At 35.6% G+C, this 134,212-nt stretch overlaps 2 protein-coding genes, 2 long non-coding RNA genes and 1 other non-coding gene across 8 annotated transcripts; 1 reads left to right on the top strand and 4 right to left on the bottom strand.

The window, feature by feature from the left end:
- Positions 1-1,343: 1,343 nt before the first annotated feature.
- Positions 1,344-8,657, bottom strand: LOC126966423 (uncharacterized). The gene is made up of 10 exons (XR_007729731.1): positions 8,425-8,657; positions 6,661-6,759; positions 4,342-4,787; positions 4,142-4,191; positions 3,394-3,792; positions 3,095-3,244; positions 2,696-2,994; positions 2,297-2,595; positions 1,948-2,047; positions 1,344-1,898 (listed from the first exon to the last, which is right to left on the bottom strand). It is a non-coding gene; the product is annotated as an uncharacterized LOC126966423 (long non-coding RNA).
- A 6,069-nt stretch (positions 8,658-14,726) lies between these two features.
- Positions 14,727-14,798, bottom strand: Trnad-guc (transfer RNA aspartic acid (anticodon GUC)). Its single transcript has one exon. It is a non-coding gene; the product is annotated as a tRNA-Asp (tRNA).
- A 4,339-nt stretch (positions 14,799-19,137) lies between these two features.
- LOC126966422 (uncharacterized) lies at positions 19,138-46,481 on the top strand. Its single transcript, XR_007729730.1, has 4 exons — positions 19,138-19,357; positions 20,011-20,109; positions 21,280-21,967; positions 46,438-46,481. It is a non-coding gene; the product is annotated as an uncharacterized LOC126966422 (long non-coding RNA).
- LOC126966406 (calcium-transporting ATPase type 2C member 1) lies at positions 21,987-91,380 on the bottom strand. 4 transcript variants are annotated; one of them, XM_050810418.1, is made up of 20 exons: positions 91,216-91,380; positions 85,837-85,947; positions 72,897-73,062; positions 52,598-52,754; positions 51,979-52,237; positions 50,352-50,589; positions 49,636-49,767; positions 47,852-48,018; positions 45,614-45,759; positions 43,997-44,087; positions 43,679-43,787; positions 40,210-40,389; positions 38,347-38,444; positions 37,739-37,826; positions 36,462-36,591; positions 34,461-34,630; positions 32,295-32,458; positions 31,561-31,694; positions 30,700-30,803; positions 21,987-29,088 (listed from the first exon to the last, which is right to left on the bottom strand). In XM_050810418.1, exons 1-20 carry the CDS (start codon positions 91,312-91,314, stop codon positions 28,952-28,954), a joined length of 2,880 nt encoding a protein of 959 aa, XP_050666375.1. In that variant the 5' UTR covers positions 91,315-91,380; the 3' UTR covers positions 21,987-28,951. The 4 variants fall into 4 exon arrangements, with proteins under 4 accessions (XP_050666375.1, XP_050666374.1, XP_050666376.1 ...); XM_050810417.1 differs by lacking the exon at positions 43,679-43,787 and having other exon boundaries at positions 43,888-44,087; XM_050810419.1 differs by lacking the exons at positions 43,997-44,087; positions 45,614-45,759; positions 47,852-48,018; ... (5 more) ...; positions 85,837-85,947; positions 91,216-91,380 and having other exon boundaries at positions 43,679-43,881.
- An 8,517-nt stretch (positions 91,381-99,897) lies between these two features.
- LOC126966420 (NADH dehydrogenase [ubiquinone] flavoprotein 2, mitochondrial) lies at positions 99,898-110,128 on the bottom strand. Its single transcript, XM_050810451.1, has 7 exons — positions 109,960-110,128; positions 109,761-109,886; positions 108,859-109,049; positions 107,874-108,021; positions 102,104-102,163; positions 101,063-101,139; positions 99,898-100,050 (listed from the first exon to the last, which is right to left on the bottom strand). The coding sequence occupies exons 1-7, from the start codon at positions 109,993-109,995 to the stop codon at positions 99,951-99,953; spliced, it is 738 nt and encodes a 245-aa protein (XP_050666408.1). The 5' UTR covers positions 109,996-110,128; the 3' UTR covers positions 99,898-99,950.
- Positions 110,129-134,212: the final 24,084 nt, after the last annotated feature.

The raw sequence follows: 134,212 nt of genomic DNA, 5'->3' as shown, positions 1-134,212 counted from the left end.
TATATTCATATGAATACAAAAAAAATATATTTAAATATTACAAACAGACACTCCAATTTTATTTATATGTTTAGATAGGTAGGTGGTTATAATTAAAATCAGAACTAAAATGAAACAAAAGAGAAAAAAAATCGCAACTGACTCTCAAGTATTTTAGGTACCTACTAGCTGACCACTGTCATTATTTATCTGTGTTGTCTATGGTACCGAAGACTATACTTCTTACTCAGTTCGAATTGCAAATAAGAAAAATTATAATATTATTTAAATAATATTATATAATATTAACATTAAAAATAAATTAAAATAATAAATTGGGTTATAATACAAAATTGCCTTTTTAAACTGAAGTATTGAAACATTTTTTTTGTCAGATAAAATGTACTTTTTTGATAAAAGTATTAATAAAGTACTTAGTTAATAATTGACCTATCATACCTACGTCTCGCGATCGTATTGGAACGATTTTAGGGGTGCAGACGTATATTTTATCGTACGTAGGTAATCACCGGTTGAAACTTTCTGAATGTCACACGTAGGCATTTTTAAATGTGTGGAATATTTTGACGCAAATTAAATGATTTGACAGTAATCTTATTTTGAATAAAGATATTATATTTTTATGAATTTGAATCTCATAGGTAAGTATCTACATTTCAAACGTATTTATGATGATATATTAAATGTTATATATAAATAGATGATTGCCATGCTTTAAGCTTAATATTGACTTGTGTTCTACTTACATTTTCTAAAAAAAAAAATAAGTCAAGGCAAAAATGGTACTTTACTATTCTGTATCGGATGAGTAATGAGAAAATGAAATACAAATCAGAATCTTCTGCTCATAGTCATCATGGCCTTTAGGCGGGCTTTCCAATATTGGAAAGTAGGCCTTGTTCTTTAACTTCTATTGCTGGCAACCTTATTCTATCTCATCCAACCTCCATGTCGTTGGATGTCGTCCACCAAGCACTGTGGTGTTCTGTCGCGCCCTCTAGTATCCCGTATTTGCAAGTGGCTCTTGTCCATTCTCGCAAGGTTCCATCCCCACCCGCATACACTTTTTCTTCATCATGATAGCTATGACGCCTTTTCAGACCAACTGCAAATCCATTAATGCTTTAATGTCATACAGGGTCATTCCGATCACTGCTCTTTCCGTACCCCTCTGTGGTAGTCAGAACCTATTTGCATATTTCTGAGTCATAGTTTCTTGTTCTGTTCTATCGGTGAGCACGGGCATGACACATGGTTCGAAGACTATTTGCGACATTTTTATAAAAGCAGTTACTCCCATGATATTATTTAATGATTGGGTTTATTACAGTGAAACAAAAATATATTACGAATCATTATTTATAGTCAAAGTTTTCTTACAACATGGCATATTCTAAAACACATTTTTTTATCATTTAAAAGTATTGTTTTTTGCATATCATATCATAACCTCGTGAGTGTCGTTTGGTATCATAAATAAATTTACAAGTAGGTATGGTTTGGCCTGATAAATAAATTTAAAAGTGAATGTCGCCTGTACATAATAACCTCGGCATCATTAATAAATTTACAAGTAGGTGTCGCCTGTTTATAATAACCTCGGTCTCATTAATAAATTTACAAGTAGGTGTCGCCTGTATATAATAACCTCAGCATCATTAATAAATTTACAAATAGGTGTCGTTTGTATATGATAACATCGGCCTCATTTATAAATTTACAAGTAGGTGTCGCCTGTATATAATAACCTCGGCATCATTAATAAATTTACAAGTAGGTGTCGCTTGTATATAATAACCTCGGTCTCATTAATAAATTTACAAATAGGTGTCGTTTGTATATAATAACATCGGCCTCATTTATAAATTTACAAGTAGGTGTCGCCTGTATATAATAACCTCGGCATCATTTTAAATTTACGAGTAGGTGTCGCCTGTATATAATAACCTCGGTTTCATTAATAAATTTACAAGTAGGTGTCGCCTGTATATAATAACCTCGGCATCATTAATAAATTTACAAGTAGGTGTCGCCTGTATATAATAACCTCGGCATTATTAATAAAGTTACAAGTAGGTGTCGCCTGTATATAATAACCTCGGCATCATTAATAAATTTACAAGTAGGTGTCGCCGTATATTATAACCTCGGCATCATTAATAAATTTACAAGTAGGTGTCGCCTGTATATAATAACCTCGGAATCATTAATAAATTTACGAGTAGGTGTCGCCTGTATATAATAACCTCGGTCTCATTAATAAATTTACAAGTAGGTGTCGCCTGTATATAATAACCTCGGCATCATTAATAAATTTACAAGTAGGTGTCGCCTGTATATAATAACCTCGGTCTCATTTATAAATTTACAAGTAGGTGTCGCCTGTATATAATAACCTCGGCATCATTAATAAATTTACAAGTAGGTGTCGCCGTATATAATAACCTCGGTCTCATTTATAAATTTACAAGTAGGTGTCGCCTGTATATAATAACCTCGGCATCATTAATAAATTTACAAGTAGGTGTCGCCTGTATATAATAACCTCGGCATCATTAATAAATTTACAAGTAGGTGTCGCCTGTATATAATAACCTCGGCATCATTAATAAATTTACGAGTAGGTGTCGCCTGTATATAATAACCTCGGTCTCATTTACAAATTTACAAGTAGGTGTCGCCTGTATATAATAACCTCGGCATCATTAATAAATTTACAAGTAGGTGTCGCCTGTATATAATAACCTCGGCATCATTAATAAATTTACAAGTAGGTGTCGCCGTATATAATAACCTCGGTCTCATTTATAAATTTACAAGTAGGTGTCGCCTGTATATAATAACCTCGGCATCATTAATAAATTTACAAGTAGGTGTCGCCTGTATATAATAACCTCGGCATCATTAATAAATTTACAAGTAGGTGTCGCCTGTATATAAAAACCTCGGCATCATTAATAAATTTACAAGTAGGTGTCGCCTATATATAATAACCTCGGTCTCATTAATAAATTTACAAGTAGGTGTCGCCTGTATATAATAACCTCAGCATCATTAATAAATTTACAAGTAGGTGTCTCCGTTATATAATAACCTCGGTCTCATTAATAAATTTACAAATAGGTGTCGTTTGTATATGATAACATCGGCCTCATTTATAAATTTACAAGTAGGTGTCGCCTGTATATAATAACCTCGGCATCATTAATAAATTTACAAGTAGGTGTCGCCTGTATATAATAACCTCGGCATCATTAATAAATTTACAAGTAGGTGTCGCCGTATATTATAACCTCGGCATCATTAATAAATTTACAAGTAGGTGTCGCCTGTATATAATAACCTCGGAATCATTAATAAATTTACGAGTAGGTGTCGCCTGTATATAATAACCTCGGTCTCATTAATAAATTTACAAGTAGGTGTCGCCTGTATATAATAACCTCGGCATCATTAATAAATTTACAAGTAGGTGTCGCCTGTATATAATAACCTCGGTCTCATTTATAAATTTACAAGTAGGTGTCGCCTGTATATAATAACCTCGGCATCATTAATAAATTTACAAGTAGGTGTCGCCGTATATAATAACCTCGGTCTCATTTATAAATTTACAAGTAGGTGTCGCCTGTATATAATAACCTCGGCATCATTAATAAATTTACAAGTAGGTGTCGCCTGTATATAATAACCTCGGCATCATTAATAAATTTACAAGTAGGTGTCGCCTGTATATAATAACCTCGGCATCATTAATAAATTTACGAGTAGGTGTCGCCTGTATATAATAACCTCGGTCTCATTTACAAATTTACAAGTAGGTGTCGCCTGTATATAATAACCTCGGCATCATTAATAAATTTACAAGTAGGTGTCGCCTGTATATAATAACCTCGGCATCATTAATAAATTTACAAGTTGGTGTCGCCGTATATAATAACCTCGGTCTCATTTATAAATTTACAAGTAGGTGTCGCCTGTATATAATAACCTCGGCATCATTAATAAATTTACAAGTAGGTGTCGCCTGTATATAATAACCTCGGCATCATTAATAAATTTACAAGTAGGTGTCGCCTGTATATAAAAACCTCGGCATCATTAATAAATTTACAAGTAGGTGTCGCCTATATATAATAACCTCGGTCTCATTAATAAATTTACAAGTAGGTGTCGCCTGTATATAATAACCTCAGCATCATTAATAAATTTACAAGTAGGTGTCTCCGGTATATAATAACCTCGGTCTCATTAATAAATTTACAAATAGGTGTCGTTTGTATATGATAACATCGGCCTCATTTATAAATTTACAAGTAGGTGTCGCCTGTATATAATAACCTCGGCATCATTAATAAATTTACAAGTAGGTGTCGCCTGTATATAATAACCTCGGTCTCATTTATAAATTTACAAGTGAATGTCGTTTGTATATAATGCCTGATTAATAAATTTACAATGAGTGTCCTCGACCCCATCTACAAACGAGTGTGATATAACGTGGCATCGTCCTTATTTACTGAACGATCACCAAGACCGTTTAATGTTGATAGCTCACAATAATTTAAGCTTCTTTTGGCGAGCATCACAGTAGTTGTGTTCCGGAATATGACTTTGACTCTCAACGGGTCCGACATGGGACCAATTTCTGAGCCTCTCACGGCAGCAACGCGGACTTCATATAGTGTCTCTTCTTTGATATCCTTAATCTTTATGGCTTTAAGATAACCATTAGTTACATCGAATACTGTCGGTTCGTTCTTCGGAGTGTAGTGGTTTTCAAACTGCTGTAAATTAGTGCTATTATAAATTAAAAATTCGTTATAAGCTAAATCTTACTTAACGCCTCGTCCCATAAACGCTTGACTGCCTAAAGATCTGTCTGTAAAGAGTTTATGCAGTTGGTAAAAGCCAGCGAAGTAAGTCCGATCGTGGAAAATGAAAATCCAATCTTTTCCTGTATAACTAATATTTTAGGACATTCTAGACACAACCCTTACAAGCACTCTCGTTCTTGGTATTCTAGAGCTAGCCCTTTGTAGTTCATCTGGAGCGAGGCCTAATTGGACCTTTCCCACCCACTATCCTTACAAATATACCCACATGTAGTCAATTTAAAACCAGAGGGCCTACCATCAACTTTTAATAAGCGATGCGATTCCGATGCAGTTCAGTTTAGGTACCTAAACTGAATCACTAAAATTACTACCATGAAGTGCCTTTTACTGAATGGCGCTTGGATCGCTTTTGAAGAATGAACGAAATAAATTTGTCTGTGGTCCGCGGTGTGAAAAAGAGATGACGCTCTACAGTCGTTGCAGTTTGTCTCTCTTACTCAACATATGCGTTGCGTTTCGAAACCTAAATTGATATGATTTTAGCGGTTTTTTTGCGTATAAAATACTAAAAATACATTTTAAAATTGCGCTTTATAGCGTCAAATTATAAACCATTATACTTTTTTGTACTAATAATAGTAATATAAATAAATATAGTTTTTTGAATCACAAATTAAATGTTTGCTGAAATGTTTTCGTAAAAATAGCGAGTTATGAACGCACCTCCATTGATGTTTGATTTGACAGGACCACCGAGTACATTTTTTTTAATTCGTTTTTGCGAACAGGCTAAAGTTATAACGGGCTCTTACTGCCTCGTCTTTAGTATTTTCTTTTCAGTATTTTTTTTTTTCAAATAAGTCCGATAAAGTATTCTCATCTCATCATTCATCAATAAATTTTTTCTTTTCTGTATGTTGTCACTATTTTTTAAAAGTTATGAACAAAACGATTACTTTAATCTAAGGAAGTAGGAACTTTGTTCGACTCGCCCACTTTGTCTCATAAGCTCTCCAGTTTAGGTTGAAATATTACCTCATAGTACGAATGAATGAACGAACTAAATCAGTTTGCGATTAAATTGATATTATTTTTGACATTCAATTGACATCATTGCGATTTATTCAGTTGATTTGACGTCAACCTAAATTAGATAGGTCTAATCACGTCGTGGTACGAAATGATAAAGCAGTTCATTTTAGGATGTCAATTGAATCGCAATAATAGTTCATGGTAGGCCCGCAGGTTAGCATTTCTTCAAACCCCTTTAAAACTTGTAAAGACCTAAAGTCATCGAAATAGTCATGAAATTTTTTTGTTAAATAATATTGTTAGAAATACACAGTTACTATGCAGACTGTACACCACTGTACACTGTACAGATATTGTCAATAACTGACTCAAGTATATTCAAGTTTTGATCTATTATTCAATTTGTTGTTTCTTCGGCCGTGTTATTGCTAATTTGATGTAATTAAATTTAATATTGTTTTTGCTAAGGCTTTATTTGTGTGTATTTCTACGTATAAATACACATTCCTCAGTTATATTTTAATGTGTACGCTACACCTCTAATACAGCGGTCAATAATAATTATAGAGAATACTTACTTCAATGTTCTCTGTTGATATGAAATGAAATAAAAAAAGTAAAGCACGATATTTTCAATTTCAGCATAAAAAGAAAAACACATTCGTATGTTGGTGATAACTTATCACTCAAACCTAACTCATAGCTCGTTAACGATTTATCCTGTTATTCCTTCCAGTAAGTAAATAATGCCTCGTGTTTTCCCATGTTTATCCAAAAGAAACATTCCTACCTCTTGTGATACATCTTTCTTTTCTAATCCTGGGACTTGTTCACCAAATAACAGTTTAAAGTTTCGGGAGATTTCTTCATTAATCTTCCATAGTTTAACCTAAAAATACTTACACGTGAGTAAAAACAAAACAAGCACATTAATATCAGAACAGACGGGATAGATTTGTAACTGATCACATTTTATGATAATTTTTTTTTTTATTTATTTAACCAATAAAGCCCCTATTCTTACAGAGTGACCTATTGCGATCGAGGCTTGACTAAAATTTAAGTATTTAAATAAATATAAACATAATCTTAGAGCTACTACTAACAATCTATACTTACTATACTAGATTATTACTATACTAATTACTATTACTAGAACATACAACAACTACTCTAATTTTAAACTCGTTCAGTATTATTTATATATATTATATAATATTTATATATTATTAACATAACATATATTAATACGTACTTTTATAACTATATTCCATCTAATTTAAAATAAAATCCCGATAAGTAAGAGAGATGGACAAAATCCGGACGTCGAGTTCAAAAGTCCGGTCATGCCCGGAATAATCTAGACGGATGGTAGCCCTACCACCAAGTCAACCCCATGCTCATTCATATTGTGAACTTTGTATTTTAAATAAATAACTACTCATTAGGACAGACAAAGTGACGAGCGAGCCCATATTGTGGCATCATGGGTTTGCTCGTTTACCCATCCGTCCGGATTATTCCGGGCTTGTTCGGACTTTTAAACTCTAGTCCGGTTTATGTGCGGCTCTCTTTCTTCTCCGTATTATACTTTAAATTAGATGGAATATAGTAATAAAACTACGTATTAACTAATATCAAATAAAACTTTATTCTTAACTTGAAACGAAATTTCAACGAGACAAACTTAAAAGTTCGGAATTTTATCGAAATGTCAGGCTTTTGTCAGGACTTTTCGACAGGTCAGTAAAGTCTGGTTTAGGACAGGAGAGAGACAAGCTGCGTGTGCAAGACCACGGGATAGAAATAAAAAAATCAGCAAGTCAGGCAAACTAAAATTTAAATGATCATAGAATTGGTGTCTAAGAACTAAAAAAAAGAATATTGTTATAGACAAAGGCATAATAGGTAGTGATTTGTACTGTTATCGTTTGTAGGCGTATAACAACCATCCTGGGCTTAATAATAAAACGTATTAGAAAATCAGTAAATAAAAAATTGCAGGTGTGTAGTAAGAACGTGTGATTGCGAAAACGATAAAATTTCAAATGATGTTAAACGTTTTTTGTACTGACACACACACCCAGACAGTACACACATACACGTAAATTTTAAAGAAACAACACATTTTTAAATATAACATTAAATAAATAGGTAAAAGAAGTGCATACAGCAATTATTTATATAAAATGCCTTATAAATACATTTAATTTATTGAAATAAATATTACACACTCCACCGCTTGAATGACACACAACGAAGTTACACACACATACATTATAGAGGGATTTCACAAATAAACCCTTATAAAGTTCAAACTGAATAATTTAAATATAAATTTTGGTCAAATTCCGAGCTTTGTGCGACCACTAGTATTAATATAACCAGAAATATTTAAGTCAGACTGACTAAGTAGACGGATACAGAGGTGAGAAAGTTGTCCCTACTATTACTAATATTTTTAGTCACATTTTCTCAATATCCGCTAGGTATGTATAAAAATAGTCCACTCTTATCCAATTTAATAAAAGGTTTAATTATATTCTTAGCCTACCTTATATCCAGAGATGCGATCCTCAATAGTTCTAGGAACCAGTTCCCATTCCACATAAAACCCTAGCGGCTCCAGGAACGAAACTTTCATACCCTTGGGAGCTTCCAGGCTGTTCAAATTAGTTAATTGGTTTGCTAGTACAATAATAAATAAAAAAAGCATTTTATTGCAGAAATATTACTATGTTATCATTTAAAATTATATTATACGAAGAACGAAGTATAGTGCTTACGGAGACTAGTATTACAACGATAACCTTTGATATTGTGATATAAATTATAAGAAATGAACCGAAATACATATAAATAAATTATATAATCTCCTAGCTACATAATGGGCTCATACTACTGTTTGTTTTTCATTCTTATATAGAAAATAATGGTCTAAACCTACAACACAATTGAAAGATATTATTTGAAAGATACTTTTTGCAACTTGCTGATTAACGATGCTTTTTATTTATTAAAGAATGTAAATGAGATGATTCGTGGTAACAAAGTTCTCAACACTTGGTAGATGCATAGCACAATTCGCAAATAAATCCGCATATAATATTTGATTGTCAGTATTAGAATTATGATATTTAAAGCACGGATTAATAAAAAAGTTAGGACTCCGTGTCACTTTCCATTACAGTGAGGCACCAAAACCAGCCGGTAAACGTGTAAATACATATCCCCACGCATACACTTACACTAATACAAGCCGATCGGCCGCCATTATAAGGTTTGTCATCGTCTGTGACAGATCAGTTTGCCTCTCAATAAAATATTTTAAAAATGCCGTCGTGCGTTGTGAAAAGTGTAAAAACAATAATATAAAAGTATTTGTGGATATATGATTATTTAAGGGAGAAAAATTGTGTAACTGGTATAGCCCGTAACCGCACACACACTAGCATAAAGGTGCTTCACTTGCTAATATCACGGCGCGGAGTCCTTCTTTTTTTACTAGTCCGTGATTTAAACGTCATTAATCACATTACAAAGCTATAATTAAATAATATAATAAAAAAAAACATTAGTTTGTAGTTACCACTCTCAAATAATTACTTTGAAATATTAATATTTTGGCAAAAGAATTCTTTTAAACTATAGAAGCATTTATCTTTTAGCCATAATTTTAATTTTTATGCATTATTGTTTTAGGCATCTCTCTAATATTTTTTGAAGGTGGTTAAAGACCTTAATACACACAACATTTGCCTTATTTATTCTACAGTATGGCATCAAAAGGCGAGTTGGATCTGTTAATCCTAAATTGACAATTATTATTTTATAGACTTACAATGGACTTGCGTATGGACAAACAATGCGTGTGAAAGAGACGAACATACCGCACCGAACCAGATCGACTACAGTCTGGTTGGGTCACACTGACGAACCTCCATCCTTTATGTCTATACACTATCTGATACCGATTGTTGGTCGGACAAGAGCCATTGATAGTAAAACATAGGCTTAAATTGGCACTACAAGAAAATCAATAAGCAGAGGACAATTGAAGTCATGAGATTCCGCAAAATTTACTAAGGCTATGGCAAAACTGCGTTGAATAGGTAGACGCAGTTCTGGTGTTGTCACAATAATCAGTTTAACCAGGCAAATTATCTTATTCAAAATGCAATCACAGAATCCAGACCACCAACTGAAATGCATAAACGGCAACACTAGATAAAGAATGATATTCTTGTTTTGTATAAAGATCGACGACAGAAATAATCGCAAGGACATTAGAGAGCTCATTAAGTTGTCGTTTCATCCTGGTGTACATATTTGATACTTTTATCTCCATAGTACCAACTATACTTTACGCAATTACTTGTTGAAAAGTTTGTACAAAATGGCTTGGACGTGAAGTAATAAATAATATGTTGTGATTTGGCACTTATTTTGATTACCATAAATTCATTTTATTTTAATTTATTTATACTTGAATAAAACGGCGTGAACCAATTGCAATATTAAAGTAAGTAATTAATTAGAAACAAAAAACATTAATATGTACATAATAAAAAGTAAATAAATAAATAAAATAAAAAAATAAACAAAATTCACTGTTAATATAAATACATACACCGTTAATACATAAACATCCAAATACCGTTCATCCATGCCTATCACAAAGACGCAAGCACTCTGTTAAAACAATCCATCCGCAAATATATAACAGGTAGGTTTGGCTTGGAGAAGAGCGTTGAGAGCAGAGAGAGACCTCGGTACAGATGAGTTGGTGCGAGCCACAGTACGACGCGGTAGACTCGCGAACAATCTATGCCTGCGTCTCGAACAATAATTGTCCGGTGCAAAGATTCAACATAGCTCATGTACCCAATGTACCCAGAAGAAATTTTGTGGGGTACATATAGGAAAAAAAAATTCTAAAACTCTCTAGAATTCCTTTGCCAGAGCTGTAATATTGTCGTAAAGGGTTAACTTTCGATCGAATGTGACACCCATGTCAGGTTATAGTTTCTGATTGAGATATCGAATCTCCACCAATTTTATAATCGAACACTGCTTACACCACCACCACCACTTTCATCACCACTTTTGATTGAAATTCATGGCATAGTATTCGGACGTATTAAATGCCATACAGTTCCTCAAACTCCACTGGAACACAGCTTGTACATCGTTTTTGAAGGCTATGCAATCTGAAACAGATTTAATTTATTTGGAGAGGTTTAGGTCATCAGTATAAAGCAGACACACCATGAATTCTCAAGGACCTCTCGAAAATCGTTAGTCATTAGAAGAAACAAAAGAGGCCCCTATATCGATCCCTGACTAATCCCAGACCGCGTGTGGTAAAGGTTGGATTCAAACTAACCAAGCCACAGATATTGTTGTCGGTCACGCAAGCAGTCCGCGATAAGTCGGAGAAGTATTGGTATAAAACCAATAACCAGTAAGTTTCTGTAACAATATGTCATTATCGACCCTGTCCAACGCTTTCCGGAAGTCGAAGTAGAGCACGTCAACTTGAGAGCCACGATCTAGTCCATTAGAGATAACTTAGACAACTAGTGATAGTAAGTTGTTGCCAACAGATCTGTTCGGTCTTAAATCATTATTTCACCACAAAGATATTTGTCCACATGTCCACGCATAATTACTTGAGAATAATGCTTTCGAATACCATTGCACGGTAATCTTAATATTTCGATTTATCATAGCTTTTTGGAATTGGAGCAACTCTCGGCAGCTTCAATTGGGACGAATATTCTCTCGATTTCAAGGCAAGATAAAAAATGTAACAAAGAGGCTTACAGAATTTCTTTTTTGTCAGCATTAGAAGTACGGGAAGAATACAATTGGGAAACCGGAACTGCTCTGTTTCAACTTATTGATGCTAATATTATTGACGACCTAAGACGTTACTAATTGAAAGTAGACATTCATCATGCAAATCATCTGCCAGGCCAATCAGGCTATTTTCGGAGTTTTATAATATTAAACTTTTCACTTTGACAGAGTACCTACTATGAACACGGCTTGGTGTCTATCAATCTTACCAGAGGTCAAGTTGAATGTGTAGGCTTATTTAAATTTTTCATAGCTTGCGACTCTTCTCAGTGTTGGACGCCACCCACCCGAATGGCCCTAAAGTAAATTCACCCCTGGAAAATAAATAATATTAGAGCCTGAAATAGTTCCATAGCAAAAGCTATCGTAATAAAGAGGTTACAACCTCATATGAACGATTGCCTATAACTTTTTTGCGTTCATCATTATCATCATCATCAAGTTCAGACATACAATCGTGGGAATATAATATTATATACGTACAAAATGATGATGATCGGATGATCCTAGTGCCTGCGCCGTTACAGTGGCCAAGATGAGATACTACAGGGCATGGATATTTTTATACCAAGTTCTGTAGTACCGATCGGTGGCAGATGACAGCCCTGGTTCTGCATTTGACTGCAAAAAACAGGCATATCGAATTTGGGTTGCGGCGCTGGGCACAAAGGATCCGAACTGCAAAGTTCTTAAGAGGAAATATAACCGTGCCTCCAGATTTTTTAAGCAGCAAATCGCCCGTGCGAAGTCAAAGCACGTCGTCAAAATCGGCGAGCAGCTTTCCAGTTACCCGACCGGAACACGCAAGCTCTGGTCGTTGTCGAAAGCTGCTCTTGGTAACTTCAACCAGTCGCCCATGCCGCCGTTGCACATGAGGAATGACACCCTGGCCCATACGGCAAGAGAGAAAGCCCATCTTCTGTGCGCTCTTTTCGCCTCCAACTCGACTCTTGACGACAACGGAAAAACACCGCCGACCAGCCCGTGGTGTCAGAGCTCTATGCCTGAAGTACAGTTCAGTAAACTGTTAGGCGAGCTCTGTTTTGTTTGGACATCAGGAAGTCGAGCGGGCCGGATGGCATTTCTCCAATCGTGCTTAGAACGTGTGCCCCTGAGTTGACGTCGGTGCTAACGCGTTTATTCCGGCACTCTTATTCCAAAGGCGTAATCCCTGACTTATGGATGTCAGTCCTTGTCCATCCGATCCAAAAAAAGGAGACAGTTAGGATCCGGCAAACTACAGGTCTATTGCTGTTACTTCCCTGCTCTCCAAAATCATGGAGATCATAATTAGCCGCCAGCTCTTGGTATACCTAGAGGGTCACCAGTTGATCAACGACAGACAATACGGCTTTCGCCATAGTCGGTCGGCAGGTGATTTTCTGGTATAGGTACCTAACGCCCATCTATGGACGGAGGTTATTGAAAGCAAGGGGGAAGGCCTGGCAGTTAGCCTGGATATAGCGAAGGCCTTTGATCGTGTATGGCACAAAGCACTCCTCTCAAAACTTCCATCATTTGGGCTTCCTGAGTGCTTGTGCAAGTGGACCTCCAGCTTCCTCACTAGGCGTAGCTTACAGGTCGTTGTCGGCAGATATTGCTCGAACCCGAAGCCCGTGCATGCTGAAGTGCCCCATGGCCGTGTGGTATCTCCCACGCTGTTTCTTCTGCATATCAATAATATGTTGGACATCTCCAACATTCATTGCTATGCAGACGACAGCACTGGTGATGCCGTATACACGGGCCATGCAGGTCTCTCTCGGGAGGTCGCGGAATTAAATCTTGTCCAATTTTACCCCCAGAAAACTCAAGTTTCCGCGTTTACCACTAAAAAAACCCCATTTGTCGTATCACCGCTCTTCGAGAACACTTCCCTTAAAGCCTCGCCTAGTATCAGAATACTGGGTCTAAAATCTCGAGCGATTCCCAACTTCGTAGCCATCTGGAGGGCAAAGCCAAATTGGCTTCTCATCTCTGGTCTGGCGCACCCCAGTATCAGCTCGATCCTGTTGACCGCGTGCAACGTAGAGCAGCCTGAATTGTCGGGGACTCAGTGCTCTGTGAATGGCTGGATCACTTGGCGTTGCGTAGAGATGTCACTTCGTTGTGTGTCTTCTACCGCATTTATCACGGGGAATGTTCCGGAGAGCTGTTTAAGATGATTCCTGCCGCCGAATTCCACCTTCGCAAGACACGCCACAAGTTAGGATATCATCCCCACCATTTGGATGTGTGGCGGTCCTCTACAGTGCGGTTTTCAAGGAGCTTTCTTCCATGTACAACAAAGCTGTGGAATGAACTTCCTTGTGCGGTGTTTCCGGGACGGTACGACATGGGTACCTTCAAAAAAAGCGCGTACACCTTCCTTAAAGGCCGGCAACGCTCCTGTGATTCCTCTGGTGTTGCAAGAGATTGTGGGCGGCGGTGACCCGCACGCCCGTTTGTCCGCCTATTCCATAAAAAAAAGAAAAAAAAATGTATCACGAACTTATAATTACGGTTCTTATTATTTGAACTCAACTCATTTGAAATAAAATACAATACAATATTGGATTGGATTGGAAAATGATGCGCAAAACTCTTGAAGCAAAACATGGCCTATCAAAGATTTACAACAAAAAAACTATGGTTAAGTATGATGTCATAAAGAGATAATAGCAGTAGTCTATAAGTTTATTACGTATACAGAACATATATACATAAAATGACAATCGAGTGTCTCTCAGCCAGATCTCTTTTTTTTTTATAATTTTAAGTTTTTGTTTCTATTCCTTATCTATGGGTTAGCAATGAGTTGGGTTTAGAAAATGCGCCTCGTTATAGGCAAATTAGCAAACCATACCATTTTACACTGTTTTTGAATAATAAAAGTTGTTTGTATTATTATATTCTTTCATATGTAAATTAAAAAAATAACTTTGATGGCCTTCAAATTTTATAATATATTAAGAACATTATTTCATGTCTTAGCTGGATTGAAAAAAAAAACATCTCTCCGGCGGGGAATCGAACCCCGGTCTCCCGCGTGACAGGCGGGGATACTTACCACTATACTACCGAAGACTTGCAGATGAATCTGAAATTAATATACAAATACTAATAAATATCCATTCTTGTATTTGTTATCATTATAAATTGTTAAGTAAATTTAATTTTTTATTTACAGTACAGCAACATCTTCAGTAGTATAGTGGTAAGTATCGCCGCCCGATTCCCCGCCGGAGATAATTCTTTTTTACTTATTATAAATATTTATATTTTTGTAATATAAAATATTAAGGATTTTATTTTTCAAAAAATTGCTATCCTCAACCATAATACAAAAATAAATGAATTAAAATTTAAAAAAAAACATTGTCTTCGAAATTTTGAAGTTGGTGGCAAATATATTATTCAATACTAAGTTTCTGGTACCACAGCACAGACCACAGTTATAATGTAGGAATGCTACTTTATCATATACGAGTATGTACCATTATTATTATTTAAATAAAATACTTTTATACGATCATAATTAATACTAATTGTAGCTGCACATTTATATTAGGTTATTGCGTCAACCTCAGCGCCCTTCAAAAGAAACTCTGTAAAGGTCACGAAACGTCGGGTAATATATATTATATACTAGTGGACCCAACAGACGTGGTCCTGTACACACGTCTTAAATTTGAAAAATCGGTTCAGCCGTTGGGAGGAGTTTACTAACATACACATGAGCAGGTGAATTATATTATATAGACGGAATTGAGAATCTAAACCAATCTCAAATTCACTGGAACACACAAAAAATCATCAAGTCCAGTCGTTTAGGAGGTAGTTCAGTGACATACACACGCACACAAGATATATATATATATATATATAAAGATATTTGGAATAATAATAAAGGTGTAACTTTGTATTCAAAATGCATGTGAAATTATAAATTGCCAATATAATGAATTCGAATTCGACCTCAACCCATCGCAAGAACCCTGGGAACGTTAATCCGTAATATTAATTTTACTCGGCAATCTTAAAAATGATGTCAATTTCGTTATGATCTACTACCATGAGAAACTTGAAAACGATAACCATATTCCTGAAATCGTAGTTTTGCGTTATGGCCATCTTAGATTTAAAAAATGGTCACAGAATTGTTCTCTGCACCACTTTCAAGGTTCCCTTGAAACTTCTATCTCCCGACCTGACGTCACATTGTCGCTTTGTTACGGTGTGAAAAACAAACAGATATTATTACTAATAAATAAATTACGATTTATCCATAAGTTTTAATAACACTTATTTATTATTAATAACCTCATATTTTATGATTTTCCAGTCGTTAAGATCTAAATGATCTTCTTTTAACGTTAAATTTTTTTTTACTTAATTTTTTTAAGAGTTCAATACAAAAATTAGATCTATTCTGCCTTTATTTATTAATATTCATAGAATTATATTCATAATTATAATTTAAAAATTACTAGTCGCTGCTACTCCTAGATTCAATAATGTTGGGGCTACTGAAAAACAGTACTACATTGGCACCAAGCCATTGCAGCTTTTTACTGAGTTAGCTCCATTTGGTGACATTCACTGCCGCACAGTACCTTTTTCGTTTTAAGCTATAAATTGTATTATTTAATTTGTTTTATTTGTTAGTTCTAAGAATTTATTACTTATTCTAGTTTGTATCATTTTAATAATTGTGAGGTGGTGGTGTGTTATCAATAAATTTTTATTCTATTCTTCTGTATTATTGTTTGAGGTAAATGTGTTTTGTAGTTGATTATTGTTATTAAAAAGGTGAAACATCAATGAAAGAATCTGTGTTAAATACAAAAAGTTTTCTGACAGAACTGAGACAGAACAAATACAGAACTATTAACAACAAAAGTAATAAGGTAACAATGAAAACTTCAAAACAAAGCAGTGATGACACGGCATGTAATCAAACGGTAATTAAACTGAGAACCGTGCTTACGCGATAGAACGAGCACGAGGAAACGGAAGGGGGCTTTAAGTACCAGTAAGGTCCAGAGATAATGTGGCCGTGTAGAATATCCATATTTTTTGAATGATAATTTTACGTGTCAGCCATCTTGGATTCAAAAAATGATCCACATTTCGTTCTAGAGAACGAAGGTATCTTTTCCAAGGTTGGCAGGGTTGTCTACAACCTGAAATTTTAATTTTGTGTGACAGCTATCTTGGATTAAAAAAATGATCCATATTTCGTTCTCTACACCCTGACAGCCTTGGAAAAGGTATCATCATCATCATCATCATTAGCCGAAAGACGTCCACTGCTGGTCAAAGGCCTTCGCCAAAGATCTCCACGACGATCAGTCCTGCACCGCCCTCATCCAGTGTATTCCGGCGATCTTGATCGTGTATTCGGTCCATCTTGTGTGCAAACACTTTGTCTTACGGTACGTGGTCGCCATTCGAGGACTTTACTGTCCCACCGGCCCTCTGTGGGTCCCCTGTGCGTGCCCTGCCCACTGCTACTTCACCTTCACAATCATTTGGGCTATGTCAGTGACTTTGGTTTTCCTACGGATCTCATTTCTGATTAGATATCGCATGGAAACCCGAGTATAGCCCTCTCCATTGCCCTCTGAGCGACCATGAGCTTTCTCATGATTCCCATAGTTAGCGACCACCTCGGCGTACCGTAAGTCATCACTGGCTACACACACTGGTTGTCACACCTTCGTCCTCAGACACTGTGGTATTTGGGAGGAGAAGATTTAACCGAACTTCCCGAACGGTGTCCATCCAAGTTGGATTCAACGAGTCACCTCTTTCGCGAAGTTGAACCTGCCTAACTGGATTGTGTGTTCAAGGTAGACGTAGTCGTCAACAATTTCGAGAGTAGGTACAAATTCAAATTCAAATTCAAATATTTTTTTTTCAAAATAGGATTTATAATCACTTATTGAACGTCAAAATCTACCACCCATTCAAAAGAGACTGCCTCAGACCTGAGAAGAATGGGCGCAAGAAACTCAGCGGGCTTTTTTTTTATATAAAATATGGATTACAATGTGATATCGTACAATAAACATTTATAATTAAAGAGCCTGAGGGTGTTCGCTTTAATCCCAGTTCGTGGTGTCATTAAGAAAATCGTTTATGCTATAATAACCTTTCCCACACAAACGTTTTTTAACAATTCTTTTAAATTTCGTAACACATTTGTTTTGTACATTTCCTGGGATCATATTGTAGAAGCATATACATCGCCCAACAAAAGACTTACTAACTCGACCCAACCGAGTAGTAGGCATAACAAGTTTATGTTTGTTCCTCGTGTTAACATTATGAATGTCACAGTTTCTAGAAAATTCCTCAATGTGCTTATGAACATATAAAACATTATTGAAAATGTATTGAGAAGCAACAGTCAAAATGTTTATTTCTTTAAATTTTTCTCTTAATGATTCTTTAGGACCTATGTTATAAATCGCGCGAATAGCCCTCTTCTGCAGCACAAAGATAGTATTAATATCGGCCGCACTGCCCCATAACAATATACCATAGGACATAATACTATGAAAATAACTAAAGTATACTAATCTCGCCGTATCTATGTCAGTTAACCGTCTAATTTTCTTAACCGCATATGCTGTAGAACTAAGCCTATTCGCTAATCCTTCAATGTCACTTCAATGTCCCCACTGCAATTTGGAATCAAGAGTAATGCCAAGAAATATAGCAGATTCCACTGGTTTTACCACCTCTCCATTTAATAAAATATTCGCATCTACATTTTTGACATTTGGCGCGGTGAATTTAATATATTTGGTTTTATGATTATTTAACAATAAGTTATTGGCGCTAAACCAGTACACGATGTCAGATAGAGCATTGTTTACTTCGTCATACAAAACTTGGCTTCGTTTCACTTTGAATATAAGTGAAGTGTCATCCGCAAACAATACCACCTTGTGTTTTTTTTCTACAAGGTTAGGTAGATCATTTATATAAATTAGGAAGAGGAAGGGTCCAAGAATAGACTAGAGAATATAATCAAAACTTTTTTTTTTATGGAATAGGAGGACAAACGAGCGTACGGGTCACCTATTGTTAAGTGATCACCGCCGCCCATACTCTCTTGCAACACCAGAGGAATCACAGGAGCGTTGCCGTTCTTTAAGGAAGGTGTACGCGCTTTTTTTAAACTTGTAGGAATTCAAATTTTTTTCGGAAGTCTCTATTGTGGGGGCCCATCTTTTGTGTAGGCCCCGGCTCTGCCCCCTGGTGTTACAAGAGAGCGTATAAACGGCGGTAGTTACTTATCAGAAGACCCTTAACCCATTAAACACAAATACACTTACTTGCAAATAAACTTCACGAAATAGATGTTTAATGTGTATGCTGCTTAATGCTTAAGGATAAATGAAACGAATTTTGATAACACTGTTATTCGAACAAGTTGCTCGAATCCGAACGTCTGACTCAACATGAAGTTATTTGTAGCTGCATTTATATTGTGTTATTCAATAATAGTGTTAGCACTTACAGAATTAGAAGCTCCAAAAATTATAGATGTAACCGCCCTGGAACCTGCTGGGATTCACATCAAATGGCATGTTATACCCTACTTTGCGACAGACCCAATAACTGGCTATTTGGTATGTATCTATTGTTTAATGTGTTACAGTTTGATTTCATATTTTGTATGTGTATCTGAAAATGTTTTTCTGGGATGCACGGGGTCGTTGTCTTGACCGGTGGTTATGTCATTCGGTACAGAAATTCATCATCATCAGCCGGAAGACGTCCACTGCTGGACAAAGGCCTCCCCCAAAGATTTCCACGACGATCGGTCCTGCGCTGCCCTCATCCAACGTATTCTGGCGATCTTCACTAGATAATCGGTCCATCTTGCTTGTGGGGGGCCTACCAACACTGGGTCTTCCGGTACATGGTCGCCATTCGAGGACTTTACTGCCCCAACGGACTGTCCGTCGAACTATGTGCCCTGCCCATTGCCACTTCAGTTTCGCAATCATTTGGTTCTCCTACGGATCTCCTCATTTATGATTCGATCTCACTGGGAAACTGAACATAGCTCTCTCCATTGTCCTCTGAGCGACCATGAGCCCATAGTTCACAGAAATTCAGTCGCGTCAAAATCATAAATTATCGTCAACACCTCATAAATAAAGAAATCTCCAGGAACATGCTGTTAGTAATATATTATTATGTAATATGATAATTATCATAATATCCAATATTAAAATTTACTATAACTCCGTAGGGATCATAAATTATTACATTTTAGGTGAGAATCTGGAGAGTAGAAGAATCTACACAGGGGCATTTTACTTTGATCAACGGTGATGAAACTCCAGGTCTGATGTCAATTGTACGGGTGTTGGAGGTAAGAATTATTAATGTGAATAAAAATACAAAAAAGTGGGGAAAATATTAGATACAATATAACCGGCACCGTAATGTATTCGGGCAGACGTGAAATTGATCACTGGCCATGACGATGTCAATCGTATGGAAATCGAGCTCTATTCCCTTTCTAATCGCATGCTGACCAGCCTAGCGAAACTCTCTAAGCAAAAAGCGATTCACTCGATTGTATCAAACGTGCAGTGATTAAAAGATTGACAGATGACGGCTATAATCTTGTAAAAAACGGAGAGAGCCGAATCCACTTTGTTTTAAGCAACTGTTCGCTTTCAAAGTCAGTCGGATTCCACTTCGTCGCCATATTGTAATTACTATTTCAAACTAATGTCAAATAACTGTTCATTAAATTAGTAAATGATTCATACTAATCTAAATTTCATTTTTACTTAGGCAGTTCCGTCTCTTATCTAAATACTAAGTGTATTTAAATCTTCTTTGGTGCTGAATTATGACTATTGTGATGGCCCCGAAAACTTTTAACTGTAGACAACTAGTGGCCTCTTATGTCAAACAATATTCTCGGTCGTAAAAACGTCGGTGGCCCAATAGGTTGAACCGTTGTCTCTCACCACGGAGCCCCTTGTTCGATCCTCGCCCGCCACGTACAAACGTGTTTTAATTTTTACTTATATATTTAATTCATATGTACGTTGTAACGCTCTTGTGATCCTCCTCTGGTGTTACAAGAGAATATGGGCTGATATCACATACCATCAATTGACCCGTACAATCACCTTCTATAATATTACATAGAACATCACTGTATCCGTATGTTAATTGCCACATAAGGTGATATTCTTTTAAATTTTATTTTATAAGCTTTGTGAACATAGCAGCATCATTGGTAATCTATAAATAATATAATTGGAAAATTAATGTAACTGTGTATAACTATGCAATCTACTCATTTATTAATTTAAAAAAAACGTAACTTATTCTATATAATACATAAAATTAATTATTTCTGTGCATGCTGTGTTTATTTGTAAGTTATCACTACATTTAGTTCCTAGATTTTAGTTCTACTTTTTATATTTGTGTGTATTATTGTAAGTGATTGTAAATAAACCTAATAAATGAATAAATAAACATAGGATGAAAGGAAAATGACAACAATTATTAATTTTAGCCTTACGACCTTGAAAAACCTCCAAAAAGTAAGCCAAGGACAGTGGTTGTGACAGACGTTAACACAAGAGAATCAAAAATTAATGGTGTTAAATACAACGAACTCTATGAGGTTCGTGTAAGTGCCTGCAAAAAAAGCGAAGAAGGACCAATGTCGAAACCGGAAAGAATCAAAATCATTCGAGGAACAGGTTACTATACAGTTGTACAGAAGAACTCGCAAGACGCTTGCAAAGTATCTGTCGCTTATAACACTACATTGGATGAAGAAAATTATTCTACAATTGAAACTATACATTTCTAAAATTGCTATGTTGTCTTGTGGTCTAGGTACCTAGCTAAATTGAAAAGTTATTTGTAACTCAGCTATATTATTAATATAATCAAAAAATTACGTAAAATATTAACTCATAAACTAATTACTAGTAGTAATTACTATATTATTTCACCCTTTTAATTTTGTAACTTTATTTTTACAATTGTATTGGTACAATAAAAAATTTTGGGGATATACATTCTTGTTTTACGGCCGTTCCCAATATTAAGTCTAATCTGTCGATGGGATGACGTATAGCTTACCAGGGATAGAAGTTTCAATTCACGCATCCCAATATAAGGCGATAAGAATGACTTATCGGGTATATTGGGACAGCTTCAGATTATTGACAGCTAATTACTGACAGTAGAAGGTAGTAATTTATCTCTATCTTTTTATTTCAATGCTGAATAACACGAAGCGTATGCTACATAATATGAAAAGTGCCATTGAGTGTCAAGACGCCACGCACACAAGCATCAAATAGTTGCCGTAATAAAAAAAGCTATTGTTCTTTGACCAATCCTTAATCTAAGACATAAACATATATAGCTTTACATAATATGATTTTTGATATAGTTAGTAATATAATATTTTATTTAGATCTGACCTTCATAATTAAATAATATCTAAAAGTATACTAATTTGGGATAGAGGTTGATTTATCTTTTCTTAAAAAAAAACAAACAATTTATCTCTAAATTTTAGATCTAACTCTACACATAGGAAAGATAATATGAAAGGATTTCGTTTTTATAATTTGTGCCGAAACATTTGGGATTAGTGAATAATTTTCTATCTATAGTATAATAAATATGTATAACAATTATGCTATTAAAATAATATAAAAAACCATTAACTTAAAATGGCCATAAGTGTATTACCGTTATAGTTTACAGTCCACTAAAGAAAACTGCAGACGCGATCCGTTAATTATTTTATCTACACCCCTATGCTTTAAAGTTTAAATCCTCTAGTACAGCTTCTGAAACAGTTAGCTTATTGCCAACATAAAAAACACCCAATGTCCTAATAACCATTACATCATACAAACGAGTGTTGAAAAATATTACAACACTTGTTTGTATGTACAACAGTATTGAATTGTTTCTTACACTCTTTGTTTTTATTTCGATACCTTCATGCGGTACGACTTTCAATAGACAGCGACATTCTTATTGCTTAATGCGTGGTATCTGTATGAATTTCAAAAACAGAATAGTTTACGCGCGTTCTACAATACCAGAACGACGCGCGCCGTAAAAAAGTAGGTTTAATACCTGCTATTTTTCTTTGATTTTTTTATTGTTTTCTTTACAAAAAATGAGCGATTCAAGTTTTGACAGCACACCGACAGATATTTTAAACGCTGCAAAGAACATAATATTCAAGTGAATTTTAATAATTGCACTATACAAAATAAATTATTACTAAAATAAATGATTCTTTCATTAATACTTAGCTTATTTGTATATAAATGCTAGCAGTAAGCTAACTGTTTCAGAATCTTTTAGAGGATTCATATTCTGGGTGTAGATAAAGTCTTATATGCAACTGTTGATAATTAGGTACTAAAAACACTAATGTAAAACTATTATTATACATTCGTGTTTTAATACCCTTTATTACACAACAGCTGTTGCATAAATAACTATTTTGTGATGTATGCAAAGTATGGCCATTTAGCAGTTAAAATTATTATATAGCTTCCTTTATAAAGAAATAGGGTTGGAGTAACTAAAAAAAATTTTACTGCAATAATGTCACAAACATAAACGTTTGTTTTGTTTTATTAAAAACCATTATAATGGTATAGGTATTTGTTTCTTGGAGGACTAATTCCGGTCCCGATTCTAAGTGAGCACCTCAACCAATGTTTTAACTGTATCTTTATCAGAGTAATCGCAAGAGCGGCCTTTAAGGTGTTTTCAAATAATCCCCTCGCGTTGTTATTGGAACAGGCCGACAGTTAATCCTTTAAACAGCGTTTTATTTAAATATTATTATCTGCTTTTTTCATTTTTATTTTTTCATGCAATCAGTCGAGAGACTATGAACAGATGTGTTCTGAGATTGTTGGCAGATTATTTCCTAATTAGGAATTTCTCTATATTTCATCATGGCTAGACAGGCATGATAGTATATGCCGTCTTTTCAGCCTGCGCATTGCCTCAGGAAGAAAGCTTAATTGCACAGCAAATTGGTTTGGGTGGGCCTTCAGTTGGTTTTTGTATTAAATATTGATATTCCTTATTTCCTCTTTTACTGTGTTGATATTTAGGTTGCTATGGATCGATGCTTATCTGTTTCTAATACTTAAATTGTTAAAAATTAAATTGCATATAACTTGTACCACAACCCAAGAACCTGTCTTGATTGTTACTTTGTATCAACTATTTTGCTAATAATCTTGTTACTCATTTACTGTATTTGTTAGAAGTCATTTGCTATTGTGATATATCACTGTGTCCTCACACTAGATTATTGAACTATATGTTATTATTAACCACTTATTCTTTATACTAACCACATATTCATACCGGATAAGTAATTAATACTAGCCTTATTTATTATTTAAGTTATTTCTCATGTAAGTGACTTTTTTGTCTTAATGGGAATAAAGAATTCCATAAACTGAAATATAGCTCAACACATAGCTGGCACAGATAATAGTTGCGCAGTAGAAGGTCCCAACAATTATGTAGAACAGAACAGTTTTATTTGCCGGTCCAGATTAATATTGAGGCTATTACGCAATCACTCGGCACGAATTATTACGTTGGTACTTCGAAAAAAGAAATCATATTATATATCTGAAAAACTGTAAGCTTTATTACAAAGTGCGAGACCAAAAGTTAGTCTCTGTGAGTAAGAGACTCTCTAATTATAAACAATGATAAAATCTTATCTTTATTCTACTATTATATAATAGGTAAGAAATGTATACAAACGCTACATTATACAAAAGTTCATAAATCGATATGGATTTAAATCACAAACAAGATATACACGTAGTATTTTCAACCTTAATATGAAAGAACAGGGCTTAAAATAAAACTGACTTTTGTCGAAGAAAATTACTATAGTGCAACTATGATGGTGCAGTAGAATGAATTTGAAGACATTGACCTCACTAGTGTACCTAAGCATACATATAAGTAAGCGCATATTATAATTGCCAGTTCAAAAGTATTTAATATAAAACAATTTACATTAATTATCATAAAGGTCTTATTGTTAAATTTTACAACCACATGCCCCAGTCACAATAATAACATTTAAATGGTTAGCATATTTGATACATTTTTAGAGAAACCTAAGAGTTTTGATACTTATTACTATTAAAGAAGTGATAATATTCGTAGTATTTATTAGGCTGCCATATAGCGGTCTAGGACCAAAATATTTAATATAGGTACTATATATTATGTATTAGCTAACATTTGAAGTATATATATATGTATAGTAAACAACTAGTATGATGTAAAGCATTATATGCTATATTAAGCTAAAGTTTCGCGAACATAAGCAAGAAGACGAAGAGCAAAAAGGCAAACTGGAAAGTATCATACAACATCCACATAAATTTAAAGTACAGTTTGAATAACTATTCAAATTCAAATATTTTTATTCAAAATAAGATATAATCACTCATTGAAAGTCAAAAACTACCGCCCATTCGAAAAGGTATGCCTCAGACCTTTGAAGAACGGGCGCAAGAAACTCAGCGGACTTCTTTTTTTATATAAAAATTTGGTTACAATGTAAAATCGTAGAATAAAATTTATCAATTAATAGCCTGATGGTCATATCATTACGAAACTCATATATGTTATAGTAACCTTTACCATACACACGTTTTTTAATAAGTCTATAGAATTTCGTAATACATTTGTTTTGAACATTTTCTAGGATTTTCTAAACAACTGTTCAGGTTTTATCTATAAATAAATTTTAATGTTTTATTAAAAAATGGCTCTATCGTAAATCCTACTACTCCACAGCTGAATATCTAAGTGATCGGTTTTATAAATTTTTGTATCCGCCAAAGACAATATAAACAAACGTCAATGTCAACTGGATTATAAAACAAAAGAAACGAAAATACATTTTCATTCAAAAACATCAAAATAAAATAAAAATCATTGTCATTGTATAATAGAATGATTACCCTTGATTTAATCAGATAAACTATACTTTTCCATAAATCTAGGAAATATACGTTTATTCTTGACATAACTTACAAATACCTGGACCAGAATTAAATAAAAAAAAAAAACACTCCTTTACCTTATCATCTACAATTAAGTGTCGTAATAAATACTTTACAATCATTCTAAATAGTAAGTAATTATATACCTATTTAACTCCTCGTAGATACACTTAGCCATACATTTAGCCTTAGCCGTGTTTTTGACTGCTGTGTCAAACAATGACAAACTGTGGCAAACTGCAGCCTGTAATTGATTCCACAGAGAAGTGGTTGTGCGAGGCAAGAAGTTGCAGAGCAACTTACACCTTCTACGCAATGCCAAAGAATCAAGCCGATCGGAGATGACGCTCTTCATAGTATACGGTCAAATGGAAGAAGATGGTACGGAAGGGCGAGAGGTGAGAACAATACTAATGTGAGGCCAAAATTGGGCATTTTGGAGCTGCAGGCGATGGCTTGACATACTGCCTCACTAACACCAAGCTTTTTAGAGGACAATAAGGCTTTCTCTTCCCAGTGAAAACTGAACTGAACATCGCTCTATATATGAACGAAAGTGCTGACAACTCTTACCTGTGGCTATGTTCGGAGCGGCCCTCAAGTTATAGAACAAGAGCCCGTGAACCCCAGACCTACGTTATTTTATAAAAGCTGAAAGTTTGTCAGCGCATGCTCCCAACACAGGTAAGAACTCTGGACTATTATGTAAAAACGGTACTAAAGGTGTGTAAAATACCGATCTTAAAACATCAAAAAAAGTGCGATTTTTCGGTATTACCTTCAGAATATTATTAAAAATCACGTTATTCGTTGCCAGGCACTTAACATCGTGTCAACCCCTTGTCAGACATCCTTAATGTCCATGAAATTATAATTTTACTTACGTCGTGTGGGGTTCACGGTCTCTTAGACTATTAGGTTAGAAGTGCACCAAACTAAAATCGAACTTTAAATGTTGCGTGTTATTAGTACGACGGCAGTAGGCTTCGCGCAAAGGTTTTTTTGGTGATCTTTTTATCGAGAAAGTTTATTGTAATCGTGTTTCGTCTCTCGATATATTTTGAATTATATAATCAATAATAATGTAAAAAGAATACCCTAATAATTAGAAATATAGAAAAATAAACGGATTTCTTTTAAGTTGATTGCCTATCATTTACCATGCGTTTCTAAACTTCGGCAAATCCACCACTAAATATCTATAATATGGTCTGCCTCGTCTTGGACTCCACCCGCTTGGTGCCTTAAATAATATTTTCCGAGGTATCACATCCACTTTTGATTTGATTTTTATTAATTTCTATTAAGGCTGTTAAATGGCCACATTCTCCTTAGGTAATAAGCACACAACACCAGCGATGTCCTTTACAGTGTCATACTTAGGCAAGAACATTTTTTACTTTTTTTCTTGCCTGTAAATGTGCCCGTGTGTCGTTAAGTCATATAAATTTTATCCCTTCGCCGCAGATAGCGGTAATTAGAGTGCTAGAAAAGTTTAATTAAATTTTCCATAAACTTTTTTTAGTATTTAGTTTTTATACGTCTAGATAAACTGTGACAGACACACTAGCACAAAATGACATACAAATCGCGAGTGTAATACGTAGCTTGTCACGCACACTAAAATAATAAAACTGGCCTGTTTTCATCGGTTATCTAGCAGCAAGAGGCTCTATCTAGACGTATAAATTATCTAAGTTAGAAGACTTATAATTTTTTGAAATATTTTGGAAAAAGCTTAGAATACTTACAGCACAGATAAAATCTATGTGTATTTCATTTTATTAATACGTGCCGATGTTCTTATATTAGATGTGCCAGGTAACATTCAATAAGTCATTCTATTTACTATTTAATTTTAGTTATTTTCTACTACATGTAAATGGTAGCCGAAGCGCTGAGTTGATTAACGAGCAAATATCGCACGAGAAGAGAAATGACAAAAATAAATACCAATATTTGCAGATACAAAGAACGTTAATGAATGACAATCAGATAACGGTCCTTTCTTTCAATACCACTCGTCTCAAAAGTCACAATACATGATCTTTCTTTTTCGTTCCATTGTTTTCTATCGCCGTCATTCGTAACGTGTGGAGCCGGCTTAAGTTGAACCTCAAGGAAGATGCGAGAAAATACTAGTTAATTAAATAGTTTTGCGATCTATGAAGAACTTCTACCTAAGCAGGTTTTGTAATATATATTAGACTTACAGCCAATTCGATTTTAATTGGCGATTTAAGATATTGCAATCCATTCCCGAACACAAAAGTTCAATTCTGGACGCGATGTTACTCCCAATCAGGATCTATGGAATATTTTCGTGATCCCTTTTTGCAATCCATTTATGGGATTTTGTATTTTTAGTTTGGTACTTGTATATATCTTATTCAGTACTATTATAGGGATATGGAATTTAACATTCCACATATTGAAATGCAGAACTTTAATACATTTTTTTCTAGTTGTGGACAAACAATATGTACTAAAGGAATTAAGGGAACGTTAACGTAAAAAAAAGTTGTGGAGGCCTTCGTCCCAAAGAGGTTCAACGTATAGAAAGAGTTCCTGGTGTAAAAGAATATAAAGAGAATAATCATAGTACAAACAGTCATCAGGTTTACACTCAAATTATAAAAAAAAGTTCGAAGATTAGTTGTACAACATGTTAATGTATTTGGCAAAAACACGGCGAATATTTGTTCGTACCAACTAAATATAAAGCGAAACACTTAAAATGCGGAGCTGTACTTCTAAATCTTAAACATTACTTAAACACTGTTTCACAAACAAATATAATAAAAAATTAATATCAAAATAAGCGTATAAGAAACTAAATCCATCTAATTACACTTAAATCACAAAACACACAACAAATAAAATAATTTACAAATACTGGGAGTCCCTAGCCACACAATGGGGCGTTGCTGTTCGTTTACATCATTCAGTCTTGTCACACTGACAGCTGTCATCGTGACAGTTGTCCTTTACATAATTCTGACCCGAAACACTTATCGTCAAACGCCCACGGTCACAGTCCACACCACCGTTTGACCTAACCGGTATGACAGATGTCAGATTGACGTAAGTCGCACTGACACATGTCAGACTGACATCCTACTCCACCTTAGTCTCCGGCTCCTGTCATACGAAGTCCATCGCGTCATGTGCCTTAGTGGAGAACGTTGCGAGTGAACGCTTCTTGAGAGCGCGCTCGATAACCTTCTTAACTTCGCTCACTATGAATACGCTTGACGTTAAGCAGACTAGGAATATGAGATCTGGAACACATTAGACAATATTGAGTTATTAAATTATTAAAACTTACGTGAGTCATTATTTAATTACTTATTAATACGGCTTTACTCACGTTTTTGTCGGTGTCAGTACCGACTAGTTTTTAACTACTAGCCGACTAGTAAGAGGTGGGACGTTATCGCGAACCCACCACACTCACCCTGATGAAGGACCTCCGAATAGTCCGAAACCAGTCGGTACCGACACCGATAAAAACGTGAGTAAAGCCGTATTAATAAATAATTTTGAGTTATTATAATCTCACACTTGTATCATATATACGTGTAGATAGACTATGACAGCTGTGAAAACGTCAAAAAAAATTGAGTTTAGAACTAACCTCTATTTTGAGCATTTCACGCACACTCTCTCAAATTGTCATACAAATTGCGAATGTAAGACGTAGCTTGTCACGCGCACTAAACTAATATTGCTAGCCTATTTTTATCGGTTGTCTAACAGCAAGAGACTCTATCTAGACGTATAAATTATCTAAGCTCTTACAATACGGGTACATTTAATATATTATATGGATGGGCAGGGGACGATTTTAAATGAGAACTGGTGACGTCACTAAAGTGCTAGGTTATCCTAATATTATAGTGCGTGAGTGAGTATCTTTGTTACGCTTAACATCCACATAAATTTAATTTACAGTATGAATAACAATGCAAATTCAAATTAGTATTACAATAGCCAATAGTCACACAAAGAGTGCGAGAGTGAAGAACTTCTCTAACGGAGATACACGAAGATAGAAAAGGAACCGAATCTATTGTGACTGTAGCCTACATTGATTGACAAGTCGTAAAAAGTCAGCCACGTTTGTAACTTAGTATATGGAATATTAAACCACTACCTAATGAGCACATTACACAAATTAAATTTGAAAACAAAATTTAAGAACGATGCGGGACTCGAAACCGCGACCTCTCGCGTTCCGTGCGAGCGCTCTTTCCATTGAGCCAACCGAGTTCGAGTGACGTATCGTTGATAAATATTGTATAATAAAAATTACAAATTGTTTAGAATGCGCACATTGACAAATATATATTAGGTATAAGCTATAGGTATAATCTATGCGAAACTTGCCGAGAGACTTTAAGAAAATAGAAGCATGGTATATCTCTAGCTCCCTGGTGCTATGTTTCCCTAAATACCCACATCACATCACGGGTGCATGTTTGTTTAGAAAAAAACTTAAAGCAATAAACAAGAGCTACAGCCCTACTCTCGGAACAATGGGTTTTTTATAATAATAAGGACCGAGACGAGCAGGGCGTTCAGCTGATGGTAAATGATACGCCCTGCCCATTAAAATGCAGAGCCACTCAGGATTCTTGAAAACCCCAAAATTCTGAGCGACACTACAATTGCGCTCATCACCTTGAGACATAAGATGTTAAGTCTCATTTGCCCACTGATATCACTAGCTACGGCGGCCATCAGATTGAAACACAGTAATGCTTACACATTACTGCGTCACGGCAGAAATCTGCAATTTATTCATAAAAACTACCTACAACCTAGCTCTCTCTATTAGGGCCGTATTGATTGGTCAGTTCAAAATTATTAATCAGTCTGTATGTGCATACCATTGGCTGTGAGCGCCTCCGTCTGGAACACCCTCTGCAGCGGCGGGAAGTATATCACGAGCATCTGTCCCACCAGGCTCAGCGATACGGCGATCAGGAACATTCTGGAATGTCACGATTCAACCATATACCTTTAATAATGACTACTATCGAAGGTTAAACTACTCTTAGAATAGGTAATTCCAGTTCCAGAAATCCTGGAAAAAGCACACATACACAAGCGTGTATCGCTTAGAGACGTCGGATTTATAATAACTCCCGGAAGATGTTACAAGCGTTTTAAATTTTAAAGCTTTCAAATATAAACCAGTCAGTTTTGTTCCGCCTGACTTTGATACGTGTAAGATTAGATCATTTATAAGTCAAGAGAGACTGTGACAGCTGTGAAAATGTCGAAAAAGATCGACTGTTAACCTCTATTTTGAGCAATGCACGCACACTAACACAAAGTGGGAGGCTCCTGTGCACAGGATGCCGGCTAGATTATGGCTACCACATTATTGTGTTTCGGTCTGACGGGCGCCGTAGCTAGTGAAATGACTGGGAGAGACTTAACATCTTATGTCTCAAGGTGACGAGCGACATTATAGTGTTGCTCAGAATTTTGGGCTTTTCAAGAATTCTGAGCGGCACTGCATTGTAATGGGCAGGGCGTATCAATTACCATCAACTGAACGTCCTGCTCGTCTCGTCCCGTATTATCAATAAAGTGACATACGAATCGCGAGTAAAATCACACTAACATGTAGCTTGTCATGCACACTACAGTAACAAACCTGGGATGTTTTCATCGGTTGTCTAGCAGCAAGAGGCTCTGTCTAGATGTATAAATGATCTAAGCATGTAAGTTGTGTTACTCACTTGTTCGAGAACAGCCCCACTTGGAATATGGACTTGGTCTGCGAGCGACACGACAGCGCGTTGAACATGTCGAACAGCACGAAGCAAGTGAACGTCATGGTGGTGTCGCGGGGCGTGATCTTGTTGTCTGACATCTGTCACAGAACATAACTTCTTATATATATAAATTACGTGACACGTTGTTTGTCCGCGATGTATTCCTAAACTAATGAACGGATTTTAATGGGTGCAGTTTCATGGAGTGCAGATTAGTCCAAATTAAGAGATAGGATTTTTTTTATGGAATAGGAGGACAAACGAGCGTACGGGTCACCTGGTGTTAAGTGATCACCGCCGCCTATTAATTTCGATTTGGGACCCATAATTATTTTTTTATTTCCAATAGTATTTTTTTGATCGGACATATTTTCTATGAAAGAATTTACTGACGCACGGTTTGATATAGATAATAGGGATAAAGATGTTATAATGAATACTGGGGTTGAGCAGGTTATCAACTGTAAAGTAGATCCTGTAGATGAAGCCACAACCTGAGAGTTGAACAAGACGTACAAGATTTATCAACGATACGTCACTCGAAGGGTTGGCTCAGTGGAAAGAGCGCTCGCCCGGATCGCGAGAGGTCGCGGGATAGAGACCCGCATCGTTCGTAAATTTTATTTTCAAATTTAATTTGTGTGATAAATGTCTAGTTTCATATTTAAAAGTATATAAAGTGAGTGTCGGTTCATCACCTCTCTGTTGAAGACCCACAGAGTGCCGGCGATGATGATGGCTGCAGAGAGCAGCACGGACAGCAGCAGCGAGCGAGAGATGATGCGGCGGGACGTGTCGCGAGGTCTGCGCCGCACCACCTCGTGGTCTACCGGCTCCACCCCGAGGGACTGCGCGGGGGGACCTGCACCGTATAATATACACACAATTATATTGGAAACAACATTTGTGGTCCAGTAGATTACGCTTCTGTGGTGATAATCTTATCCCACAACCTCTAATCGCTCCACACAATACCGGCCGGACAAGTTAATGAGGTCAGCAGCTAGCCCCCATTCGCTTCACACGCACCTACCGCTTGTTTTCTTGACTACCTACTCCTATCATATCCTTTTTGTATTATATCAAAATCTGTGACTCTCATTCTTGTATCTAATGCTATTTCATATTAAATTAGTTTCTTCTTGTTAAATAAATAATTCATTTGTATAATAATAGTATCAAATTTTACTTTTGATTGTAGTACACTGTAAAATAATGTCGTAGGTGTTATTATTATTATTATACACAAAACTGTAAGCCTAATGCATAAATAGATTAATTATTAAGAGTAACTTATTTAATAGATAACAATTGTAAACTTGAAAGTGACTCTAGAAGTCTTCTAAATCTAATTAGTTTGACAGTGTTTATTATATACATAATTGACAGTTAGTTGATGCTTGACATGTACCACAGAGCGAGCAACGTTACACCGAGAAAGTTGCAAATCAAAAAGTCTTCACAATAATATTTAAAAAATGTATATTAGTCTATAGCGTATAGGTGTTGGGACTGCTAAGAGGTCTCAGAGTGGCTCAAGCGGAAAATCGGTGCTGGACATACTTAATATGTGTGTCAGCATATGCCGAGCTTGTGCCTATTTGCAGCTGATGTTAGTGTAGTTTAAGTTTATTATGTTTTATATTTAACTTTATCTAAGTATTATTGTATTTTTATAAGTCTTTAGCTGCTAATAAAATATTTTATTATTATTATTAATTAAAGGTTTGTATGTCTGTGTGGTATACTCCAACACTCTTAATACAAAGAGTGTTGCCGCTAAACCAATAGTCCAATCAGTCATATCTCTTCCTCCTCCTATGATTCCTACGATTTAACATGAAGGTATGGATGTCAGTGATCACTTACGTGACGAGGAGAATTGTTTGAATTAGCCTTAACGTATAGACACAAAAAATATCAATGTCTAAATAATTAATTATTATTATTTAAATATATTTCTATATGATTATTTATTCTTTGGTCGAATATGAAAATTTTAATTAATACATTATTTTCAAAATTAACGTCACCTTGTTTGAACTTGAAAACATTTTGTTGTAGTCGAAATTTGGTTTTGAGACATTTTGTTTGCGTTCCGGTCGTAAACGGGCACCGCTTGTGGTACATACTTGATTCTGTTTGATTCTGATGATGCCTCAGCGTATATAATAGTGACATTAAATGAACATACGTTGGTAATAAACCATAATCGTAAATGCATAATTCTAAAATTTAAAGTGAATAATTTAAATTTTCAAATTTTCAAACAAACGAAATTTTAATTACCCTTACGTGGTCGCATAAGACGGCACGAAGAAGTGTTGGTGCCTACGCTAGCGCGCGGCTACTTAATTTCTTACAGGTTGCTCCAAAATGATTTTATGGAAAATTGATTTATTTATGGAATTATTATTATGTAGTCTATTTTTAAATATTTTTTATGATTACCACATTGCCATATTGCCACACTGTATAATTTTTAATAGTGGGAGGCTCCTTAGCACATGATGCCCGCTAGATTATGGGTACCACAGCGGCGGCTATTTCTGCCGTGAAGGAATAATGTGTAAACATTACTGAGTTTAGGTCTGAAGGGCGCCGTAGCTAGTGAATTTACTGGGCAAATGAGACTTATCATCTCATGAGTCAAGGTGACGAGCGCAATTGTAGTGCCGCTCAGAATTTTTGGGTTTTTCAAGAATCCTAAGGGGCACTGCATTGTAATGTGCAAGGCGTTTCAATGACCATCAGCTGAACGTCCTGCTCGTCTCGTCCCTTAATTTTATAAAAAAAAACTTCATATTCAATCAAATGGCTAAAGATTGAGTATGAATTTGAATATGATCATCATGTGGCCCGACCGTCCATGATGATGTTGATCCACAGGATCTGCATGGCGTTGAGCGGGTTGGGAATGCCCATGAGTGTGGCCAGTGTGATCAGCGACAGCGCGGCGATGGACGTCGACAGTTGGAAGCGAACGAAGTTGCGGATGTTGTAGAAGATGCACTTGCCCTCCTCTATGGCACAGCTGGAACACAAGATGTAGCAATAGGTCAGTTTCATCTATCTAAATCTATATATATATAAAAATTAATTGCTGTTCGTTAGTCTCGCTAAAACTCGAAAACGGCTGGACCGATTTGGCTAATTTTGGCCTTGATTTAGTTGTGGAAGTACAGAGAAGGTTTAAAAGGTCAATACATAAGAAAATGCTCGGAATGAAATAAAAACAATAAATTTGTTTTTCCGGTCGCAACGGTTTGACAGTTATGCTGTGTTTGTCCTCCTATTCCATAAAAAAAAACAATTTTATTACAACAACAGGGTGCATTTTTACGAAGCAATTCTTGATTTTATGAAATTATATTAGTGACAAATTCATAAAAAAACATTATATTATTTATTATATACAGAACAACGTCTGTCGGATCAGCTAGTTAATAATAAATTATTTAAGTTTGTAATTTATAACTGTCATAACCGTAATGTTAACACCAGGATGATACTACGGTTTGACAACAAGATCACAGATAATATTCAAAACAAATGTAATATGAAATTCAAAGGAATTGTTAAAAAACGCTTGTGAGGTAAATGTTACTATAACATAAATTACTCTCTTGCTGATTGGGCGACTGCCCACTTAATATTGTGCGATTTACATTATAACCATATTTTTATATACAAAATGAATCCCGCTGAGTTTGTTGCGCCTGTTCTTCTCAGGTCTGAGGCATACCTTTTGGAATGGGTTTTAGTTATTGACTTTCAATAAGTGATTTTATATCCTAGTTTGAATAAAAATATTTGCATTTGAATATAGAGTTTTTACCATAAGAAATATGAATTCAATATTAATTTGTTATAAACACATGAGAATTATTTATATTTTCAAAATTAAAATCATAGTTTGATTCTCTGTATGTCACGTGACTGAAAACGCCGGCCACCATTTTGTGACGTCACTATAGCAGAAACAATATGTTTCTAGCAACACCATCGATAATTTAGAATATTAATACTAATCGATACGAACTATGAAAGGTCAATTTTATTTTTATAAAAAATCAATAAGCAAATAATAATCACCAGTGCAACACTGGACATTTGACGTTTCTTTGTTTTTATGACGTCACGATCATGGCGGCTCCCTTTTTGGAGCGAATATTTATCATTTTAATTTAAAACAAATATTTCTTAGCATAAAGTGGAATTATTTTGGGGATTTAGAAATACCAGATGGCTATCGAATCGGTACGATCATTTCTGAGTATTTTTTTTAAACGTCGAAGAAACCAATTAAAGAAATAGGGACTCTCTTAAGTTTCTCAATTCTTAAAATATCGGTGGGATCGGTGCAGTAGGTGACAAACAAAACTCGCGCGTGCCACGGACGAGTAAAAAAATAAGGACTCCGTGTCATCTTACATAACAGTGAGGCACCAAAACAAGTAGCCCCACGCACACACTTACACTACTAAAGGCCGATAGGCGGCCATTATGAGAATTGTAGTCGTCTGTCACAGATCAGTTTATGACTCAATAACATGTTTTAAAAATGCCGTTGTGCGTTGTGAAAAAGTGTAAAAACAATTATATAAAAGTATTTGTGGATATATGATTATCTAAAGGAGAAAAAATTGTTTAACTGGTATACCCCGTATCCGCACACACACTAGCATAAAGGTGCTTCACTTGCTAATATCACGGCTCGGAGTCCTTCTTTTTTTACTAGTCCGTGGTGCGTGTGTCACTGCTTGCTCGTGAGTCCTTACTGAATAGCCACGCTGGCGTGGTGCTTATGACTTCGATACCTACACGGGGCGTGAGTTAGGCCTGCTAACAGTTACAATACGTACATGATGGTAGCAAAGTCGTCGTCCACAAGAATCATGTCGGCTGCCTCTTTGCATACGTCTGTCCCGTTCCTTCCCATTGCGATGCCAATGTCTGCTCGCTTCAAAGCAACGGCGTCGTTCACCCCGTCACCTAATGGAAACAATATTTAAAGCTTTAGTTCTTTTCTAGGGTTCCGTACCTAAAAAGGAAATAAACGAAGCCCTTCTAGGATCACTTTGTTGTCCGTCCCTCCGTCCGTTCATCTGTCTGTCTATCTGTCTGGAACCTTTTATCTCGGGAACGCGTATAGGTATCGAGTTGAAATTAAAACGATAAACTCAGTCTTTTAAGATGGCAAAAATCAAACTCCTAAGGCTACGCAAAATAACGATTTAATTGACACTGCCTATATATATTAAATTAAACTGAGCTGTCACTCTCAGTTATGTAACGCTCATTCGGGTTGAGTCTAGGACGAGGAAGCGCAGAATCTGTCAGTGTAAAAAAAATTACCAGAGTACTTTATACACAATTATTTTATAAAATTACAGTAAAGTATAATACTACAGTTACTATTAAAAAACGGGAAGGTATTTTTTACAAGTTTTCAAAAACATATTATGTAACGTCGATGGAATGTACAGTTTTTGATTATTTTCTGCCTCATTTTAAACGGTGTTTTGTCTTATAGGTCAAACCATAGACTTGGAATATACCAGCGTATTTAAAATGACGTGGGAACCCGATAATGTTAATATGTGCGTTGGCTAGTTTAATATTCAATATACTAAGGAACTAATTCTAAGCGTGGCTGACTGTTTACGACTTATCAGTGAAAATCGATCGGGGTGATCGAATACCATCAGATGACCCGTATGAGTACTCGCTTTTCAACCTCTTCCGTAAAGAACGGGTGGGAGGCTCCTTTGCACAGGATGCCGGCTAGGATATGGGTACCACAACGGCGCCTGTTTCTGCCGTGAAGCAGAAATGTTGTAAGCATTACTGTGTTTCGGTCTGAAGGGCGTCGTAGCTAGTGAAGTTACTGAGCAAATGAGACTAAACATCTTATGTCTCAAAGTGACGAGCACAATAGTAGTGCCGCAAATTCTTTTGGGTTTTTCAAGAATCCTGAGCGACACTGCATTGTAATGGACAGGGCGTATCAATTACCATCAGCCGAACGTCCTGCTCGTCTCGTACCTTATTTTCATTAAAAAAAAACGATTTAATCCAATAAAGGTTCCATTTGCTCTTTTAAAGTTGCAAAAGCTATAACACACATAACGGAGTATACCTGTCATCCCAACAATATTTCCGAGTCTCTGCAGCGACTTAACAATGGACAGTTTGTGTTTCGGTGTCACTCTGTAGAACACGCTAACCTGCAATAAAAAAAAATATGAACAATGCGGGACTCGAACCCACGACATCTCGCGTTCCGTGCGAGCGTTCTTCCACTGAGCCAACCGTTCGAGTGACGTATCGTTGATAATTGTATGTCTTGTTCAACTCTTGAGGTTGTGGCTACGTTGTGGATTTAATTTGTTTAATTAATCCCAGAAGTGAGGGGGTGCTAACTTTAAAAAAAGATACAAATTATTTAGATTTGAAAGAGCGACATCTCAAATCAATTTCCCTGATATGCTATATATTAGGGTTGAGCAGGTTTTCTTATCAACTGTAAAGTAGATCCTGTAGATGGAGTCACAACAATTAATCCATCAAGTGAGGGTTATCACTTTAAAAATTATTTCCATGTTTAAGTTTTTTATTTGAAAAATTCAAAATTTCAATTATATACTTTAATTTTACTATTATTTTTTATGATAAAGGTTAAGTAGTCTAGACTAGTCTAATATGGCTCATAACTAACTAGTTTCTTATGTTCAACAATATACTCACGGTATCAATGACACCGTCCAACTGCTCGTCTGTCATCGTGTCCAACTGTTCTCCGGACAGGGCTTGGGAGTGCAGCACGTCAAGCCCCACCATTTGTGCTGAAAACGGTTCGTAGTTAGTATATTAAGGAAATGAATATTATAGCTGTCATTGTCAGTACATTTTTTTCACTACAGCCGAAAGACGTTCACTGCTGGACAAAAGCCTCTCCACCACAATCGATCCTGTGCTGCCCTTATCCAACCTATGTTGGCGATCTTGACCGGATCATCGGTCCATGTTGTGGAGGGCCTATCAACTCACACAAAATCGTTTCCCAACGTGGAGCCCACGCCCCACAGGGGGGGCAATTAGATAGTTAAGGGGGGGCAATTTAAGAATTGACTCGACACGATTTTAACCCTTTCGCTTTAGGTTACAAATGCAATGCTAGATATCGGTGACAAATTTAACAAAAAACGCAAGTTCCAAGAATGTGCAAGGCTTCTACTACAGTTTCCATCTTCATATCATCATAGCTATAAAAGATTTACTGATAAAAAATATAAATCGCGGAGACTTGAGATTAAAGCTATTTAAATTGGAACCTAATATAAAATCTCTGTGCATCAAGCGCGAAGATCGCACTAAATGAATATAGAAAAATCAATATTAAAATTATTTTGAATTTCAGTTTTTTATTATTTGTTGTTTACTTACTTGTTTTAATAATTTAGTTATTTTTTTCTAAAACTTATAATTATAATTATATTAATGTTAGCAATTCTTTTGTGGGGCGATGTATATGCTTTTACAACAGGATCCCAGAATGTTCAAAGCAAAAGTATTACGTTATTCAAAATAATCGTTAAAAAACGTTTGTGTGGTAAAGGTTACTATAACATAAATGACTTTCTTAATGATACCACAGATTGAGAATGGAGCGACCGCCCTCAGGCTATTTAATAATAAGTTTAATTGTACAATGTTACTTTGTTACTTTAATTGTAAAACATATTTTTGATAAAAAAAAGGCCGCTGAGTTTGTTGCGCCCATTCTTCTCAGGCCTGAGGCATTCATTTTGGAATGGGTGGTAGTTTTTTGACTTTCAATAAGTGATTTCACATCCTATTTTGAATAAAAATATTTGAATTTGAATTGCATTTCTTAAGGGAGCAAAACTATTCTTAAAGGTTAAAAATGATGTATGGATGGGGGCATAAAAATTTTAGAAATGTTAAGGTAGGTTATGGCCTTAAAAAGGTTGGGAAACACTGCTCTAAATAGTGATTTTTATAACACTTACAATAGTTATTTGTTCAACAAGTGAGCAAAGTTATTTTTTGCTTCGAGTGCTGACTTTAAATCACGAATTGGCGAAGTAGTCTAGCATTAAACCACGAGCGTAGCGAGTAATTCTAATATAGACTACTGAGGTAGTGAGTGATTTAAAGGCACGAGACAAAAAAATTTGCTCTCGCATGAAACATATAACTTTTCTCCACGACTAGCGAGAAAAGTGTTATAGGTAGATAATAAATTTTTGTCACAATGAGATAATACGCTAGGCTAAAATGAGTTTCGAAACGCACCGGATAGCACTGTTTATTTTTTTTAACGTGGAGTAATTCCCGGATGTATAGTCACGTGGGGTTCGAAATTTAAATCACTTTGTCTCACGCTTTTTGCTGCGAGTTTTCACGTAGCAATAGCGCCCTTTTCGTGATGGAGAGGTGGAAATAATACTGTGTATTATTCTAATAGGCTCCATTAGACACAAAGTAGCTTTAAGGATACATTTCACACCGAAGATTAAAGATTTCTTCTATATCCCGACTGCATTGAATTACATAAAAAAAATGAAAGTATTGTGTTTCACTTACCGACAGCAAGCGCAGTAGGCCCAGAATCACCCGTGACCATTTTAACTTGGACCTGAGCCCTCCGCAACGCCGCGATGGCCGTCCGAGCGGACTCCCTCGGCGGGTCGCAGATGCCGCACACTCCGGTATATGTTAGAGATTCTATTTTGTTCCCGCGGCACAATGCGATTATCCTTAGTCCTGGAAACAAATGAGTTCTTACTTAAGATTTGTCTTTAATCCATGCGTCAGTGCTTCGCCTCTAAAGTCAAAAATACTAATAATATTAAAGAAAGAAAAGAAAGATAATTTTTATTGGTACCAAATATATTATATTAGTTACGTAGTTGTTACAAAATATCTGTTACAAAGTAACTTTAATTTTACAAGTATTCTGGCCTCCCACTAAGATTCCCTGTGTCGTGAGGTCCAGTCTCTTCCCCTACATTCATAAAACATAAAAAGTGTGTGTGTGTGTGCGTGTGCGCTAAGTAGGGAAACTCAAAGTCAAAGTTCTTTATTTGCCATAACATTCACAAGTAAAGTTGTTACAAATTTAAGAGCAGGCACATGCTTCGTCTTGACAGACATGCAAATATTTTTGTGGTTTCACTTCACAATATTATAAACCTAACACAGTCAATAATAACTGCTACATTTAATTTAATCAACGTAAACCCTACTAAAAGACCCCTCAATACACAATTACAATAATAAATGAAATGCTAAGAGATAATGTACTAAAAATAATCACAACAGAATATAATATTATTGGTAAAAATAGAATTGGTGCCAGTTACCACTTCGTTTGATAATATTCGTTTATTGAATAAAAACAATATTTGTTTAATAGTGTTATAATAATTTAAATTTAAATCTATTTAACACTGTCTCCTTTTTTATTTCTTTTGGTAATATATTAAACATTTTTACACACATAGCATGACAGTTCTTTAGTACAAAGTGGTTCTAATGTGGCGTACTCGAAGTCTGGTAGGATCACGCGATGGAAACAAAGAACAGTCGCCCAGCCGATTGAATAAATTTGAATTTTTCTTAACAAATAAGCTAGCCTCTAGTACAAAAATTTCGGTAACAGTTAATATGTTTAAATTTAAAAATAGAGGTCTGCAGCTATCGAAAGAAAATAAGGAAATAAATATTGACGTAAAAATAAACAAATTTGCTCAACGCTAATCACTAAGAGTTCAATTTAAATTCATGCGAATTTCACAAAAAAAAAAAAAAAACAATCTAGTAAAATAATACAAGGTTGAGCCATAAAATTTATAAAAAGGCATGATCTACACGAGGCCTCCTCAGGAGACGTTGACTCGCCAAATTCTGGCACGAGACTATTAGATGTCTCATGATTTAATCTGATTTATGTCATATGATTTTATGAAGCGGAATCGTGCTAACCCCACTATACACTGACTTAGGTTTGTGAACGGTGATTGGTTGCCCCCTATTTGACAATATTATTAAAACTCAAGCAATTTAACCATCGTTTCCTAACTTGATGATAGATTTTTATTCAATTTTGTATTCCAAATTTAGATTTGCTTTCGAAAACATAAGCGTGAGAAGAACGGGCAAAAGATACTAAATAAATAAAATAAAAAAGCATTTAATTTCACACCTAAAAAAATTAAAAAATGATATTTACTTATTCAGTTATTTTAGTGTAGTTATAGTATACAGAAAATAATCAGACTACTTAAATGTGGAAATCGAAAACCATCATGCATTGTATTATATTATTATAAAAAAATATTAAATTACTTTAAATTAAGAAAGATACTTAACGTAGGCTTAGGCTTTTTAAAGATAAAAGTGATTGGCATAAAATACTCACTGTGTTTTATTAAAAAATGGCTCTGTCGTAAGTCCTACTACTCCACAGCTGACAGCCTGGGACTAGATTATGATTATTTTATAGCAATAGCAATGAAATGAAATGAAAATGAATTTATTTTGGAAGAAAAACTGACACATTCACACAAAAATGTTTATGAGAATAAAATATATGCTTAATCTAATACTTAACTTACTTAATACAAAAGAAATAAAAGCAAAACTTGATGTGGTCTTCCAAAACTGGAGTCCACTCAGTCATAGTTGTGTCCATACATTATGAGCACAACACTGATTTTCAGTGACTCCATTGTGTGAAGTTTGGAGCTGAACTGACATATTTTAAAAGCAAAATATAATTAATTGTGGCACTAAAATAATTATTATAAAAAAAATTGATTAACAAAATATTTTACTAAAAATAAATAATGGCAATAACAAAAATAATAAAAAACGTATGTGTGTAAATATATAAGGAAGAAAAAATAATAATAAATACGACTAGCTATTATAATATATAATACAATAAAATTTATACAGTTCTCACCAAGGCAGGAGATGTAGGTAGGTATTGGTCATTAATATGTATTTTTTTCTAAAATTCGAGACTGTATATAAACCCCGTAGCGGCGGTGGTAAATTACTCCAGCACTTGTTGGCATTGTACTTGAAACTTCCCCTGAAAGCCGCAGTGTGATGCTTGGGAGGACAAAGCTTAGCCTTTACAATGTTCCTTGTTATAAAATTCAACACCCTGCCCTCATTTGCCCATAATAGTTTCGAATAGAGATATGCTGGCGTTTTTGTCTTTATAATTCCAAAAATCATACAAGCGAAGTGTAGCCGTCTGCAGTTTTCCATGTTCAGAATATTGGCTTCTCTAAGATACGGACTCACATGAGATCTGTGTGGAATAATCCAACAAAACCGGGCGCAGGCATTTTGCACTCGCTGTATAGTACTTTTGGTGCGGGCTCGTAGTCTAGGACCATACGTACTGTCATTATAATTAAATTTAGAGAGTACCAAAGCATCACACAACCCGACACGAAGATTTGTATTTAAATAGTTCCTAATGCGATAGAGTACTTTTGAACGATAAAAACAGTTCGCAACAGTAGAGTTTATATGTTTCTCAAATCTAATATTCTCTTCAAATATTAATCCTAGATTACGAACCTCATGAACTCGCTCAATAACTTCATGATAGCAATGATAGTACAATATTGTATATTGTATTAAAAAGAGCGCAAAAAAATAATGCTGGGAGAGTTGTTTGCCCCTCTTCTTCTCTCTCAGAGCGCCATTTGTTTCCGAAGCGGTAGCAGTATCTAGTATATTAGAAATGACATCAATTTTGAGAAAATAAATGCCTTTTATTTGCCGAGAGCCGAAGCTGCATTTTTGATGCTGACTGTACTCACCCATTCTGGCGATATTATAGGCCTCGTTGAGGAACTCTCCTTGTTTCTCCTTGGTCATGGGCGCGTAGTTCCCCGCACTGTCCACGTACTGCGTGCACAGCGGCAGTACCTTCTCCACCGCACCCTTCACAAACACTTGCTCCGACCCGCTCTCGCCGTACTTCGGTGCGCACTTCACAACCATCATTTTTGATGCTGACTGTACTCACCCATTCTGGCGATATTATAGGCCTCGTTGAGGAACTCTCCTTGTTTCTCCTTCGTCATGGGCGCGTAGTTCCCCGCACTGTCCACGTACTGCGTGCACAGCGGCAGTACCTTCTCCACCGCACCCTTCACAAACACTTGCTCCGACCCGCTCTCGCCGTACTTCGGTGCGCACTTCACAACCATCATTTTTGATGCTGACTGTACTCACCCATTCTGGCGATATTATAGGCCTCGTTGAGGAACTCTCCTTGTTTCTCCTTGGTCATGGGCGCGTAGTTCCCCGCACTGTCCACGTACTGCGTGCACAGCGGCAGTACCTTCTCCACCGCACCCTTCACAAACACTTGCTCCGACCCGCTCTCGCCGTACTTCGGTGCGCACTTCACAACCATCATTTTCGTTTCGGAACTGACCAACAAAATAATTTTATTATTATTTGTTAAACGGACGCGACTTGCGACGACACTCTGGCTCCTTCTCATCCTTTGACGACCTGTATAGCCGTGTGGTTAGCGATCCTACCTACTAAGCTAGAGGTCCCGGGTTCGAATCCCGATAGGTGCAAGCATTTATATGATGAATATGGATGTTTGTTTCCGAGTCATGGATGTTTATATGTATTTATGAAGGTTTAAGTTAGTATATTGTATTAAATATATCGTTGTCTTGCAAACCATAACACAGGCTGTATGCCTAAATTGCGGCAAGATAATTTGTGTAAAAGTGTGTCAATATTATTATTATTCTCATGTCCAAGTTACGTCAGTTGGTGCTGGGTCTGCTGCTTCGACTGCCGAAGACAGCAAACGTCTCATCAAATATATCGGTCTTAGTGAGTCTTACATCTTTGTGCCGTTTGATGTTGAGAAATATTGCCTCTGGGACCCAGAGGCGCGGAGATTATACAAATTACTATATTAGCGCCTTAATTATTAGGGCTTCTGGAAACTCAAGCGCTGGCAGCTATTTCGGTCAACGGATCAGCCTAGCTATCCGACACGGAAATGGTGCCAGTATTCTTGGTACTCTTCCCCGTAATGATAGTTTTAATTTTATGTAATCATATTATTACTGTAAATATAATTATTATATACGTTTGAATAAAAATTAAGTAAGTTAAAATAGGCTCAGGCCAATCTGTATAAGTACACTCCATAAACAATTACAAAAAATAATGAAAAAAAATGAAAAGATTTAAAAACCTTGAATTATAGAACATACATAATATGTTCGTCGGTGTTTTATTTGTAACTCAACGTTTTGCTCAAATAAAATCCAATATTTTTTAGGATAATCTGATTCTCATCTAATAAAATCGAATTCGCACGCACACATTTACACGTATAAAATATTACCTCAGCACACGTAAAAGTATGTACCACTATTTACCATTCTAACGTATACACTTCAAACCGCCGAATTCTACTTTCGCACGACACGCCACTATTAGGACATTATCCCGACCATCTGGATGTGTCCTCACAGTGCGGTTTTCAAGGAGCTTTCTTTCACGTACAACAAAACTGTGGAATGAGCTTCCTTGTGAGGTGTTTCAAGAACGATACGACATAGGTACATTATGAGTGCCTTAAAGGCCGGCAACGCTCCTGTGATTCCTCTGGTATTGCAAGAAAATGTGGGCGGCGGTGATCACTTAATACCAGGTGGCCCGTACGCTCGTTTGTCGTCCTTTTTCCATAAAAAAAATACAAAATATTATAATATATAGATAGATCTCTACAATATTCAACAAAAATAAAACGAAAGTTTTAAAATACACCAGTATTACCTAGGTTAGCAGCTTGGTAAAGACTAGTCATCCAATTGGTAGTTTAGTTAAGTTAATGACTTAGTTTAGTAACTGAGTCAATACTGAGAAGGCAACCTTGTAAGATTTGGAGACTATAATATAATTGTGGACTGCGTGTACGTACTTGTAGGGTATCTCGTTCAGTCTGGTGTATCTGTCACGTAAATCCTCCATATTGTTTTTGTACGCGCACGCAAGAAGCGCGCCCTCTGTCGGCTGCCCGTACAACATATCGTCTCGTATGTTCGCGTTGTTGCATATCACGCCCACCTAAACACATTAATTAACAAAATAAATGGCAATTATTTTCAAATAACATTTCATTTATGTCCATGACCAAAATATGAAAATATACTTTACGTAATTGCGCAAATATTAGTAATAAAAATACAAAAGTGAGTACTTCGCTTAACTTTAATTGTTGAACCTGTCTGTTGTATTAGGGGCAGTAAAATATAATTCTCAAAAACTTGGGCCAACGATGAACGAGAAGGAAGTACAGCTAGATGGCGCTTTCTGATATGGTGATAGAAGGCCCTTAAGTATTATACAGCGTGTATAGCTATTAGCTAGTGTATAGCTATCTAACCTCAATAATAAAAAAATAATTCTAAAATTTAAAATAACAAAATTTTCAAACAAACAAATTATATATACAAGAAAAAAAATTATAATCATCCTTAAGTTGTCGCATAATGGCCGTTCCCAATATTCAGTCTATCTCCGGCTGAGATAAAAAATCGTAACTATCGTTAACTTTTCTGTTCCAATAAACTTATCGACGGTAACTCACCTTATCCGTACACGCTGTCTGTCAATGGGATGACGTATAGCTTACCAGCGATAAAAGTTTGTATGGAAATTGAATTTCAGGCGATAAGAATTATGACTTATCGGGTATATTGGGACAACTTCAGATTATTGACAGCTTATTACTGACAGTAGAAGGTAGTAATTTATCTCTATCTGTAGATAGTATATTGGGAACGGCCATAAGACGGCACGAGTAGTAGGTGTAAGTATCTACTACTACTTTTGGTCAATTATTATGTATTTTATTTTTGAAGGTCTGAGAAAGGAAATCTGAAATGGTCTGGACATGTGGAGCGAATGAGTGAAGAAAGAATGACTTATCAAATATATAAGCCAAGTGTGTGTGGGCAAGTCGGTCGCGGGAGACCTCGTAGAACATTCGACGACAAATTGGGGGTGTTTTGAGAAAAGGAAGGGTCCGAAGCTCCCGCAACCGGCGAGCATGTATGAAAAGAGTAATGAATGTAGAGGAAGCGCGTGAGGTTTGTAAGGATAGAAGCAAGTGGCATTCTATTGTCTCTGCCTACCCCGACGGGAACACGGCGTATGTGTGTGTGTGTTTATTTTTGAATATTTTTTTATGATTACGGTTAATTATACCTGTGTGTTTTTTCAAAGGCCCCATTGTAGCGTCACGTTGCATATTTCTTGCTAGAGCGTGTATAGTATTTAGGTATTCAATACCTATATAATTATTCTTGTGTGATTATTATATATTATATTATTAGTGAATTTGTATAAAAGTGTGTCAATATTATCATTATTCTTATCATTTACGGCAAGCTACCATATACACTCCAAATAATGGTCAATAAATAAAAAAAAACCTTTAAAAACAATGGTTAATCCAGAGCTGCAACATAGTATTTTACTAAACTTGTATCATTTTGTTTAAACCTGTTAGAAATCATAAACTATATAATAGTGTGAGGAATGTATTAAGCTAATAGGCCTGGTAATAATAAAATCAGCGATAATAGTTATTTGTTCAACAAGTGAGCAAAGTCATTTTTTGTTGTGAGTGCTGGCTTTATATCACGAATTGGAGCATAGCGAATGATTGTAATATAGTGTAATGAGGTAGTGAGTGATTTAGAGGCACGAGACAAAAAAATTGCTCTCATGTGAAACATACAACTTTTCACCTCGACTAGCGAGAAAAGTGTTATAGGTTATAGAAAGAGAAACAATTAAGATAATATTTAATAACGTTTATTACTAGTATTTATTTTAAATATTAAGCTTTTAAAAAGGCAATAGAAACATTTATAAATCTAAATTTCGATAAGTAACATATAAATTTTTGTGACAATGAGATGATACGCTAGGCTAAAATGAGTTTCGGAACGCACCGGATAGAATTGTTTATTTTTTTAACGCGGAGTATTTCCCGGATGTATGGTCACGTGGGGTTCGAAATTTAAATCACTTTGCCTCACGCTCACAGCAAAAAGCGTTTTTGCTGTGAGTTTTCACGTAGCAATAGGAATGCTGAAATGGAAATGCTGGAGAGGTGAAAAGAATATTTCCAAGTTACAAGTGAACTAACCTCCAGCATGTTGGTGACGGCCGCGCGCGCCACGTCCAAGTGGCGACCCTTGTAGGCCCGCAACTGTACCTCCCCCCGCGAGCTGTAGCCCGACCCGCTCACCTCCGCGATATGTCCGCCCGATGTTGATAGCGTTGTCACTGTCATCTCGTTCTTTGTCAGAGTTCCTGGACAATATGATCATAAACTTTGAGTATCGTTGATTACGATATGTGTGTAAATGTCCACCACAGTGCGGTTTTCAAGGAACTTTCTTCCACGTCCTACAAAGCTGTGGAATGAGCTTCCTTGTGCGGTGTTTCCGGGACGATACGACAAAAAAAAAGCGCGTACACCTTCCTTCAAGGCCGGCAACGCTCCTGTGATTCCTCTGATGTTGCAAGAGAATGTGGGCGGCGGTCTACACTTAACACCACGCTCGTTTGTCCTCCTTTTCCATAAAAAAAAATGTGTTAAAATATCGTTATTATTAAGTTAAAGTTATATCACTTTTTTTTTGAGAATGTGTAACGAGACGGGCATGACGTTCTTCACCTTATGGTAAGTAATACGGCCTGCCCATTCGGATTGCTCAGGATTTTTGATTGAACCTAAAATGCCCTAAAAAAGTAATGTGCAAGGATTATTGTGTTTTACTTTGTTGTTGTGTTTCAAGAGTGCCGCAGTTAGCGAAATTACTTGGCTAATGAGATTAACATCTTATACAGTGTCAAATTGCGATGCCGTTCAAATTTGGTTATTGTTGACGGATTTGTAAGCTACGCCCTCTGTTTGTTCTATCTGTCTGTGTTATGCACTATTGAAGTACTCTGAAGAAAAAATTAAAACAAAAAGACATGATACTGATCTTATTTAAAAAAAAATCTGATGCAGGGTAAATGACCAGAACATAAGGAGAAAAAAAGTCGAAAACTTTTGTATGAAAATATGGCGGATACTTCCTCTTTCCATCTAAATATTTAGATCTGAAAAAATTGAGTTTAGAACTTACCTCAATTTTGAGCAATTCACGCACACTAACACAAAGTAACATACAAAACGCAAATGTAAGACGTAGCTTGTCACTCACACTATACTAATATTCCTGGCCTGTTTTCATCGGTTGTCGAACAGCAAGAGACTATCTAGACGTATAAATTATCTGTGGTTTCCTCTTAAACACACTGAGGATATAACCCAATACTTACCTCATTCAAAAAAGAATTGATTTTGCTTCGTTATAACTCAAAGACTCTACATGATATTTTAGTTTATCTACCACATGTAGAGAGACTTAAAATATACTATGGTTATAAATTGTAAAGTGGCTTTGGTACAGTTCAGTGCAGCCCTGTTTCACTGAGACCAATGTGATCTATTGTGATAGCCACTGTTAACTAAAGCTCACTACTAAGAGTGATTCTTTTCACGAATCTTATTATATCTTTTGCAGTTAGCTGACGTATCTCAAGTGGTTGAATAATTGAACTTCCCAGAGAGATGCTACTTTGTCTAAAGGACCACATTCAGAGAGAATGTGTAACGGGAGAGGTGTTTGTTTAATCTGCAGTGCCCCGTTAGATTAAACGGAATAGAAAATACTAGCGTAAAGACGAACTGACAGCGCGATAATGCGTGACCAACTTTGATTTGTCAATGTGTACGATAGCTTGTGGTTTAATATTCTAAGTAAGTGGCTGACTGTTTACGACTTGCCAATCAAAATCGGTTACAGTACGAATAGATTCACTTTTCTATCTTGCTTTACCTCGTATTTTGTTTATACGCTAGTATACCGTATTTACCTGTCTTATCGCTGCATATAACGTTGACACAACCCAGAGTCTCCACTGTGGGCAGCTTCTTGACGATCGCGTTACGTTTCGCCATTCGCATGACCCCCAGTGCCAATGTCACAGTAACCACTATCGGTAGACCTGTGAAAGAAAAAAGATTAATATTACATTTTGTTAGAGTTTGATACAAATATTCATCTATACTAATATAGATAAATAAGAGGTAAAGTTTAGTTTAGGATAACTCGCCAATCCAAAATATTATTCATTACCACGGACTAGTAAAAAAATATGGACTCCTTGTCACCTTACATATTAGTGTAGCACCAAAACAAGCCGATTAACGTGTAAATACATAGCCCCACGCACACACTTACACTACTACAGGCCGATAGGCGGCCATTATGACAATTGTCATCGTCTGTCGCAGATCAGTTCTCAGCGTCTCAATAAAATATTTTAAAAATGTCGTCGTGCGTTGTGAAAAGGTGTAAAAACGATACTATATAAGTATTTGTGGCTATATATGATTATTTAAGGGAGAAAAAATTATGTAACTAGTATCCCCCGTAATCGCACACACACTAGCATAACGGTGCTTCACTTGCTAATGTAACGGCGTGGGTTTTTAATCGTCCGTGTTCATTACTTGATAGTTCTCTTCTGTGTCTAAAGCAAACTAAAATTGTCATCAACCCGAAAACACATGACGAAAATAAGCCAACCTTCAGGAATGGCAGCTACCGCCAAACTGACTCCAATGGTGAACATCTCCTGTATAGCCTTCCCTTGCACCCAGCCAGCCACCATGATGAAGCCGATGATACAGAAGCTGTAGAGGGACAGCTGAGCGCCAAGAGTGTCCATTGACCGCTGCAGGGGAGTCTTCGGCGCTTCTTCAGCTTGCATCATACGGAATATATCACCGAATTCGGATCGCTCGCCGGTACTTACGACAATACCCTGAATTATAAGAAAAAAGAATTTTATATAAAAATATAATATAAATAATATAAAAATTCGTGTCAATACATAAAAAAAGAATACCTATTTTATTGTAAAATAATGCGGCAGGTGCTTGAATTCAAATATATTATTATTAACAGATACTTGTTAAAGTAGAGTCATTATGAAAATATTATGTAAAAAGCGCCTCTTACTTTATAAGGAGAAAAACATTTCCTTACTTGAACTGAATAATTTTTTTTACTACCTTTTCGGTGGGTGTTCTAGCAAGTTTACTTTGTTTTATATTACACTACTATTTATTTCTGCCTTTTAAGTGTTAAAACAATGATAATTTCATAGCATCGACTAGTCGATGTGATTAAGTGTGAGTGTGTCACGCACCTTACTGATTCGCACAAGGATACTAGTGAGCATCGGAAAAGGCCTATTTTTGCTAATTCTTGGGGTTCTGGAATTCTTAGGTCTTGGTTTGGATAATGGAACAGACAATTAAACTATAGCTTCTCAACGATCATTGAGAAAGGTGTAAAGTATAATATTCATCACACGATTTGAAGGGATCGAAAAATCTTTCCGAAGATTCCGTTACATTCAAACAGACATATATACCTACCAAGCTAATGAAAGTGGGACAGACTATTTAAATTATTGCATTGTCATCGTTCCTTGTAAAATGTATCACACATGTATGTCACATTAATCCAACGTTTCAAAATAGGCAAAAATCACGTTCAAAGATTCCGTTACATTCAAAAAGACATACATACCTACCAAGCTAATGAAAGTGGGACAGATTATTTAAATTATTGCATTGTCATCTGTCCTTGAAAAGTGCACCACACATGTATGTCACATTAATCCAACGTTGAAAAAATAGGCAAAAATCACGTTCTTTGAACGTACCTACATACCTAGATGGATATCTACATATCAAGTTCATAAAAGCGTATTAAAAACGCTTAACAATATGTATAAACAGATATTCTACAAAATAAAAAATCCAAAAATATTTATTTACAAAAAGGAAAAGAATCATAAAAATGGACCCCACAAGGGCTTCCTAAACTTAATTTACAAACACAATTGCACCGATGAAATGTTGAGCGGCATGTATATGTAAGATTTTTTTTAAAGAAATAGAATAATAAAAAGTTATTTATTACTTTTAAGAAACTAAAAGCTTTATTTACTTGTGTGTGCGTGTGTGTGTGTGTGTGTGTGTGTGTGTGTGTGTGTGTATTGTGTGTTGTTATATTATTTATATTGTTGAGATATTATGGATTCGGTACTATTAAAAGCTAGAGTTTGCAAATTCGATACATAGGAAATCTAACGAAATGTTTTCATCTATTAAAAAAAGTTCAAACCAAAAAAATCTGTTACCTTAGCATTACCACATCTGACCAAAGTGCCCAGGAACGCGATATTGTCCTTATTCACTCTGCCCGCTGAAGCTTTATTTGGCAGCACACTCTTGGTAGCAGGTTCGGTTTCGCCTGTGAACGATGACTCGTCGATGGCCAGATCCGAGGATTCGAACAGGCGCAGATCAGCCGGCACTCTATCTCCAATATTAAGATGTACGATGTCGCCAGGAACAAGATTCCTCGCCAAGAAATGCTCGAGACTACCTTCGCGGAGACTGAAATTGCATTGTGAACTTTGTGATGATCAATTTTTTTATGACAATACGGGATGCCCTGCCCATTACAGTGTAGTACCGCTCAAGATTCTTGAAAAACACAAAAATATTGAGCGGCAATACAATTGCTCTCGTCACCTTGAGACATAAGATGTTAAGCCTCATTTGCCCAGTAATTTCACTAGCTACGGCACCTTTCAGACCGAAACACAGTAAAGCTTACACATTACTGCTTCACGGTAGAAATAGGTGCCGTTGTGGTACCCATAAACTAGCCGGCATCCTGTGCAAAGGAGCCTCCCATTGGTAATTGTGTTCCATAGTAAAAGACTACCTCTGCCTTAGCATTAAAGAACCCACCAGTTGCATGACGGAGGTACAAGTTTATTGAGTTCTTCGAGCGACTTCTCGGAGCGGTACTCTTGCACGAAGGCCACGGTCACCACGATCATGATGGCCACCGTGATCGACACCGCGTCATCGAACTGCTTCATGCAGATGCTGACCACTGCGGAACCTGCAGATTAGCAACAAGATTAGCAATTAAATTATTTTGTTATACATATACATCAACACTACACACAATGTATCATACCTATTCTATTATTAAAACAAGGAAAAATATTTGAATATTGTATGTACTTATTTGTATTAATGTATGTATCTTTTACCCGCGACTTCGTTCGCTTGAATAGTATTTTTGGGATTTTTTTTGTTTTTTAGGATCCTTCTCAAATAATACACATACAAACTGCTCTTCATATTATATTATACAGCGCAAATCCCTTGTCATTGTAGACAGTCTCTTTAATAGTATTTCCCTGTAAACTTGAATCTCCTATTTCATCCCCATGTAGGTCAAAGTTTAAAAAATGCTCGAAGCGCCTAAATACAAAGTTTTATTGTTTTATCTTCGATAATGACGAATTTCCATACAAATTGCCATCCCCTATTTCAACCCCTCCATTAATATTGCAATAAAAGGTAGCCTATGTCCTTTTTCAGGCTCTAGTCTATCTTTGTACTAAATTTTGACGACGACCCATATAGCCGAATGGTTAGTGACCCTGACTACTGAGCTAGAGATCCCGGGTTCGAATCCCGGTAGGTGCATTCATTTATATGATGAATATGGATGTTTGTTTCCGAGTCATGGATGTTTATATGTATTTATGTATGTTAAGTAAGTATATTGTATTTAATATATCGTTGTCTTGCATACATAGTACAGGATAGGCCTAGTTTGGGGCAAGATACTTTGTGTAAAAGTGTGTCAATATTATTATTATTATTATTTTATCAAAATCGGTTCGGTGATCTAGGCGTGAAAGCGTAAAAAACAAACTCACATTCACATTTATAATATTAGTATGGATATATTCGAGAATCTTGAAATATCTTTAAGTGCTCACATGGCAACAAAAATTCATAATCATAATATCCTGAATTTCATTTGTTGTAGGTAGAGTAATAAATTAAATACTGTTTTTTTGTTCAATTACTCGGCTTCCCTTTAATCGTTTCTCGTCCTTTCACAATTAAAATCCCCAATCGTATGAGACGTTGATATTTTAGTTTTTTCTCTTATTATTTCTAAGCAATTCATTACATATTTACGATTTGTCATTGTTATGATATCCCAAATCATGTACACGAATACTTACATACCCGCTATAACAATGGCTGTAACCTTGAAACCAATTTAAACCATAATCATAGCGTTTAATAACCCAGCGCTTGACGTCAAATGCTGTGTTCGCTATCGAGAGAAGTAGATTTCATTGAATTGTATGATGTTAGTTATTAATGCTGTCTGTAATTGTCTCGGCAATTTTAAAACGGGAGTGCCTGCCTTCTCCATAGACTTATATACTAGCCTATAGACGATCTGACAGACCCGATGACTGCGAACTTGAGCTGTCTGGAATTGAACAAGATTAATTTTTAGGGTTCCGTAGCCAAATGGCTGAAAGCCTTATAGATTACTCATGTCTGTCTGTCTGTCCGTGTAGATCTAGTAAGTAGTAGAGTAGATATCTAGTAAGTAGTTTCTTTTTATACGTATAAATGATGAGAGCTCATTTGCACTGTATTTTAAGCAAAGATTTTTTGCCTTTTCCGTTTAAATAATTTAATATCATAATATAAATTTTATATTATGTTACTTGCAGCTACGGAACCCTTCCTGGGCGAGTCTGAGGCTGGGGACAGAGCCAATGGTCTTGAGGAATCGAGCGGAGCTAGGTTATCTTTCTCGCACAAGATCGACTTAGTTTTAAATCAGAAATAGAAGCATTTTAATTTTTTTTCCCAAAACTATCTAAACTATGTAATGTTAAATAGTATTGGTGTAAAATTAATAAATATCGTAGTACAGTTGAATGATTAATATGTTAATCATTCAACTGTACTCCAACTGTAAAAGTTTATATTTATATTTTATGTTTCTATTTATATTTTATATTTCACCCTGTGGGGTCCGGCCTCCATCCAGGTGGCGCTATCTCGTCGCTCGCCCTATGTCACATCTCATCTATATCTCATCATTGTTTGACCGGTGTCTGCGACAGTTCGACCAGCTACGTAAAGAGCGTTTGCAACGAGGCGTTCATAGAAGTGTTCCGGAAGGAGCGAAGAAGTTCTGGAAGAGTTCGACAACTCGCGCTCCGTGGTGGAGGACCTGGTGCGGGAATACCAGGCCGCGGCAACGACCGACTACGTGCATTGGAACCCAGGTACCAATAATGAAAGCTGACAGCCTAGAGGATAACTGCAACTGCCTTCAAGAATTCTCAGTTACAAGTGCCATTGTAATATAGTAACACATCTCGAATTAATAAACCTACTAATAGTTGTTAATAAGTTGCCATTAGTATTAAAGATTTGAGATATTCTGTTTGTATTTGATATTTATTATTTATATAGATACTAGCTGCCCCAGCAAACGTCGTATTGCCGATATTAAAATCGCGATACAAAAGTAACTGTTGATCGTAGATGGGTGAAAATTTGAAGTTATATGTATTTTTAATGCTGACTCATAATCAAATAAATTTAAAAAAATGTCAAAAATATTAAAGAAAAATTTGGCGTGGACCACCCTTAACATTTAGGGGGATGAAAAATAGAAGTTGCCTGTATTGTTTCGAAGGAGTTTAACTACAAACACCACGACGTGAGAATTTTATATATTAGACTATTATTTTTTGTAAAAATATAATAAGCTTTATATAAACCGTCAAGAAAAGATTTCAATTATATCATAATTGAATTATGAGCTATTTTGGCGATTTCTTGGGGTAGCGGCCTTAAGGCGCAAGGCGTGCCAACGAGCGAGTAAAACACGAGTGCGTGTAGACTTGTTAATATTCGGTTGTTTTTGCCTTAATTGGCTATTTAACTATATTTTTATCTATATATTAATATACCTATAGCTTTTATGTAAAAACTATATTAACATTTTAACTAACTCAAAGCAAAAATAGATATTATCTACATGCTAATGTTATGTTAGTTATGTGAAGTAGATATCTGAAATATCAATATTAATAAAATTTGTAACAGTAACGATCAGTATAGATTAACTCAAAAATTTCCAGCATTTATAAATTAAGTTGTAACAAACTTTATATCTGTATGGAAGTCAACTGTTCGTATTTTTCAAATTGTTATATAAATAACATATATACAAATGATTTAAGTTTTCTTTAGTGTTAATTCCGCCAATATTTGTTTTTAAACAATTCAACACGTGTTTCGCCTCTACACGAGGCATCTTTAGGACGTGTTGCGCCAAAAATCTGGCGACCCAAGTACTACAAGTATTTTTATTTATTTACTAGTGGACCCAACAGACGTTGTCCTGTACACATGTTTTAAATTTGAAAAATCGGTCCAGCCGTTAGGAGCAGTTCACTAACATACACATGAGCAGGAGAATTATATTATATGGGCGGAATCTCAAATTCAGTGAAACAAACAAAAAAGTCATCAAAATCAGTCCAGCCGTTTAGGAGGTAGTTTAATTGTGAATCTAAACCATTTTCGAATCCTCCTGAAGACACACACCAATCTCAAATTTACTGGAACACACAAAAATAATATCAAAATCGGTCCAGCCGTTTAGGAGGTAGTTCAATTGTGAATCTAAACCATTCTCGAATCCACCTGAATACACACAGAAAGTTTCATTAGAATCGGTCCAGCCGTCTAGGAGGAGTTCAGTGACATACACACGCACACAAGAATTATATATATATAATAAAGATAACACTAACATTATTGGAATATAACATTTTGTTCTAACTAGCGTAACTTTTTTAATGGCCTTAGTACTAAATAATGCAATACCTAGTTATTTATAAAGACTAAAGAAATCACATTAAAACATAACGTGAATAAAAAATAAACTACGTTTAAAAAAACCGACTTCAAAAACTGAAAAGTATCAAATAACTAAAAATTTAATTTAACACACCTCTTATGCAAACCTTTACCTTTAATATTAATAAAATACTATTATTTATATGTGCTACCTATTGATGGGTTTACACCTACACACACAAAGCGTGTCTCATTGCCGTTTGACAATGTGGGTATTCGTTTCCACTGCACTACAACTTTTACCGGCTAGATTATAGGTACCACAACGGCACCTATTTCTACCGTGAAGCAGTAATGGTTAAGCATTACTGTGTTTCGGTCTGAAGGGCGCCATAGCAAGTAAAATTACTGCACTGTACGTCCCACGTTAACAAACAAATGAATCCACGCAGCTAAAATTCTCCGCATGCTCGTGCCCAGCATTCGCAGCGGTGGGACAGCGGCTTTACAATAGAGCACCTTTCACCCATTCCACCTTCGCACGACACGCCACAAGTTAGGATATCATCCCCACCATCGGGATGTATGGCGGTCCTCCACAGTGTGTTTTCAAGGAGCTATCTTCCAAGTAGGTACTAAAAAGCTGTGGAATAAACTTCCTTGTGCGGTGTTTCCGGGGCGATACGACATGGCGAAAACAACGGCCGGCAACGCTCCTGTGATTCCTCTGGTGTTGCAAGAGAATTTGGGCGGTGGTCTAGCTCTGGAGATTTCGGCGAGACAGCACGTCCTGAGGATGTCTCGTGTAGAGGCGAAACACGTGTCGAATTGTTTAAAGACAAATATTGGCGGAATTAACAACACTAAAGAAAACTCAAATCATTTATATAATTATGGATTTCCGCAAAGTAACGTCTACTTCAATAAATTTTCTTACTAATAGCATTTATATTTTTTCATCGCAACCGTCTCGACTTTTTGTACAATAAACATCAATATATATATTGACCTCGATTACGTGCGCTATCTCAAAATTCGCCGGAGAATGAGCACGTAAGACTGATGATTCTTCAAACAGCCATCCTACACGAGATATAATATCCGAGAAAACAGAAGTTTCTTTATTTCTTAAATAAACACACAGACAAGCGAGTCAACTGAAGGACTTAACTTTACTATTTACACGCTTTCTATTAGCTTCACCTGTATGTATGTTTGTTTGTTTGTAACCGACTCATTTGGGCGCGATTTTGACCCACTTTAAACAACCAGGTTTCGTTCAAACTTAATAGGTTAATCGAGGAGAGACTACATTAATTTGATAAAATTATTCCATTTTTCAATTTGAAATAAAAGATTTTTGTCTTTTTATATAATTTCATTATTTATATAAGTCCATAAGGCAGGAATTTATGTTAATTTTAAACAACAATTATCTTTGATCGATTTATCTAATATTAGGAATACCAAAGACAATTTTTAAGTCAACAATGCAAATAATAGTTGTACCTACTACAAATTTTTTTCTTAAGTAATGTATACTACCTCACTAGGGCAGTAAAAAGTGTTTTATTATATCCCGGTTAAGAATGTGGTTATTCAAGAAAATATTTAAGGTTTAAAGATATTCTGTATACTTCAATTTAATAATCAAATAATCTTTAATTAGTATCCGGATAAAGTAAATATTTGTTACCGTTTTTCGGTAAGTGGTTATCATAATAATTTTTGTCGTCGTATAAAACGCATGAATATTGATCATGACACTTTATGAACTAAATATTTAATATATATATAATATTGAACATGTACCCTTTTTAGGGTGGGTAGCCAAATGGCAAAAACGGAACCCTTATAGATTCGTCATGTCTGTCTATCTTTCTGTCCGTCCGTATGTCACAGCCACATTTTTCCGAAAGTATAAAAACTATACGGTTGAAACATTGAAAGTAGATGTATTGTAAACCGCATTAAGATTTTCACACAGAAATAGAAAAAAAACAGTAAACTTTGGGGATTCCCATACTTAGAACTGAACCTCAAAAATTGTTTTTCATCAAACCCATACGTGTGGGGAATATCTATGGACGGGACTTCAATGATATTGAGGTTTAAACTATTCAGTTTAGAAAAAAATGATATTAGTATCATTTTTACGTCTGTAAAGCTCAAGCAAAGGTCAAGTCGGCAGAATCACTCGTTTTATATCTCAAAATTTAGTGCTCATTTAGTGCTAATTTAGTGCTGATAACAGATATTTGGTGCTGTGATAGGGGGGCTAAAAATGAGAACACTGCTAACTTTTCATTAAGCTAGCAGTGTACCATTCGTGACTAAAAAGGTCAAATCGGCAGAATCACTCGTTTAATATCTCAGAATTTAGTGCTAATTTAGTGCTGGTAACAGATATTTGGTGCTGTGATAGGGGGGCTAAAAATGAGAACACTGCTAACTTTTCATTAAGCTAGCAGTGTACCATTCGTGACTAAAAAGGTCAAATCGGCAGAATCACTCGTTTTATATCTCAGAATTTAGTGCTCATTTAGTGCTAATTTAGTGCTGTGATAGGGGGACTAAAATGAGAACACTGCTAACTTTTCATTAAGCTAGCAGTGTACCATCGTGACTAGAAAGGTCAAGTCGGCAGAATGTCTCGTTTTATATCTCAGAATTTAGTGCTCATTTAGTGCTAATTTAGTGCTGTGATAGGGGGACTAAAATGAGGACACTGCTAACTTTTCATTAAGCTAGCAGTGTACCATCGTGACTAGAAAGGTCAAGTCGGCAGAATGTCTCGTTTTATATCTCAAAATTTAGTGCAAATTTAGTGCTGTGATAGGGGGACTAAAAATGAGAACACTGCTAACTTTTCATTAAGCTAGCAGTGTACCATCGTGACTAGAAAGGTCAAGTCGGCAGAATGTCTCGTTTTATATCTCAAAATTTAGTGCTCATTTAGTGCTAATTTAGTGCTGATAACAGACATTTGGTGCTGTGATAGGGGGGCTAAAAATGAGAACACTGCTAACTTTTCATTAAGCTAGCAGTGTACCATTCGTGACTAAAAAGGTCAAATCGGCAGAATCACTCGTTTAATATCTCAGAATTTAGTGCTAATTTAGTGCTGATAACAGATATTTGGTGCTGTGATAGGGGGGCTAAAAATGAGAACACTGCTAACTTTTCATTAAGCTAGCAGTGTACCATTCGTGACTAAAAAGGTCAAATCGGCAGAATCACTCGTTTAATATCTCAGAATTTAGTGCTAATTTAGTGCTGATAACAGATATTTGGTGCTGTGATAGGGGGGCTAAAAATGAGAACACTGCTAACTTTTCATTAAGCTAGCAGTGTACCATTCGTGACTAAAAAGGTCAAATCGGCAGAATCACTCGTTTTATATCTCAGAATTTAGTGCTCATTTAGTGCTAATTTAGTGCTGTGATAGGGGGGCTAAAAATGAGAACACTGCTAACTTTTCATTAAGCTAGCAGTGTACCATTCGTGACTAAAAAGGTCAAATCGGCAGAATCACTCGTTTTATATCTCAGAATTTAGTGCTCATTTAGTGCTTATTTAGTGCTGTGATAGGGGGACTAAAATGAGAACACTGCTAACTTTTCATTAAGCTAGCAGTGTACCATCGTGACTAGAAAGGTCAAGTCGGCAGAATGTCTCGTTTTATATCTCAGAATTTAGTGCTCATTTAGTGCTAATTTAGTGCTGTGATAGGGGGACTAAAATGAGAACACTGCTAACTTTTCATTAAGCTAGCAGTGTACCATCGTGACTAGAAAGGTCAAGTCGGCAGAATGTCTCGTTTTATATCTCAAAATTTAGTGCTCATTTAGTGCTAATTTAGTGCTGTGATAGGGGGACTAAAATGAGGACACTGCTAACTTTTCATTAAGCTAGCAGTGTACCATCGTGACTAGAAAGGTCAAGTCGGCAGAATGTCTCGTTTTATATCTCAAAATTTAGTGCTCATTTAGTGCTAATTTAGTGCTGATAACAGACATTTGGTGCTGTGATAGGGCGACTAAAAATGAGAACACTGCTAACTTTTCATTAAGCTAGCAGTGTACCATTCGTGACTAGAAAGGTCAAGTCGGCAGAATTACTCGTTTCATATCTCAAAATTTAGTGCTAATTTAGTGCTGATAACAGACATTTGGTGCTGTGATAGGGGGGCTAAAAATGAGAACACTGCTAACTTTTCATTAAGCTAGCAGTGTACCATTCGTGACTAAAAAGGTCAAATCGGCAGAATCACTCGTTTAATATCTCAGAATTTAGTGCTAATTTAGTGCTGATAACAGATATTTGGTGCTGTGATAGGGGGGCTAAAAATGAGAACACTGCTAACTTTTCATTAAGCTAGCAGTGTACCATTCGTGACTAAAAAGGTCAAATCGGCAGAATCACTCGTTTAATATCTCAGAATTTAGTGCTAATTTAGTGCTGATAACAGATATTTGGTGCTGTGATAGGGGGGCTAAAAATGAGAACACTGCTAACTTTTCATTAAGCTAGCAGTGTACCATTCGTGACTAAAAAGGTCAAATCGGCAGAATCACTCGTTTAATATCTCAGAATTTAGTGCTGATAACAGATATTTGGTGCTGTGATAGGGGGGCTAAAAATGAGAACACTGCTAACTTTTCATTAAGCTAGCAGTGTACCATTCGTGACTAAAAAGGTCAAATCGGCAGAATCACTCGTTTTATATCTCAGAATTTAGTGCTCATTTAGTGCTAATTTAGTGCTGTGATAGGGGGACTAAAATGAGAACACTGCTAACTTTTCATTAAGCTAGCAGTGTACCATCGTGACTAGAAAGGTCAAGTCGGCAGAATGTCTCGTTTTATATCTCAGAATTTAGTGCTCATTTAGTGCTAATTTAGTGCTGTGATAGGGGGACTAAAATGAGGACACTGCTAACTTTTCATTAAGCTAGCAGTGTACCATCGTGACTAGAAAGGTCAAGTCGGCAGAATGTCTCGTTTTATATCTCAAAATTTAGTGCAAATTTAGTGCTGTGATAGGGGGACTAAAAATGAGAACACTGCTAACTTTTCATTAAGCTAGCAGTGTACCATCGTGACTAGAAAGGTCAAGTCGGCAGAATGTCTCGTTTTATATCTCAAAATTTAGTGCTCATTTAGTGCTAATTTAGTGCTGATAACAGACATTTGGTGCTGTGATAGGGCGACTAAAAATGAGAACACTGAAAACTTTTCATTAAGCTAGCAGTGTACCATTCGTGACTAAAAAGGTCAAATCGGCAGAATCACTCGTTTAATATCTCAGAATTTAGTGCTAATTTAGTGCTGATAACAGATATTTGGTGCTGTGATAGGGGGGCTAAAAATGAGAACACTGCTAACTTTTCATTAAGCTAGCAGTGTACCATTCGTGACTAAAAAGGTCAAATCGGCAGAATCACTCGTTTTATATCTCAGAATTTAGTGCTCATTTAGTGCTAATTTAGTGCTGTGATAGGGGGGCTAAAAATGAGAACACTGCTAACTTTTCATTAAGCTAGCAGTGTACCATTCGTGACTAAAAAGGTCAAATCGGCAGAATCACTCGTTTTATATCTCAGAATTTAGTGCTCATTTAGTGCTAATTTAGTGCTGTGATAGGGGGACTAAAATGAGAACACTGCTAACTTTTCATTAAGCTAGCAGTGTACCATCGTGACTAGAAAGGTCAAGTCGGCAGAATTTCTCGTTTTATATCTCAAAATTTAGTGCTCATTTAGTGCTAATTTAGTGCTGTGATAGGGGGACTAAAATGAGGACACTGCTAACTTTTCATTAAGCTAGCAGTGTACCATCGTGACTAGAAAGGTCAAGTCGGCAGAATGTCTCGTTTTATATCTCAAAATTTAGTGCTCATTTAGTGCTAATTTAGTGCTGATAACAGACATTTGGTGCTGTGATAGGGCGACTAAAAATGAGAACACTGCTAACTTTTCATTAAGCTAGCAGTGTACCATTCGTGACTAGAAAGGTCAAGTCGGCAGAATTACTCGTTTTATATCTCAAAATTTAGTGCTAATTTAGTGCTGATAACAGATATTTGGTGCTGTGATAGGGGGGCTAAAAATGAGAACACTGCTAACTTTTCATTAAGCTAGCAGTGTACCATTCGTGACTAAAAAGGTCAAATCGGCAGAATCACTCGTTTTATATCTCAGAATTTAGTGCTCATTTAGTGCTAATTTAGTGCTGTGATAGGGGGACTAAAAATGAGAACACTGCTAACTTTTCATGAAGCTAACAGTGTACCATTCGTGACCGCGTTATGATACAGTTGGAGCGACAGGCACATCAGCTAATAATTTAGTGCTCAATTAGTGCTGCCTGTACAAGCCAACAGTATTTCAAAAAAAAAAATCAATTTTTAAGTATAGATAACTGCTGACATAACGATACGAGCAATCATAGAGCTGAAAGATGACTTTAAAATCGGTATTGGTGAAATTGAAAATTGTTACTAATTAGTGCTCAATTAATGCTACCGGTAAACCCAGAATTTTTTTTAGAAAAATCATTTCTCAACTGCCCGCTAAAAAAATCGAAGGTTTTCAATAATCGAAAAGTTATGGGTATTATTCTCTATTGCAAATATTGAGTTTTCATCAGATCTCAACGTTATAAGGTAACAAAAAACTACCCTGACTCCCCTGTGTGTGTGTTAAAAAAAAAGACGTGTGGCACTCGGGGACTGCCGCGGTAAAGCTATTGCATAGCATTTTTTATCAACTTATGCAATTATAATTATTTATTTATATTATTTGTGCAGTATTTTTTTCCTTTGTTTTTTTTTTATTTGATATTAATTCAAGTTACACTTTTTGAGCGTAGTGACCGATAAGAAAACATTTTTTTTTTCTTTTATTAAATAAATGAGAAGTTAATATTGTTCAAAATATTTTTATTATCTTACAGTACATGTAGGTTATTCAAGAATATTTATCATTTAAACTATAGGTTTATGGTAACTGAAATAAGAAACATTAGTTTCAGACTTGATATCTAAATATCTGGAAAATACCGCGTCAATGGTGGTCCCATATTATGTTGTGGATTCATTTCAAATTCAATATTTTCGAAAGAAAAGTTGTCAACCGCTCTGATTTTTATTCAGCGAAGTTGATGTTGAAATCGCCAGCCAAAATTAGTGGAAATTTATAACCATTTGCACCAAGTATTTTCGGCGCTTCTTCTTTTTTTTTGGATACACACTAAGTGATCCTAAAAAGTGTAAAACTGGTAAATTTATTTATCGTACTTATATATTTTAACACAAGATGGCACTCGTTTCCCATTGAATGAACCACAACTGTCGACTGACACATTTTCATATTATTAATATTTCAAAAACAAGAATGAAAATACTTGGTGCAATTGGTTATAAATTTCCACTAATTTTGGCTGGCGATTTCAACATCAACTTCGCTGATAAAAAATCAGAGCGATTGACAACTTTTCTTTCGAAAATATTGAATATGAAAATGAATAATGATCCACAAGAATCAAGAACAAAATATGGGACCACTGTTGACGAGGTATTTTCCAGGTATTTAGAAGATATAAAGTCTGAAACTTATGTTTCTTATTTCAGTTACCATAAACCTATAGTTTCAATGATAAATATTCCTGAATTATCTACATGTAAGATAATAAAAATATTTTGAACAATATTAACTTCTCATTTATTTAATAAAAGAAAAAAAATTGTTTTCTTATCGGTCACCACGCTCAAAAAGTGTAACTTGAATTAATATCAAAGAAAAAAAACAAAGGAAAAAAATACTGCATAAATAATATAAATAAATAATTATAATTGCATAAGTTGATAAAAAATGCTATGCAATAGCTTTACCGCGGCAGTCCCCGAGTGCAACTCCTCTTTTTTTTTAACACACACACAGCGGCTACATCGCGAGGGGAGTCAGGGTAGTTTTCTGTTACCTTATAACGTTGAGATCTGACGAAAACTCAATATTTGCAATAGAGAATAGTACCCATAACTTTTCGATTATTGAAAACCTTCGATTTTTTTAGCGGGCAGTTGAAAAATGATTTTTCTAAAAAAAATTCTGGGTTTACCGGAAGCATTAATTGAGCACTAATTAGTAACACTTTTCAATTTCACCAATACCGATTTTAAAGTCATCTTTCAGCTCTATGATTGCTCGTATCGTTATGTCAGCAGTTATCTATACTTAAAAATTGATTTTTTTTTTTTGAAAAATCTGTTGGCTTGTACAGGCAGCACTAATTGAGCACTAAATTATTAGCTGATGTGCCTGTCGCTCCAACTGTATCATAACGCGGTCACGAATGGTACACTGTTAGCTTAATGAAAAGTTAGCAGTGTTCTCATTTTTAGTCCCCCTATCACAGCACTAAATTAGCACTAAATGAGCACTAAATTCTGAGATATAAAACGAGTGATTCTGCCGATTTGACCTTTTTAGTCACGAATGGTACACTGCTAGCTTAATGAAAAGTTAGCAGTGTTCGCATTTTTAGCCCCCCTATCACAGCACCAAATATCTGTTATCAGCACTAAATTAGCACTAAATAAAGTCAAAATTTTGAGATATAAGACGAGTGATTCTGCTGACTTGACCTTTCTAGCTTTACAGACGTATCATTTTTCTAAACTGAATAGTTTGCGTGAGAAACACTTCCAAAGTGGTAAAGTGTCCACTCCCCCCTGTAACTTCTAAATGACGAGAATGATAAAACAAAAAAATATAATTACCATGCAAAATTGGTTTGAACGACTTCTAGTAAGTAATTTTTTTTTTAAGGCGCGGTCATACCTCAATATCCACAAAAATTGGTTTCTTAGAGAGTCGATTACAACATAACGCAATGAAAATATTCCGAGGCCATAAATACATTACAAAAAGAAGGACTTAAAGAAAAATTTGATCCGAATAGAATCTAATATATAAAATTCTAGTGTCATGGTGTTAAACTTTGAACTCCTCCGAAACGGCTTGACCGATTCTCATAAAATTTTGAGTGCATTTTGGGTAGGTCTGAGAATCGGACAACATCTATTTTTCATCCCCCTAAATGTTAAGGGTGGTCCACACTTTTTTTTTTTAATTTTTATGACATTTTTTTTAAATTTGTTTGATTATGAGTCAGCATCAAAAAATACAACTTCAAATTTTCACCCATCTACGATCAACAGTTACTTTTCGTATCGCGATATTAATATCGGCAATACAACGTTTGCTGGGTCAGCTAGTACTTATATATAATAAAGAAAAATCCAACAAAAAATTTTGAAGTTGCTTCCCAAAAATAAACTTTGGAGTTAAAAATCTCTGAATTTTCAGCGATAACAAAATTGTTTTTTTAAAGAATTTAATAGAATTCTTATTTTTCGAAAACTTAATTAAAACTTAAACATTATTCAATAATAGTCAGGTCAGTCTATAGTTTATACTATCGCATCAGAATAAATAGAAATGAAAAGAAAAATCATACGATGAAAGAAGAAAGAATTTCCTTCTTACTTTACCTAATTAGGTAGGAGGAATTTTAACGTTTTTGTTGATTTAAAACTTTTTTATACTTTTCCGTGTTTATACCCACCTAAAAGGCCATCATCGCTTTTTTGTTCTGTTTTGCACGAGGGCATGCTTAGACATGGTATTCCAACAAAAATTAAAAAAAGAAACGACTTCAAAAAATACTATTCCAAAACAATATAATATGCACTAAAGAGTAAAAAAAATATTGCGTATACTTCTACAACTTAATTTTTAACTTATTTTTAAAGTTCCCCTAAGTAAAATAATGTTAAAACTATTAGATTACCTAAAAGTCATTCAAATTATTACGACAATATGATGTGACTAATTAGAATTTAATATTGTTAGTTTTGGAGTCACTGTCAGAGTTAGTGTTCGAGAAATAAAAAAAAATAATCATCAAAATCGGCTCACCCAGTCGAAATTTCTGAGGTAACAAACATAAAAAATACAGTCATATATATCAAAAATATCAACAAAGAACGCATCATCAGCGCTATCAAATCAAATCAAAATCACTTTATTCATGTAGGTCATTTTCATCGTTTTAGAAATCATTTCAATTACAATATATGTAAAGTGATGCAACAAAAATACTTAAATGTCAAATAGTCAATGCTTTACATGAGTAAGTTCAAAAAAGTTAATGTTAATTAATACAAAACAAAAGTGATTACAGTAGCTGCATCATCTACACACACCGTAAATAAACAAAGGTATTTTGCGAGTATTTTATATGCGTTTAAAAAAAAATAAAAATCTAACTCGAGTTTCCGGTAACAGGATCATCCTGCCACCACAAGTAGCGCGAAGTAGTAGTAAGTAGGGCCGGCCATCGCCTTCCTCTACCATTTTTAAGGGAAGGCGACGACCCGTACCATGTCACCGCCACAAGTAGTGGCATTTAAGCGTTATTTATCATGTTATTTAGTAATACCAAAACATCTAGTATTCGCGTATCGATCAATTGATACTCTATTCGTATTGATTTGAATGGCGGCAACCGTTGCTATGGGTACTATAGCAATAAGTCTGGCCTCACAGAAATAAATGAGCATAAATAATTTACTATGACGAGTTTCTGGACGCGATCGAAATAAACTGACATTTGACAAACTATTCTAGACATATCATTACATAAGTGACCACCGCCGCCCACGATCTCTTGCAACACCAGAGGAATCACAGGAGCATAGGAGATGAAGGTTGACGATACCCAGGTAGTTGCTTCGAAATTTCGGTAAACAAATTAAATATTAATCGTTATGGTGAAGCGGATTCTAATATTGAATCATTTATGACGCACATTAAAATATTTTTAGGGATACTTCGACCGAATCGCTCTACCTGAAGTATAAATTTGGAAAGATGAGGTCAACGGTCGACATTTTGCACTTACGTCCGAGAATAATATGAAGACAGTCTTAAAGCCCTGGCAGACGTGCGAGCCAACGAATAAAACCAATAATTATAATATAGTATTTTCTTTCACTTGGGTTAGCTAAAATAAAAAATTAAAATATAACTTTTACGCAAAATCGAATGTAAAAACACAGTTACAATTACACGCGTTTTAATCCTTCAAAGTGCTTAATTTAATAATATAAATCCATTGTCATGATGTTTGTTTCCAGTGAACTCCTAAACTAATTTGATGGGGATTAATTCATGGAGCGCAGTTTAATCCAATTTGAGAGATAGGGTTTAGATAGGGGTAGTTTTTATTTCGATTTGGGACCATAAGTATTTTTATTTCCAATATTTGTTTTGTATAGACATATCAGAGAATTTATTGGCACACGTATTGACAGTTCTGCTGCAAAACAATTTCATTATAACAGGGAGCATATTTTATCAAACAATTATTGATTTTATGAAATATTTCAAATTCATAACAATTAACAATTCAATTACGTGCCACGTATGCTCCCTGCCAGTGACGTTCTATATTATGTATAGAACGTCATTGCCCCCTGTTGTTATAATGAAATTGTTTCACAGTGGTACTGTCAAACGGAGCGTCACTAAATACTCTCATAGAAAATATGTCCATACAAAACAAATATTGAAATTAAAAATAATTATGGGACCCAAATCGAGATAAAAACTATCCTATCATTCAAGTTCGAATAAACTGCACTCCATGAAGTAATCCCCATTAAAATCCGTTCATTAGTTTAGGAGTCCATCGCGGACAAACAACACGTAATTAAGATTTCACATAATATACAAAACACCAACAAAAAACGCTGTCAATGAACGCTCACGTCTAGATTTGAATAAACACAAGCGCAACTGGTTTACTGTGCAGACGACTAGAGGCCCCCGAAATATGGTGCTCAATGAAGATTCTGGTAACTTCATGCAGAAATATGATCCAACAATGGCGTTTTGTATTTTTTTTTTATGGAATAGGAGAACAAACGAGCGTACTATGGGTTACCTGGTGTTAAGTGATCACCGCCGCCCACATTCTCTTGCAACACCAGAGGAATCACAAGAGCGTTGCCGGCCTTTAAGGAAGGTGAACGCGCTTTTTTTAAAGGTACCCATGTCGTATCGTCCCGGAAACACCGCACAAGGAAGCTCATTCCATAGCTTTGTAGTACGAGGAAGAAAGCTCCTTGAAAACCGCCACACATCCAGATGGTGGGGATGATATCCTAACTTGTGGCGTGTCGTGCGAAGGTGGAATTCGAAAAATTTATTCTTGTTAAGTTAAGAAGTAAAGAAAAGGAACCTATCCTTTAATAATTTTTTTATGACAATTTAAACGAGTTGAGCAGAACGTTCAATGGTAAATTATACGCCCTATTCTCAAAAATTCGGAGCGGCACTACAATTGCGCTCGTCACCTTGAGACATATTATTATGATGTTAAGTCCCGTTCGCCCACTACGGCGCCCTAGAGACCAAAATACAATAATGCTAAAGGCAGAGATAGGCACCGTTGTGGTACCCATAATCTAGCCGGCATCCTGTGCAAATAAGCTTCCCACTGGATCATGTCAGCTTCTGCAACTCATCATGCAGGGAAAAGATACAAGGAAAATGGTCACCAGGCGGACAAATGGCCGAAAATTCTCAGAGTTGTTTGGCTTGAACAGTTCCGTTCAACTGCGTGATAAATCAAAATAGCTTTATCATTATGGGGTTACGTCACAGGAAGAAAAACAAAGTCGAATATTTTGATTCGGCTCTTAAATAGACTCTTGAATAATCCCTACTCATATTATAAATGTGTATGTTAGTTTGTTTGTCACGCTTTTACGTCGGAGCTACTGCGCCGATTTTGATGAAATTTGGCACAGCGATTAGATCTTGGGAAAGGATTTACACGCGGGATTGTGAAAAACTGAAATTCACATTGAGCTATAACTATAACAATAGTAGGCTTATTTTGCCATAGCAATGTTCCTCGACATAAGATTCATATAAAATGTGCAAAAGCGATGTGGGAGCGAAAATGGGAACTGTAACTTGCCTATCATTTTTAAAAACTTATTATCTACGCGGACGAAGTCGCGGGCATCAGCTAGTTAATTAAATATTTTTAACACAATGAAACGAAAAACTATATTCATATAACTATATAATAATAAAAGTAGATCTATTGTGAAACCATAGTCCGTGACGCCGTTCGCGTGGAAGCTATATAATAATGCCTGCATCTAGCGTGAAAATATATAGCGTTTATGTTGCCACGACCACTCGGTATATAAATGCAAAATTTTAAATAAATCTTTAAGCACTTTTCACGTTTTGAACAAAAAATCCATAAAGTACTATTAGGGTTCTGTAGCCAAATGGCGAAAAACGGAACCCTTATAGATTCGTCCTGTCTGTCTGTCTGTCCGTCCGTATGTCACAGCCACTTTTTTCCGAAACTATTCTTATAGAACTTTTCTGTTGGTAAACTTGGTAAGCAGACGTATTCTGTAAACCACATTAAGATTTTCACACAAAAATAGAAAAAAAAAACAATAAATTTTGGGGTTCCCCATGCTTAGAGCTGAAACTCTAAATTATTTTTCATCTAACTCATACGTATGGGGTATTTATGAATAGGTCTACAAAAATAATATTGAGGTTTATAATATCATTTTATTCTCAACTGAATAGTTTGCGCGAGAGATACTTCCTAAGTGGTAAAATGTGTCCCCCCTTCTTGATACTTTTGAAATAAGAGAATGATAACACCAAAAAAATATACAATGTACATTACCATGCAAACTTCCACCGAAGATTAGTTTGAACGAGATCTAGTACGTATAAATGATGAAAGCTCATTTGCACTGTATGATTGTGAGCAAAGATTTTTTGCCTTCTCCGTTTAAATAATTTAATATCATTTTCCTTTCTATATAACTTTTATATTACGTTACTTGCTGCTACGGAAACCTACAGAGTCTGCACTTGGCCGCTTTTTTTAGTTAGTACAGTGTGCGTCTTGGCAAAGACTTGCATTAATACTTAAGGACGCGTTTACGACTCACGTTTTTTTTTAATACCTACGTCTTAAATCGTAAACCACAATTTATCTTTCATTCAATGTAACTTGCTGCTACGGAACCCTTTATGGGCGAGTCCGACTATTCGCTATTACTAACGCACAGCAAATAATCTGTAATAATATATTCCAAGTACAATTTTACACGATATTATTGTGTGTATATATATAATAGTAACATTTACATAAAGTAAAGGTCACAAGAACTGGTTTACAATTTGAGTGCATAAGAAATAAGACTACGTGTTCAAAATGTTTTACAAAACAAAACAACACACATACGACATACACTACAAGTATCCGAATGGTGGAATGTAGAAAAAATACAATAAATATTCGTAAATATCACTTCAATCATTGTTTCCACATTTGCAGCCGCGTGACTCATTAATCCATCTGGTTGGACTCTATTTGATTGCAAAGTGGGGCCGTTGAGTTTCTTGTATGTTCTTCTCACGAGCTCAACTTTTTCCGAACATATGTTAAATTCAGTAATTTAATAGAAATAGGTATTTATAGTGACTATTCAGAAGCGCATAGTTTAAGCCCACATGAAAAACGTTTATTTGACTTTTATATACACTTTACTTACTGGTGTTGAAGGTAATGTGGTTGGCGGTGATCACTTAACATCGGGTTACCCGTATACTCGTTTGTACTCCATCTTTATTTATTTATTTTATTTTATTTATTGGGAACAACAAACAACTATACATGACATCTTACTTAATAATTACAATTCTTACAATATAAATACATGTATAATCAACTACGTTATCCACAGATTACTTATTTGTGTTGGAGAAACAAATTCACTAAACTCACCTTATCCCAAAGGTTTTAAAATACATACATATACACATACAAATATATATATTAAAACTTATCCACATTATATAACAATATTAGTCACAAAGATTACGAAATTATTTTATGCAACTTGTTAAATATCAGTTTCTTAAAGGTACCCACTCTTGTTTCTAGTATGTCAATGTCAAGGAAGTTTTGGTTATAAGATGAGACCATCCTATGAATTGGAGAGAGATCTTCCATAAAAAAATACCTCAAAATACAAACATTTTTATTCAAGACAGGATGTGACATAACTTATTGAAAGTCAGAAACTACCACCCATTCCAAAACGAATGCATCAGACCTGAGAAGAATGGGCGCAACAAACTCAGCGGGCTATTTTTCATCAAAAACAATATATTTACAAAGTAATATTGTACGATTAAACTTATTAATTAATAGCCTGAGGGCGGTCGCTCGATTCCCAATCTGTGGTATCATTAAAAAAGTCATTTATGTTATAGTAAGCTTTAGTCACACAATCGTTTTTTTTTTTTTTTAATTTGAATAACGTAATACTTTTGTTTTACGTTTCGCGACTCCACCCAAGAAACCGTCCATCCAGCGGTTTTCTGATCTGTGTCTTATAAGCCCACTGCCACTTCAGACCTTAGTTCTTCGACAGATCACCTCAGTGTATTTCCTTCAAGATCAAGGTTTATCTTTCCTCTATATTTATCAACTATCTTTTACCCGCGACGTCTTTCGTGTTGAATAGTTACTTTGGGCATTTTTTTTATCTTTAGGGTACTTTTCAAATAATACACATACAAACAGCTCTTTCCGCTGCTGGCAGCGCTCTTCTATGATACAGCGCATATCCCTTGTTATTTTGGACAGTCTCTTTAATAGTATTTCCCTGTGAACTTTAATCTCCTATTTGATCACCATGTAGGTCAAAGTTTCAAGAATGCTCGAACAAATGTTTATAAACGATTTCTTATCATCATACAAATTTCGTGGTGTTTTTTAATGAAAATTAGGGACGAGACGAGCATAACGTCCAGCTGATGGTAATTGATACGCCCAGCCCATTACAATGCAGTGCCGCTCAGGATTATTGAAAAACCCCAAAAATTCTGAGCGGCGCTCGTCACCTTGAGACATAAGATGTTTAGTCTCATTTGCCCACTAATTTCACTGCTTTTTCGATAATGACGAATGTCCATACAAACTGCCAACTCCTATATCAACCCCTTCATTTATTTTTTTGCAATAAAAGGTGGCCTATGTCTTTTTTCAAGCTCTTGTTTGTCTCTGTACTAAATTTCATCAAAATCGGTTTAGTGTGAAAGCGTAACAAACAAACTTTCATTCACCATTATAATATTAGAAGGGATATTTATTGTCACAGTAATTGTAACGATTCGAGCTGAAATAAATCTCGGAAGTAAGTTACAACTTACCCAACAGAAGCAATATCAAAGGATTTTGGAACTGCTCGATGTACTTCTTCCACAGTGGGTCCTGTTCTTTGACCTGGAACTCGTTGGGCCCCACGAAGTTCATCCGATCGTTCGCGTCCCGCCATGTTAGACCACGCCTTACGTCTACTTGGAGACGCTCAGCCACCTGATAAATGCAATAAAAATACAATAAAAAAGGGCGTTGCTTAGGGGTCTGCATATTGGCTTGGGGTTCCTCACCGAGACGACCATTATTTGAAGATTTTTCGAAGGATTGAAGTACTTATTTTTATATATTACTAGCTGCCCCGACAGACGTTGTTCTGTAGATAATAAAAAAAATACTGTTTTATAGGAATTTGCCTATAATATTTTAAAGCATCAAGAATTATTTCGTAAATGCTCCCTGTTGTTATAATGAAATTGTTTCACAGTGGAACTGTCAAACCGTGCGTCAATAAATTCTCTCATAGAAAATATGGCAATACAAAACAAATATTCAAAATAAAAATAATTATGGGTCCCAAATCGAAATAAAAACTATCCTATCTCTCAAGTTGGACAAAACTACACTACATGAAGTAATCGCCATTAAAATTCGTTCATTAGTTTAGGAGTCCATCGCAGACAAACAACGTGTGACGTAATTTATATATATTAAGATAAGTACCTACTTGGAGTATTTTAGAGCGCCAATAATTTTTTTAAGCTTCCTTGTGCGGTGTTTCCAGGACGATACGACGTTGGTACCTTCAAAAAAAGCGTCTCAGGTGCGCACACCTTCCTTAAAGGCCGGCAACGCTCCTGTGATTACTCTGGTGTTGCAAGAGAATGTGCGCGGCGGTGATCACTTAACACCAGATGACCCGTACGCTCATTTGTCCTCCTATTCCATAAAAAAAAACTGAAGTATGATACAAACGGTCTAGAATTTAGATGACCATCTAGCGACAGTGTGTCGAATTTGAGTATCGGTCCGCGGGCGCATCGTATAAATGCACTCTAATAATTTTTCCTTAACGCTCCAATAGACCCCAGAACACGTATGTTATCTTTAAGGGATACACATGCCATCGCGGACTTTTCTGGGTATCCAGGTAAACACCTGGATACACAATTCCACCATACATTATTGAGTTATTATACAAAAATATATACAAAAACAAATTATATACTAATACCATCCTCGAGAACCACGCTATCCATTGGTGATCCGCGTGAAGATAGGTGCTGTAGTTTTTGAGTTTATTGCGAACAGACAGAGGCGGCGGAGGACTTTGTTTTATAATATGTAGTGATAAGCAAGGATTAAGGCGACACTAAATGCCAACGACCTTGAGCGATATGAACTTACGGCTGCCGGCCCGCCATCTATGTAACAAAGCCAATATTTTCAAAATTCTTGCGTGTAAAACGTAACATTTTAACAGGTTCTAACAGTTTTTATGCTTAAAATCCTCGTTATTCATTAGTAATTTGAATAAATGCACCTACATAAAAAAATACGCGCTATTAGAATAACTTTTCTGTGAGTAGTACTAAAAAAATTCGTCATGCCATGCCAAAAAAATTGTTTAACTGCAAAGAAAAGTGGTAGTTCAAAAAGGCTCGGCAGTGTTTACTATAACCAACAGCAAGCATTAGCAACCTACAAATAAGACTTAAGGATATGTGTAACAAAATTAAGTAGTGTTCATAGCTCCAAATGCTCCGTTTTCACAACAAAACTCGTCTAAAAACACTTTGTTTGCGTGTTTTCTGCTAACCCTTCGCCTTAAGGTAAAACGAATTAGAACTAAGATACGATGTTAGATAGCTATACTACTTATGCACTGCGATCGCAATTCCTAATCTGATCACTCGCGGATTAATTTGTCTGTCGGATCGTAAGGTTTCCTACCAGTTAGTATTACGGATTAGCTGATTGATCTCTTGTAAGCATTTAAAAATGTGTTTCGATACTAAAATGTATAGGTAATAAGTTCAGTTTTACTTAAAAATTTAATTAATTATTTTAATTTATTTATATAAAGACTTAAAAAAGTGAACATAATTTACAGACCAAAGCATAAGATGGTTATTGCAACTGGCAGTACAATTAGACTGTAACCTGTGCTAGGGCTGTCCAAATATCCTCGGTCAAATTGTATAATTTTTTTTATTAAAGTGATGATCTAAAATTTTAAATTTATGAATTACGTACCAAACTATTTTTTTAATGTAAATAGGGGTCGAGACGAGCAGGACGATGGTAATTGATACGCCCTGATTACAATGCAGTTCCGCTCAGGATTCTTGATATACCCAAAAATTCGTCGCCTTGAGACATAAGATGTTAAGACTCATTTGCGCAGTAATTTCACTAGCTACGGCGCTCCTCGGACCGAAACACAATAATGCTTACACATTACTGCTTCACGCCAGAAATAGGCGCCGTTGTGGTACCCATAATCTAGCTGGCATCCTGTGCAAAGCCTGGTGAAATTCACCAATTATTAGTTTTCTTTGGAATTAGGATTGATGTATATTAATATTTAAGCACGATGCGGGATTCGAAGCAGCACCTCTCAGGCTTCGTCCCAGCGATTTCCAACTACCGGACAGACGGATGGCTTAGTAGTAGTTTAACCGTTCTACTTGGGTCTACTACTGGTGTATATACTAGCCTGTGCGCGCGGCTTTGTCTGCGTGCGATTCCGCATTGAGTAAATACACTTTAAGTAAATGGGTGTACCTTATACCCCAGTAGTGATACACTCATAATTTTTTTTATAGAAGAAGAAACGGCCAAGAAGCTCACGTGGGGGAAGCAGTGAGGCAACCGCCCATGGACATCCGCAACACACTGACCTTGACCCCTGGGTCAACCAATGACCAAGGCATCCCAGCAATAGATGCGTTGTCGGCCTGTAAGTTGGAAAAACTGCAGCCGGTTATTGATTCCACAAAGTATCTGTGCCGGGGAAGAAGTTTCTCACAAATCGCGCGATTGTAGAATGCCAGACGTCAACATGATGCGAGTGGAATATCGCTTTCAGACGAAAATCCTCTGAGAGTCACGGTGATAAATGCGGTAATAGATGCAGTGATAACCCACATCTCCACGCAACGCCAAATAATCAACCTTATTGCAAATGCTAGTCATTATCAAAGGAACTAAGAAAACTGCAAAGCGTAATTACAAATATAACTGCTGTTGCTGTGAATAATTGTCAAAGAAAACACATTTCACACTAACAGTCTCTGCTCCATTGACGCGCATACGATATGTATTCTGTATAGCTCATGTATAACAATCAAAATCTAAAAATATAAACATCAAAAAATAAGATACAACTAAATACACTAATTCTATAAAATGATAAAAGAATTTGCGACTAACATTAACACGTGAATGTTTACATTCTTTGCACCGGATGCCGACTAGATTTTGGGTACCACAACGGCGCACTATTTCTGCCGTGAAGAAGTAATGTGTAAACATTATTGTGTTTAGGTTAGACGGGCGCAGTAGCTAGTGAAACAACTGGGCAAATGAGACTTTACATATTATGTCTCAAGATGACGAGCACATTTTTTTTTACGGAATAGGAGGACAAACCAGCGTACGGGTCACCTGGTGTTAAGTGATCATCACTCTTGCAACACCAGAGGAATCACTTGCCGGCCTTTAAGGAAGGTGTACGCGCTTTTTTTGAAGGTACCCATGTCGTATCGTCCCAGAAACACCGCACAAGGAAGCTCATTCCACAGCTTTGTAGTACGAGGGAGAAAGCCCCTTGAAAACCGCACTGTGGAGGACCGCCACACATCCAGATGGTGGGGATATCCTAACTTGTGACGTGTCGTGATAAATGCGGTAGAAAACACACAATGAAGCGACGTCTCTACGCAACGCCAAGTGATCCAGCCGTTCACAGAGCACTGAGTCCCCGACAATTCGAGCTGCTCTACGTTGCACGCGGTCAAATGGATCGAGCAGATACTGGGGTGCGCCAGACCAGAGATGACAGCTATACTCCATGTGTGGCCGGACCTGCGCTTTGTAGAGCGCTAGAATGTGGGCCGGCTTGAAGTATTGCCGTGCTTCTGCGTGCTGACGCCCAGCTTCTTCGAAGCCAATTTGGCTTTGCCCTCCAGATGGCCACGGAATTGGCAATCGCTCGAGATTTCGAGACCCAGTATTCCGATACTAGGCGCGGCTTTAAGAGAAGTGTTCTCGAAGAACGGTGATACGACAAATGGGGTTTTTTTTGTGGTAAACGCGCAAACTTGAGTCTTCTGGGGGTTAAATTGGACAAGGTTCAATTTACCCCATTCCGCCACCTTCTCGAGAGAGGACTCGATAGAAGACACAAGTTTCTCCCGGCACTGGTCGACGATTTCCCGAGAGAGACCTGCATGGCCCGTGTATACGGCATCACCAGTGCTGTCATCTGCATAGCAATGTATGTTGGAGGTGTCCAACATGTCATTGATATGCAGAAGAAACAGCGTAGGAGATAGCACACAGCCTTGGGGCACTCCAGCATTCACGGGCTTCGGGTTCGAGAAATATCCGTCGACAACGACCTGTATGCTACGCCCAGTGAGGAAGCTGGAGGTCCACTTGCACAAGCTCTCGGGAAGCCCAAATGATGGATGTTTTGAGAGGAGCGCCTTGTGCCATACACGATCAAAGGCCTTCGCTATATCCAGGCTAACTTCCAGGCCTTCGCCCTTGCTTTCAATAGCCGCCGCCCATCTATGTGTTAGGTATACCAGAAGATCACCTGCCGACCGACCATGGCGAAAGCCGTACTGTCGGTCGTTGATCAACTGATGACCCTCTAGTGAATTGTAGTGCCGCTCAGAATTTTGGGTTTTTCATTAATCCTGGGTACTGCATTGTTATGGGCAGGACGTATCAATTAACACCAGAAGAACGTCTTGCTCGTCTCGTCACTTACTTTCATAAAAAAAACCTGTTAACCTGTAGGTTTTAACCTCTAGAAGTTGAACATTTCCTGGCAAAAATTGCTCCTGACAAGTCTTCTATAAGTCAAGAGCTCTACAACTCGAATTTTTGGCTTTTCCTTGTCCAATTTCGACTTACAGACAAACTCACAATCGCATTTTCGTTTAACCGAGTTTTCCCTTCCGTTACTTTCCAGGTAGTTACTCTCTACGCATGAACCTTGGTCATCTCTTTCACTGTTTTAGGTCAAGTTTTTTAAGGAGAACTTACACCGAGCGAAACTCAGTCAGTCACCCTGATACTGATAATAATAAGCAGCGGTGACCTTTGATACCAAATAAACATCAATTAGCAGTCATTAAGGACCTTATAGTCCATGAAAATGTCTCGTTAAACCATTTATTATGAGGATAGTGATTAAATTGATGTGAGAAAAGCTATAGTGAGAGTTACAAAAGGCTTAATTTTATGGTGGGTTGATTGACTGCACAAATTTATAAGGCGAATGTGGAAGTGTTAAGAGAACGAAGTGATCTTAAGAGCATTTGTCCAGCATATTAATACTATGATGGCTTGTCCACTGGACCACAGAATAAAGAAGAGTTATACAGAAGATTCACTCAGTCTACATCTACCAAGACCTACCTCGAGTAATCCCGCTCGCCTGTAGGTTTGTTTTCGTTGGTTATAGGAAAGATTAGCACCTATTTTTCCATAAAAACATTCTCGGCTATTTCTCTTTGGTTTTTAACTTAACGACAACTTTTTTCTTCAAATTAAATCAATATCATCATTATCCGTGACACACTGATTTGCTCTTTTGATATTTTTAATATCTGCTAGACTACCTACAAACAGAGCTTAAAACCTATCACATAGGCTGCAAACGGAAGCCGACAAATATAAATCCGACAACAATAAGCGGAAAAAGTGAAATAGCTCAACAGAGAATACCTTCCCTTCAGTTTCCAAGATATCGTAACAATTGGATAACTTTTAGTCCTCCAATTGAATTATCTGGAAATTGTCTAGAACAAAATATTGATTTTCAGTTTGTACCCAGGATTTAAAGCCGGAGCTTTAGTCTTATCGCAGCTATTTTTACTGCGTCAGTGTGACAGAAACATTGTTTTAGATATCTTAAATCATAGAAAAGCCTCAGCTAATGTTACTTCTTAATGAAGATAGGAGTAGTCCAGTGAAACCAGGCCAGTAATTTGCCAACGTGCAGGCTTTTAGTGGGTGAGATAGTCCATACGTTCATCCACGTCACAGCCAACAGTTAGTGGTATACATTTTTTATGAGGCAATGGACATAATCGAACGTAGTCGTAGACAGCCTATAGTAGTTATTGCGATGGACACACAATCAGAGGAGATCGTAAGGAGGTTCCCATAACGGTGGTGATGGACGAACGTCAGTTATAGATATGTTATAGTTTCCATTATACTTGAAAAGTTCGTATTTTCGGGTCAAATTTTGCAATGATTTTTAATTCTGACTCTGTACCTCAGTTTTGCTGACAATGCATTTCAATGATAATCCAGCTCGTGGATTGATTAGTCATTGTAATTTTAAAGGCGCTTACCATGACATGGCTACCGCGCTCAACATTCCTAACAAGGGAACTGCTCAATAGTGAACTACACAAACATTACTAAGACTAAATACTGGCCATTTCACAGCATTGGCCATTTTCCATACAAACTTAGTCGCCTCATTTCTCCTTGGTTTTTAATCCTGAACACAAGTCTTCTCAAATAAGATATCTAAACAATTTGTTATGTTCTAAATTGATAACCCTCACTTCTGGGATTAATTACACAAATAACTATAAAGTAGATCCTGTAGATGAAGCCACAACCTGAGAGTTGAACAAAGCTTACAAGATTTTATCAACGATACGTCACTCGAACGGTTGGCTCAGTTGGTAAGACCGCACGCACGGAACGCGAAATGTCCCGGGTTCGAGTCCCGCATCGTTCATAAAATTTTGTTTTCAGTTTTAATTGTGTAAAGATCAATATCATCATTATCAGTGTCTCTCGGTTTTGCTTTGCTGAATTTTTTGTTTTTGTAAGCGCATAAAACGGCATAGGCCGCAAACAGATGTCTAGTTTGAAAAGCCGACAACAATAAGAGAAATAATTAAATAATCAGAAACAGAATATTTCCCTCCCATTCTGCTTCCAAAATTTCGTAACGATGGGTTAATTTTTGGAGGAGAAATTACCAAGAACGAAACCCTTATTTTGAGTTTTTTACTGCCGATTTTTAGTCGGAGCTGCAGTGTCCTCATTACAACCTCGCGGTACGCGATGGTATGTTTTTAAGAATTCTTAAATGTGAAAAAGGCCTCAGGCTGACGTTTTTTTCCTCTCATGATATTATGGATAACAAATGAAATTTTTGCTGTAGACTCGGCTCATGTGCTGACCTAACTCTACGAAAAACAAGATACAGTTTAATTTTTTTTTATTAAATATTAAATAAAAGCTTTTTTTTCGGAGTTTATTAGTTTGGAACGAGAGTACCGTCTAATCCAGTGTTCGAACCATAATATGAATTTTAATAAACGCAAAATTTAATTATCATTAACGGGTAATAAGAAACTAGGTTCGAGTGTTAAGTTCAATCACCCGCATGATGTTGTGTGTCGCCGACTGGTGAATATTGAACACGCAACATTCCGATAACGGTCCACGCGTCTTCGATAGTCTATGACGTCGCTTCAACTGTGACATCTGATCTGATACCAGTGGGAGGCTCCTTGGCACAGGATGCCGGCTAGATTATGGGTACCACAACGCCACCTTTTTGTACCGTGAAGCAGTAATATGTAAACATTATTGTGATTCAGTCTGAAGGGCGTCCTAGATAGTCAAATTACTGGGCAAATGAGACTTAATATCTTATGTCTCAAGGTGTTAATTGGTGGTGGCAATTGTATTGCCGCTCAGAATTTTTGTGTTTTTTTCAAGAATCCTGAGCGGCACTGCATTGTAATGGGCAGGCGTATCAATTACCATCAACTGAACGTCCTGCTCGTCTTGTCCCTTATTTTCATAAAAAAAAGATCATAGGGCTCACAATGGTAGGTGATGTAATCGACTGATAACATTTTACTTCGTAGTTGTTCAAAAATGGTGGAGATATTCTATCTGCTAAGCCAAATTTATTAAGAACCTGTAAGTGCAACTTTAGATGTTCGTTCAACGAGTGAATTTGCTGCAGTTTTCGTTTTTTTTTTGCAGTTTATATGTAGAATCTTTGCAACGGATAATTATTAATCGAGACACAGGCACAGGTGGTTAATATCATCATATGGGTGCGGAACGACTCACTTTAGCTTGCCGCAAACTCACCTATACCGTCTTTCGGCTCTCAACGATTTTTTCGATACTTGCGGATGAATACAGCAAATACATTGTCGGTTTTTTTGGAAAAAGGAGGACAAACGAGCGTACGGGTCATCTGGTGTAAAGTGATCACCGCCGCGCACATTCTCTTGCAACACCAGATAAATCACAGGAGCGTTGCCGGCCTATAAGGATGGTGTGCGCACCTGAGACGCTTTTTTTGAAGGTACCAACGTAGTATCGTCCCGGAAACACCGCACAAGGAAGCTCATTCCACAGCTTTGTAGTACTTGGAAGAAAGCTCCTTGAAAAGCGCACTGTGGAGGACCGCCACACATCCAGATGATGTGGATGATATCCTAATTTGTAACGTGTCGTGCGAAGGTGGAATTCAGCGTCAGAAATCAGGTGAAACAGCTCTTCGGAACACTCCCCGTGATAAATGCGATGGAAGACACACAATCAAGCGACGTCACTACGCAACGCTAAGCGATCCAGCCGTTCACAGAGCACTGGGTCCCCGACAATTCGAACTGCTCTGCGGTCAAATGGATCGAGCTGATACTGGGGTGCGCCAGACCAGAGATGACAGCAATTCTCCATATGTGGCCGGACCCGCGCTTTGTAGAGCGCTAGAACATGGGCCGGCTTGAAGTATTGCCGTGCTCTATTTATGACGCCCAGCTTCTTCGAGGGCAATTAGCCTTTGCCCTCCAGATGACCGCGGTATTCAAATATAGTAATATACGAATAGGGTTAGTCGTGCAACTCCCCACCGTATATCGGTTACAGTGAGGAGCTGCAACAGATACAAAAGCAAATTCTATATAAAAAATACATATACATATGTTAAGCCTATTTTCATAGAGATCGGTGTTGAAGAGAAACGATAATATTGTATATAAACAACCTGTTTTCTTCATATTGATTGTTGATACTATAATTATTTGACATTTAAATAACTTTGACTTTTGAAATTATACTCCTTTAGGCGCGTTATGAAAAAATGATGACAGTGAAATTTTGTGACTCTAAAATTTTCTGACGTTTGCGACATTCATTATTTTTTTATTTTGGTTTCTTCATCCATTATTAGGATAGGCAAAGGGTTCAAGCCCGCACAGCCGTATTCGTTATTTAATAATTGATTGTCAAAGCCTATAAACAATAATTTCTATAAACGTAGAATAGCACGAATAATAGATAATTTTAAGGATTTTTGCTTTATTAGGCAAAAGAAGTATAAATTCTTGCGTGCGTACATAAGTACGCACTTTTTTTAATTTACCCTTCAAATTTACCAACGAAGAGTAGGGGCGAGCTACTAGGCTAGCATAAATAGAGCAGCGTAATCCCTCAGCTACAAAATCAGGTCATAACAGCCAAGTAATACAAAGCCAACGACATTGAAAACTTTACAGTGTTCTAGCTTTTAATTTTCCATAGTGCACTATCGATTCATAGCTCATAGGGTGGCTTGGTGGGTGCATATGCGCAGACGATACAATGGGCGGGGGGGTAATCCCACCTCTTTGCATGGTAACACAAGTCATAAATCCTATCATACGCGCCATCTTGGTGGGTGGCGCTGCTGAAAGAGAGTTTTCCACGCATCACAAACAATAAAATGGAATTTCTTTACGACCATAAAAACCTGTTTTGTTGTTTTTTTTTTATGAAAATAAGGGACGAAACGAGCAGGACGTTAAGTTGATGGTAACAGCTTACGCCTTGCCCATTACAATGCAATGCCGCTCAGGATTCTTGAGAAATCCAAAAATTCTGAGTGGCACCACAATTGTGCTCGTCATCTTGAGACATAGGATGTTAAGTCTAACCGGCACGGAACACCGGAGGTCGAGGGTTCGAGTCCCGCATCGTTCATAAAATTTTGTTGTCTTTCAAATTTTATTTGTGTATTAAAACAACCTACTAAGCTACACATTGTTGAGAGCTTCCCTAGCTGTACTCAATGGTTACAAACAATGACAATGCAAAAAATAGGTTAATGAAAAATAAATCCATTATTTTTTCGGTTGATGGCTTCATTCATTGTTATCTCTTAAAGTATCGAACAAACAATTTTAGATTCGACAGGTAGCATTTTGCAAAAAAATATAAGTTTACAGTATTTTGTTTCGGTTCGGTCTGTTACAGGTTGTTCAAAGTGCAGTGACTTTATATCTAGATTCTGTTATATGTATGATTCCATAGGCTTAAAAACGTCAGGATCGATTTTGATGATATTCAGAGTAGGTGCCTTTTCAGATGGGCACGGTCAAGACGAAATGTATGAGCTACAACGACAGCTTTAACATGGCACGGCGACCGTGCCGTGACCGTGTGTCGACCGTGCTTATCCACTATAAAAACTCTTTGCAGTCAACTAACGGCAACAAGCAGCTACCAACGTCATGAACTACCATAACATACCCCAACTAATAATAACATTTATTTAACTACTGTTAATATTTAAATACTATTTAATATAATTATCACTATGATTACAAATAACTATAATAGCATATAATAATCAGATCTTTAACTAAATTTGTGTAAGTTAGTTGGCACTACAGCAGTGCCAACTAACAGTTGGTAGCATCATCAAGATAGACGGTCGTTCCCTGTATAAGCCTGGAGGTCTGCTCGCAGAATCGACAACGATACATTCTGAACGATACGACAATACTCCGAATATATCGCAACTATCCTACTCTAACAAATGTTCGAATTCCTTATAGTTTATCGTTACCATAGACTAATATTTTGATTTTTTTACGATGTTAGTGTGAATGAAATTTGTTCAAACCTAAACATTATCTGTGCTATGTCGCTGTTAAGTGTCAAAAGTCAAAACATAGTTTAGGCGCTAAGGACCATGCCAGACTCTGCATCACCAATTTGGTATCATTTACACATAATGTAAATGTTAACAAAATATGTAATAAATATAATATGACCATTTAAAATTGAATAAATAATACAAAACTTGCGGATAACAAAATGTAAGAAAAAGTAACTCAGCCTTTCTCGTCGACTTCCTATTTCTCAGGCGGCCATTTGCATTATTTCTACGCATAAACGATCAACAAAATGACTTAAATGACTTAGTAGTAAAAAAATCCTGTTGAATAGTAAATCACATATAATAATTATTTTAATAATATTTATTAAGTATGTATATTGTATGGCAAATATATCTATACAACTTGAAACGATAATAGCATCTACAGCCTAGAACGTGTTGTTGAGATTATCGTAAAAGTGATGTTTGATTATTTATGAAATTCGAATATTCGTCTCTGACATTTTCAACTAAGAGTAGGGTTAGGACCGATAATATCGAATAATGTTACGTTCGTTCAATCATCGTTTCGACATTGATTACGATGTAACTAAGAGTAGGATTCGACACGACTAATGCAACGATTTAGCGAATATCGATTTTAGGAGTAGGCTCGAGGAAGCATTACTTAAAAGGAAGCCCTGATTGTCTTTTAATATTTAATAATAAGTGCATTTTGTAATTCTAAGTGTGGAAACTTTAAAATACAGATGTAACAGTTTTATTATGTGCGTTTAAATTACCAACCCCTTCTACATGTGTACAGCCTCGTTCAAATGAACACGGTCGCAAGATAGCGACGTTTTCAGTCTAGTACCCTGATGATGCTGCGACCAACCCTCGCCGGGCGAACGTGCGGAAACCGTGTACATATAAAAGGCCGTGCCGTTTAGACAGCAACCGTGTGCATGTCAATAGGCACTCAGAGAGACTCAAGTGCTGGACGATGCGACTGTTCGCCGTCGTGCCGTATCGCGGCATGCATCAGACCATATTGTCAGTGCTACAAAAATATTATCAAGGTTTGAACTCCTGTGCAATCTATATGCTCCGATGCAATCAAATCAAACGCAGTGTGACGCATGGTTAAGGTACTGCAGTAAATTTTTTAGTATGGTGAAATTAATTATTAATTGTTTAATTTGCCGTTTTAATAACGAATAATATTCGCGTAAAGTTTCTGCAATCGCAGTAAAAATGTATGCGCACGTCTAAACGCATAATGTATGTGGTAGTAGGAACCCAGTTTTATAATGAAAAATAGGAGTTATGACAACAACTTACAGAAATAACAAGGGCACTGAATGTGAAAACTTATGTAGGTACCTCAATAGAAATTCCAAAAACTAATTGACACGTTATCTGCGCCGACCAAATCTTCTGGATGCTTACAAGAAAAATCAGTAGCGAACGGTTACATTGTGAGAAATTCTAACCAAGACATGAATTGGATACTGTAGACTAAACAAGGTCTTCATACCGTAGAGCTCAGTGTGTTCCCAGTAGTGGATTTTACCACGTAACCATGTGTTTTCCGGTACCCAAGGTCAGCAACGCTCTTGTAATTCTTCTGGTGTTACAAAACAGTAAGGTGGTTGCGTACTGTTAAGTATGTATGTTAGCCATTATCACAGTTAGAATAGGAAATCCTATTGGGATCTGGTTACTGAAGGGAGCGGTTCTAGGAAAGGTGCTTTTAATCGAATGGGCAAGATAACAATAGACCCGAAATGGGTCGGTGTGGCATTGCCGACAAAAAACTAAAAATACGTGCATACCTCCTCCCAACTGAGTATGGAACTCTCGACAGCGCTGATCCACATGTCGCCAGCACCCACGCTCATGTCCCTCTGCCCCCGTCTGCCACCGCCCTCCTCCGCGTTCGAATGCTGCAACGTTTTATCAGTTCAGATCATTTGATTGATATAGATATTGTGGGAGACCCAGTGCACTGTGAACGGCTGGATCGCTTGGCGTTGCGTAAAGACGTCGCTTCATTGTGTGTCTTCCACCGCATTTATCATGGTGATTGTTCCGAAGAGCTGTTTCACCTGATTGCTGCCGCCGAATTCCACCTTCGCACGACACAGATTAGGATATCATCCGCACCATCTGAATGTGTGGCGGTCCTTCACAGAGCGGTTTTCAAGGAGCTTTCATCCACGTACTACAAAGCTGCAGAATGAGCTTCCTTGTGCGGTGTTTACAGGACGATTCGACATGGGTACCTTAAAAAAAAGCACCTTCCTTGATGGCCGGCAACGCTCCTGTGATCACAGCACTAGGTGACCCGTACGCTCGTTTGTCCTCCTTTTCCATAAGAAGATACGGCGCGACTAGTTCATTTTCATAGTTCTGGTGACCGTTAAAATTAGAATCAAAAAAATTTTCACTAAGTGATCTGAACAATATTTGCTGATGAAGTAAACGTGAACATCTTCTGAAGATGCCTTGATTCAAAAGAATGTTGGTCATCAATATGAATCCGCAGCTAAGGAAATTTACCCACCACAGCGCCGCCGGCGAGAAAGCAACAACAGTTGATTGCTGAGTCAGTGTTGTTCTTTATTTTTTTATGAAAATCTTACAGTAATTGATTCGCCCTGCCCAGTACAATGCAGTGCCGCTCAAGATTATTGAAAACCCCAAAAATTCTGAGCAGCTCTACAACTGCGCTCGTCACCTTGAGACATAAGATGTCAAGTCTCATTTGCCTAGTAATTTCACTAGCTACGGCGCCCTTCAGACCGAAACACAGTAATGTTTACATATTACTGCTTCACGACAGAAATAGGCGCCGTTGTGGTACCCATAAACTCACCGGCATCATGTGCAAAGGAGACTCCCATTGGTAAACACTAGGTGTTCACTTCTTGGGTACAACTCTCTTCACTAGTTTGTCACAGCAACAAGGTTATTCAAAGAAAACCATGCTGAGCATTACTCACAGTCAGAAACACACACCAGTCACCAAGCAACTCCTCAACTACACCAACTCAGCTACCCCAACCGACAAAACTGCTAGAGCTCCATACATTTCTATCTATGCATAGGTAGATAGATATATTAGATACGGAAATAGCTTTACAACTTTAAACTATAGTTTAAATAGCTGATATTGAGCTAATTATTCGTATAAATAGAAATGTAACAGTACAAGTCTATATTATAATGACGCAACGTTCCTTATCACTCCTAGTTTTAATTATAACAACAATTGTATGAGTATTTCCGATAGTATTTTACCTGGAAAGTATAATCAATTTCAAAAATGTAAAGGTCACTGGCATGTACTGGCATGGCATCAATAATTATTGACGCCTTAATACTAAATCACTACTCAGCCACTGGTATAAGTACATATAAGACACCTGAAGCGACATGTCAAACACTCCTATGTCACTGTATTACCTTTTTATTTACATTTCTATGGTCCCTATGCCTTTTCCAAAGACAAAGTTTCTTGTTTGAAGAAGAAACTGGAAGAGTTTTATGTTGATCATGTTTCATCTTAACATACAAATATTATAATAATTTTCATATTACTTGCTTGGAGGTGATGATATTAATTTCATAACACGGTTCGCTGATTATATGCTGTTACTATTGTCAGCATTTCATGATGAGATTTTTGGAATCTTATGATCGACCTTGACAACCTAAATATAGCTCAGTTGTTCATTCTCTGCCCACTCAGCTAGATGTTTCCTAGGTTCGAATCTCGGTAGGTGCAATTGTTTATGTGATGAATATGGACTTTTGTTTCCGAGTCATGGAGTTTATATTAATAATATGTGTGTTAAAGTTAGTATATTTATGTCATGCACTCACAGTAGTTTGGGGCAAGTTAATTTATGTATTTAAGTGCTCATTGAAATTTATTAAGATAAGTATAGTAGGTCTTCAAACATTGAGAACACAGTAATTATGAGACAATGTGTCTTATCAGTTTTTTTATCAGGTATCTTTATGTAACAAAGGAAGTCACTAAGATTTAGATATTTAATTGACTAGCATAATTGTTAATAGCTTTTTATACAATATAATAATTTATCAAATATAATTATTAAAAAACACAAATTTTTTTGTATTAATTTAGATTTACTTTTTTGACTTACTCATATGTAAGGCATTGACTATTTGACATATAAGTATTTTTGTTGCATCACTTTACATATACTGGGAGCTTATAAGCTTTAAAATTTTGGTTGGTGATAGAAATACTTAATTAAATATTAAAATTAATAAAAAATTATAAAAATCATGTCAAGACTATGTAAGAAAGAAAGCATCAAGTTAAATAACTATGATAACTTACTATTATAAACAAGATGTTCCACATCAAAAATATATTTATAGAGTTTAAATTAGCATAACCATTGAAACAATACTGCTTCTACAGAAAATGTAGGTCACACTTAGCAAACAATATTAAGACATTTATATGGCTTCTTAAAGCAAATGTGTCATGCCCCACTAATAAATAAAAATTGTGCTGTTGTGAGAAATATGATATGACTTCGGTACCTTTAAAGAAAGTTTGATCACTTTTTTAAAAGGCCCGCAACACTCCTGTGATTCCTCTGGTGTATCAAGATAATGTGGGTGGCGGTGATCACTTAACATGATATGACCCATAAGCTTATTCATCTACCTCTTCTATAAAAAAATATTATATTTATATACTTATTAAAGCATTTTTGAAAGAAAAGAAAGAAAGATATTTATTTGCAACAAACACAAAATTTACATATTAAAATAGAACAAATACATACAAAACAAATTTCATGTTGGAGGGTTGTCAAAAATTGGTCACACTTCAGTACTGATTACTGTCGCAACCAGCGCTGATCTTCCAGTGGGACCAATGAATGATGCCACACATGAATGCCATAAGTAGCACACTTATGGCTTTAGCTTCATGTTTACATAGAACTTAAGCACTGGATCAACATGTCATATAATAAAAAGTATTCCATATCCTATATAATACAAATGCTGGCTTAAAACTTCTAGAAGAAATGTATTCAATCTATATCAGTGATCCAGGTGGCCCCCATGAGGTCTACAGGAAACCCGGCAATGATTTATGTTGGAATATATATCAAAATATGCAAAAACTTATATCTTTAAATCAGCAATTCTTGTGTATATATAATCTGAATCTCGGAAACGGCTCCAACAATTTTCATAAAAGTTAGTATGTACAGGGGATTTCGGGGGCAATAATACGATCTAGCTAGGTTTCAATTTAAAAAATGTAGTGTTATAATGAGAAACAACTACAATAACATTAGAATACAAAGGTAAATTTCACCACTATATACAAGACTATAATAGCTCAGATGGGACATTGGGTGATCTGGAAAGCAGAAGACCCCGGTTCGAATTTTGTTAAAGTTTTGTACATTCTTTAAAATCTGAGTGAGGCTCGGTCGTCCAGATATTTAGTAGTAATGTAGGTATTTTAATAAGCTCCTGTTAAAAGCAAACAAGCTTATATTTACAAAAGGGTGTGACAGACAGCACTTATTGCAGGGGATGAATGCAGGCAGAAGAAATGCCACATCACATGATTACAGAATGCAGTAGTGTGGCTGAGAATGGACACAAATCCTCCTAATCTAACATCATTTCTGGAAGCCTGCAGCAGGCCGAAAAGGCTGCTAGCTTTCTGGGACGGTAGGGGCTGATTAAAGATGATTTAATTTTATTTGGAAAACTGACAGTGTTACAATAACTTAATTACTATACAATAGTGTGAACATTTAACACCATTTAAAAGTTTTTGCATATTGATTCTAATAACAGATAGCATTATACAGATACAACTTTTTTTTTAGCATAAGTATTAAATAAAATATATATATATAATATGTTGAGGATTACATAGGTTTGTTTATGGTGCAGTACATTTATTATGTTCAAAGAGAATTTAAACACTATGTTCGATTGAACAACATGTTCTTTCTTTACTATTCTAATTTTCTTCTTCCATTCTAATTTGTAATTTATTCAATATGAATAAGTATTTCCTGAGTTATTGAACAACTTACAGGTAGACACATTGTGTTAGTCATTAATTTTGATAAAAGAAGAGCCTGCAGATAGATAACTTAAATACAGTAGAACTGGATCAGATACTTATAAATATTAGATACTATTATGGGCCCATGAATTTAAGTTGAAAAAGATTTGATTTGCTTTGTTATTATTATCTTTAATCTAATCTAGATTCTTTTTTTTTTTCAAATATTACTCTGAATCCCTTTTGATGCCCAGCCTAAGGCATACTTATTGATTAAGTTATAGGAATTGGGCTTTCTTTGTGGTAATAAATTGAATTTATTAAGTAATTAGAATTATTAAAAAATTATTATTATATAAGGTCAGCAGTGTCTCTATAATTATTAATCGGACATGCTGCGAGCACAAATGTAAAGTCAAATTTAATATTTAAAAGAGAATTAAAATTATTGATCATATGTTTCTGTGAAAAAACACAAAATGCAAAATTGTGCCTTTATTTCTCTTAAATGATACTAAAAATTATTTTTGAATGATTATTAGAAAAAAAACAGACTGTAAGAAAAGAGGCAATAATCTTTCAAGACCAAAATAATTTATAGTATAATTTATATATGACAAAACTGAAACTCATTTTAAATACAAACAATAAAATTTTGGTTATTGTTGCAATGGATAATTGTTATCAATACTAAGAGTGAATTGCAGGATTCATCCATGTGATATAAGTAAAAGGTAAATGAATCACTTGTAGTGAAAGTTACACCTAATAGAATATACTTAAATGAGTTACTTACATAGGTAACTAATTGATAGCAGGTTTTTCAGGATTTTTTTACAATTTTCATGAAATTATTATATACTTTGAGAATATATGCATGGTAGTTTAGGTCTATTTAGATGTAATATCATGTAGTATAAAATAAAAATACTCGTTTGCAATTTATCGAGGGCTTTAAGATGGGAACATCGAAGTGTGCAGTGTGCTAACATTTTCGTGAATAGTCTACTTGTTACTACTACTTTATAATAATACCATAAGTCAGATCCCAATCAATATTATCATTTTTGTAGTAACGTAAACGAATACATAAACAAAATCGATAATTTAAACAAGCGCGCTTACATACCAGACTTGCCGTATCCTGGCTGTCTATAGAGTACTTGTCAGACTCTTTCCCACGATGATCGGAGAAATGTTCATATTTACGAGTGGGGCTACTTTTCATCTTTCACAGTTTATACGAGGATTTAAGCCTCTAAACACATTTTCACTTCACGACTACAACCGATGACGTTCAATAAACTACTAAATTTCAATTTTCCAACCGAATTGTCGCATGTCACTGTCAAGTGTCAAAATCCAATGCCAATAAAAATGTTGCTAGTTACACATAACATAGATAACATTCTTAATGTCATTACCTAGGTATCATACCTACAAATGGTGCTAGTCCATTTGTGTCATGGCTTATATTGAAACTACTTGATATTTATGGTTCTATTTAAGGGACTTACGTGAATGTACCTGTCTACCTACCTACCTTCTATGTATGTATATTATTATTAGCCTATTAGGTACCCAGATTTTTAGGTAACAGTAGGTACCTATCTAACTAGTTAGTAAGTAGTCAGTAATTCTATCCATAACAGTGTCTATTCTTCAAATTCAAAGTTTTTAGTTGGATAAACATGTTTAGAACTACCTTCATACTTGCTACATATATTTTTAGGAAGGGACCATAAATACGGGTCACCTATGAGATGGTAAGTGATCACCGCAGCCCATACTCTCTTGTAACACTACAGCAAGATAGTAAGTAGATAATAGGAATTTGAATGGAAATGTGGCGGGCGACGAAAATAATAATTATTATTACTATAAAAATATTTATGTCAAGCTTATATTTGAAGATATTCGTTCAGCTTCGTCACAGGTCGCAGTCGACAGTTATTTCTCGAACCCGAAGCCGTGAAAGCTGGAGTTCCTCAAGACTGTCCTACACTGCTTCTACTGCATATCAATGATATGTTGGACAAGAGAGAGGGACAATGCTATGCGGATGCAGTACTGGAGATGCCGTATGCACGGGCCATGGAGGTCTCTCTCGTGTTATCATCAACCAGTGCCGGAAGAGACGTCTCTGTTGTCGAGGCCTCTCAGCAGAAGGTCGTGGATTGGGATAAAATGAACCATGTCCAATTTAACCCCCAGAAGACTCAAGTTTGCGTGTTTTCACTTAATGCCTTGACAACACTTCTCTTAATGCCTCACGTAGTATCGGAATACTGGGTCTCGAAATCTCGAGTGATTGCCAATGCCTCGGTCATCTGGATGGCAAAGCCAAAATGGCTTTGAAGAAGCTTGTCATCATAAATAGAGCAAGGCAAAACATCAAGGCGGCTCACATTCTAGCGATCTACAAAGCGCAGATCCACTATAGGAGTATTGCTGTCATCTGTGGTCTGGCGCTGCTAGTATTAGTATCAGCTCGATCTGACCGCGTGCAATGCAGAGTTGCTCTAATTGCTAGATCACTTGGCGTTGCTTGGAGACATCGCTTCATTATGTGTAATTCCTGCCGGCGAATCCCACCATCACACGACATGCCACAAATTATGATAACATCCCCTCCATCTGGATGTGTGGCGTTCCTCTACAGAGCGATTTTCAAGGAACTTTCTTTGACGTACCACCAAGCTGTGGTATAAGCTTTCTTGTGCTGTGTTTCCAGGACGATACGACATGGGTACCTTCAAATATAGTGCTTAAACATTTCTAAAAGGCCGGCAACGCTCCTGTGATTCCTCTGGTCTCATTGGTCACTTAACATCAGGTGACTAGTACTCTCGTTTATCCGCCTCTTCCATAAAAACAATATCGTACACTGAATATAATCTTAATATCACCGAATAACAATATTGAAAGGTAATAACTTATATTCCGACCATTTTTCACAGCGAAAATTCAAGGACACCAAATACTCTCTATTACCTACTGTCTACTTAAGATAAATTAAAAAAATACTCATTAAATATTAATTATATGACAATAACAGCTTAATTAATTTTCAGACATTTGTCTATAGTCTATCTATGAAAAAAACTTACTTTCGCATTGTTTGTATCCGGATTGTCCCATAGTAATTGAAGTTTAATATCATCATGATTCCCCTCATTTTTGTTTCTCCGAAACATAGCATAGGCCAATGCCTATGCCAAGGCAATCCTTATGCCTATGGTTAATTAATAAACAATAATGTTAACAAACACTTCACAAGTTTCAAAACATTATCACTTCTATAAACACGCTGTTACTGACGGCATTGAGGTTATTTTTTATATGTATCTAGGACACAATATAATTAAATATGATATTGTAATTCGTAAAGAACAAAATGTAAGTAAAACAGATCTGATAACAGAAAACACGGTAACAGCTTTAGTATTGCTGTCTTGCTGACTGATTAGGTGTGTAGGAACGTTGTGGGTACAAAAGATAAAACTTTATCAATGCTGGAGTGTGACGCGATTGCAGTAATTCATGAATATTGTACCTCGGTACTTTGTTGTTATCAAAGACTAAGATAATAGGTATTTAGCTATTTAATAATACCCATTTTAAGTTAAATCATTTATTTTTATCTAGCTTTTGCCGCAATTGTGTCTGCGTAGAATTAGTATGTATGTTTAGTTGGCTACATTTTCTCTGTGGTCTTTCTGGAATTTTCCGGAAAATAAACAAGTTTCTTCCGGTCATCGATAAAGCAAGATATTATTTCAAGCCAGTCCATAATTTAGCGCTCTATAAGTTCCTTCCACACAATATCTATATTCCATATTATGGAGTATTGTTCATCTTCTATAACATTTATCACGTGGATTGTTCCGAAGAGTTGTTTGACCTGATCCAAGGCTTACTTATAGTATTGTAGCCCTCTTCTTCTCTTCATAATAGTCTGCTAACTTAAAGCATTGCTAATACTCACTCTGTCTTCTTCTATTGACCTAAGTCAGAATGAGAAAAAACACTCCTAAGCGGCTGTTTAAAGTTAGCGGACCATTATGAATAAGGGGGTAAATATATAAAGTACAGTAGATGTTATATAGGATATTGATGCATGGTTCTTGTCTGGTTATGCGCAGACCACCTTAAATTGTATAATATCATCGCCTGAGTTGTTCTATGACTTAAAGTTTCTTATCAGTTTTTCTCCCCGTGTCAAAGCCCCTTAAGGAACATATGTAGCTTCACGGGGTTTACCAAGTGTTGTTGCAATATGTTATGTTATTGTCACTACCTGCGGTAAATGAATATATTTCTATTTTATTCATGCCTATCAATTCCACTTTCGCACAACACGACAAAAAAAATTACTGTCCTCGGCATATGAATGTGTTCCATCATTTATGAGGCTTCTTTGCACATGGTATTCGGTAGATGGGTACCTCAGCGGTAGAAGCAGTAGGAAGCATTATTGCTTTTCCGTTTGAAGGGTTAGATAAAGTGAAATTATTGGGCTTATTGGAATTATGTTTAAAATACACCATTGCTTAGCAAATTTTGATGTTATTAACAATGCTTTAACTAAAGTTGTACATTGGTTTGAAGCTAATAACTTGTTACTCAATGGTAATAAAACGTAGTGCATTAAATTTACTTTACCTAATGTTAAACAAGTGTCAATCGATATACAGCTTAAAAACGAGAAATTAGATATATATGATACCGCTGTTTTTCTTGGAATAACGCTAGATGCCAAACTCCAATGGGGCCCTCATATAGAAAACTTATCGAGTAGACAAGTTCTGACTGTTTCTAACCAATATATATATGAAAATTTTGTATATGTTCATAAAAATGGCAATAAATTACAAAAGGTATATGAAAAACATAATATAACTATAACTAGAAACAAAAATAAACTGTTAAAGTCCACTTCTAGGCTTAGTAAGCTCGACAAGTCATTTATCGGTAATTGCGTTAGATTTTATAATAAGCTTCCGGAGAACATAATGGAAATGTCCCTTAATTAAATATAATATAATAGTATTTATAATTATGTATAATTATACTATAAGCAAAATAGTCAGATTGTAAGTAGAGGTGTTCAGTGAGTGATGCTGAATATATTGTAGATGAACATTCTTGTTTTTTGATATTCTTGTGACAGTTTTCATCATGCTCGCTTAAATGTCACGGCTTGTTGCGGCGACGTGGGACGGGTCTTCCATTCCCTAAAATATGGTCGAGGGAGGCGATAGCTGGCCTATGCATCATGGTCGTGAACGGGCGCTTTTTGCGTTGGCAGGATGATCCTGTAGCCGGAAACTCTGCTTCATAGTTTTAAAATTAAAAATTATATTTTTTATAATTACTAATAAAATGGTCGCTAAATACCTTTATTTATTTACGGTGTGTGTGGATTGATGCATCTACTGTACCATGGCCTACTATTATTGTTGATACAGTAGTAGTCGGCCGTGACTGTACTCAATAACTCTTGTTTTTACGTATTAATTTACATTTTTTTTTGAGTAGTTGTAGTTTGAGTATTATTGCTGCATAACTTTACATAGAATATGTAAATGAAATTTATATTGTAACTGAAATGATTTGTGAGTGAGTGATTGTCACAATGAGTTTCTTGCCACTTCTTCTTATTAAAGCTCAACCCTCAAAGGCGGTGGATATAAAAAGAAAAGTCATTTCCTTGACCTGCATTTATAAAGTGATTTTGATTTGATTACCCTAAAGGAGCTTGAGCTTTTGATAACTGTTAGTAAAAATATAATATAAATTTCAAGTTTAAGCAGAATTATCAAATTGTAAGTAGAGTTGTTTGGTGAGTATTGCATGATATGTAGATTAGGATTATTTTATTGTTGTTTGCTTGAGTTCTCATAACAGGTTTCGTCATGCTCGCTTAAATGTCACTGCTTGTGGCGGCGACATGGGACGGGTCGTCCCCTTCCCTAAAATATGGTCTAGGGAGGCGATGGCTGGGTCATGCGTCATGCTTGTGAAAGGGCGCTGGATGATCCTGTTGCCGGAGACTCGGTTTTAGATTCTTAAAGTGTAGGTAATCTTGTTATAGGTAATAATTAGTTTACATTTTTATAAACTTCGTAAGTACCCTACAGTACAGCGTGAAGTTACTATGGCGACATTAAATGAATGCACGAGTAGAGTTACTAAACCTAAATAAACATTAAAAAAAACGAAATTCACCTAATTATATCAATTTTCCATACTTAATATCATTTCGGAACGACCTGTAAGTATTCAAGTAGCCGCGCGCTAGCGTAGGCACTGACACCTATAACTCTTAGGCATTGGCAAACAAACATTGTCTGAAGCAAAACTCAGCAGAGCTTTCGTTCAGTTGTGTTTTTACCGCGCTTTGAATACAACGCTACGCAATGACATAGTGTTCAGAAAAATTCTGTCCAAATAACAGCATATATCCAAACTGAAAAAGTATAAAGTGTCGTAGTTCAGGAAAGTGCCCCGTTATATTAACAAAATTGTGTAACTTACTTGACGTTCTTATTAATTTTGTTAATTTATTACATTCCAATTGATAAAACAGAATGTTGTTGCCTCGTGTTCGCGCCCGAGCTTCTAATAAGCGTATACAAATAGACGTTGGATATTACTGCCATAAAATAAGGTGTTATTTTGAATGAATGTTTCAATTTATCTGTAGTAAATGTATACGAATATGCAACGCTGATGGATATTTTTTACCTTAGGCGATTGGGCGTTTAGTTGTTTATTGTACATCAGTGCTCGTAGATGATTAAAATTTAGTTTTTTCACTATACAAGTTAACTTGTATACTTATTTTTTGAAGTGAAAACTTCTTTGGTATCGTAGTGATTCTAAAGTCGATGAAACGAAAAAGCGACACTAGAAAGAGATAGACACATAAATAAATTCATAAGATTTAACGTGGCAGAAAATGAAATATATTATACAGTGTATTGGTAGTCAGGCGATCATAGTTGACGAAGAGATTGTCTTATGAACTACGCGAGTAGGCATATCGTAATATATTCTGACGTCATGCGCACGACATATTACGTAGACACCAGGAGAACATACATTTGGTAGCGGTTGTAGTCATGTCTGTCATAGCGGTGCATACTCCATACGCAGTTTAGAAGTTTAATGAGAAGTTTGATGGAGGAATGGGCGGTGGGGATCACATCCCGTCGAGTACGCTAGTTTTTCCTTTTTTTTCATTGAAAGGGTCAATGTACCTATGAGGTGTAGGTAATCTTGTTATAGGTAATAATTAGTTTACATTTTTATAAACTTCGTAAGTACCCTACAGTACAGCGTGAAGTTACTATGGCGACATTAAATGAATGCACGAGTAGAGTTACTAAACCTAAATAATCATTAAAAAAAAACGAAATTCACCTAATTATATCAATTTTCCATACTTAATATCATTTCGGAACGACCTGTAAGTATTCAAGTAGCCGCGCGCTAGCGTAGGCACTGACACCTATAACTCTTAGGCATTGGCAAACAAACATTGTCTGAAGCAAAACTCAGCAGAGCTTTCGTTCAGTTGTGTTTTTACCGCGCTTTGAATACAACGCTACGCAATGACATAGTGTTCAGAAAAATTCTGTCCAAATAACAGCATATATCCAAACTTAAAAAGTATAAAGTGTCGTAGTTCAGGAAAGTGCCCCGTTATATTAACAAAATTGTGTAACTTACTTGACGTTCTTATTAATTTTGTTAATTGATTACATTCCAATTGATAAAACAGAATGTTCTTGCCTCGTGATCGCGCCCGAGCTTCTAATAAGCGTATACAAATAGACGTTGAATATTACTGCCATGAAATAAGGTGTTATTTTGAATGAATGTTTCAATTTATCTGTATAAGTAAATGTACACGAATGTGCAACGCTGATGGATATTTTTTACCTTAGGCGATTCAGCGTTTAGTTGTTTATTGTAGATCAGTGCTCGTAGATGATTAAATTTAATTTTTTCACTATACAAGTTAACTTGTATACTTATTTTTTGAAGTGATAACTTCTTTGGTATCGTAGTGATTCTAAAGTCGGTGAAACGAAAAAGCGACACTAGAAAGAGACAGACACATAAATAAATTCATAAGATTTAACGTGGGAGAAAATGAAATATATTATACAGTGTATTGGTAGTCAGGCGAGCATAGTTGACGAAGAGATTGTCTTATGAACTACGCGAGTAGGTATATCGTAATATATTCTGACGTCATGCGCACGACATATTACTACGTAGACACCAGGAGAACATACATTTGGTAGCGGTGGTAGTCATGTCTGTCATAGCGGTGCATACTCCATACGCAGTTTAGAAGTTTAATGTAAATTTTTCATCGGATACAGCGATTTCATTTGATTGAATTTTTCGATGCCAAAAATTTTAAAGTGTGCAGCAGTCGCACTGTATCAACAACAAGATCAAAAATAGTAATTGACGCAGCATTCCAAAGATGTGAACCCAGTGCTCTGTGAACGACTGCATCACTTGCGTTGCGTAGAGACGTCGCTTCATTGTGTATCTTCTACCGAATGTATCACGGGGAGTTTTCCGAAGAGCTGTTTCAACTGATTCCTGCCGCCGAATTCCACCTTTGCACGACACGCCACAAGTTAGGATATCATCCCCATCATCTGGATGTGAGGCTCCTCCACAGTACGGTTTACAAGGAGCTTTCTTCCACGTATTACAAAGCTGTAGAATAAACTTCCTTGTGCGGTGTTTCCGGAACGATACGACATGGGTACCTTCAAAAAAAGCGTATCAGGTGCGAACACCTTCCTTAAAGGCCGGCAACGCTCCTGAGATTCCTTTAGTGTTGCAAGAGAATGTGGGCGGTGGGGATCACTTAACACCAGGTGACTTGTACGCACGTTTGTCCTCCTTATCCATAAAAAATAGATATATTGACCATATTCAAAACCAAAGAATTTATTTGATACCTTAGGTACCATAAGCCTCTTGTGTCATTTATCGAAAATGTAAGCTCTGAGTCTGAATAAATCTACGTAATGTGTAATATATACGAAAAACATTTAAAATAATTATCAAACATGCACCAATCACTGTGATCATTACTAAAACCTACAATTATCCTCTTCCCAAAATTTTACATTCGTCTCATTAGCTTGAAGCCAAAATTTTTGAAGGTTTCACTTCTACCATGTACCGGAAGACGCAGTGTTGGTAGGCCCTCCACAAGATGGACCGACGACTGGTCAAGATCGCCATAATATGTTGGATAAGGGCAGTGCAGGACTGATCGTCATGGAGCTGATTTTTGGGGAAGGCCTTTGGTGCAATTCGAGAGGAACGCCACACATTTTCACCATAATCTGGATTCCAGTGCGGTCTTAAAGGAAGTTTCTGCCACACACACCGAAACTGTAAAATCAGCTTCCTTGTGTGGCAATTTGAAGACAATGTAGGCATGGATATCTTCAATAAAAGCTCCTGTGTTCCTCTGATACTGGAGGAGAATGTGGGCGGCGGTGATCACTAATTACAGTTGACTAATATACAGGCTTTTCTTTACGTGTACTCCATTTGCCAAAATCCCTACAAACTTACCTAGTGTTTACCACTCCAGGTTGTTTTTCAGTATGGGATGCACTTATCATGGAACATACACCAAGATACAAATTTCCACCCCCCCTCCAATTTCACTCTCCAACCAAAACACCTCAACAATTCCTTCTCTATGACAGCCACTCTTCACTTCTCTACTCTCTTATTACACTAAATAAAATAAAAACAATAACTAACGAACTGATTTATTAAATTACATTATTAACATATATTTATACAATTCTACGCTTTAAGGGCATCCTGTAAGCCGAATCCAGGTCCTTTGGGCTCTTTTGTCAGCGATGTCAGTCCACCAAGAGGTTCTGAAGCATAACGTCCGCTCCTGGAAAGAAAAGTATCTTTTAAAAAACCGATTTTAGGTTCAGTAATCGAAAAAGTACCAACAGGAATGCGCTGCTACATCTCTTCATACCAAAGGTAAACCACAAGTTAAAATGGACTCAAAAGTAACACGCACCGGAATCCTTGACAAGGCAATAGGTTAGGAATCGATCGCAGAGGTGGTCATTGACAGGATATCAAGGCAGTTAGTTTGTGACAAAAAATACAAGAAAAAGAAGACCCTGGGAGGAAGGCTCCAATACTATGGTAGGCACTTTCTGCGGAGTATTCGCAGAGGACCTCATGTTTACTTAAAAAGTATTTAATTAGTTACGACTTGTACGTATTAAGTCTTGGTGGTAAGGGGTATGGTAATACGGTACCTGCAATGTACTATTTCCACTCGCACTTGACCTTTTTTTAAGCTGATAAAACAATGGAATAAGCAAACAATTTGATCTTAACTTAAGGTCTTTTTTACCGTATATGGATCAAAGGGCGTTCAAAGTTCTCTGTTGTCCTAGACAGGCTTCATGTTTTACTTCACTTCAGGTTCCCAAATAGTCTCCGCTTCTCCAATAACCGTGTAATGTCTGCTCAGCAAGAACATATTTAACGTTGATCTCAAAGACTCCAATCTAAGCTTCGGCCTTGTTAAGCGATATGTATATGGTGGCCAATTCAGTTATATTTTCGGCGTTTTATCTGCTATTAAATCGGCGTCTCATTGAAGTATTCCACACAGACCTATTACGCAGAAGCCGGCGAAGGAAATGGGCTCCGGTCCTCGACACTAGGCCGCTACTTCACGTCGGAATTCTGTGCGAGTGTGGTAATTAACCCGGACGAGTCTAGGCCATGCTGACGGCATAAGACGGCAGTGTTCCTCTCCCACTTGTAAAAGCCCTAAGTCGCCTTTTACGACACCTTTATGCCTGGGACTCCCCTATTCCTTTTACGCCCCGGGGAAGCATAGGGCAGAATAGCAATAGAGTACTTAGTGTCCTGCCTACCTTGGTCCTGGTGTGGGTTTCTCGTCTCTCTTGAGCTGTTCTATTATTTTCTTAGTATCTTCAACTGATAAATCCTCCTGCAAAACATAAATGATGTGTTAATATTAATCATAATTAATATTATACTAAACAATTTGTTATTTCTTAAAGTGATAATCTTCTGAGATTTGTGTAAACAAATTAAATTTGTAACCAAAATTTATGAACGATGCGGGACTCGAACCCGCCAACTCTCGGGTCACGACCGAGCGCTCTTCCAACTAAGCCAACCATTAAGGTGACGTATCTTTCCGAGTGACGTATACAAAATTTGAATGTTTGTGTTGAAATCACATTTGACTTTATTAGTAACGAATGTGTTTAAGTAACAAATCATCATGAAAAACGATTTTCAATAATGTTTTCATTTACTTCCACGTCTGATCAAGCATTTATTAAAATTTGAAAGAAAATGTCATTATAATACTAAAAATATCGTCCAAACAAAACTTGCGAATATTATAATACGTAAATAAGCTAAATTGAATTACATAACTTAAATCAATATTGCTTCGTCATGTCATGATACAACTAAACACGTCCTACTCAAACATTAAATACTAAATTACTTACAAGAGTAAGTTTGAATATAATTTAAATTAATTAAAAAAGGGAAGTAATAAATAATTATTAAAGTCTGAAGGGCACCGTAGCTAGTGAAATGTCTGTGTTTCTGTATGTCTCAAGGTGACGAGCGCACTAGCCATTCAGAATTTTTGGGTTTTTCAAAAATCCTGAGCGGCACTGCACTGTTATGAACAGCTATACAGCTGAACGTCCTGCTTGTCTCGTCCCTTATTATCATAAAAAAAAAAAGTTATTGAGTACAGTAGATGCATCAATCCCCACACACTGTAAGAGTAGTGCACTCGCTGGACTGCAGTCAGGATACCCTCGGCAGCTAGAACTATCAACATAGCTAGCTAGAATTGTCTCTTATAGTAGATTACTGATTGTGGATAAGCGTAAAATAAAAAATAATATGTAACTTATATAACTTACATAGTAGTCATCATTTATTTGCATCATCGGAGCATTAACACAGGCACCCAAACACTCTACCTGGAAGCCAAAAACAATGATTAATTTCTATGAAAATAAGTCTTTTTTTACCAGATAAGTGATCAAGCTTGTTGCTTTGGAGAGCAAGATTTTGTTCAAATTCTAGTTTACAGTCGACTTTCAAATGGTCGCTGTTTATGGAAGATGACGTCTTGGCCCATTAACTCTAGTAACACAAGAGCATTGTCGACCTTTAATAGTGTCCACGTCGTAAAGGTAATAAGAATTCGGAAACCGAAAACACATTGGCGGACGAGGATCAAACAGGGGGCAACGTGATCAGTCAATAGTTGTACCTATGGCACACCCAACCCCCTTTAAGTTGACCAAATTATATAATATAAGTTATACGTGGGTAACACTGAACATGTTTAGAACTGGCCAGTTAGAAACATTGCTACTGACTTTTTTTGTAATTTCAAATTTAGAACTCTTTGGTAACCAATATTGCATTCATTTGTCATTTGTTTTTATGAATTGGCGACGAATCTAAAACTCTTGTTACACGTGAACATCAATCTAACGCGAGAAAATTTTCGGTTAATATTTTATTATGACTTTCGTTGTGGGCTTACTCAACAACAAAGCTATGATAGGCTGCGATTAGCATTTCTTAATGAAGCCCCATCTCGTTTATTAGCCTATGGTCGTTGAGTGGCTATCAGTAGTGATATGGTGGTATTGATGGCGATTTAATAAAACTAATTCAATTCTAACACTATGACAGTTTAATATACTTTAACAATTCACACACACATTAAGTAGACTGATACACATGAAGTTAAACCATTACAATATAGAAAGAAGGAGAAAACACAGTAATTAGAGGTACAGATATTACGACACGACAGTTGCAAAGTAGGTAAATCTTATAGACAAGCGACACGGGCTTCGCGGAGAATGATCAAGACACGACTACTGTACCGGCGCGGGCGCGGGTCGTTGAACGATATTCGTTCTGCGCAGGCGCAATATTCACCGGTTACAAGCGGTGGATTTCCACTGCACAATACTGAATATTATATGTGGGATTATTGTTAATATTAATTTGTATGTTTGTGAATATTAATATTGTAGTTATTGTAGTGTAAGACAATATATATTATAGATAATAATAATTAGTAATAATAAATAGTAAATAGATAGTAATAACAGTTATGTGTTGTGTAAATGTATGTAGGTATAGTGTACGTGTTACTGTATGTATCGGCCACAAGCCTATTTACAATTGGTTTAATGAGTTTAAGCGCGGACGTAGCACACTCAATGATGATCCGCGTGAGGGACGTCTTTTAACAGCGCTAAAGATAACATCAATGCTGTGCGACGCATGATAGAGGAAGATAAGAGAGTGAACTATCATCTGATACGGGCAAGCCTAGGCATTGCTATGAGTCAAGTTCAGAAAATATTACACGAACATTTAGGCGTCAGGAAGCTTTGTACCAGATGGATTCCCCATACTTTAACCGACGACCAGAAACACCTTCGCATGGACTGGTGTTGCCAAATGTTAGATAAATTCAACGGCGGTGACTCAAATGCTGTATTTGACATCGTCACAGGTGATGAAAGCTGGATATATTGCTTCGAACCCGAAACCAAAAGACAATCATCTCAGTGGGTGTTTCGATTCCGATTATCGGCCAACTAAGGTAAAGAAATGATGAAGTCATGGAAAAAAGATGATTGCCTCATTCTTTGGTCGGAAAGGTCATTTCGCGACACATGTGCTAGTAGATGGAAGGACAGTTACTGCAGACTGGTATGTTAATCGCTGTTTGCCTGTTGTCTTGGAAAAAATTAGCCATAGTCAAATATTCAACACTCCGCAAAAGGGAATGTTGAATATTTGACTATGGCAGGTGTCGAGATAATGAGTCATCCGCCATACAGTCCTGACCTGGCGCCCTGCGACTTTTATTTATTCCCAAGAACTAAAGATAAAATTCGAGGTATTCGCTTTACGAGCAGTGAAGATGCGATGAAAGCGTACGCAAATGCCATAGAAGAGACCCCTCAGGAAGAATGCGTCCACTGCTTTTCTCAGTGGTTCCATCGAATGCGACGATGTGTAGAGAGGAAAGGAGATTACTTCGAAAAACAATAAAAGTATTGGCAACTTTCTAAATTAAGCCGTTTTTCATTATCTAAACATTTTTAGTGTTATCTAGTGGTACAAACATTGAATTTAAGCTCTAACGGATGATACATCCAATATGCGATAGTTTATATTATTATAGAGTTTATTCTTTATTACTTTTTATGATATAAATTATATAAGTATAATATATTAATAATTATAATATAAATTATTTAAACACGATCTATATATTGGATGCAGCACCTTTTGAAACTTATTTGTTTTGTATATTACAGCCAGTGTGTAAAATACTCTATTTGATTGAAAAGAGTGGCCATTAAGTTTCTTGTATGTTCTTCGCACGAGCTCAACTTTTTCTGAACATATGGTAGATTCAGTAATTTAAAAGAAATGTTTATATTGACGATTCAAAGGCGCTAAATTTAAGCCTAATTGAATAATTTGACTTTTGACTTACAGGTATATAGACTGGAGGTGGACTTAAGTATTGAAGTTAGTCATAATTTCGTACTAATGCAGGAATAAGATCACCTTTGCATCAATTAGTTGACAATTACAACAAAGAATTCGTTAGTGTTGATATTTTCCATTTATCCGAGAGCCAGTTCAAGTGCCAAATAAAAAAAACACTGGATAATATTTGATTTATTTAAATACATACATTTAAATATCTACTGAACATCATAAGTACTTTAGGTTAATATTATTGTAAATATAGTCATAATTTAGTGTACATTTGTGTAGATAATTATTTCTTTTGTTTTCTTTTTTGTGTTTATTGTTTTAGTTTCATAAATTTACTCCAAGTAGCCATTAAGAACATTGTTTATTTCTCTTTAGTTTCAATTAGTATTGCATAAACATATTTTTTATGTACCTAATATTGAATACAAATTCAAATATTTTTATTCAAAATAGGATGTGACATCACTTATTGAAAGTCAAAAAACTACCACCCATTCCAAAATGAATGCCTCAGACCTGAGAAGAATGGGCGCAACAAACTCAGCGGGCTTTTTTTTTCATGAAATTAATATGTTTACAAAGTAATATTGTACTATTAAACTTATTATTTTATAGCCTGAGGGCGGTCACTCCATTCCCAATCTGTGGTATCATTTAAGAAAGTCATTTATGTTATAGTAACCTTTACCACACAAACGTTTTTAACAATTCTTTTGAATAGCGTAATACTTTTGTTTTGAACATTTTCTGGGATCTTGTTTTAAAGGCATATATATCGCCCCACAAAAGACTTACTAACTCGACGTAGCCGAGTTGTAGGCATCATCAGTTTATGTCTGTTCCTGGTGTTAACATTATGGTAATGACAGTTTCTGGCAAATTCACTTATGTGCCTATGAACATACATTACATTATCAAGAATATATTGAGAAGCAACAGTCAAGATGTTAATTTCTTTGAATTTTGCTCTCAATGATTCTTTAGAACCTAGGTTATAAATAGCGCGAATAGCCCTCTTATGCAGCACAAATATTGTATTAATATCGGCAGCGTTGCCCCATAGCAATATACCATAGGACATAATACTATGGAAATAACTAAAGTATACTAGTCAGGCCGTATCTATGTCAGTTAATTATCAAATATTTTTAACCGCGTATGCTGCTAACTAAGTCTGTTCGCCAATCCTTCAATATGGGGGCCCCATTGTAATTTGGAATCTAGAGTTATGCCAAGAAATATAGCAGATTCCACTGGTTCTATCACCTCTCCGTTTAACAAAACATTTGCATTTTCATTTTTGACATTTGGTACGGTAAATTTAATGTATTTAGTTTTCTTGCTATTTAACAATAGGTTATTAGCGCTAAACCAGTACACGATGTCAGATAAAATATCGTTCACTTCGTCATACATAGCGTGATTTCTTTTCACTTTGAAAATCAGTGAAGTGTCATCCGCAAACAATACCAACTTATGGTTTTTCTCTATAAGATTAGGAAGATCATTTATATAGATAAGGAAGAGGAACGGTCCAAGAATAGACCCTTGTGGTACCCCATACTGAGAGGAGTCCCAGGAGATCTCCTGCCATTCACGTCGACCCTCTGAATTCTATTGTTTAGATATGAAGTCAGAAGATCGAGCGCAGTTCCTTTTATGCCATAGTGGTATAACTTCCTGACCAGCGTTGAACATTGAACACAATCAAAAGCCTTAGATAAATCACAGAAGATGCCAAGTGCTTTCTGCGATTCCTCCCAGGCATCAAAAATTTTCTTGATCAGCTCAACACCTGCATCCATTGTTGAACGTCCCCTAGTAAAGCCAATTTGTTTCAAATGAAGTAACTTATGAGAGTTAAAGTAAGTAAGCATTTGGCTTAAAATTATTTTTTCAAAAATTTTACTAAGGGTCGGAAAAGCCGAAACAGGACGATAGTTATTCAGGTCAGAAGAGCATCCAGACTTAAATATTGGTGTAATTTTACTATGTTTCAGAAGGTCAGGAAACACGCCACGATTAATACAATTATTAAAGACTATTGCAAGGTATGGTGCTATGACATCAATTATTGAACTTATTATTTTAACAGAAATGCCCCATATATCAGCAGTATTTTTCATGTCGAGAGACTTAAAAGTTTTAATTATTTCTCCAGGGCTAACAAAACTAAAATTGAAAGTTTGTTGGCATTCTCTAACATTTTCCAGAAGAAGTGACTCAGCAACACTGGTGGAGGAGGCAAGAGTGCTTGTGATAGAAACTGGAATGTCAGAAAAAAAATTCTCTAAAACAGAAGCAACTTCCTGCTGAGATTTAATTATAGTATTGTTTATTGATTAATTGTATTCAATGTTGCGGTCTTTCACTCTTCCAGATTCCCAGTTAATCACATTCCAAGTCATCTTTATTTTATTCGGTGCATTTTTAATTATCTGTATACCCCAATACCTCAAAGTTTTACATGGTAAGATGTGGATAGCGTACAATCTGACTACAATTTTATTAGACTTATATGTTATTTCTTTATGTACCTACTTTGTAAGTTGTACATGTTTGCTTTTCCTAATAAAAAAAATATATCTGACATATTCACGTGTTTGATATTGATAAAAATAACATACTACATGCTTACCTAAGATACCTACTATCTTAATAAAGATTGAATTATTTGGTTTTTACTTATTAATTTGTACTACATATAAATTATAGTGCTTTTCGTTTTAGCATTCTGCATGTAAGCCTTCACTAAGCCAAAAAACCTATCCCCTACCCGATGACATTCTAAAAAAAAGATTCAGGTTTTGAAAGAAAGACTTATTAATAAATATAAATAACTTTTTGGTGGTGTATAAGTCTTCTGTCTTCTAGTACCTTCTTGTTAAGATTTCTTTGATGTCAACATATGATAACATCATGGACGAGTAAAAAAAGGAGGACACCGCGCCTTGATCTGTGATCTGATATCTGATCACAAGTGAAGCATCTTTAAGCTAGTGTGTGTGCAGTTACGGGGGATACTGTAATAGCTATGTAGTTGATAGGCACCAATACACATACAGGCTATGTCCAATTTGGCATTAGATAAATTGTGAAGTCATTCAATTATTATTATAATTTTTGGTAGGTAAAACAAACCTCTGAGAGTGAGAATTTTCCACATGGGCTATTTCCCCCCACTTCACAGCCAGTTGTATCTTTTATAGCCTGCAAAACAGCATCAGATCCCTGGAGCCAGCATGGAGTTGTTGTACAAATCTGTACATGGTACTTGCCTATTGGCCGTCTGAAAAGTACAATAAGATTTTGTTTTATTTAAAATTATCATTTTAAGGAATTCATTTATTTTAAAGCAGTATCTTATATCTGTTTCTTTTGAAGGTAAATTCCAAAATTTATATGATTTGTTTAAAGAGAGCTCCAACAAATTATTATTATTAAGCCCTTTTTTAAAATTTTTGAGATCCTTGGGATTAAATTAGGGATAGAATCCCTAATTTGTTGGATCTCTGGCTTCTGGACAGGTTATTAAGTTTTAAGTTAATTATTTAGTTATTTGCGTTTTACATTATTTATTAAGTAAGATTATTTTATTTACTTTTTTATGGGTGAAGAGGACAAACAAGCAATGGGTACGAGATATGGGTAAGTACATGGGGGACACTAAAAGTTTTGAACTTCTAGGTAATTGGAAATTTTTGAATTTTGAATGTTATATTGTTTGAAACGTTGCAACCTTAGTAATACAAAAAACAATCGGCAGGAAATCCTTTTGTCAATTGTTTTTAAACCACGTCAAAGTTCTACCTACCCAAAGAAAATGGAATTAAGTCGAAAAGATTTTAGAGTGATGATTTTTTATGATTTTAAAAGGTCTTTCTCTCGGCAAGACGAGATTTGATGACGTTTCACATTCACTTTTACGAATTCTGAGTGATAGCATTCAATCAGCAGCCTCCAGATCTATGGTCCTACTGTTTTAAAAAGTGGTTTGATCACATGAAATATGTTTAAAATTTATAGGAGAGTGTTTTATGAAGCAATTAACATAATATTTTGGTTATAACATGTAGTTTTTTTAAGTTACTCAAAACTTTTAGTATGACGTATGTATAGTACTTACCTAATAAACATTGTATAAAATGTAGCAACTTCATAAACCCTCATCCTAGGTAGGTTTAGAATTTCAGCTACCTTGTGCATTGCTGCAATTGGTAACCAGCCTCCATTCTGACGCTGGGCTAAATCAAGCAATGGAATCATGGCACCCCGCTTGTGACCTTCTGGGTATATAGCTAGTAAGGCATCTATTCTCTGAAATAAGTTGATCATACATATTTCAATAAAGGGTACTTAAGTCTCACAAGCTTTTTTTAAGGCAAGTTATCACTACAACTGCACTCATCCCCTTGAGACATAATAAGTTAAGTCTCATTTGCCCGGTAATTCTTCAGCCGAAACACAGTAATGCTTACACATTACTGCTATTCTGCAGAAATAGGCACTGTTGTGGTACCCATAATCTAGCCGGCATCCTGTGAAAAGGAGCCTCCTACTTATAAAAGGAGGCTCCCAGTTCTTTTCCTCTTTACTGCACCCTAAGTAATTGTACAATATGTAAAAAATCGAATGATAAAATGAATACACACTTTAAAATATATGATTACTTAATCTGAAACCCGATATATTTGGAATATGGCCCCATAGTAAAAAAATATCAATTCTACTTCTGATGACATTTTTACCCATTGTCTTTTGGAAGAAGTAGTGTTTTTGTACATGATATCACATATTATTGTAATGGTTCTATTAAGGATGCTATTGTGGTAAGGAAACATAGAATTTCAACAAGTAAAGGTCTATGTATGTACTTATTTTGTTAAGAGAAAATAATTGAGTATCAAAAATTTACTTATTATATTGATTTAGGTACCTACATAGACCTAAATGTGTGAAATAAAATTTCAGAATGATAAAACAGCTGATAGTTGAAATTTGAATTCAAAAGAAGAATGTCAACATTACTTGCTTGTTTTCAGGCGAGAATTCGAAGGGGGTGTTAGAGTTGTCTTCAGGGGTATCCCTGTGTACAAACAGGCTGTCATGACGAAGACTTGAAGAGGTCTGCAATGCTCTTGAGGACGATCTCCACTAAAAGAAAACAAAACCACACTATCAAAATTGTCACATTATGTAATTTCATTTATTAAATTTATATTCGCACCAGACTTTGTACGCCAGATCTAAGACTGGACAACATGATAAAAGGTTTTCGGATTAGTTTTTAAATATTTCGAAACACTGTCCGCGAACAAAACCTCCGAGATTATTTATTCGAAATTTAAAATTATTAAAAATACAAATGTCAGCAGTCGATCGACCACATTATTTGACAAATGATAAATCTGACACTTGTGAAATGTCAATTTTTGGCTAAAAGAAAGATAGCCTGGCTAAGGCTGAAATCAATAGAGCGTACTTAGACTTTGCTCAGACTTTACTTTAGCTGAGTGTGATAAAACGCGAACTTACCTTTTACATTGGTCTGTCTTAACATAACTTAACACTATAGATCTCAACCTTAGGCATGGCTTAGCTCACAGTTGGCTTAACATTAAAGTAATATTAAGATGACTTGGCTTTATTATTTTAGAATTAATTTAATTAATTTTAATAATAAAAGGCGAAGTGCATTATTAGTAATTTAGCTACTACGATAACCATTAGGCTAGGTTTACTATGGATGCGAGTTCTGACGAAAATTTGTTCCGACGAGTACGTCCGAAATCCTCGTCAGAACAAGGTGTTTACACTGTGCGCGTTTTTTGTTATTCTGATAGTCAGTTCGTTTCTGCCGTCCAGCGAAGATGGACGAATTTGATGAATTTGATTTTCTTGAAAGTCCATTATTAAAATTATTGTTGTTACATGGTGGAAAGACAGAGCAAGTCAACGAGATATTTTCTATAAGAGACGAAAAAGGATAGTTCAAAATGTAGAGTTTTGAGTTCTTTTTTTTTTATGGAATAGGAGGACAAACGAGCGTACGGGTCACCTGTTGTTAAGTGATCACCGCCGCCCATACTCTCTTGCAACACCAGAGGAATCACAGGAGCGTTGCCGGCCTTTAAGGAAGGTGTACGCGCTTTTTTTGAAGGTACCCATGTCGTATCGTCCCGGAAACACCGCACAAGGAAGTTCATTCCACAGCTTTGTAGTACGTGGAAGAAAGCTCCTTGTAAACCACACTGTGGAGGACCGCCACACATCCAGATGGTGAGGATGATATCCTAATTTGTGGCGTGTCGTGCGAAGGTGGAATTCGGCGGCAGGAATTAGGTAAAACAGCTCTTAGGAACACTCCCCGTGATAAATGCGGTAGAAGACACACAATGAAGCGACGTCACTACGCAACGCCAAGTGATCCAGCCGTTCACAGAGTACTGGGTCCCTGACAATTCGCGCTGCTCTGCGTTGCACGCGGTCAAATGGATCGAGCTGATACTGGGGTGCGCCAGACCAGAGATGACAGCAATACTCCATGTGTGGCCGGACCTGCGCTTTGTACAGCGCTAGAATGTGGGCCGGCTTGAAGTATTGCCGTGCTCTATTAATGACGCCCAGTTTCTTTGAAGCCAATTTGGCTTTGCCCTCCAGATGGCCACGGAATTGGCAATCGCTCGAGATTTCGAGACCCAGTATTCCGATACTAGGCGAGGCTTTTAGGGAAGTGTTGTTCTGTAGCAACTTTCTCCCACTTTTGCCGAGAAATATATCTGTTGTGATAATTTTTGTCTCTCATATCCCACAAACACCTGTTCTCGTACACGAGACTGATCAATTTATCTTTATCCATGGTGGAAACCAAATCACCCGAACACCGAATCACCGTTTGAACGCTCGAGTGGTTCTGACGACGTCGTGCATGTTCGGACGCGTTCGTCGTTGCCAGTGTAAACACTGTCATTGGATACCAGGCGTTTGTTTCTTCTGGCGAATCCGTCAGAACTCGTCAGAACACATTTTCGTCAGAACTCGCATCCATAGTAACCCTAGCCTTAGAAGCACGTACCTACTGATTATTGATTGTCAGTACTTAGATACTATTTTTCTAAAAACCGCTTAGTTGGTTATTTTCTCTCATATCCCACTTACAAATGCTAAAGTGAGAGAGATAGTGTTCAGTCTGCATATGGCGAAATCCGTTTTAAACAACTTAGCAAATCTATCAAAGCTACTTTCTCACTAGCTTCCCGATAAATTTTGGAATTGGATGGATCCTTTTGGTTGATCGGAGCATAAAGCTATTGTGTGTTATATCATCTTACACTATTCCTTTTGTAGACTCTTAATTTTTAAGATCACGGACTGAGCTTAAGAACCATAAAATAATATGTCATTTACTTTTTTGTATTACCGCTCTTCGTTAAAACTACTGTGAGTGCCTCGTAAAGTATCAAACGGAATTCTGATCAATGAGAGAGATAATATTTCAAGCAGTATTATGAGTGGTAGGTCCCGTCACATATGAACAACTCCAGTATTGGCTCGAATCACCTGACCGTGTAGTCGAGTACAAGAGATGCTTGAAATGATGGACTTCCAATACTCTGTGAACCTCCCGATTGCTTAGGATTTGCGACCAATAACTACTGACATATTTATCCGACTTATTCCACTTCATTAAACCTTTCACACAGGCTCTTGTTCTCCGTATTCTTGACGTGACAACTTTTCAATATACCCCCGTCCCTGATCGTGGAATGTATGTCTAGTTCACCTTTCCTAATAGTACCTACGCTCTATTGTCCTCTTCATCCATAAAAAAATACTTTATTCCTCGTGCTCCAACTATGGTATGGACTTCTTTTCAGTAATTTCCAGGTCGATACGACTTTTAATTAGAGTGCAAACAACCGTGCTCTGGTCTTGCAATAGCGTATGGAGGGGCGGGGAGAGATACCATCAAATGACAGGCACACTCGTTTGTCCTCCTAATCGATTAAAAAAATATATCTACATATTTACACTTTATAATTACATCGTCTTTGTAATATTCTTGTGCTGTGAGACGAAACTGTCTTTAAAAAACTATAAATTATAAACCGGTAAAATACCATACAATCAAAATAAAGAGAAATTATCTACAGAATATGTGCATTTTATTCCATCAATAAGGAGTTCGGATGCCTAGATACGTCTTTTACCTGAAGAGATCGGTTGTTGAAAAAAAAACCAAAGCATTATAAAGCACCAAAAAACCTAAGTATGTACACATAAAATTGTTGGCGTTGCTTCAATTACTCATAGATTGCATCATCATATCTGATTTTTGTATAAGAAATCTAGGATACAACTCGTTAGAGTTAATAATACATTCTTTGGGATATATTCTCTAACAACTTTCATTTTTGATTCCATAAACGAGATAACGAACAGAAAAAATACGACTTGATAACTTCCTCGTTTATCATGGAATGGAGTTTATAAAAAAACAATTACATTATTAGGTACCTATACTTTAATTAGGGAAACTCTAAACAAAAATAATAAAGCTCAGTTTGTTGACGATTTTTCTGTGGTTTTAGTTGAATTGTAATTTAGTGAAATCTTATTTTTGTAAATCCTACAGAAATATGTACCTAATCTGATTTTATTGAATTATTAGTCCTATAAGTAATAGTGAAAGTTGTATCCCCTATATACGAATTCTGCATTATAACAATATTATTTCCATCGGTTTAAGTAATTTTTAAGATTCTCATAATTGCTATAAGAAATAATTAAGGCGTTAATAAATTTGATTTTGTAGTTATGTATAAAAACCTAATTTAAACCAATTTATTTTGAATATTTAATAGATAAATCACAAACTTATTAATAACTACTGCTATTATTCTCCTTATAAAACACAATTAGATAACATAGAGGAGAATAGCTTCCCATAAAACTCATGCTGAATCGAAGCGCAGCTAGCAAATCTTTTTTTTAAAAAACGAGCACACACAAGCTTCACTAATATAAAGCCATTTAGACGCTTACATCGGCATCATAAAAGGTATTTTTGCCTACCCGCCTACGCCTAGAGTTCCGCGAAAAAAAAAGGAAACAATGAATAGGGGATCGGCAAAACAACTTGTTGTTATAGCAACGGCCGCGTACGACTGCAGTTTTCGAAATGGAGACTGAACTTAATATTTATCGACTCGAAATAATTGGTTTTGAAAGGATTCGTGTGTAGAGCCACAAATATCATGCTTTGTACGTCAATTCAGGTTAGCGCTCGATTTCTTAATTAAATAAGAGCGTTTCGTCGTCTCACAAATAAAAAGAATAGTGCTATTATTTTTATTTGTGTGCAATACTTTCTGCTATTTCGAAAGGAAATAATTATATTAAATTCTCGTGTCGCGGTGTTTGTTACCAGACTCCTCCGAAACGGCTATTTGTATTAAATGTTGTGTGCATATGGTAGGTCTGAGAATCGGCCAACATCTATATTTCATATTCCTAAATGATAAAGGTATACTAACTAGGTAAAAAAAAATTATGGGGTAGTACCCCATAATTTTAATTTTTTATTTTATTCAAATTTTTATTTTATTATGATTCAGCATTGAAAAATATGTACAAATTAAAATATTCACCCATCTACGATCAACATTATTGTATCGCGATTTTTTATTATTGTGTTCCACCGATCCACAAATAAGGTTGTAAGAAGGCAATCGAATACAATAATTATTATAGTACGATTAACAATTAAATTAATAATATGTAAGTAGGTACGATTTGTTACGTATAGGTAGTTTATAATTACAATTTAATTAATATGTAAGTTTTTTATATGTGTTAATGTAAATTTCATTGGTCTGAGAATCGGTGGTAATTAATTTTTTATGCTCCTAAAATGTTAATCATTTAATTTTTTATTATTAATTTATATGGAATACAACGTTTGCTCGGTCAGCTGGTATATATAGCCATTTTAAAACTTTCGTGTGACATTATTAAATATATTTATCATAGTGTTGGTACCGACTAGTTTCAGACCATTCGGAGGTCCTTTAGGGTGAGTGTAGTAAGATCGCTGTAATTTGCCGTCTCACACTACGTATTTGCGCTCGCAGTGTAATAAATAAAGTATATATTTTAACTCTAGTGTTTCGCGATTACTTTAATTGACGCATAAAATACGTATGAGGAAAGTAAAACTGTAACACAATTTAATATATATTAGAAAACTTATATAAAAAACTTTTCGTGTTTACTATCAAGATAAAATAATATAATTTATGCATAAAAAAACTGTTCCAAATCACCAAAGGCAAACGGTTCATGGAAAGTTTAGTAGTGATTGGCCACGCGAAGATTGTACTGAAATGAATAGCGGGCGACCCAATAGCAATTGATAAGGTATTAATGTAAGCACTCATGACAATAGAACTAAAATTGGATTTTTAGAAAGCATGTTATTGCTTCGATGATATCTTTTTGTAAGTTCAATTTCACCTATTATTTGAGGGGCTCAGTGGCTCTGTCAATAGGTAGGTACCTATATCTAATTACCCGTTCCTGTTGTCATAGCAACAAGTGTCAATTATAAATATATTTGACGTACTATATACTTTAAAATTTAAATTCCGTATAAACTATAAGCACCAAAATGGCTGAACAGATTTGATGAAATCAGCTGATCGTCAGATTTGCTCATTGAGTGAAGTTTGGTTTCTTTTTTTTTGGCAATCAGTGGTGGATTAACGCATAGGCCCGTGAGGCCCGGGCCTAGGGCGGCACGATTTGGGGGGCGGCAAAATTTTCAGAACGTTAAAATTTAAGAGCCGAAAAATTATTCCAAAAATTTATTTTTAAATTGGCTCTGTTTTTTTAAATTTATTAAAAAAATCTATGGACTATAACATAATTCTTTTTTTTATTGACTTTTCAATTTGAGGTGCATTATTAATATTTTGATGGAATCAATTATAGTCTAATAAGAGTAAGAGTAATCTCATCAAAGATACAAAAGGGAAAAGTTATTAAGTAATTCTAAAAAAAGCTTATCAATTTGATTGTTTCCTTTTAATAACCTTATTCGATAAATTATATATTTAAAGCATTTGAAATAACTTATTGGTTTTTAATTTCCCGCTTTTTCTTTGAAAATCGAAGAATTTCAAAACAGAAATAGGGAAGTTATAGTTTTCACCTTGATTTTCAAAAATCATGTTCTCATCGGATCTTCACATTTTAGAGGTAGTTTTTTACTGAGTAGTTTCAGCAATTTTTCCGGTTTCTTGAAATAACTTTGCAATTTCGCAACCAATCGATTTCAAACTTCACATATGTTTTTCAAATTCAAATATTTTAATTCAAAATAAGATGTGACATCACTTATTGAAAGTCAAAAATTTCCACCCTTTCCAAAATGAATACCTCAGACCTGAGAAGAATGGGCGCAACAAACTCAGCGGGCTTTTTTTTTTTCATCGAAAAAATATTTTTATCAAGTAATATTGTACAATTAAACTTATTATTTAATAGTCTGAAGGTGGTTACTCCATTCCCAATCTGTGGTATCATTAAGAAAGTCATTTATGTTAGAGTAACCTTTACCACACAAACGTTTTTTAACAATTATTTTGAATAACGTAATACTTTTTTTTTTGAACATTTTCTGGGATCATGTTGTAAAAGCATATACATCGCCCCACAAAAGCTAACTCGACTTAGCCGAGTAGTAGGCATTATAAGTTTATGTCTGTTCCTGGTGTTAACATTATAGTTATGACAGTTTCTGGCAAATTCACTTATGTGCCTATGAACATACATTACATTATCAAGAATATATTGAGAAGCAACAATCAAGACGTTAATTTCTTTTAATTTTGCTCTCAATGATTCTTTAGGGCCTAGGTTATAAATAGCACGAATAGCCCTCTTCCAGCACAAATATTGTATTAATATCGGCAGCGTTGCCCCATAGCAATATACCATAGGACATAATACTATGGAAATAACTAAAGTAAAAATCTTTTCTAAAAAAGTTCAATTTGCTAAGTATTTTGGTGTGATTGTGGATTCTACGCCTGACATTGCACATGTTGATCAGCTTACGATAATTTTTAGATATACAGTACGTGATAACGTTAAAATTGTTGAGAGATTTTTAGAATTTTTCCAAATACTGGCCGTATTTGGTAAAAATTCTAAAAATCTCAAAATAAGGCTAAAGATATTAAAGATGCTTTATTAAAATCTCTAGAAAACAGTGGCTTGGACATAATGAACTGTCATGGTCAATCTTATGATAACGCAAGCAATATGTCAAGATTCAGGAGTGCAGTCAAGAATCAAAACGATAAACCAATAACAGAATATGTTCCTTGTTCTGTCAATTCATTAAATTTAGTAGGAACTTGTGCAGTTGAGTCTGTAACCGAAGCAGTTGACTTTTTTATTTTTATTTACAAGAGCTTTATAATTTTTTCACTATATCAACACATCATTGGGAAATCTTAGTGCAGCATACAAGTTTAAGACTTAAGAGTCTCTCACAAACTCGTTGGTCTGCTCGTCATGATGGCCTAGAATAATTAATGCACTGAAATTTATTGCTCAAAATCGTGATGAAAAACCAACTACGCTACTCTGAAGCTACAGGATTGCAGCGAAAATTACAGCATCTAGAAACGGCAATTTTGGTCATAGTTTGGAATGTTATTGCGTTTTAACGCTGCAAGTAAGAAGCTTCCAGAACCTCATGCGGATTTATCATCTGTTGTACAAAGGAGAACGGGACTTTTGGGCCTGATGGTTAACAAGTTGAAATATACTTTAAAAAAAGGGTGTATTTTTCTGATGTAAAATACAAAAAACTAGCTCATTTTGCAATCTACAAACCGAAAAAACATTAAAATAAAGAAAATCGATTAAAATGAAATCGAATGAATATTTAATCGATTAAAATATCATTAAGATCCAGTTGTTTTATTTCAATAATATTAGTTAGGTGCATAGTTTGTGTTCGAATAACCATAATATTATGAATAAAATATATTATTTTCTCAGTATAAAACAGAACTGAGCAATTATTTTACTATCAAAAAATCGATACTAGTGAAATCCTTGTTCCTCAACGCTAACTTCACTTTGACAATGACAGTCTGACAGATCATATTTTCGTTTCTTCGTCATTGTCACTTCGTTTCTTGTTGTATTCGTTGAGTTACCGACTTGTTAACAGCTCAAGAAAGTTAGCCCCCCAGTTTTTTTTTTATTTTTATTTTTTTTATTACATCGTTAGTTCGCCATTTGTTCTTGATGGTTCTCTATAAACATTTGTTTGTTCTCGATTTTTTTTTAATTTGCAATTCATTAAAATAGGTTAGGTTAGGTTATGTTAGAGCAGTTAAAACAACGCACGAGCCGAGCGTAGCGTGCCGCGGCAGCGGCCGGCGAGTGCCAGAACCAAATAGTAGGCGTTTCCCCCCATTTTTAATTAATTGTTTTTAAATAAACAACAAAAGAACAAACAATTATTTATAGCGAACAATTAAGAACAAACTACTAACTAACGATATGCGATATTGAAAATTCAAAAATAGAAAAATTTTTTTTTGGGGGGCTAAGTTTGATGAGCCCTTGTTAACTACCTACCCAATTGAATTCCAAGAAAAATTGTCTCTAGCAGTCTGTTAACTGTTTTACAGTTCATGTGTGAGCTAATGAGTAGGTATATATTATTCTTATCTGAGCAAATAAAACTATCTATTTATTTAGGTATACTATATTATATCTAATTACCAATTGTCTTATATAATAATGCAAAAAATGTCGTTGCAGAGAGGTATACGTAGGTAGGTATTTTTTATCTAAAAAAAACAAGGTTGCTACCCATCTAATATAAGTATGTGATAAATCCTCGGCAGCTAGGCATTTAATAAACCTACTATAGATGAGCTGTCAACTCGTAGTTTAAGACATAACCTCATTTTTATATCTTTGATTACTCAGCTCCTAGATTGACAAATCTAGGTAAATTTTCAATTATGGATTATTTAAATGTTATCTTTTAAATAGTGCTACTTTCATCTTGTTATCACCTGGGCCCAGGAATGTATGGAAGCGTTTCAATCTCCCTTATGGTTCTTTGGCATTATTTCTTCAAGATATGAGGGACGAACAATACTCTAAATATGAAAAATTCAGGCAGATGAGTCACGGGTGAACGAAACAATGCCTTCATCTGGTCACGAAAATTTTCGCACCAATGTTTATTACCAAATTTTAGATACTTTAAGCGTACAATTGGCCGGACGTAAAAGTTCTTATAAACTGTACGAAAATTTGAATTTGTTTGATAATTTATCTGACATAGATACGATTGAATTGAAAAATCTTGCGAATAAATTAGTTAAAAAGTATCCTAATGATTTGGAAGAGACATTAGAGAGTGAATGTATTCATTTACAATGTCAGCTCAAAGATTCCCTAGCAAATACGGAAGATGTACTCTCTAATGCTTCGCATTATGAGTCGTGCAAAAAATAAAAGCTATATTTTAATAACAATTGTGAAACAAAATATATAGAATTTTGTTGATCAATAAGGGCACTGAAGTTAATTTTGAATGTTACTTGGCCTGTTAAGGCGAAAGTAGCAAAATGTCCAGCTGATGTGCAAAAATAGTAACAAATTATTTGACACATAAAGCGTCATAGAACAGCGTCATTGTATTTGAACCACTATGTGAAATTTAATATAGTCCTGATTACATTGCCATCTTTACCGTGACATTAAAGATGGAATATATCATATGCCTGTAGTACAACCGACACCCCTTAAAACAGAAAGACAACAGGTACAGGTGTTTTGCGGTTAATAACCACAAATCTGAACGTAAAATCTTGTAGTAAGTAATACCAATGTTCCATTTTCAAGGATGGTTTTCAAATACCGCAGTCGTGTAGTCTGAGAATCCCGAATCTTTCTTTGAGCATCAGGGGGTGTTTCTTGTGAGTCGAGCGTTTGAGTTTAATGACCAGCGATGCAGATTAAGGCTAGGTTGCATGATATTAGCTGATATAATAAAGGTTTAAGTCAAATGTAACCTTAACAGTAACACTGACTTTAACATAGACTGCGGAATGTGTTAACCATCGTATTCCTTGGCACAGTTAAAGTTAAACATCTAGGTAATATTGAATAATTATCCGACGCTTTTGACAGGTCGCTATTAAGCTATTTAACATCAACGATAGATTTACGGCCGTTTTCAATAAGGTATCTCTAGTTACGGATACATTGCTGTTACCGTTTCATGTATCCGATCTTATCTATCCATAGTTATGTCCAATATAATTCTAGTCCAATGCTTTATGTCGATAGGTTATTGAAATGTAAGTAAGCGTAAAAGGATAGATTTGTCTGCCTCTAGTAATTTAAACTAAGGATAGATAGGTTATTGTAAACGGTCGTTAACCGGCAAAGATGAGACGGTTACAGCTAATAGTTAAAGTTATGACATCATTTAAAAATTGTCAAATGGTGCAATAAATTTTTTGCTTAACCGGTACCTTAACATTTTTGTTATTGCTAAAATTAGGTGGTGCAACCCAGCCTACATGTCAGATCACACCATTTTTAAAATTGTAATGATAGCTTTAGTGTTAATTTCGCAAATTTTTGTAGTAGCAAATCGTAAAAAAATGTATCATCCTCATGTAGACTATCGACTATGAAGGATGCACCATTCTCCCGACCGCACGGGTTACGAGTTAAGTGCGTACCTCACCGATACTTGTTCACGTGAAACACTAATGAAACCAATTCGATACGAGTTTCGCCTATACGCTGCAATAAGAATTGACTCTTGTAATAAAACTTTTAAGTAATTATGGCTTTCCGCAACATAATGCAATAAGTTTCGTTCGTTATTGGAGTGATGACGTATTAGGGATTTTTTTCATATTTCTTTGCTCACTTACCGCCATTCCCAATATTCAGTCTATCTCCGGTTGTGGCCTACTAGAGATAAAAATCGTAGCTATCGTCGACTTTTCTGTCCCAATAAACTTATCGACGGTAACTCATTTTATCCGTACACGCTGTCTGTCAATGGGACGACCGCGACGTATAGCTTACTAGGGATAGAAGTTTGCATGGAAATTCCAATTCACGTGTCCCAATATAATGCGATAAGAATGAATATACCCGATATTGGGACAGCTTCAGATTATTGACAGTAGAAGGTAGTAATGTATCTCTATCTGTAGATAGTATATTGGGAACGGCTATTAGTGATTATTGATTAGTACCGCTCATTCGTTCTTGAAACACCAGAGGAATGACAGAAGCGTTGACGGCCGTTTACATATCTTAAGCCCTTCTCAAGAAGAAACCCAAGTCGTGGTGACTTGGAAACCGAAAGGAATTTCATTCCATAAGTTGGTTGTGTGTGGAATGTAGTGGAATGAAAACTGCACTGTCAAAGAACGCCAGATATCCGGATGATGAGGATAGTCTTTTGTTTTTGGTGTGATGTTGGGATCAGAGCAAACAGGTCTTTGGAACCCTCCCGAGGAGATACACGCTTCTAAGCAACGCCAATCTAACGATAATCTATAGCGCGAAAAAATACATCATAACATGAAAATTATATCGTATTTTAAAACTGTGGTTGTACAAACTAAATTGTTAGGATATAACCTTAGGTTAATTTTGTACCAGAATTATGACGCAACAGATTATAAAAGCTCTATCACATAGACGTAGAATGATGATTAGCGATGCGTTTTTTTATGAAAACAAGGGACGAGACGAACAGGACGTTCAGCTGATGGAGATTGAAACAACTTCTTGGATTCTTGAAAATCCCTAAAAATTCTGAGCGGCACTATAACTGCGCTCGTCACCTTGAGACATAAGATGTTTAATTCTCATTTGCCCAGTAATTTCACTAGTTACGGCGCCCTTCAGACCGAAACACATTACTGCTTCATAGCAGAAATAGGCGCCGTTGTGGTGCTAGATTATGAATCTAGCCGGCATCCTGTGCAAAGGAGCCTCGCACTTGTAAATGCTACCGAACTGTCTGATTGTTATAACGTATAGCTATGATGAAACTGGTGTAAAAACATAATAGAAAAGTTATTAGCGAATTAAGTTGTGGACTGGAGTGATTGCATGGAACAGATAAAATGTTTTTATTTTATTTAAATGTATATGAATGGTACTAAGGTATAATAGGCAATTTAGATTGTAATGTAAATGAATTTTGATGAAGGAAATGATTTGACATGACTTTTGAAGTTAATCATCACGGATCTTGAAATTTTGAGGTACACAAAACAAAAAAGCCCAGAAGTAGAGAAAAGATCAGTCTGACTTATATATGGCTAACTTTCCTTTTCTCTGTAGTCATTTTAAGCGTTTACAACTTTGAAATAACTCAAATCAGTTACAGAAAATACTTTACAATTATCTATTATTTATGCTTGAAAATCTTTGCAAACAGAAAACAACCCTATAATTACTGTTGATAAAACATATTATCCCTCAATCCTGATGGATAAATCAAGCCATCATGTTTAGTACTGACATTATGATACATCACCATCTGTTTTATGACTATTTGACTGACTGCAAAGACGTGGTAGTTCGCTACAGAAGCCAGTCTGCTGCCGACCAGCGTGCTGAGTGGAGCTACTTCTAAAAGGCTGTTGCTGTTCGTCTAGTGTGCCCATCGAAGTATTGAGTGAAGTTTATTTGCTAATATATCGGGTTCGATCGCGTTGGTGTTAGTGTAATCTCTGGCTGTGGTTGCGATCGACCGTGTGGTGCGCTAATTTACCTATACTCTACACGCCACCCCACTATTTTTGGGTATTAACCCAAAAATAATAATAAAGGTTGTAGAACGAGACGAATAATATACGAAATGTTGAGTCATAATGAATGGTTCTTTGAATTGATGAGGTCATGTAGTGATCTTTACTTTTTTTTATTTATTACGGTCAATATTTTAGCATCTATCCTGACAGATTTCCTAGAATATGACTATCCCTCTCTCAAAAACTCATAGGATTTAACTTAAGAAAATATCATCGCGATAATGAGAATGAAAGTGGGATTCCAAGATTGATGGACGCAATTATTGTTGGTCGATCAGCTGAAACAATGCAGCATAATAACGCCGTTTAATATTATAACAAACGCAACAGTTAAACCCGCTTGTCTGTAAGAACCCTTAGCGTCGTTCCGATCTCTCAGCTTCAAGAACTATGTTAAATATGCGACCGACAGACGTTCCGAGAATCGAATATAAATTAATACCATACTTAGTAATCTTGACTTAGCTTAAATATTTTGGATGTTTTCTATATAATTCGCGAGAGAAATATCTCAAATTATAGTGAAAATATAAAGACAAAGGATTTCAAATAAAAATAGTTATGGTTCTATGATCTGTCCCAGGTGATGCAGTAGATTACATTATTTTTATTTATTCGAGTATTAACTCAAATTTTTTGACTTGCTTTCTTAATTAATTTAAAATAAAATAAGTAAATAAATCATAAAAAATTACTTAAAAAATTATCAAATCATTCAAAAAACTCAATAAATATTATGAGTACTGTAGGAGGATCAACCAACAACTACTATATAAAAATTGTTTAAAAAGAGTAGATTTTACTTTATCTAACTTATTTGCTAAATACCTATGCAAAAAATGCAGCCAATTCCAAGGCCTTCTAAAATTGGTACCAAGATCTGAGGCATAAAAAATGTGTATATATATAATATATAATTACTAGCTGACCCAGCAAACGTTGTATTGCCGATATTAAAATCGCGATACAAAAGTAACTGTTGATCGTAGATGGGTGAAAATTTGAAGTTGTATGTATATTTTAATGTTGACTCATAACCAAAAAAAATTAAAAAAAAATGTCAAAAAAATAAAAAATAAGTTTTTCGTGTGGAACACTCTTATCATTTAGGGGGATGAAAAATAGATGTTGTCCGATTCTCAGACCTACCCAATATGCACTCAAAATTTCATGAGAATCGGTCAAGCCGTTTCGGAGGAGTTCAATCACACGAGAATTTTATATATTAGATAACTATTTTCAAATGCAAGAAACCTCCCAATTGTTTTATTGTTTTATTTTATTAAATTTGTGTTAATGCGAGCAAAATAATGCTTCACTGTATGTAATACGTAAGTGTGTTATAAAATAAATAAGCATGGCTTAAAATATGCGTATTATTTATATTTTTTTTTAATCTCCCTTAAATGACAAAGGTAGAGCCATGCAGCCATCGACAAAGGCGTGTTGATTTATTTTAAATTGACTACTAACGAAAGACAGAACTTGGTTCGTTACGACATAAGTATCCATCTACTCTGTGTAGTTACTATTTAGCTTTTGAGAAAATTTATTAACTTTCAAAGTAAAATCAAATTCAATTATTTTTGTTCAAAATAGTATTCAAAATCACTTATTGAACCTCAAAAATACCCACCCATTCAAAATAGTGTGCCTCAGACCTGAGAAGAACGGGCGTAAGAAACTCAGCGGGCTTGTTCAAAAAGAATGTGGATTACAATGTAATATCGTACTATAAAGAGACTGAGAGTGTTCGCTCCATCCCCAGTATGTGGTATCATTAAAAAAACCATTTTTGTTTCAATAACTATTTAACACACAAACGTCTTTTGACAATTCTCTCAAATTTCGTAACACATTTGTTTTGTACATTTTCTGGGATCATGTTGTAAAAGTAACAAATAACAAGACATCTGTTATACTTCAGGCACCAAGTGATGGCGATACAGAGCGTTGTAGGCATACGGCCATTCACAATATTCAGTCTATATCCGGTTGTGACCTACTGGAGATAAAAAATCATAACTATCGTTGACTTTTGTGTCCCAATATACTTATCGATGGTACCTCATCTTATCCGTACACACTGTCTGTCAATGGGACGACCTATAGCTTACCAGGGATAGAAGTTTGTATGGAAATTGTAATTCACGCGTCCCAATATAAGGCGATAAGAATGACTTATCGGGTATATTCGGGACAGCTTCAGATTATTGACAGCTAATTACTGACAGTAGAAAGTAGTAATTTATCTCTATCTGTATATAGTATATTGGGAACAGCCGTTAGTAAGGTATCGTATCATGTACAGACATGTAGGGAATTCAGAAACGGGTGGGTGATCTGATGATATAAAATATCCTCTGCTTTGGGGCGCCCGCGAAAGTAGGTACTTAAAGAGTTTATTGCTCAAGATTCTTGAAAAGAAGTATCAAAAATGGATATTCTTTAAAGTATCTGTACAAAAAAATGCATAATATAAACAAACCTCCCAAGTAGCAATTTAATGTCATCAAACATATTAATTTATTGTTAATTTTGTTTCCAAAATGCACATATTTGAGTGATATCCCTATTTCAAAGTTATTATATCTCTAGTAGAATCGAGCTTTACCTACAAATATACAAACTCTACATCATACCTAGTACCCTAAAAGTGATTCGTAACATTAAAAAATTAACTCTGAAGTATTATTATTATAAAATATTTCGCTTTCTTCTGATTTTATTACATTACAACATTATACTTAATGGCGCAGCTTTTTTATATAATACTACAAATACTACTTAGAAAACTTATAAGGGGATCTTTTCGTAGGGTACTGTATAGATCATAGACTGAGACTATGCTAGCTTATAGACGGTCTGACAGCCCGATATTAATGCTAGTGAGCTAATTCCATGCCTGGCTGACTTTTTACGACTTGTTAATCAAAATCGATTACAGTAAGCATCGATTCGCCTACCTTACCTATCTAAGTTTAGCTTAGCTTAGCTCTATCATCGTTAGAGATATTCTTTTCTCTCACACACTTTGTTGGTCTATTTGCTAGAATATTGCAAGTATATAGTTTAAATGTTACCACAGACGTAGAGCCAATCAACCCTAATGCCAGAAGTCAGGTTTAAAAATAACAAATTGCTTAGATTTAAAAGAGCGACGTCTCAATTCAATAATTGTAAAGTAGATCCTCTAGATGAAGCCACAACCTGAGAGTTGAATAAGACACACCAAGATTTACGAATCATACGTCACTCGAACGGTTGGCTCAGTGGAAGAGCGCTCGGAACCCGAAAAGTTGTCGTCGGGTTCAAGTCCTGCATTGTCCATAAATTTTGATTGGTCTCAGTTGCGATCCCGCATAGAATTAAAGGTTTTCCAATTATCCTGAGCAACACTGCGTTCACTTACAAATAAGTGAACAATGTGCATCTCGTTACTCAAAAAAAAAAGTGTGTGCGTGTAATCTTAACGCGCGATTGAAGTAAAACTTAATAATAATTAACTCTAGGAATAATTAACACATACATTAATATATTACACTAGCTGAGCCGACAGACGTTGTTTTGTTCTAAATAAAATAATGTTTTTATATGAATTTGTCAATAAAATATGCCCCCTTTTAGCGAGACTAACGAACAGCAATTTATTTATATATATATAACAAGGCTTTATTTAATCTATATATATATATATATAGATTAAATTAAGCCTTGTTACCACATAAGCACTCACGTATTACTGAGGAGCTTTGTCAGATTTTTTTGCTATTTTTTTCTCGGAAACGCTAACGATATAACTTCATCTTTTGAGCAGTCTGCATTTTCTCTACCTAAAATAAAAGAATGCCTTTATAATAAATAATATTATTTAATCAAGTGAGATTTTATATATTTTACAAAGAATGATATAATGTTATATTTTGATATATTATTCATCAGAAAATAAACAATTAAACTTTTTACAGATAAGGTCATTATCAGGTTCTTGATTTTCTCTTTTATGCTTATTTATTGATGAAAGAGTAAAATGTTTCCTGGGTATTCGCCATTTTATTTGACTAATTATTATTTTCATTTTATATTCTATTTATAATTCATTAATACCATTCACACGGTAAAATATTCACTCATTAAATAAAATAATTGATAATAAGAAATTGAAGGTTATATTAGCAAATATTAATATGACGTTGTTATTGAATACTATGGCTGTATGGGCTCGAACCCTTTGCCTATCCTAATAATGGACGAAGAACCCAAAAACAAATTAACGAATGGCGCAAATGTCAGACTAATTCTGATAACTTATATATTATTTATTACAAAAGTAGTAATAAATAAGCAAATTATACACTTGGAGATTTTCAAAAAATACTACTGAGCATGTTGAAATATTTTTTTAAAACCATTAAGTTATAACGGCTTAAAAAATTGTTTCAATTGGCTTTTTTACTGAGCGTTACTTCCGACAGGAAAAAATTCTAAGTTTCCCCCAAGTCGCGACTAAAGAAGTTTTACTTCAAATAGCTGTGTTAAATTGGCCAACATTACATCTTAGATAATAGGCGTAATATCTATAATAATTCCCGTTAACTACAAGTTGCTAAGAAAAGAGATAAAAAAATGTTAACGTCAATTTGTGACACTTTCTAACTGCGGTCTAGTCGATAACTATAACAAGGAAGGCCTACGTTTGTACGTGATTGTCGTTGATCAAACATTGTAATAGTAAAATATATTGTATTCGTGTCTTGCATCCCGACTGGCACTAAAAGTATGTATTTGGATTCGTGTTCTCCTACGAGCGGAGAAGAAGTTTTACCTTATCGAAAACACACAAACAAGAGTAGCCGATGTTGCTTATGCTATAAAGAATTTAAAATGGAAATGGGCTGGACACCATGAAAGGACCCGATAAATGGAGCAACACTAGCACTACATGGTACCCAAAGCTGGAAAAGAAATAGAGGTAGGCAAATTAGAAGACGGGAAGATGAAATAGTGAAAAGGGCTGGAAGAACCTGGATTAGACTATCTGCAAATAAAGAAGAGTGGAGAAGAACAGGGGAGGCCTTTGCCCAGAGGCACACAGACAATTAAGTATTTCGAAAAAGAGTCATGTATTAGGATTAGTTTTTAATAAAAGGCTATTATTATTATCGAAAACATAAATGTGAAAATGGGAACTATATCAAACTTAAAGGAAGTTAATGGACTGTAAAACCAAAGAAAATTTATCTAATTGCTTGCCAAGTTCAGTAATTCTGAAAGTTTTAGAGACAAAAAGATATATATTTATTTATTTTATGCAATTTATGATTACATAGCAAATTATTTCATTTCGTATAATATTTTTCTGTAATCTAATAACATTCTGGAAGGTTTATGATTTTTAAGTCAGTCCGAATCAAGTGATAAAAATAATATATTGTTACTAAAAAAAGGTCACGTTGAAGATAAAATTATCGCTAGATACTGACGGAAAGGAATCTCGGCCCTGACCTACCCAAATGTATTTACAAAATAGCTTTTTTAGCTCTTTTTACACGGTTTTTATTAGCTTCACCTGTATGTATGTGTGTTTGTAACCGACTCATTTGGGCGCGAATTTAATCCACTTTAAACGGCCAGATTTCGTTCAAACTTTGTAAATTTATCGAGGACCGATGATAATTCATTAATTTGATACAATTATTCCATTTTTCAATTTGAAAAATAAGATTTTTGTTGATTTATAAAATTTTTTCATGTATCAAGAAGAGAACATTCGGGTATAGTCCTTACTTGTTTGAAGGCACACTTGATTCGTTGCACGTTGGGTCGTTCCGTTTTATAAATTGAACGTTCTGTGCAATATAAAAAGCCATACAAGTACAAGTTTATTTTTGGGGATCAGTTTATTAGTGATGTCGGTAACTAGTTAGGAAAATATAACTGACTCCTGGCTCCTTCTAATGAATTATCTGCGGAATAACACTGATGCTTTTTTTCGAACCCTGTAACCCTGACGCATAACTATATCATGAAGGCTGTTCTGTGCTGTGAAAAGCGGGTTAATTAATATTTGAAGTTCGGATCAACTACATGCTTATTCATATAATATGTTCCTTTTTTTATAGCTCAAAACTTTCATGTAACACTGTAATAATACGCATGACTGGTAAGTCGCGAATTTCAAAGCTAACTAGCGGAACTCCATTACACTTTTCATACGACATTAGTTAACCAGTGGTTATATTATATTGATAACTATTACACAATATAGCGTATTCCATGTTAATTAACTTGTACGATTGTGCGCAACCTCCTTTGTTAATTCATGTCACTTTTCACCGGTTTTTTGCACACACTGCTTTAAATACTGATTTTGATTTAAATGATAATTTTTGACAACCTGTATAACCGAGTGGTTAGCGATCCTACATACTAAGCTAGAGGTCCCGGGTTCGAATCCCGGTAGGTGCAAGCATTTATATGATGAATATAGATGTTTGTTTCCGAGTCATGGATGTTTAAATATATTTATGTATGAAAAAAAAAAAAAAAATTTTTTGAATAAGGCGTTACTTTGCGGAAATCCATAATTATACAAATTATTTAAGTTTTCTTTAGTGTTAATTCCGCCAATATTTGTCTTTAAAACAATTCTCGTGCCAGATTTTGGCGAGACAACACGTCCTGAGGATGCCTCGTGTAGAGGCGAAACACGTGTCGAATTGTTTTAAAGACAAATATTGGCGGAATTAACACTAAAGAAAACTTAAATAATTTGTATATTTATGTATGTTTATATGTACCTATTTATGTATGTTTAAGTAAGTATATTGTTTTAAATATATCATTGTCTTGTAACCCATAACACAGGCTATATATTTGGGGCAAGATAATTTGTGTAAAAAGTGTGTCAATATTATTATATTATAATACTGCCTCGAACACCAGAGTCACAATAATCGGGCCCATTATAAAAAATAAGTTAGTTTTTTAAACATCTTGGGTCACACTGTAAGCCACAATTTAATATTTCAGAAGACTTATTGCACAAGATATAAGCCCAATTTGTTTCGTTGTGCTGTTGCTCAATGTGTTTTTCATTTTGATTCAAGTGCACAAGTGATTTGAGTGTTTCTTTCTTAAGGAACTAAACCATGAACAATTATTGATCGTAGGTAAATATATGTGTCATTGCCCGTTCTATATGATGCAGATATATAAATGATAGGTACTAATACCTACTAAAATGCCAACCTAGCGCAGCAAATGCATATTTACAAAATTGAAAAAAAAACTTGGCACTTACTTTATGTATACTTATAACTGGCAACAATTGGGGTATGTAATCAGTGATTAAATATTTAAAAAAATATAAAAAAGGATTCTATGTAGTCATTCCCACAACAAATACATATCCAGCAATCATTTAAGATGAGGTGATCAATAACTCTCATTCTTAATTTACAAAAACAAAACATTGTTAAAACTAAAACCAAAACAAACAGGATAAAAAAACACGAGCTAACGTAATTGTCGTAACAAAATCGTACACATGAATGGAGGCCGGAGCGGGAAAACGATAAAAACGACGCTCCATATTCGAGAAATGATTAAAAAAGAAAGATCTGGAAAGAAAACGAGCAAGTGACTGAACAGCGTGGTCGGAGGCACGTACCGCATCAAAAAGAAGAACTATTTAACCCAAGCGTGAATGAAAACGCAACCGCGGCCAAATCACCGTAATCTTGTGATTATTGTTTTTATTTTTCATCTTTTACGCCTTTCGGGGTTCCTTGCGACGTTTTCACTTGAATATTTATATTTAGAGCTTATTTGTCTTCAAATAAATCATTCTCTCTTTTTGATATGTATGCATTACCTAAACTTAGTTTTAAAATGTGTTTATTATTATTATTATTATATTCGTGGAGTTGCAGCCTATCTTGTATTTAGCAACTAGCTTTCTTCTATGACATCTATTTGTTGAAATTCTGTTGTGTGCGCCAATTAAAATAAAAGATTTTAATTAATATCATTTTGTAATATATTCAATATATAGGCATTTCAGTGATTTTTGAAAAACTTCTTTAGGCGCGTTATGAAAAAATCAGTAGGTAGAGTGAAATTTTAAAATACGCGCGCAATGAAGTTTAACTTCTTGCGTGCCTACATAGGTACACACACACACTTTTTTTTGTTAGCGATACCCAAGCAAGGACAGATGATCACTTATGAAAGTCAAAAACTATCCCCTACCCATTCGAAAAAGTATGCCTCAGTCCTGAGAAGAACGGGCGCAAGAAACTCAGCTTCTTTTTTTTTTTTCATAAAAATATGGCTACAATGTAATATCGTACATTAAAATTGTTTATTAAATAGCCTGAGGGCGATAGCTTTATTCCCATATACTAGTAGTATACTATAATAAAGAGTAAAGAGAATAAAAAAAATTAAAACCCACCCCCTCTGACTGTACGAATAGGATGACCAATGATCTCTTGCAGCACCAGGGGTGTGACAAGAGCGTTGCCATCTTTTTTAGTTTTTTTAAAAGTAGGTATCCAAGTTATATCACCCTGGAAAAACCGCTTTTTACAGAATCGACTGTAAATTAATAAGTTTTTTATTTTTCATAATTTATTATTTTTATAACAAGTCAGTTCTTAGTCTTATTTGTAAGTCATTATTATGACTTAGTTGATAATTATAATAAGTATGTTTACTTCAGCGAAGGCCTCTTCTATCTTTTTCCATGTTATTCTATTTTCGAACAGATTCATTCAACCTGTCCCAGCATTATCAGCAATCGACGGTAAATAATCAAAATCCTAACAATATTTTGAATAAAGAAAAAAATTCTTAACTAGATCGTTTCTAGAACGGAATGTGTGTCTATAGAATGATTTATTGTCATTCGATTATATTATTATCTTGTAAGACATCATTTTAAACAAAACTCGCCAAGAATTTAAAAAAAAGTACGCCTTCACGGAACCCGCAGTGCTCGTATGCTCCTCCGACTTGGCCTTTTTTTGTTATTTTCTTAATTCTTATTACACTTATTGTAGCGCGTGCGTCGTATGTAGGTCAGGTTGACTTTTTGGTCTTCGCGGCAAGGTCGTGCACTTGTTTTGTTGAGATGAGTATAAATTCTTCTCAGGTGTAATTATCGGATTTGTATCGAGCTCCCTTGGCTTTTTACTGTACAAAACGACGTGTTGTGAATGTTGTAAATTGTAATATGAATCAAGTGTTTTGATTTTGATTTTTTACAACATTGTCACTTTCAAGTTTTCTTTTTATAATAACAACTAAGCTCTTTGATTTCGTAGCTAAGTTAGCAAAAAAAAGATCTTTTCGTAAATTACGCAGAGAAGTAACGTAATAAAAATTAAAATGAACTCCCTTTTTTGCTTGAAAGTTATTGCTGGTATTATTGACCAGGTTAAATATTATTTCACTAAAAGAAACGCCACCTCCATTATGTATTTCTATTCGTAAGAGTAACAAAGTATACAATGTTAATATAACATTATAATATAACTGAAAAACAAATGGAACCTCTTTCGAGTATTTTTTAAATATGTTTGATTAGCTACAAATCCTCCGCTGGAAGTGTTAATGAGAGATTAGAATATCTTCAATATATCGATATATTTTTTATTGTAGGTAACGCAGGGACATTTTACACAAATTCTATGTAAGTTAAGATTTCCGTAATTTGCAGTTGAGTGGTTTTATAATATTTTATTATATATACATTCAATTCCTAGAATAGCTTATATAATGTCGGATGCTTTTTATTTTTGGAGCCTGTGATATAATGGAGGCTGTGCTCTAATATCTCTATAATCCAGAGGACTTGGTATTATATCTTAAAACATATATCCAACTCTTAATGGCTTATAAAATTACACGAAAATCTATATATTATACATTTATATTTACCAGTGGGAGGCTCCTTTGCACAGGATGCCGGCTAGATTATGGGTACCACAACCGCGCCTATTTCTACCGTGAAGCAGTCTTGTTACAAACATTATTTTGTTTCGGTCAGAAGAGAGCAATTATTGTAGTGCCGCTCTATTTTTGGGTTTTTAACCGACTTCAAAAAGGAGGAGGTTACGTTGTTATCTCAACTTTCGACTGGGTGAACCGATTTTGATAATTCTTTTTTTATATAGACATTGATTAGTAGGTGTCATCCAAGATAGGTTTGTAACAACATACATAGTTATAGGTGAGATGTGCTTGAGTCGTGAGGAGGCGAGAGGTGAGAGCGGGTCGCGGCGGAAGGACACCGATACCAAAAATAACAATAATCGTAACTAGAATTAGATTAATTAATTAGATTGTATAACAATTAGCAATTTAATAAAGTCGCAATTATTTTTATACATTTTAGTGCATATTATATCTATTATTTTAGAATAGTGTTTTTGAAGGCGGTTGTTTGTTTTTGTAAAATTTTTGTTTTCAAGAATCCGAATGAATGAATTGCGGTATCTATAGAGTACTGCATTGTTATGGGCAGGGCGTATCAATTACCATCAGCTGAACGTCCTGCTCGTCTCGTCCCTTATTTTCATAAAAAAATAGATTGATCCCCAAAATAGTTCTGCGAGGAGGTTTTTCAAATAAGTTCACAAGCTTATGTGGGCATCTATGCGCTTTTGATAATAGCATAGACTTGAAATATAAAATTTTGATTTGCTATTTCATATTAAGGAGCTTATGCCAAGCGTGGCTGACTGTTTACGACTTTTGAATCAAAATCAGTTACAGTAACAATAGATTCTCCTTTCTTTTCTTTCTTGCTGTATCTCCGTTAAATAGATTCTTCACTCTCGCGCGCTTTGTTCTATAATCTAGTTGGATTACAATTATTTTTCATCAATATTAATAATTATTGGCCAACGGTAACAATTCAATATGATATAAGGCTTTAACGAATGAATGCCAATCGACTTTTGATGTGGGCCAGCCCTAAGTGATATAAAAAGTAATTCCATTTACTAATTTGGTTGTCGTTCCTAATAATATGCCTTGCGCTCTTTGTCAAGAATATAAATAAAAACTAAGAAATATTAAATCCTCCATTATCTATGGTTTGAATATTTTGTAAATCGGAGTTTCTTATCACTTTGAAATCAATAATAATTGCCCCTGGAATAACTACTTCATTCTATTTTCTAAGGTTAATAAGATTGTAATATTAATAAATAAGGTTTTTATTGAAAACCGAACAATTATTCAAATACACTTAAATTTAAATTAATTTTTCATAATCTAAAACAACAGACAACTTAAAAGGGTTAAACAAAAAAGGGTTAAATAAAGTAAGGATAGCATTTCATTGATTCGGTACCAATTGATTACGTTTAAGCCAAATGTTACAGTTCAAATTAGTTATAACGGGCCTGAGTTCTATTTTCGCGTTCAATTTGTCTGTACAAAAAGATAATCAACTTAAGGTGCGAAAATACTTCATAACTATGTCGTTGAACTTGCAATAAAAAGTTTGACAGCTATTAAGTTGGCTTTAGTGTGATTTGTGTCTATTGATAGTGCCTACCTACAGTTAAT

The sequence above is a fragment of the Leptidea sinapis genome, chromosome 10 (genome assembly GCF_905404315.1).
Source record: "Leptidea sinapis chromosome 10, ilLepSina1.1, whole genome shotgun sequence".
Lineage (NCBI taxonomy): Eukaryota > Metazoa > Arthropoda > Insecta > Lepidoptera > Pieridae > Leptidea > Leptidea sinapis.
The sequence above is the reverse complement of the archived record's forward strand: the minus strand, read 5'-3'. Positions and strand labels throughout refer to the sequence as shown.

What these genes read in the sequence shown, in the direction of transcription:
- LOC126966420 (XM_050810451.1), bottom strand. Translation starts at nt 109,995, where the DNA reads ATGTTGTCCAGTCTTAGATCTGGCGTACAAAGTCTG. An exon ending in GATCTGGCGTACAAAGTCTG is followed by an intron (nt 109,887 to 109,959) that starts GTGCGAATATAA and finishes GTTTTCTTTTAG; the next exon opens with TGGAGATCGTCCTCAAGAGC. An exon ending in TTTTATACAATGTTTATTAG is followed by an intron (nt 108,022 to 108,858) that starts GTAAGTACTATA and finishes TGTACTTTTCAG; the next exon opens with ACGGCCAATAGGCAAGTACC.
- LOC126966406 (XM_050810417.1), bottom strand. Translation starts at nt 91,314, where the DNA reads ATGAAAAGTAGCCCCACTCGTAAATATGAACATTTCTCCGATCATCGT. An exon ending in GTACCTCCGTCATGCAACTG is followed by an intron (nt 52,238 to 52,597) that starts GTGGGTTCTTTA and finishes ATGCAATTTCAG; the next exon opens with TCTCCGCGAAGGTAGTCTCG. An exon ending in TATATGCAGCGATAAGACAG is followed by an intron (nt 48,019 to 49,635) that starts GTAAATACGGTA and finishes CATATTGTCCAG; the next exon opens with GAACTCTGACAAAGAACGAG.